The sequence below is a fragment of the Carettochelys insculpta genome, chromosome 1, assembly GCF_033958435.1.
Source record: "Carettochelys insculpta isolate YL-2023 chromosome 1, ASM3395843v1, whole genome shotgun sequence".
NCBI lineage: Eukaryota > Metazoa > Chordata > Testudines > Carettochelyidae > Carettochelys > Carettochelys insculpta.
This window is the reverse complement of record NC_134137.1, coordinates 124891056-125029349: the sequence shown is the minus strand read 5'-3', so window position 1 is coordinate 125029349 and position 138294 is coordinate 124891056. Positions and strand designations below refer to the sequence as shown.

At 44.6% G+C, this 138294-nt stretch overlaps 2 protein-coding genes across 3 annotated transcripts; one reads left to right on the top strand and one right to left on the bottom strand.

Annotated features, from left to right (window-relative positions):
* The first annotated feature begins 58598 nt into the window (after window positions 1-58598).
* Window positions 58599-60177, top strand: GPR45 (G protein-coupled receptor 45). Its single transcript, XM_074986549.1, has one exon. The coding sequence runs from the start codon at window positions 58599-58601 to the stop codon at window positions 59778-59780; it is 1182 nt and encodes a 393-aa protein (XP_074842650.1). The 3' UTR covers window positions 59781-60177.
* A 16742-nt stretch (window positions 60178-76919) lies between these two features.
* On the bottom strand, window positions 76920-137707 carry TGFBRAP1 (transforming growth factor beta receptor associated protein 1). 2 transcript variants are annotated; one of them, XM_074991283.1, is made up of 12 exons: window positions 137616-137707; window positions 122028-122726; window positions 113536-113730; window positions 107082-107236; window positions 98732-98814; window positions 89840-90181; window positions 87222-87279; window positions 85212-85355; window positions 83908-84054; window positions 80838-80997; window positions 79185-79618; window positions 76920-77834 (listed from the first exon to the last, which is right to left on the bottom strand). In XM_074991283.1, the coding sequence occupies exons 2-12, from the start codon at window positions 122707-122709 to the stop codon at window positions 77646-77648; spliced, it is 2589 nt and encodes an 862-aa protein (XP_074847384.1). In that variant the 5' UTR covers window positions 122710-122726; window positions 137616-137707; the 3' UTR covers window positions 76920-77645. The 2 variants fall into 2 exon arrangements, with proteins under 2 accessions (XP_074847384.1, XP_074847391.1); XM_074991290.1 differs by having other exon boundaries at window positions 122028-122729; window positions 137616-137677.
* Between the last annotated feature and the right edge of the window lie 587 nt (window positions 137708-138294).

The window sequence follows — 138294 nt, the reverse complement described above, 5'->3', positions numbered from 1 at the left end:
TCTCAATCCTCAGCTGAAAAGGGTAGTACAAGGTCCCCACAAGGGTCCCTTTGGCATACAGACAGGTAGAAGTCATCATGGCTCTAAACAGACTTCCTTGGTACTACGAAAGTTGCCCGGTACTAAGATCTCCAGTACCACAATATCTCCACTACTGTAAACACTGGTACCAATGCTATCCTCCTGTCTGACTTCAGCGTCAACTGATTGGAACACCAAAATACCATGTGGAGTCTGAAGAACTATTGCTACCTACCAGATTCCTCACGATCTGCGGTAGTATAGGGTAATCCTTTAGTACTGATCCTTGGCCCTATGCCAGTAATGAGCACCTTAGTGGTACTGACCAGAGACAGCACAAAGGCAGTCTGAGGCAGCATTATTCATTCAAGTGCTCTGGTTCAGAGGACAATAATGAGGTTTCCTAAGTTTGTCCCCTGGGGTGTAAGTACTCTTGCTTCTCCTCCCTACCCCCAACCTCCTGAATGTCACAAAACAGCTGATTGTGGCAAGCTGGAGGCATGGAGAGGTGCTTGGGATAGGAGCTCTCCAATCCCAGAACTTCCATGGAGTCAGCGCCTGTACTCAGGGGTGTGAATAAATGACCCGCCTACATTGCACAAGTTACGCCAACATGGGCACTGCTGTAACATTAGGTGAGCAGGAATATTTCTCCCAGTGTTTCTGCCACTTTCGGAGGTGGTTTTATTTTGCTGTCAGGTGAGCTCTCGCCCATTGGCATAGAGTGTCTTTTTCCACAAGTTCTTCAGCAACACTACTTCATCCTTCACATAGGTATGCCCTGAGACTGTCTAAGGTCTCCCCATGACTTGTGACAATTTCTAAATTATTTTAATCCGTTCACAATGCTGTGATAGGTTACATGACTCGTTTATTTCATCCAACACCAAGGCTGTGTCTACACCACCCCTCCCTTTTGGAAAGGGCATGAAAATGCTGATAAGGTGATGGTATGAATATTCAGTGCCTCATTTGCATAATGACAGGCACCTGTCACATCTAAAATGCTGCTTTTGAATTCAAAATAGCTGTGTAGATGGTGTTCCTTCAAAAGGAAGACCTGTTTTCAAAAGCACCCTGCTTCCTGAAAAAAAAATCAATGCAAAAGAGGCACTGAATATTCATATCAGCACTTCATTAGCATTTTCGATCCATTGTATTTACATGTTCCTTCTGAAAGGGAGGGGCAGTGTAGAGGCAGCCCAACAGGATGTAACAATGAGTAGAGTAGTAGGACAATACAGCTGCATGTTCCTTTAAGCTGTACCTTTATCTCAACACCTGGTTACTCCTTCATTTCATTTGTGAGTTCAGGATCACTTATAGTATGAAGCTGTCTGCATAACAAGGTGTTAGTTAATGGCGCCTTTGTGTCAAGTAGGCATTCAAGCAAATTGTCCCTATTCAACAAAGCACTTAAGTATGTGTTTAACATTCATACATGCTTAAGTCCCATTGACTTTAAATAAAGGCGCCAATTGAATACACTATAGGAGGGAAGGAAAAACAAAGATAATCCAATTCAAATAGATATTGCAAAAATTGATTGATTTAACCATATTAACACATCAGCCTTTCTGTATGTATAGATCTAAGACTAACCAGTTGTGCTCAGTAATAAATGGGACATATTTAGTCAAAATTAGAGATGTGCTAATAGACAAAATATCTCTACTTGTATTGCACAAACTCTGTTTTGTTCTTAGATTTTGCCCTCTAAAAAGTAGGAAAGAAAGCCCAGGATTCTAAAACCAGCAAAACAAACAAAGCCAGGAATTGATCTGCCTAATTAATTATGTCATACTTATAGATCTGGGAGTATCCCTACAGCTATTGCTCCACTACAGAGTTATTTCAAAGTCATAGCCATTATTTTGAAATACCTTTGCTGGCATCTGGAAATCTGAAATAAAATTGAAATAGCAGGTGCGTTATTTCAAAATTTATAATCCTCAATGCAGGAGGAATAATGCATATTTCAAAACTGCTATTTCAAAATAGGTGCTATTAAGACACAGAATAGCACTACTTTGAAATAACACTGTGTGTCCAGAAATGTTATTTCAAAAGAGCTGGGTGCTATTTAGAAATACGTTTTGGCTGCTGCTACACTATATTCCCCTTTGGGGAGGGGGGGGATGCAAATGAGCCAGTGATTTACATACTGTGCACCTTGTTTGCATAATTGTGGACACTTGCTCTGGAAGTGCTGTTTTGGGGCTAACAAACAAGCAGTGTCGACAGGGTACCTTCAAAAACAAACCCAATTTTTGAAAGAACTCTTCTTCCAGATAAATATGAAGAAGAAGGGTATTTTTGAAAGCGGGTTTTCCTTTAAATGAACCCTGTCTACATGACTGTTTTGGCTTTCACAAACCACGCTTTCGGAGCAGTGAGTGGCTGTCATTATGCAAATGAGGCATGCAATATGTAAATCAGTGCCTCGTTTGCATTTCTGATTGGCCACATTTGCATTCCTCATCCAAAAGGGGAATGTAGTGTAGCGGCAGCTTTTTACTGTAGTTATTTCAACAGAAGATTTTTGAAATAGCTGTTTTGAAATCTTATTTTGAAATGGAGCTGCAGTGTAGCCCTATTCTAAGAGTTTGTGTCAATCAAATTAAGTTGTTTGATAGCGTTCTAAAATGTTTCAGCTATTGGAGTTGAAAATGTTGGAAAACTAAAAATATAAAGTAGTATAAATACAGCATACAATAAGGAAAATTTGTATTTTCACTTCTATTAGGTCACTTTAAATACCTCACTTACACTTCCCATTTGAGCCAACCCTTTGGAGTTTTGTGATCAAATTACTTAAATTAAGAAGACATGTTACATTAATAAGCTGAGTCTAGTTTCTGGAAATGAAGTGTGCTTCTCAATCTAATATTTGGATCAAAAGAAATGGACCACACTTCAGAGACAATTTTCTATGGGCCTGAACAAGAAAAATGCTGAGTGCTCAATTGCTATTCGCTTGTGTGAAAGTGGAAGTGTAGGTCTGTTGTAAGTCCAAAAATGAAGCCTCAGCTGACCCTGAGCAAGCCATTTGACCTCTAAATGCTAGGTAACTCTCCTCCAAAAAAAACAGCACACGCGCACATACACGCACACACGCACAGGCCACATCTACGCTAGTATGTTCCTTCAAAATATTTTATTGAAAGAAGGGGCTCTTTGAAATATCCAGTGGTGTGTCTCCATGCAAAAAGCATTCTTTCAAAATTAAATCAAAAGAACACAGCTTTCCTTTCAAAAGAGCTCTTCCGCTCCTGTTTCAGGAAGAGCACCTCCTTCTGAGTGCTTCTTTCAAAAGAAAACATGTAGATGCTCTGTGGACCCTTTTTTTCAAAAGAGTGCTCATGGTGCCTGATTTTTCGATACTTGGCCCATTCTTCTGAAAGAGTAGGGGCAGTGTGGACACTCTTTTCTGAAAGACCAGATCACTCTTTTGATCCTCTTTTTTGCGTGTGGACACACTCTTTCAAGAGAAGCTTTTGCGGAAGAGATCTTCCAGAAGGATGTCATTCAAAAGGTTGCTGTAGTGTAGATGTATCCAAAAAGAAGAAGAACCCCCAAGATCTTACTTCATCCACCACAACAAATGGCTAAGCATTTCTTGTCTTCAGTGAACATAGGTTGTACTGCCAGATGACACACTTGGGCACGAGGACAGAGCGATGCAAGATGCCTGTTCCGTTCCCCAAGGCCTCTTAACCTCCCACAGTAGGGAAACTGCATGCAGCAGTGGCCATGTATTACCCTGTCCTGCCCTGTCATTGAATCCATCTTGTAAATATTGGTTTAAAAATAATTTTTGTGTACTGTGTGGCACCGACATGCCTTCCCGCTTAATCACCAAACTTAAACCCTCCATCCTCAAACTATGCCTAATGTGCGACAGACTTATTTCAATTGGCAAGGCATCTTTTCCGGATGAGAGCCATTTCATAGAATCATAGAAGAGTAGGACTGGAAGGGACCTTGAGAGGCCATCGAGTCCAGCCCCCTGCCCTCATGGCAGGACTAAGCACTTTCTAGACCATCCCTGAAAGCCATCTATCTACATGTACTGTTGCATTGTATACCAGCCTTTCGTCGCCACAACTTGCCACCCCAGAGGTACCTTGTGAAAACTCTACCTAATGGAGCAGTCCATGAAGGAATCGTCAGATTCCAAAAAACATTTTTGACTCCGAAAAGGGAGTCTCTTCCCAGTTATACCTTTACATCAGTGCTCCTGTAGGAAGGGCCTCTCCTGTTGCCAGTACTGAGAAGGAACCAGCAACTTCTTCAGGCATGTGTTTTCCTGCCTTCAGGCTGAATTTGGCTGGGACTGGGAATTCGGTGCCAAGGACTGGTGCTGCCACCACCACATAGCAGCAGGGAAAATCTAAGCTGTGCTCTACAGGTGATTTATGGCACCAAGTTTTTTCTCCAGAACTAGACAAAACATATGTTTTAAAGAAAACGATGGGCCTTCTGCCTCTTTTGAAACCACAAGTCCTAAAGTCTGATCCCTGTGGACTGACCCAGGGGTCTGATCCTTTGGTTTGCCTGCTCTGTGGTACAAAGTCCTCTTTCATCTCATGAGGGACAGCTGAAGAGAAAAATGGGTAGCTTCCATTTTCTGTGGTTCTTAGATGAACAGCCTCAGGAGCTTAGAGAGGTTTCTATTGTCATTACCACCTTATTCCCAAAAGAAAAGGGGGAATGCAACCGGTATTTAACCTGAAGGAACTAAAAAACATATACACTGACTCAAATGGAGGCAGGGGATGATAAGACACAAGCCTCCATCTGCTCACAGAAGCACCTGGATTAGTCCATGGCTCTAGACTTTCAGGAAGCTTCTTTTCACTTTTATCAATTCATTTAGCCCCCAGAACATATTTCCAGTTTATAGTGAGAAACTGTCCAACACAGGGTGCTGCTGTTCTACTGTCTAAAACCTAACGTATTCACAAAATGTTTGGCAATAGTGGCAGCACACCTGAGATGATGATTCTGCTTGTGCTTGGGTGAATAGCTTCTGAAAGGAAATCCACACAGGTTGTTTCCAGTGTGCTGTCTCCAGTCCTCAAATTATTCCATGCCTTAATGTTAAGAGTCAGATAAGTCATCCCCTGTTTTCAACCCAGGCCACAGGAGTAATAGGTTTTTTTTCTGATTTCAAACCAGCAAAGGCATACCTTCCTCTGCACAGGCTTCAGACAATCATGTGCCTGGTCTTCACAGTCATGGAGAACCCAGTAACAACAGCAGGAAAATACCTCAAACTGTTGGGTCATATAGTATTGTGACACCTCCTGCCAGACTTCTACCTCTTTAAGGCTGATTGAGGTCAGTTTACCAGCCTGCAAAACACCAAATGGTCACTTTTTTAATGAAATCAAACCCATTTTATCGTCACTAGACTGGTAGACAAATTAACAGCTGGTCTGCCAAGGGCTACCATTCTGTATCTCTAGTCCCATGTTGGTGTTTTATAGTTGCCTTCATGGCTGGCTAGGGACCCCACAAAAGCCACCTAAAGACTCAATGCATGTGGTCCTTCAAAGGGTCTGAAGGTCTTTGTATTATTCTTCCCCTTCTCCCTGACATCCAGGTTGTCCTGTATTGGGTCAGACATTGGCTCTCACAACTGATCTTCACCACACAGCTACTGATTCTCTCCCCAGCCTATCAGAAAAGATCTGTTTCTGTTTGCCATTCAGATTCTCATCTTTCCCCCTGACTGTGTTGAAGTTGGCTGGCTGAACACAACAGACAGGGATTATTTCAGAGATCTTTGGAACCCTTATACACCATGAGATAGTGGAAATACAGAAGACAATTGTGATATCGAGGAGACGAGGGGGTGTACAGCAGACTTCCCTTTTTTGCCTGATTCTCCTTTTCAGGCTTGGATGCCCTAGGCAGCCATTTGTGCTTTCTGCTTTTCCTTATTTTCTCATCATTTTCAAAGACTTAGCTGCTTGCTGAAGATGATAGTTTAAGGTGTGCACTGTTTACCTTCAACAAGTTCTGGGACGGGTCCCAAGGCTATCCACCTGGTTTGGGGGTACAGGAGTGTTTGGGCCAGTTACAGTTATCTATGTTGATTGTTTGCTATTTGCCAAAGCTAATGATTGGACTTGCGAAAATATGCAGTGTATAAACAATCTTGTTGGGTTCTCGGAACAATAGGTGTGGTTAATGTACATCCAACAGTATATAAATGCCAGGTATATTCCTAACACTGGAACTTTGGCATAGACCGGAGCCGTGGCAGGTGCTACATACAGGCCATCGGGGGTCCGTCCGCTATCCTTCAGGGGGTTCCCGGCAGCAGAAGGGACGTAAGCGTTGTACTTTACACCAATATCTGCTTAATAAAATCTTTAAACCTGCACCCAGTTTGTGTGCTTATTGCCTCCAAATCCATTAAGGAAGGAACCATTGCCTCCTGGCCAGTCACATGGTAACGAGGAAAACTCCTTCATTGTGAGACCCACAAGAAGTCCTGTGGCACCTTATAGACTAACAGATATTTTGGAGCATGACGACTTTGCCCACGAAAGTTTATGCTCCAAAACATCTGTCAGTCTATAAGGTGCCACAGGACTTCTTGTTGTTCTCAAAGCTACAGACTAACACGGCTACCTCTCTGATACTTGTCGTCCTTCATTGTGACATCTTCAAGGATGAGAAAATTCTGCTGTCCATTAGTACCATTCTTTTGCCACAAGATGGAGCAGTTTACAACCAAATGTAACCAAAGGGGTTCCCGAGAGAGAATTTTTTTCTCTCCTCACATTTTAATTTTTATGTTCAGCTGATTCCTCAGTTTTCTGTTTTTCTCTCAGGACTGCTCCAGAATCTGAAGAGGTGGGTCTGTCCCACGAAAGCTCATTATCGAATAAATAATATTGTTAGTCTTTAAGGTGCTACAGGGCTGCTTGCTTGTTTTGTGGAAATAAAGACTAACACGGCTACGCCTCTGACCATGTCTACACTAGAGTTTTGTTGACAAGATGCACAGAGCATCTACTTACACAATGCATTTTGTTGGCAGTCGGTTGATTGACAAAACTCAGCACTTTCCCTGACAGTAATATGCCTCTCTGCGCAGAGGAGTAATGCTTCTTTCGACAGATCACTGTCGACAAAACAGCAGCGTGGGTGCTCCACGGGGGACTTTTGTCAACGGCAATATCCTCCATGGCTCCAGCCAGCTGGAGCCAGGAGACACCCACTCCACTGCAGTCAAAGCTCTTTGACCCATGCCTCCAGCCACACTTAAAGGCACAGGGGAACTCAGGAAGCCCCGTAGCAGCCACCACAAGCCACACACTGTTAGCAGGGGCACTTTGGCAGCCCAAACCACTGCCATTGGGATGGCACAGGCAGGCACAGACCTCCCCAGGGAACCCACTGGAGGGGTTGTAGGCTCCACTCCAGGGCCAAAAAAAAGCAAGCCCCGTCCTGGTTTGGGCCTGAAATCAAGGACCTGTTGACCCTATGAGCAGACAAGCCCATCCTCCTCAACACCTTTGCGAAGCACCACAATGCACCAGGGTATGCCTGCCTTACCGCAGCCCTGATGGTGTGTGTCTACCCCGTCTGTACCCTCGAGCAGGTACGGGCTAAGGTAAAAGGCTGTGTGCACGCCCGGGATGCCTGGCAGACGTTGGGCAGGGATGGCCACCTGCCCCCATTTTGAGGACTTACACACTTTCCTGGGGGGTGGGACACGGCGTGCCCAGCAGTGTGGTCCTTTGGTAGTATTGAGGAGGCCTCTCCAGTGCAGCAGTAGCCGGAGCAGGCAGGAATTGCCCCGGAGGGCCCCCCAGGACAAGCTGGACTCAGACCCAGCATCGAGCCAGGGGACCTTGGTTATCACCTGGACTTTGGCCCCTCAAGCAGAGCGACATACAGAGCATCACCAGACCTATTTGGGGACCTGTCCAGTGAGCACCCCCTGGGCACACACTCCAGGGTAGTTGGGGGGAGCACAGATGGGGGTGTACCGTGAGCCTCACCAGGCCAGCTCAAAGAGGACCACATGCTGCAGGCTGAGCATGTACAACCATGTGCACAGCTGCATGTCCCACAAGGAGATGGCAGGCAGCCAGCCCCTGGGCACAAGCACCCCCCTGCTGCCAGCCCCATAGGTGGCTGCACCAGCCCCAGGGCGCTGGGGCGGGTTGCCTCTGCCATGGTTGGGTGGGGGCCAGCCACATGGGCAACAGCCCAACCCTGGAAACCACACCAAGGAGTGCGCTTCCAGCACGCAAGCACACCCACAGGCAGCACCATCACAGAATCACAGGGCTATAAGGGACCTCAGGAGGTCATCTAGTCCAGCCCCCTGCTTCAAGCAGGATCAACCCAACTAAGTCATCCCAGCCAGGACCTTGTCCAGCTGGGACTTAAAAACCTCAAGGGATGGAGAATCCACCACCTCTCTAGGCAACGCATTCCAATGCTTCACCACCCCCCGGTGAAGTAGTTTTTCCTAATATCTAACCTCCACCACTCCCTCTTCAACTTCAGACCATTACTCCTTGTTCTGATATCTGACACCACTGAGAACAGCTTCTCACCCTCCTCTTTAGAGCTCCCCTTCAGGAAGTTGAAGGCTGCTATTAAATCACCTCTAAGTCTTCCCTTCTGTAAACTAAACAGGCCCAAATCTCTCAGCCTATCCTCATAGGTCTTGTGCTCCAGACCCTTAATCATTTTTGTTGCCCTCTGCTGAACCGGCTCCAGCACATCCACATCCTTTTTATACTGGGGGGCCCAAAACTGGACACACTATTGCAGATGTGGCCTCACCAGTGCTGAATAGAGGGAAACAACCTCTTCTCTAGATCCGTGAACAGTGCTGTGGGCCACACGTGTGTGTTGCAGGGGAGTTGGGAGGGCCCTTGTGTACCCAGTTTACTCACCACCCATGCACAGACCCCTCTGCCCAGACACCTGTGGGCCACTAGACCGCTGGGCAGGGAGTTCAGGAGGGGCAGAGCACTGGGCTCGGGCCTGTGTGGCAGGGCCCACCCTGCAGGGCACACATGCCTGTCCTCTTGGGCCATCGCCATCCCACATCTCGGGAGCAGGGGAAGCTGCTTACGGTGGGTGGGGGCAGGGCTTTGGGGGTTGTGGTGCAGAAAGGACTCGCCATTTTCCCCCTTCCTCCTATACAGCTGTCTCACTGGGGGGGCTGGGCCAGCCCCATTCTCCATGCTGCCAGCCAGCCCCATCACAGCACCAGCACCAGACAGCCCTGGAGCACCACCTGAGAGGCCGCCGACAGCTCCTATCATGGGGGCAGCCCTGTGTCCACAGGGCCTGCCGCAGAGCAGACGACGACGCCCTGCGGGCATACACAGCCACCCTGCAGTGACAAAACAAACTTATGGAGCAGCGGGTGCGGGTCGAGGAGGCAGGGTGAGCATACAAATGGGAGAGGGATGTGTGGGAGTGCCCCTCCCCCTGTCCCTGCCCTGCCAGTACCCCCCCAGGTGCTGCTCGACTCAGTGGGGGTTATTATAGCTGCAGGTGCCCTGCCCTCCGCTGCCCCTGCCATGTCCACCCCCATCCTCCAAGCCCCCCAGTATGCCCAAGCCCACCAAACCTCACCCACCCACGCAGCTCCCTGTTCTCCTGGTCCCATCCCAGCCCCGACGGGGACCCAGAACCCGCGGTGGGAGGGTATCCCCTGGCTGAGGCCACTCAGGGGCCTGCTTCCCTGTGGGATCACAGCTCCCCACTCCTTTCCTGGACTGATGCACCCCTTCCCAAGCCCCCACCACTGTACATAGTTACCAGTTATTGGACATGGTAGATAGTCTTGTACAGCAATGTTTACTCTGCACAGATTCTCCTCCGATGTTTAAGTAAACAAAAAGTTCGTGGTTTCACATCCCTGCTTCCCTCATTATTTGAGGGGGTGGAGGGGTTGTGATGAGGATGGGGTGGGGCGGTGGCCCCGAGAAGCCTGCACAGGGAGCCCTGGGGACGGTCATTGGGGGCCATGGGCAAAGCCCTCCTTCAAGGCCTCCCAAATCCACACCCCATCCCTGTGGGCTTGGCGGTTGGGGGGGCTGTGCCTGGCTGGTTGTAGCCCGGGCCAACATTGGCCATTCACCCCTTGAGGAAGGCCTCCTCCTTCCTCTCCGCTTTTAGAAGAAAGCTGATCTGGGCTAAGCACCTAACTCCAGTATCTTGTCCTTCAGTCACATGCCAGTGGTTCTGCTCAGTGCAGGGAGGATTTGAGCCTAAGTCCCATCCCTTTCCTCTGCATTTAACTCCTGGCTAGCTGAGAGCTCCACGCTCAGTTTGCTGACTTCGGAGAATCCCTGAGTGCCTGACTTGCTGCTGAGCATTCCATAGACAGCAGGGTGTGCAAGTCCCCACACGACTCTAGCCCATCGGTCTAGCAGGACAAAGGATGAGTGCAGCGGCTGCAGTTTGGCAGAATATTTTGATGTTTATATAAATGTAGGGAATGTGGCAGAAGGAATGCAGTGCTGCTGAAGGCTGGGAGGAATGAGTCTCCCAGAGGTCATCTGCATAAGAATGCAAAAGGTGCGCATGTGTGATACCTTTTCAGGCAAAGCCTAATGGGTAGCAAGTAAGCCATGAGATTTGGTCTATTGTAAACATGTAGTTGTAAAATCACAATTTAAGCTGACACTTAATGCGGGAGTTGTGAGATCTCACCAATACTCTGGGTTGTTGTGGGGGGACAGGGCAGTCGCCTTAACTGTGTAAGACATTGATTACACAGGGCTCCCTGGTTTAAAGCATTGTAAGAGAGCAAGGGGAGGGTATGGGTTGAGCCAGCTTGCTGAGTGCCTTGGCCCTGCCTATGCCTTGGCCATATAGCTATAAGCCTGGCTTGACTAACCCTCCCCCCCTGTTAAAAGATAGAGCTGGATACTAGGGTGTTTGTGAAACCCCACACTAGAGATACCAAGAGCTGAAATCACAGAGTGGCAGCTGAGGCCACACAGAGCTGAAATCACTGGATTCTGCCTTAGGGCAGTCCCAAGCAGTGGGGTTAGGACTGGTGGACAACAGCAGGACCAGCGGGCGGCCGGTAGGAGCGACGACGGCAGCGACCAGCGGGCGGCCAGTAGGAGCGGCAGACGACGGCGGTGACCGGCGGGCGGCTGGTGACAGCAAGGGGAGGCTACAGACAAGTGGACAGCTAGTATTGCCCTGGTGATGTCTCTGTGGGCTTTGAGTTTGGGACTGCACCGCAGAGGGTACACCCTGTAACTGTGTGTGTGTGGAAAAGGGCCAAGAGCCCCAGCAAGAGACTGGGTTCTACTGCATATGGGGATGGTATCTGGGTAAAAGGGGTTTTGTCTCTTCTGTGCTGAGATATACTGCATCTGTCGCTGTAACCTTGGGGTAGGTTACGGTCATTAAACAAGCCATTTCTATCTCAGACTCTGTGCTTGCGAGGTGGGGGAGAACCGCCTTACAGGCACCCAGCACGGGGGTGAAATTGTCCCAGGCCACTGGGTGGGGGCTCGAGCCGGTTGATTGTATCCTTGATAGGAAAACCCCACAAGAGTTGAACCCGGCCCTTCTGGCAGGCATCTGGCGTTAACAGAAGGGTTACATAAACAGTTGAAATTTTTGTTTTAAAACCTGGTAAACTTAATTCAGATTTTTTTTTAATTTGTCCTAGATCATGACTGATTTACAAAATGAAGCTGAGTGCTCACCCCTGGCAATTTAGCTAAGACATAACATGCATCATCTTGCTATGTCACTACAGGTTGAACCTCTCTAGTCCAGCACCCTCAGGACCTGACCGGTGCTGAATGAGAAAATTGACTGGACCACAGGAGGTCAACATTGTCTAGCACATTATCAACACTTCCACTGCTTACTGGGCTCTTAGAAGACATGGATGGGTAAATTACAGCTAAATAACAGCACAGAACACTGACAGCCAGGACTGTAAACAAACTTTATGGAACCCCGGGAAACTTGGTCACGCCCAGTGCTTTTTTGTTTTAGAAAAAAAAAAAAGCTGGTATCAGCCAGCTTCCCACCCCACCTCCCACCGGGCTGGGGCTGCTAAGGTGCCAATTCTCAGTGCCAGCACCAAAAAAGCACTGGTCACACCCATGATAAGTTGTCATCTGGCTAACTAAAATCATAGTGCTGGACAAGAGCGGTTCAACCAGTAGTGTCAGGCTTTTAGTGTTGCCCTAGGATGTGGAAAGTTCTGCAATTAAATGTGTACATCTATGGATGCAAAACAAAAAAAAGCAGTCAAGCAGCACTTTAAAGACTAACAAAATGATGTATTAAGTGATGAGCTTTCGTGGGACAGTTATTTCACAAAGTGTTCATGCATAGAACTTTACAGAAAGTATTTATTTATATAACCTCATCTGGAGGCAGAGAAAGGAGGCAAGTTAGATAATCAATTTTCTGAGCCCCACTCCCCCAAAAAAATTGTTTTCAAATCAGAATACAAGAACCTAAGAATGGCCACACTGAGTCAGAACAATGGTCCATCTAGGCCAGTGTCCCATCTTCTGATAAATGCAATGTCTAGTATTTCACTTACCATATTGTTTCAGATATCTCTTTTTCATTCCATTCATGATGACTTTTTATCTATAATCAAAGTAGCTAGGGGCTGTACATAAAAGGAAAATTGTATTGATCCTGCCTGAAAAAAATACCCACAGACTGTGTGCAATTCTGAATGGATTCAAGGATTGGAAGTTGACTGCTAAGAGGATATTGCCAACCTCTCTCTTAGATTGTGCAAAGAGGTAAATTTTGCTCCGTGTTGCGACAGGGTCCCTATCAGGTCCCTAAGGGTTTCTGCTTCTCAGCAGTTTTATGTGTGCCTCAGAGACTCATGGTGGCCCCTTAGCTGCCTGGATCCTTCCAAAGAAAGAGTCTCCACTGACCAAGCCAGTCTCATCACAGGCAAGTCCTCAGTGAAGGTGGAGCAGACCCTGTTACAGGGTTCAGGCTGCTGCTGTTTACCTAGTGAGGCAACCTCTAGGGGAAGGGTGGGAGAGTCCAGTCCTGCCCAGAGTCCTTAACAGAGAGAGGCAGTTAGTGGTGTTCTTAGCCCTGTCCTAAAGTAGCAACCTCTCTGTGGGCCGCTTCACCCACCACTTCCCTTCAGGCTCTGCTCTGCTCTGCTCTGCTCTGCTCTGCTCTGCTCTGGCCTGGCCTGGCCTGGCCTGGCCTCTTCCTCCCTGCACACCTCTCCACTGCTTCCCACTTCTGCCTAGAGGGAAAGCCTTTAATACTGAGCCAGCAGCCTTACCCCAGCAGCAGGTGCTGATTGGCCTAGTACTGTGGCTGGTCCGTAACAAGACCCAGCTGTGAGCCTAATTAGGGACAAGAAAGGGATTGGCCCAGTTTCCCCATTTGCATACCTTCTGTTAGGCTCTTGTAGCCTGCAGGTTGTGGTCTGCCACAGTGTCCATAAGCTTTGGCCACATCCTGATCTCCACTGGTCAGGAATGATAGAGCCAAGGCCTTCCACTCTTCCCTCTGGTGCCTATGAGTCTCACCTTTGATGTTGTTGGTACAGTTGATTAGTTATAGCTGCTGTGATTTGGTATGGAGGGAAGGGCCATCACCAGAAAGAGTGAGTAGAAGGGCTTGGAAGCCAGGGCCAACACTGTGGACTGAATCTGAAACTGCCTGAGACAAACTACAGAACTCAGTGTCTGAAGTAACCTCCCTTGTTCATTCTCCTTAGCAGGAGACCAGTTGCTTTTTCCATTTGTCCTTCATCTCAGGCACAGGTAGTGCTCAGGGCTGTAAGGTAGGCTGGGAGTTTCAAAAACGCCTACGGCTTGAAAGTCAGTGGGAGTTGGCCTCTGAAATCTCCTTGGGCTTGTCTACACATGGAGTTATTTGGGAATAGCAATTCCACATCAAATTTACACTGTCTTATTCCAGAACAGCTTTCATGTGTAGGTAAGCCATGAGCAGGCCCACTGACAGGGAGAGGCAAAGGGGTCAGTTGCCCCTGGGATTGGAGTTTCAAAGGAACTAGGCGTTTCAACCACCGCTCCGACTACTTTGGCAGTGGTGGCAGCCAAAGCTCAGAGCGCCTTTGAAATGCCACAGAGCTCTGTGTCACCACTCCACTCACGGTTCTAAGGGAGCATGGAGGGGCCCAGGGCTGTCTGCCCTAAGCCCCACCCCTTCCGTCCTTGACCCCACCACCCTTTCCAGGGCACGGAGCCAGGCCCCCCTTCCACTTTGCCCCAGAGACCATGGCAGCTATTGGCGCCTCTGGCCACAAGGCTCCTCTGAAAATGCACGTCTAGTCTAGAAATGACAAAATCATGGATCGCTGTATCAAGACCTAGGTCTGTGAGGATGGGGTGGAATTTATGGGTGACTGAAGAAGGAAGTTGTACCTAGCCACTGTTACTATTAGGTATCAATGGAGAGAAATCCAACATAACCCTGCAACTGTACCCTATCTTGACAATTAGGGGGCGAGGTCCTCAAAAATGAACTGCTACCACTTCCTCAAAATGTTTCCTTTCATAGTAAAATCATCTTGTCTGGATTTTTTCCAGTTTCCTTCCGAACACTGGGACTCTTGGGAGGCAATGTAGTCTGGGCTTGAATCACACTGCAAGTAGAGCTGTTAGAATGACTAGTTTCTTTGGTCTGATGGCTGCTCTGACTAGAACAAAATTTAAAAAATGAATTTTTCAGCAAACTTAAAGTTAAAAAATCATCTGGGTCAAGTAAAATATTTCATTTAATTTTTAAGCTTTGAGGTGTTTTTAAAATACAATTCAAGTAAATATCTAGTGAAAAGACATTTAGAATAGAAACGTTTCATTTAGAAAATGTCAAAACAAAACATTCAGGTTTTTTTTAGTTGGGTTTGAGGGGTTTTTTACCCAAATAATTTTATTGAAATTAACTTGTGAAATGTTTTTGTTTACCCAAATCTGCTTTTCAATTAAAAAGTTTCAGACTTCTTTTTTTTTTTTTTTTTGCCTACTTCTAATAGACTATGTCTGGACTACAGGGATTTGTCGGCAGAAATTTTTGTTGGAAGACGCCTTGAGACAAAATGTCTGTCAATGGATCTTGTCCAGACCACAGGGCCGATCCAAAGAGCGCTCTGCTTTGTCTACAGAGAGCAGCCAGACAGCCTGGCCACTCTATCAGCAAAACAGCCACCTGGAACCGCAGTAGAGAGAGCTGTGTGGTGTCTTGGAAGCCTTTTCTGTTGACAAACGGCCCCTCCAAAGTGTCCATTCCTCCTTGTGGTGAGTGGAATATGGTTGTCAATGAAAGTGCTATATTCTGTTGACTTACTTCTAGTATCCTCCAGGGGGCAGAGGAACCCCAGCAGGCAGTCTCTACTCTCTGAGAAGGTGGTGCATTCTCTTGGAAGTGCTTGGTGCTCTGCAACCTATCAGAGATCACTGACATATTCCTTAAGAGAAAAGAGTATTTTCCGTGTTCTGGTATAGTTTGTGATGCTGTTTGCATATGGCATAAGTCTGTTCCTCTCTCCCCTGCAAAAACTTCATACAGTCTGTTTAAGAATCCAATATTTATCCTAATAAACATGAAAGCAGCTCCCTCTATCCATCTCAGTAGATAATACTCATCCGTTCACTGTGAAGACAGATGTCAAAAATTAAAACTCCTATGAAGAAGCCTAAGAAAATGTGTGCTTCAAAATGTTTATTACACAGCCATTTAAAGCATCTTCTGAATCATATCATTGCCCTCATTTCGTTTGTTTCTTTGGTTCATTTTTTCCCCTTGTGCCATTTTCCTCTTAAAACGGGGCTTGCTGCTTCCTTATTATTCAGCTGTATAATTAGAAATCCATTATTATGTTTTATGGAGATGTAAAGTGTAGGAAGAAAGCAGCGTAACTACTTTTTACATACTGCATGCAAATTATCCACCTTGTGTATTTTGGCAGTGGTTCTGAATGTTCGGCAGATGTAGTTTTCATTTCCCTTGGAGCTCTGTTTACCCATTTTATTGCTAGTCATCAAGTAGAGCAGCAGAAAATCTAAAGAAGGAGGAAAAAAACTTTCTATACAAGGAGCTTAATGTGTGTGGATTGTAGCTTTTTGGCTGGAATGTATATATGTTAATGTGCTGCACCTAGTCAATGATTTTCATGGCTATTATATATAATTGATGGCCATAAAACACATGAGTAAGAAATAAACCATACAAGAACTGTCACTCCAAAATTATAATGGTTAGACAAGCATTTTATAAGATGTGGTTTGTAATATTCTGCACAAATAACATATATACAGAATAAAGGAGACAGAACCACAGTGCAGCTGTTTTGTTTGTATCTCAGTGCTGAGGATTTTAAAACAGCTTGTTTGCTGGACCTGCGTCCTCTAACCGAGCATATTTATGGCCTCATAAATGTCAGGAGTACTTTGGTTACCCGGGTGGTTTGATGTATGTAGAGCTGGTTGTGTCTTTTTCTATGAAGTATCACGCACAAATGTCATTGCTCATAATGCACATGCTATATGCAGTGGTGCAAGTAGAATCCATTTCTTATGGGTATGGGAGGCACTACTATAAGAGAACATGTGACAGCCCCATGTGACTCTCCCCATGACTCCTCCTACCACAGCACCCAGCATGGGGCTACCAGGCTCTTCGTGTCTCCTCATGATCCATTCCACGTTAGTGGGAAGAGGGGGCTTCTGTTCGCCTACCACTGCACCAGACTTCAGAAGCACAGCAGTGAAGGGAGAAGAACAGGAGGCCAGCAGGCAGCCCCATACAGACAGCTCCTCCCTGTCGCTGTACCACCCTCAGCCCTGTCCTCCAGCAGGGCTGCTGTACAACCCCCAGATGGATGTAGTTACATGGCAGGGCTTGGGACACGGGGCGAGGGGCAGTGAGGCCCCACCAGAGAAACTGCTGGCATGGGGCTACCCAACAGGTAGCTCATGTCTTCCAGCAGAGGGCACCAGCTACAAATATCCTGCTGGTGCTGCACAGAGTACTGTACTGTACCCTACTGTATCATACCACCAGACTTGCTCTCATGACTTGGCTGCCTACGTGTGGTGCTGTACACAAAAGAACAAATTCTAGTCTCCGTTATATCTATGCAACCTTGGTCCATTTTATGGAAGTTCCCTGCAACCACCTAGTGCCCTCACTGGGTAATACAAATATTGCATGATAGTGGCATTGGTCGCTGAATCTCAGGCAACTGTGTGGACATTTTTTTAAGAGATGGTAAAAGAGCAACAGTTCTTCCACAATTACTTTCTTCTTTTACCTCAGGCGTTTGGAAAGGGGGTGTCCTGAGGTGAACTAGGGTGTTTATTAATTGAGATATTCTGGAACTGTGGTATGTAAATATATTGTGACTGCACATAATCTCCAGTATTGGATTTTAGCCGTTCAGTGTAAATGTAATTCCTGTGCTCTAAATATTGGACGTGCAATCTGAACAGTGCTCTGTCTGGATGCTAGGACAGGTCTATACTTACGGCTAAATTGGCACTGCTGCAACCATTGTTCCATGTTGCTGTGGCAAGCCTGGAAGATCCACTAAGTCAATGGCAGAGCGTTTTCCCATTGACCTGTGTGCTCCGGATCCTGAGTGCATAAGGGAGATTGGCGGGAGAGCGTCTCCTGTCAGCACAGCACAGCACAGCACAGTGCAGACTTAAGTTATGTCGACTTCGGTTACTTAAATTACATAACTGAAGAAGGGGCACAGAGGCTGACTTACAGCTTGTGAGTAGCTCAGCCCTGGGTTTCCTTTCAGGAGTGGAAAGAGGAGGAAATAGATTTTAGAAAATCAAACAACACAAATGCTACTACATTCATCCAGCCCTGGGCAGTGCGTATAAGAGGTAGTGGAAGGCAATGCCTCCCCAGAGTGCCAGCCCGGCCCCACCCATACTTTGCCCCAGGCCCCCTCCTCTCTTCAGAGTGTCTCCCCCCCGTCTCTCGGCCCTGTCTGGGAGGCAGTCCTGCTGAAGCTGGGGCTGTGCCACCAGCCTTCTTCGTTAGGCTGGGACCAGGTGCTGCCCACACTCTGGAGCAAGGAGGCCACCCACCATGTGCCTCCAGGGCCAGGGGCCTTCCCTTCCCATACTCTGTGGAAGGCTGTGCCTGCGTGCCACCCACCTCGCTCTCCCCTGTGCTCTGACCAGGGCCAGGGCACACTGGGCCTGTGCTCCGTCCATCCTCTTGTGGGGCCAGGGAAGGCTGGGACCACACACCACCCACTGAGGCAAGGGCAGCCTGGAACTACAGTGGGGGTGGGGGTGCTTGTCTCCTACAGTAACCCTGGGTGGAAGGGGTGGGCTTGGAGCTTGCCTCCCCCAGCCCTAGGTTCACTCACTGCTCACACACGCAGATGAGAATTAAGAATTTTTTTTTCCACTAGATTTTTCTATTAGTGTTAACTAGCTTGCATTAGTTATGGCACACAATGAAAGCCTTTTGTTCGGGAACCGAAATCATGTCATAGCGTTGAGGGAGGGAGTTGAATTGCTAGGTACTACATGCTGTGTAATAAAAGAAGGATGATCCAGTGATAGGTTTCTAGCCTGCAGCTTAAGACCTCAAGGTCCAGTTCCTTTTTCCATCTGCAGACTCCCTGTGTAGTCTTGGGCAAATCGCTCAAAGCTGGACTCTAAGCTGGAGTCAATCAGTAGAGCACCACTGAAGTTGGAGAATTTGCACAGATGAGAATCTGCCCCTGAGCCTTGCTGTGTCACAGCCCCCTTCTGTACAATGCAGATCAACTGAGTATTTTCCAACTTCATAAGATGGCTGTGAGGTTGAATATGAACATTCCAAAGTGGTCAGATAATGCAGTGATGAGATAGACAGACAGACAGACGTACCTACCAACCTACCGACCGACCGATCGTCAGGTGTGTGTCTTGTAGTTTGACTTTTTGCATAAAAGGGAACCATGATGCCTTCTTTCCCATTAGAGAAAAAAGGCTCCTAAGGCCCTTTATGTGATTCCCATAAAAAGCAAAAAAATAAGGGATTAACATGATGAATACAGATGATCCATTATTCTCCTCCTTTCAAACCTGCTTTTTCTTTTTTTTCTAAGAAAAGAACGCATGCCTTGTGCTTGTGGCAGGTCCTACATTCCCATCCTTGGAGAGTAAAGTCTTGTATCCATGCGCAGGGCTGTCATGGCAGAGATGGCACTGTGAGCTACCTCATACCGCTCTGTCGTGGTGCCTTGAAGCATCTCACAGGCTTGATTTGCATGTTATTCCATTTGTTTTCTGCAGACTGAGTCTGGTGATGGGTGAAATTTAAAGATAAAAATATGTTGTCTGTCTGTCTATTTAACTTAATCTCACCCTTACAAGATGGCACCATCACCAGAAATTTTCTTTGTGGTGGGTGTTCACAGGAGTCCCCCCTTGCCTCTGATAATGGCAGTCTTTGCAAAGCCTCTACCCAAAACTAGGAACTGGATTGCCTTATCTTCATAAGGCAGATGCCAAAGGATGGGTACAACAGTTACAATGAAGGGGCGGAAGGACTCCAGAGGAAAAAGTTAAGTGCTAAACATGACTAATGTGGTGGTAGGTGATACAGTCTGCAAATATCTGGAATAAAAGGAAGTGACGGACACATCACTGACAGACATTTTTAAAATGGTAGCATGCAATGTGAAAGGGAGATAGACTAGATGGCTTAGTAGGACCATCTCATCTCTTCATTCTTTGATTATAAAGTGAGTGAAATATAACCATGTGAAGAAAGGATGACTGGCATGCTATTATCAGACTTGCCCACTCACTGTTGAAATCCTAGCTCCTGTTCTGAATTATTTGTAGATAATGTTGTGGGATTGTGATGCCAGTGGGACATGGTGTAAATCCAAAATCAGTCCAGATAAGGTGAGAGATGCTAATGAGAATGGAGCATAAAAGCATGTAGCAATGGACCGAAAGAAAAGGTGAGTGCTGTGATTTATGTTCTTTGCCTTAGCTGCTATTATCAGGCTGGTTGTGCACCTGTCCCACCTCTACTGATTGGTCTCAAGCATAGCTTTGTATATGGCCTTCATGGTTACAGTGCCAGCCTTCTTCGATTCCCCTGCCGAATAATACTGCAGGTTGCGCCACCTAAAACCACCACTCTCTGGTCCAGCAACATCCATGGTCTGGCACGGGGGTCAGCAGCCAAAATAAGAAGAGCCGTTTTTTCCAATTCAGTAAAAACCTCAATAATTCAAGACCCTCAATGCATGTGACTATGAGATGGTCCTTAATAAATAACGTCAAACTGTACTTTTTGTACCTCCGATTTTAAGAACAGCGCACACACAATGATTTGTAATGTGATACATGTTTAGTGCAGGACATTCACCAGTTTTTCACATATTCTATTTCCTCACACTTTACATGGGTGCTTGTACAACTGTCTTCCTGACTTCCACTCCCAAACCTTCTCTCGCTCTGGAGGATGCTAGGGGGAGTTATCCAAAGTTTTGAGATCACATATTATTTGCTATTTAGATATGAGTTATTCTTTTGGGGGCTTTTAAATGTTCACTGTTTATTGAAAATACTCTTTTCCTGGCGGGCATACAGGGTCCAAGTCTCGCTGCCATAAAGGAGGGTGCTGAGGATGCAGGCTCTGTAGACTTGCATTTTGGTGTGAGTGTACAGCTTGTTGTTATTCCACACTCTCTTGCTGAGTCTGGACAGAGTTGTGGCCGCTTTTCCGATCCTCCTATTTAGCTCAGTGTCCAACGACAGGGTGTCAGTGATGGTGGACCCGAGGTAAACGAACTCGTGGACAACCTCTAACGTATAGTTGTCAGTGCTGATTGATGGGGATTCAGCAACATCCTGACCGAGTACGTTCGTCTTCTTTAGGCTGATGGTAAGCCCAAAGTCCTTGCACGCTTTGGAGAACCGATCCAGCAGTTTTTGAAGCTGGTCTTCTGTGTGAGACACTACAGCAGCATCATCTGCAAACAGCATGTCTCTGATGAGGACTTCTTGCACCTTAGACTTCGCTTTCAGCCTTGCAAGGTTAAACAGTTTCCCATCAGATCTTGTGTGCAGCAAGATGCCCTCTGTTGAAGATCCAGAGGCATGCTTCAGGAGGAGTGCGAAGAAGATCCTGAACAATGTCGGAGCAAGCACGCATCCTTGTTTGACGCCGCTCCTGATTCTGAAAGCATCCGATAATGCGCCGTCATATTGGATGGTTCCTCTCATGTTTTTGTGGAATGACTGGATCATCTTCAGTAACCGTGGAGGACAGCCTAACTTGTGGAGCAGTTTGAACAGACCATCCCTGCTGACCAAGTCAAAGGCCTTGGTCAGGTCAATGAAGGCTATGTAGAGTGGCTTTCTCTGCTCCCTGCACTTCTCCTGCAGCTGCCTTAGAGAGAACACCATATCAACGGTAGACCTCTCTGCGTGGAATCCGCACTGCGATTCGGGGTACACCCTCTCAGCAATCTTCTGGAGTCTGCCAAGGATGACGCGAGTGAACAGTTTACCAGTGACGCTTAGGAGGGAGATTCCACGGTAGTTGTTGCAGTCGCTTCTGTCTCCTTTGTTCTTATACAACGTTACAATGTTAGCGTCACACATATCCTGTGGAACCTCTCCCTCTTTCCAGCCCAGGCACAGTAGCTCATGTAGGGATTCCAGGAGTGTGTCCGCGGCACACTTGATTACCTCTGGTGGTATACCATCCTGGCCAGGGGCCTTTCCTACTGCAATGCTGTCAATGGCTGTCTTCAGTTCATCCACAGTCGGCTCTTGGTCCAGTTCGTCCATTACTGGTAGGAGCTCGACGGCATCGAGGGCTGCGTCAACCACAACGTTCTCGCGTGAGTACAGCTCGGAGTAGTGCTCAACCCAGCGCTCCATCTGTTTGGCTTTGTCAGCGATGACTTCACCAGATTTGGATTTCAGAGGTGCCATCTTGTTCTGGGTGGGTCCTAATACCTTCTTCATACCCTCGTACATTCCTCTGAGATTACCAAAGTCGGCACAGGTCTGAATGCTGCTGCATAACTGGAGCCAGTGGTTGTTGGCACAGCACCTGGCTGTCTGCTGTACTGTTCTTCTGGCCTCTCTAAGTGCTTGCTGGGTACTCTGGCTCGGTGAGCGTTTGTACTCCAGGAGTGCAGCTGAACGTCTGCCACTTGCGCTGCCTCAGGCGCATCCTTGGAATATCATGGAAGGACAGAGTGACCAACACCGCCGTCCTCAAGCAAGCTGGAATCCCAACCATGCACACCCTCCTCAGGCAGCGTCGACTCCGCTGGCTTGGCCACATCCACAGGATGAACGATGGAAGGATTCCAAAAGACATCCTGTATGGTGAGGTAGCCTCTGGCAAAAGACCTCCCGGACACCCCCAGTTGCGTTACAAAGATGTCTGCAAGAGAGACCTCAGAGAGGTAGACATCGAGCTGGACAACTGGAAAGATCTAGCAGACGACCACAGCAGATGGAGGCAGGGGTTACACAAGGGCCTTCAGAAGGGCGAGTTGAAGATCAGACAGCTAGCAGAGGAGAAGCGAGCGCACAGAAAGCACACTAAGGACTTGCCAGATACCCACCACATCTGCAAGAGATGCAGCAAGGACTGTCACTCTCATGTGGGTCTTTATAGTCACAATAGACGCTGTAAATGAAGTCCTCAATTGAAACTTTAAAGGGTGCGATCCATAGTCTATGCAGACTGAAGGATGCCTACTACTACTACTATTGAAAATACTCTGGAGGGCTCTTCATTAATTTGCAATTATAGCATCCTATAGAAGTCCTGAAAGAGCCGCATGAGGCTTCAGAGCTGCAGGTTGCAGACCCTTGGTCTGGCAGGACCATGGATGTTCCTGGACCAGACAGCCCAGGAGCCTAAGAGCTGGCTGCCAGCCAAAACAAGGTGAGCATCTGGGCTGGGAAGATCATGGTTCTGGGGTAAAACCCTATGGCAGCCCATGGTAGCCTGGGGCTGAGGGGCGGGGGAGCCTTGTGGCAGCCCCCGGGCAGCATGCAGCCAGGGCCAAAGCCCCACAGCAGCATGGGGCCAGGCTGGAGCTGGAGCCCTGCAGTAGGAGCCAGAGCCTGGGCTGGCCAGGACATGGGCAGCAGCTGGACAAAGAACCCAGACATCAGGGGGAGGGGGAGGGGGAGGGAACCAAAGCAGGTGCTTGGGGGCCAGTGGCAGGGGACATCCCCTGGTCCAGCAAATTCTCTCCTTCAGAGCTAGTCAGGTCCTAATAGTACTGGCCCAGGGAGGCACAATCTGTAGCACCTGTCTGTGTCTGTTTTAAGCCTCTTCACCTGGATTTGCTGATAGAACTGCACATTTCTCACTTCAGCCAAAATCTAGTTGATGTGTCTGAACGTCTTTGAATTCTGTCATTCAAAAATAACCACATGAGCAGAGTGTTTTTGTTTCCCTCCTCTTCTTTGGGATGGTTTTCCAGATGGACAGGAGGAGATTTCTCAGAATGTCTTGATCACGCCCTGTAGAAATCAATTGTTGCAAGAACTTACAACTTTCCTTCTTCCCTTTGCAGGACCTTGTTCTCTTAATGGCAATCAGTGAAAAGATGTTATTTTTAATGGAAACTATGAAAAGTAACTGGGATCTGAAAGTCAGTCTAGGTTCTATACTCTTCATGCAACATCTCAAGTCACAAGGAGTCTTCAAGTGAAATTCCACCTTCCTTTATGCTTGTGTTACTCTCATGTCCTTTATATTTTGCTTTGTTACAGCCCTATTGCCTTCAGCAGAAATCTTGGTCCTCTGAAGTGTAGTGCTCAGTCCTGCAGACAGACTTTACCCTTGCACTTCTTTGAAGGAAATGGCTCCATGTGATGGCAAAGGTTCAACTTTGAGAACCAATTTGCAAGACGAGGGTCTGAGGCAGGGGTCAACAACCTTTCTGAGATGGAGTGCCAAAATTTGACCTGTTGGCCTCAATGTACACTCCAAATGCCAGTGATACTTCTTAAAGTCACTAATAGTCCTACTTACAACAGCTTCATTAATAAATGAAGATGCAGAGCTTTACCATTTAGGTAGTAGCTGGTAGTATTTGCTGGTCTTTTGTTAATCCACAGGCAGCATGGCTTTGAGCAAGCTCCTGGCTCCATGGGGGAGGATGGGTGGGGCTGAGTTCCCACCTCATGTGTCGATGAAAATTGACTCACATGCCACTCCTGGCACGTGTGCCAGGGGTTGCTGATCCTCTGTTCTGAGGTTTTGTCTATGCTGGATGCATGCCATGATTACAGCTAATATTGGACAAGCAATGGTATGGGGTTGCCAACTTAGTAATATTTTAAAAAACAGACACACCAGCAGGAGTGCTGGAACCTCTTTCATTCAGCCCCTTTGTCCCAAGTCTCTATCTCCCCACAGTTCACAGCTTGTCCCCTCTCCTGCCACCCTTCCCTTCTGTCCAGGTCAGGAGCAACTGGTCTGTAGAGCCAGGCCTGGGAGCTACAGCAGCTTGTCACGGGTAGGAAGTAACCATGGCTGATTAGGGGTTGGTATTGGTGGTGACCCAGTGCCTCACCACCTCCCCACCCACAGAAATCAGACTTTGGATGTCAGGTCACTAGATCTCATGCTGTCAGGTCACCTTTTCATCTGTCTGAAAACCTGGCATCTGGCCATTCTACCATGGTGTAGTGGAACTGGTGAAAATCACTGCTGTTTGCATTTGTGGTACTTAGCCTTGCTTGAAAGAGAAGGCAGAATACAAAGCTAATGGTGTTGCAGATGGTGATTTATCCTGTCTACCCTGGGGGACGGGGTTGCACCCATGCAGTTCTACTGTAGGCTAGTCACCCAGGTCTGCAATTAGGCAAATCCCTGGTGTGGACAAGTTCTGTTGGTGTGTGAACAAGACAGACTCCAGCTCCCTCTCCCATAACTACATTGGCTCTGCAGTGCCAACAGCTGTCAAGACTATTACAAGCTTATTTTTTAAATCACTAAAGTGCATTGATACAACTCTGGATAGTGGATACACACAGGAAGCAGAGGAAGCAGGTGTCATTTTTACATAGCTACTTTTCAGAGCAGAATTGCGCTTTAATGATCATTTTTAATTTGAAGGCAGTACTTTGTAAAAAAAAAAAGTGAAGTGTTTTTTAAAATTCATTCGATCCAGCTGGAGCTTGCACATCCTCTTTAATGTTTTCTTTTATTATTTAAAAATCTTAATTATCTGAGACAAAATTGGTAAGGAAATCTGCAGAATCTGGGGATTCCACAGAGCTCTATCTGCAGGCACTCATGCTATTCACTGTTGCCAAATAGAAATGTGCTAGCATTGAAATACCCACCCACTCCCTCCTGCTGCAGCAGCACTAATAAGTAAGTTGACTGCATCCATATAAAGAAAAATGCTGTTCTTTTAATCTTTACATCCTGTACGTTTTAGAGTTCTGAATGTGGGTGATGTCGTATTTATCACACATCAGATGGTGCAAAAGTTACTTGACACACCTCAGTTCATGAGGTGTTTTAAACAATGCTCACAGCATGCCAGCCTGTGGAAGTAGTGGAATATCATCATTGCCTGCAAGTTGTCAGTTATCTTTTGTGCGCCAGTAGCAGACTAAATGAATGAGAGGCCTCTGAAATCAGAACACTCTGCCTGTTTGTTCTGTGGAAAAAGAAGTGCTGGTCAGGTTCACTGGCTGAGCTCGATAATCCTGAAGCCAGCTTTTCCAATAATAGCCGACAAATTTATTCAGTCAGTCCTGGAACACCTCAAAGATTAACCCATGAATTAGGTCATGAACTTTCATGTGTAAGGCCCACTTCTTCAGATGACTAGCACAGCTACCCTCCCTGAAACTAATTCAATGTCTTTCATTGAATCAAACTAAATCATTCTTACAAGGATTACACTGGATCTATTATATTTCCCTCTCCCTCTGTGTGTCTGTGTGTGTGTATATATATATATATATATATATATATATATAAAAAATTCCTCCCAAGTGACAGAACAAATGCTGGTCCTGCTTGGTGGACCCTCTGAAACCTGCTTGTGGCCTCCAGGGGGCCAAGACCCCTGGCTGAGAAACACTGCCATAGAGGTTTACGTAGCTGGCTTCAGGATTATCAAGGTCAGCTAGTGAACCTGACCAGCACCTTTTCCTCACAAAACAAGCAAGCAAACAAACAGACAAATAGTTCTGATTTCAGAGGCCTCTGATTCATCACTCTGGTACTGGCGCAGAAAAGGTACCTGGCAACTCTGCTACTTCCAAGAATCATACTGGTTCTGCTCAGTTTATGAGAATTTGTGGGATCAGATTAAAGAAGGCAGATACTAGTGGAGTTCATTAAATTGCTTCTTAGCTAGGGTATCTGCTGCTACTGAACATTGGCCTCTCATTTTTCTGGTTTCTCTGCTCCTGTGTGCTCAGTGTCCGTGTCTCTCAGCATTTCCAGACTATTGTATCCTTTTAGTAATCTGATTTCACCCATTTAATAAGTACTTGCTTACAAAATGGCACATAAAAATACAAAGTGTCACAGCATACTATCATTGAAAAATTGCTTTCTCATTTTTGCCATATCATTGTAAAATAAATCAACTGGAAGATGAACCTTGTACTTACATTTCTGCATACAGTTTATAGACCAGAATAAATAAGTTATTGTGTATACAAATTTTTAGTTTGCACTCACTTTGCTAGTTCTTTTTATGTAGCCTGTTATAAAAGTAGACAAATATCTAAATGAGTTGATGTACCCCTTGGAAAATCTCTGCCTATGCCCCGTGATACATATACCCCTCCTTGTGGGTCACTGCTCTGTGTGCTACAGTCAGAGAGTAGAGATATCTAGTGACTGTCTCTGGGGAGGGGGGGGGCATGGATTTATGTCACAATCCCCATGAGTACATGACCCAGGCTGGCAAGCTAATGACCCAGCCCCCAGACCAATTCAATGATGAATCTTGGTTATGTGTCACCTGAGGCACGTTGTGCATATGCCAAGAAGAAAATGAATGGCTGTGAGGACAGTGGTTTGGAATTGCAATGAGTTTGGTATGAACAGCTTGGGAGAAGGAGACAGTGGGAGGTTTTAAGACTAACTTTGCCCTATTCTTGACATAAATCTAACCTTAAAGGTTAAAGGTCTACAGAGACCTCTGTTATTCATCCAAAGCTTGAATTGAAGTGGATACAGGTAATCCCAGACACACCACAGCAAGCGTGTGAACAAGAAGATCTCTTTATAGAAGGTTCTGTAGATAGCGGTCTTAGAGCTTTGCCAGGCATAGAAAGATGCCTGCAAGAACAGAAGATGATGCAAGTGGCAGAGGAATTCCTGAGCCACCTCTTGACTCACTGCAAAGAAGGCTGGACAAACAGACACAGCCAGGAATCTCTGTGAAATCATATCTGGTGGTTTTGGGGGAATCTTTCCATAAACCAAACTCTGCTGTTGAAGAGACCAGATGGGCTATACCTACATCCGTGCGGTAGGAAGTCCTTGACAGCCTGAAAGAGGGAGACAAAGCACAGGGAAATGACTAGTCTGTTTGGGAGTCTGGGCGGATCGAACGACTACAACAGGGCATTGAGAAATGCGATGTTATGGTCTGGGGAGAACAAACCCACTGGAATTCTTGCTACCATCTGCTCTACAAGACGGGCACTGGCCACTAGTTGGGACGGATCTTTTCTGTGTGGATAATAAAACTTATCTTTTGATTAATTATTGCTTGAGTCCTTGTGGTTTGCCTTGGGGCTCATCAAGGACAGTTGTGGAAATTAAGGCCAGATCTACACTAGGAGCTAAAATTGATTTTTAGATCTGCAATTTCAGATAAAAGAGTTGCATAGCTGGAGTCGGCTTATCTAAAATCTATTTTTGCCGCATCTACCCAGAAGGATGTCAATGGGAGAAACTCTCCTGCTGACTTCCCTTACTCCTTGTGACTGCCAGGAATACCAGGTTTGATGGTGGCACCAAGATTGTTAACACATCCCCACTAGGTGCACTAAACTGAACTCCACATGATCGACCATCAGTGCATCAATCTTTGCATAAGTGTAGACGTACTCTTGGTTTCATCTTTATCTATTTTGGGATTCCAGAGCAAGTAATCTCCAACCAATGTTCCATGGTTTTCCTCTGGAAACTTTAAGAGGTTTGCAAATACTTATGGTTCCACTCATGTCCCATCTACTCACTGTTCCCTCAAAGCAATGGTGAAGCAGAATAGACAGTAAACACAATAAAATAACTCCTTCCTAATTCCTCAGATTCTCATTTTGTCCTATTACATGATGGTCAATGCCCCTAGCAAAATTTGATGGGAAGAAGTTGAGGTCCACTATTGCACCATTTCTTCCCACATGAAGAGACTGCCTTGTTGGCCTGACTTCCGAAGACTACAGATAAAGGAAGATCAATATAAAATTTGCCATAAAAATGACTTGAACATATACCATAAAATCAAATCCTTGAGGATATTGCATTCAGAATATTACATTTGGGTGAAAATTTCTCAGGAAAAGAGGACAGTGCCAGATCTCCTTGGTCCGGCTTTGCTAGTGTGCCAGGGAAAATAATTTGTCAAAACTAGGGGCATTTTATTCTGGAGGTTCACCTGGTGATGCACCACCCTCATCTCCACCCCAGGACTGAACCGATGAGCAACACCATGCCTGCCCACACAGAACTGCCAGCAATTTTCCTTGCCAAGAGATATCCAGCAACAAAAACACTGCCTCAGCGTTCCTGGAGAATTACACAAGATCTCAAGAGGTCAAAGAAGTCAGTGACCTAGTAGTCAAAGATCATAAAAGAGCAGCACAAATCCTGGCTGCAAGGATTTAGGCAGCCTATATTGTTCTTCATGAGCCAGCTCATTCTTGTTTGTGTTGATATTTCATACTAGTTAGATGCTTTAATGTAACATTTGGCCAAACATCTTACCACCCTTCCCTTTTCAGAACAAGGTGGGGTTAGTTGTGAATCTTTATAGTTGCTGCTAGAGGGCCTAGAGTAAACAGGTTAGAGCCTGAATAGTAAATAAAGTCATTCTTGCCTTCTCTTCAGCCCAGACATAGGCTATGGCTAGACTATTTTGCTATTTTGGGATACAAATGTATCTCAAAATAACAACTCCGGAGCTAAATGCTGCACTCGAAATAGCAGAGCTATTTCTTGCTCAGTATTCTGTTTCTGCTACCCTTCATTGTGAGGGGGTAATGGAAACCTCGAAATAACCCCTTATTTCAAACTTCGGTGTTGTCCAAATGGCACCAAGTTCAAAAGAAGGTAACTCAAAATATCACATGCAATTTGCATTGTGCAAACTGGGTAATTTATTTTGAGTTACGGCTATAATGTAGCCATAGCCATAGTGACTGTTTTTAATATCTTAGAGTTACCTTATTTGAACTTTCAAAAAAAGAGGCCCTCCTGAGAGAGAGTGTATCGGTATCAGTATCTCCCAACTCAGGTTGCATTAATGTGTTATAGTACATCTAGTACATTAATACAACAAGAGTTGGTAGATATGGATAAGGTACACTCTCTCTGAAGGGTGTCCTCTTTTTCGAAGTTCAAATACAGTAACCCTAACTGTGAAGATTATTCTCTTCACCCTCACTGGAAGGAGGGGGCAGGAGACCCATGTGCAACTCTGAAGCATGGTTTATACCGTGTACTTATTTTGGTATGCTTAAAGGTGGGAAAAATCCACATTTCTGAGTGACATAATTATCTTGACCTTAACTGCCATGTTGATAGCCTGATGTCCACAGAAGAGACTGTTTCCCATTGACATAGTTACTGTCTCTCATGGAGGTGGATTTATTAAGCTGACAGGAGAGCCCTCTCCTGTCAGTTTAGAGCCTTTTCACCAGACATGCTACAGTGGAGCAGCTGCACTAATGCAAACATACAGCATAGACCTGCCCTGAGATACAATCTGGTCCTTGTTTTCCTATTTGCTCACAGGGTGAGGGGGGGTCGGGAAGACAGGAGGAATAATCTGAATTATTTTGGGGGTCTGGGCTGCTCCTGGGGCAGTGTAACGATGCATAGGTCTTGTGGTAAAACTGAATCTCATTCCTGAATATTAGCTTACTTTGGAGGCTTTCTATAAAATATTTCTTGACCCACAGGCTATATTTAACACAGATGGCTCTTATCGCTGGATATATGTAAGTCCCTGAGTTGAATACACTCTTGGCTAATATTTAACCAAACGCATTTAGCGAATAACTGATGTTTCATTATAACAAGAAGCTTTTAGTACCAAAAGGTTAAGTGGTTCGTTTAAATAGTGCCCATGTATCTTTGTCATTTAAATGTTTTAAAACATGAATTTGCCCCTCTTGTGACCAAGTTGGATAGGGAGTAGATTAAAACTAATAGTAGGTTCCAGCAATCTGCTGCCATGACATCATTTTACTGGCATTTGGCAGGTAGAACTGATTTTTTTAAACATTTCCTCTACAGACTGATTTATCAACATGGATCCTCACTCAGCGTAATCATAACCTGGTAATAGGCCATCCAGCAATGGGAATTATTGATTAGTTAGACCTGAAGCATTTATTCTTAGAAACATGAAGGGATGTGGGGAGGTAGGGGTGCATTCATGATCGCTTTAAAAGCAGCTACTGTAGCTAATGGAGACAGAAGAGAACTAAATTCTCTGCAGCCATTTTTTCCCAACAGAGAGCTTGGCTTTGAAGCCATTGGCTGGGAGGAGGCAGGGAAGTGGTGTAACCACACACTCATCACCTGGCATTGTTTATGTCCACTGCCTCTCAGTCTTGGTCATGACAATGTACAATTAGCTTTTAAAAAGATGTTTTTTTGGTTTACTCTAAATAATCAAGCTCCTTGGACACTACGGCTACGTCTACACGTGCACCCAACTTCGAAATAGCTTATTTCGATGTTGCGACATCGAAATAGGCTATTTCGATGAATAACGTCTACACGTCCTCCAGGGCTGGCAACGTCGATGTTCAACTTCGACGTTGCTCAGCCCAACATCGAAATAGGCACAGCGAGGGAACGTCTACACGGCAAAGTAGCACACATCGAAATAAGGGAGCCAGGCACAGCTGCAGACAGGGTCACGGGGCGGACTCAACAGCAAGTCGCTCCCTTAAAGGGCCCCTCCCAGACACACTTTCATTAAACAGTGCAAGATACACAGAGCCAACAACTAGTTGCAGACCCTGTATATGCAGCACGGACCCCCAGCTGCAGCAGCAGCAGCCAGAAGCCCTGGGCTAAGGGCTGCTGCCCACGGTGACCACAGAGCCCCGCAAGGGCTGGAGAGAGAGTATCTGTCAACCCCCCAGCTGATGGCCGCCATGGAGGACCCCGCTATTTCGATGTTGCGGGACGCGGATCGTCTACACGTCCCTACTTCGATGTTGAACGTCGAAGTAGGGCGCTATTCCCATCCGCTCATGGGGTTAGCGACTTCGACGTCTCGCCGCCTAACGTCGATTTCAACTTCGAAATAGCGCCCAACACGTGTAGACGTGACGGGCGCTATTTCGAAGTTACTGCCGCTACTTCGAAGTAGCGTGCACGTGTAGACGCAGCCTACTACTGCTTAACCCTTGTACTTCGAGTGGCGCACAGGTGATCTACAAGTCTCCCCCACTTTGCTCTGTCTTGGGACAAAACTTCTAGCTAGCTCCAGGAGTTCCCCACTTGTTGTCCTTCAGCCTCAGTAGATCTTCTCCACATTGTCCAAGGTTTTCCTGTTCTGCATTTTAAGCAGCAAATGGCCACCAATGAGGCATTCAGTGGACACCTTTCAAACAGCTTAGAGGACATTGATTTTGCTGACAATGTCACCCTCCTTTCGCACCACCACGAAAACGTGGAAGTAAAGGCCACAGTGCTGGACAAAACTGCCTCAAGGACTGGACTGAGCATTAACAAGGGAAGGACCAAGACAATGAGGATCCCTGAACAGGGATACTATAAACAACTTACTATCTATCATTTGCTTTACCCTATTCTTCTGTTCTGCTTCCTCGGAGGGGGGAAAAAGCCCCGAATGTATCGATAGTATATTGCTCTGTTTATTTGCTTTGCCACATGAGGAGCTATTCATGAACTTGTCTTCTGACTCTTGCAGTTCTAGTCTGTTTGTTTTCATATACTAAAGTGGTAACAGCCTCCACAGCAGCACCAGGGGTGTTGCCTCTCCAGTGACAAGCATAATACATGATTTTTTCTGTCTGTCTGTGTTAGCAAAACCTGAACAGGTTTTGCCTCCCTGGTCCATAACCCTTGGGACCAGTCAGAGTCTGCAAGACCAGGGGTCAATGCCCTCCCCTCTGTTTCTGCCAGCTGCAGATCTCCTCTCTGCCACCAGGGGAGGAACTGGGGGAGGGTAGTCAAGGAAGAGGCAGGGCATATCAGTATAACCAATATGGTTTCTCTAGCCATTTTGAGAGACCTATAGCTTGTCTGCAGCCAGAGTAAAGAACAGCAGCCATTAACCGTGAAGCTACAGGTCACATACTCACATTCCATCTCCATTCCAGTACAATAGCGTTACATCAGGCTGTTAAGAAGAAGCCCACATCCTAATGCCACCCATTGTTAAACAGATCTCAAGATGGGTTAAGAAAACTTAGTTGACAGCATTTTGTCTGGCAGGCAACGACTTATCAATGGCTGAGGTGGAACCACCATCCTCTGATGTTTGTCTTCACTTTTCTGCTGTTTTCTGTGTAACCTCTGTCTGGTTTGGAATTGCTCCTGTCTGCCGTGTAATTGATTTTGTTAAGTGTAAATCAGTTAAGGTGGTGGGTTATGATTGGTTAGGTAATTCTGTTAATGTAGGTTATGACTGGTTAGTAAAATTGTACTAAAATAATTGGTCAAGGTATAGCTAAGCAGAACTCAAGGTTCACTACTTAAACTGGGGTCCAAGAAGGAAAAAGGGGAGGAGAAAGAAGAACAGAACATCAAGGGGGAAAAAGAAGAACAGACCATCAAGTAGGAAGGAAAAGAACAGAACATCAAGCAGTAGGGAACAAGGAACACCTTAAGGAGGACTCCCCCCACACCCAACAGCCCCCCAAGATCCTGAGGTGCGGCAACCAGCATCCAGAGACTGACTTTGTCTGTCCCAAAAGGGGAAGTCTGCCTGCCTACCTTATCAGGATTGGTGAGCATGACACTGTGTCCTTAGCATGTGTTCTGCTCTGCTGGTAATAGTAAATGAATAGAGAATAAGAATATTACGGTGTAAGGCTTTTTCAGTGGCACAGATCCTGCATACCCACAGGGAATTACACCCTGAGCCCTAGGAACTGGGTAAGGATGGGAGCTTAAATTAAGAGGCTCACACCTTGAGCCCTACGGATTGGGAAAAGGTGTGTAAGTCCCTGAGTGTGGAAGGGCTGAGAAATTTGTGTGGGTAACACGGGTGGACGCAGAGCCCAAGGAGAACAGCACTCCTTTGCAGTGCTCCAGGAGCTCTGGGATTGCAGGGGAAGCGTTGCTGAGCACTTTCCCCTGCGAATGCTCCAGCTCACAAGTGCCCACAGTGATGCTGGACCGTGGATGTTGCCATACTATGGAAGTCCAGCCCATAAAGGCTGAATCTGTATTGACTGTTTACCAGAGTATAAGGACAACTTATGTCCTTGTATCATTTCAGTGGGGTTCTGCTACTTCTCGGTTGTATTTTCCATGTGAAATCCTTTATGACAGTGACTAACGCAACACCAAACCTCTGGAAAACTGATGTTGCTTACCAGAAAATGCAATACCAAGAGAAATGTGGCTTTGATTTAAGGGTAGCAGTATAAGAGGAGAAGGGAGTTGAAGGGGAAGGGACAACAAATCACATTCTTTGGATGATGTTGGGTTTCTACTTAAAAGGCTGCATTAGTCTGCTAGCAAAGTGTGAACTGGTTTTCTTGCCTTATAATTAAGCCTAAAATGTTAATAAATTCCAGTATTTTTCCAGTTGATGCATAGAACTTTGTTTTATTTAACAGGCATGGTCAAGACTTCTTTTTCTTATTTACAGCAGTTAGACTCCTTTCAGCCTTGCTAGAGTGGCCTACAGGAGTCAATCCAAGCACACATGCATACCTGAAGCTCTCTGAGACAGTGAGACATCCTCATTGGGCCCTCAAATCTTATCACAAGGTAGCGTTTAGTAAGAACACAAATTGCTATTTCCAAAGTGCGCCACTATACAGTTAGAAGGAGAGGAGTATTAAACCCATCCTGTCCTTAGAAACTGGATTTCTTTTTTTCATTTGCACCACTGTCAAGCAGGAGTGACTGCACTTCAGATATTGGGCCCTGAATTTTTAAAGAGAAGAATATCTGCCAGAGTGTATAATGAGGGGTGAAGAACACGTCATCTTTTATTTTCGGACTGCGTTGAGCTGGACTCTGCTGCAGGAATAAACACCAGCTGCTTCTGTTTCAAAGACCTGTTTTCCTTCTCTCTCATTTAGGAATTCAGATCCTTATGTACTTTGAAATAGGACCTCCTTGTCCCAGTTAATGGTATTTGTATATGGGCTGCTTCTAGCTTGGTTCTGAGCACACCTGCCAATAGCCAGCCAAGCACTTAAGAATGTTTTAAGTCCCATTGTTTCCATGTGCTTAAGAGCTTTTCTGGGTCAGGATCAAAGTGCCCAGCATCTTGCGGGATCACTTTCCTGGATAGGGGGCAGGGCCTCCATATTATGAGTTTGTGCAGGGGCAGGATATACCAACCCTTGAGAAAGAGCCTGACATTTGCTGAATAAAGCATTCAGATTTTAGTGTGCAAGAGCTAGTGAAAAGCAGCTTCAGCCTCACTCCAACTGATCTTGCTCTCTGCTTCATGTGTCACTTCTCCCTGCTCAATCAACAGGATCTGATTTTTTGTTCTGGCTCAGGCTTGGTCTACACTAGACCTGACAGTCGACTGCAGATGTGCAATGTTAACTGCAACAATTTTGTAGCTAGAATTGACGTTTCTGCAGTTGACTGTAAGGTCTGTCCTCACTGTGGGAGCTTGATGGGAATGTTTCTCCTGTTGACCTCCCTAACTCCTAGTGAAAGCGGGAGTATCAGGGGAAGTCTGCGGAGCCCAGAGAGATCGATTTCATATGTCTTTAGCAGATGCACAAAATCAAACTCTGGCTGATCAACCCTGAACCGGTCGATCTCCCGGTAAGTGTGAACATACCCTCAGTCTGTGTTTAGTGGCCCTCCCAAGTGGTTCTTTCAGTACACCTCTTCGAGGTGGCACTCAGGATCAGGCCACTAGGTAAAGCTCTTGAGGCTGAAAATGCAGTCAGTGATGAGGCTTAAAAAATCTGGAGAGACCACAGACTGAGACAAAATGGTACGTACAGAAAGGGGAACTAAATGAGCTGCAAACACTTTACAGATGATATTTATTTGGAGTGTAAATTTGCTGCAAGCAAACTCAACGTTCTCAAGAGGCATTAGACACTGCTGGAGAATGTTCTCAAGAGGGAAACAGCCACAGCTAACGGAGATTTTGCAAACTCCAGCTGCGGGAAGGAGGGGTATGAGAGGGCACAATTGCTGAAGCATCTACTCTGTTCAGCGGTCTAACGTAAAAGGAGAACATTTGTAAAGCACGCTGCATAAGTGCTGTGTGCGATAAGGTAAAGAAAATCTGCTGGCTTTGGACTGCTGGTTGCTTAAATCAAAGGCATCCAAAATAAATTAACCAACTATCCAAGCGTAGTTCTTGGACATGTGAACAAGAGCTGTATCCTCTGGTGCATCTCAGTGCGCTACAGTGGAGTTTCTTGGCTAGAGGCCTAATCCCAAGCAATTTGTAATGAAGAATCACTGGCAGTGTGCATTATCTCATCGGAAGTGTATCCCTCAGCTGCACCAGCAGTTGTCCTGGAGTTCAGGCAACGATGTGTGAGATGCTCCTCTCCTGTGATCATTGCTCCGCTTGCCATGTGGCTACAAACAATTGAAAACCAAAGCATGAAACCTGCTTTGGAATTATTGGCCTTTTGGTATCTGAGGTTAGTTTTATCCCAGAAAAAGCTAACTGCAAAATTGCTTAGGAGAGTTATTAACTTTTTGGTTATCTTATAACCTCATTCTTTCCCCCTATACCACCCTCTCTCTTCCCACAGCTAACTGTACTGAAAAGGCCTACTTTTCCACTCTTGCCCTTACACACCCCCTCACAATTATTGTGTACAATGAGACGTAATAGTTTCAGAGGGGTAGCTGTGTGAGTCTGGAACCTTGGGCTTAACAGAGAGCTTAATTATCTTGCGCATTACAAGGGCAAAGCCCCCACCTTCTGCTACTGGTCCTATTAAATGACAGGTGACTCCCACCCCCTTTTTTTCTTCTCTTCATTTTTTCCCCACCCCCCTGATTCCCTCACTATATAAACCCTGGATGCTAATTGTCTACTCCAAATCTGAGGAAGTGGGTCTTACACATGAAAGCTCATTACCTAATAAATAAATTTGTTAGTCTTTAAGGTTCTCTGTGGTTGCTTGTTTTTAGTAAGACATAATGCTCGTATTCTATCTTGCTACTCACACTAGATTTCTTAATACAATTATCCACTTTTACCAATTCAAACACAAGGTTTTTGAAAGCAACAGGGAGGACGCAAAAGAATAGGGAATGCAAGTAAACAGAAACCCAACTCTGTAAAAAGTTGAGCTTTTAAAAACTGCTTAAAAGTCGCTAAAGTTTCCCTTGCCTGAGAGTCGAGACTGCCCCTTTTTGCGTTATGATCCTTTCCCTGACATTCAGCCCATTTAAAATGCTTTTGTTTCCATTACAAGGTAGATGCAAGAAACTAAAAGGAAAATGCAGCCTCTAATTTACAGATGGGCATTAAAATCATTACACATTGGGGTGATTAATTTATGACAATAGGTTACAATAATCTAGGTATTGTAACTTGGCTAAATAATAATTGTGTTAGCAGGGAACCACAATAACTCTCTATTAGGATTTGAAGGGTATAAACACCCAGGAGGGAGTGGAATTTAGCATAGGTTACAAGTGAAGAAATGTGATTAAGTAAAAACTAATGTAAGCTGCCTAATGTAGGAGGCAAAATGCATTAATTGAGAGACCTAATAGACTGTGGGATAATCATTCAAAGGAAAAGGCTGGAAGTGTATCATACTTAGAATCACTGGATCAAAGAGACAGAGAAAGAATGACTCTAGAGCTAGTGATTAGTAGACCCACCTGAGATGGGGAGCAGGAACCAAGTCCCCTTCTCTAGTGCACTTTAATTACTCAGAATACATTTACTCCAACAGGAGACATAGAGGGACCCCTGCATTAGAATATCCTTTAGCTCCCTGGTTAGGGCACTTCCCTGAAATGTAGGAAACCCCTGTTCAAATCCTGTCTGCCCCCAAATTGCAGGGGAGGAGAGTTAAATTTGGGTCTTCCCATAGCCCAGGTCAGTACAGTAACTGGCTGTACCAGTGGTTTGGTTTACTATTTCCTCCAGGTCTTCTTTTGAGGATGCCCTGCATATAACACCACTTTTTTCCACTGGGATCTGGCATAGTCCACCAGTATGCTGTGGCTCAGCTACAAACCGCCCCTTAAAGGTGTGGCTTCTCCCAGAAGGGAGGGTTGCTGGACCAAGGTAGTAACTCTGAAAAGGAGGTCAGGAGAGTGGATGCTTCTTGCCTGGATGAGAGGACAAAAGGTTCAGGAATCCACAACACCGAAAGGAAACGATCTCTTTCGTCTTACAGCAGTAGTAACAGCAGAACACATAGGCTACGTCTACACGTGCAGCCAACATCGAAATAGCTTATTTCGATGTTGCGACATCGAAATAGGCTATTTCGATGAATAACGTCTACACGTCCTCCAGGGCCGGCAACGTCGATGTTCAACTTCGACGTTGCTCAGCCCAACATCGAAATAGGCGCAGCGAGGGAACGTCTACACGTCAAAGTAGCACACATCGAAATAGGGATGCCAGGCACAGCTGCAGACAGGGTCACAGGGCGGACTCAACAGCCAGCCGCTCCCTTAAAGGGCCCCTCCCAGACACAGTTGCACTAAACAACACAAGATACACAGAGCTGACAACTGGTTGCAGACCCTGTGCCTGCAGCATAGATCCCCAGCTGCCGCAGAAGCAGCCAGAAGCCCTGGGCTAAGGGCTGCTGCCCACCGTGACCATAGAGCCCCGCAGGGGCTGGAGAGAGAGCATCTCTCAACCCCCCAGCTGATGGCCGCCATGGAGGACCCAGCAATTTCGACGTTGCGGGACGCGGATCGTCTACACGGTCCCTACTTCGACGTTGAACGTCGAAGTAGGGCGCTATTCCTATCTCCTCATGAGGTTAGTGACTTCGACGTCTCGCCGCCTAACGTCGAAGTTAACTTCGAAATAGCGCCTGACGCGTGTAGACGCGACGGGCGCTATTTCGAAGTTGGTGCCGCTACTTCGAAGTAGCGTGCACGTGTAGACGCAGCTATAATGTGCCTGTAACATTCCAGGTTCTCTGCCTGTTAGTGCTTATCCAAGAGAAGGAAACCATGAGGTCTCACAATAGTATTATAACTATAGTGGCTCGCTCTCTCCAAATATTTTTACTGTCTTTCCAGTAACCCAAATGATCTAATGTTGAAATTATGTAACTGATGCCACCAGTTCCTCTCCTCTGGGGATCATAGTGGAACAAGACTTTGGTTGTCACTGGATTGATTTATTGTTGTTTTAAACTAGAACTTGTTCTAATCAGAGTTGTGCACTATAGTTACTAAATGGCTGACAATGCTGGATGGCTGTCTGCTCTAGCACTTCTCCTATAACTAGGGCACTACCCAATTCATGGGTCATTTTGAACAATTTCATAGTCATAGAATTTTAAAAATTGTAAATTCCATGTTTCGGCTCTCTTAGATCTCAAATTACACAGCGTTGAAATTGGAGGGGTTGTGACCAAAAATGAGATGGGTGTAGAGGTGTCACATGGCTCTTGTAGGGTATGGTTGCAGTCAATGGTCCCACCCAAATGTTTCCCACTCCAAGTCAAATGAATTCTCTGTATGTGCACCTTCGTTGTGGAGCTGATGGGTGGCACATCACCTTCATATTGGGGCACATAACAAAATTGATGTGGCCAGAGTGAGGCCAAGGGGTTCTCAGTGTGGGAGGTAGCTCAGGGCTGTGGCAGAGGGTTAGGGTGCAAGGATTCTGGCTGGGAGAGTGAAGGCTCTGGGGTGGGTCTGGGGATGAGGAATTTGGGGTGCAAGAACAGGGCTCTGGGTTTGGGGGATGAGCTCTGGGCTAGGGGTGTGGGCTTTTGGGTAAAGCTGAGGATTAGGGCTTTGGGGTACAGGAATGTGCCCAGGGCGAGGTGGGGTAAGAGCTGGAGCTCAGATTTACCTGGGCAGATTTCTGAAGGGGATGGCAGGGAGGGGTTTCCCTCTTGCCAGCTGTAGCCAGTGGAGAAGGGGGGTCCCTCTCTGCCAGCCTCGGCAGCTTCAGGGCTTAGGTAGGGGGAGCTCTTCCCACTGCAGCCCTAAATTCTGGAGCAATGCTTAATGGGAAGCTGCACAGCTTGCAGGAAACTTAGGTTGTAGTACCGCAACCCTTCTACACTGCTGCTGGTGGCAATGTTGCCTTCAGAGTGGAGCAGCTGGAGTGTGGCAGGTGCTGGCCCAAAGTCCAGCTCTCAAAGCACAACCAATCCTAGCAGCAATGCAGACGAGGGGAGGGCACGGTATGATATCGTATTGTCACCCTCACTTCTGCACTGCCGCTGAAAGGGCACCACCTTCAGAGCTGGGTGCCCAGCTAACAGCCACCACTCTCCGGAAGCCCTGCTCTGCAGTCAGGGCAGAGGTAATAGTGGCAATAATAACACACACCCCCTGCAACATGAGGGGGCTCAATTTTATATTCTTGCCTCAGGAGCAAAATTGGCTAGTTATGACCCTGTGAAAAACAGCAACAGACCCCCTAAGAAGAGACCAACTTTCACTTGAGACTTGTTCCAAAACGTGTTTGGATCACTGTTTTAGGGGATCGACAATAGGGCACTCACCTTAATTATCAAATCCTCCAAAGCACCATGTTTCCTCAACACTAGTGTATGAATCCTTCTGCCTACTTTCATTGTGTGCTTTTTCTCTGGCCATGGAAGTCCAGAAGTTCTCTCTGTTTCTCACCAAATTACAAATATGGCATTTGTGGTTCTTCACCCTTTCCTAAGGCCAACTGTTGTTGTTTGAGGAGGTGTTCAATTGTTCTCCTAATCCTCTAGTCCAGGATAAGTCTCAACAGGGTTTTTTTCCAGTGAAATGCCTAAGAACGGTCTTCTGCCACCTTTTTTTCCCTGCTGTCACCATTTTTAAAAGGCATCTGGGTAGCTTCAAGCCACAAGTGGCTCCTTAAGGAGACATTTGCAGCTCCCTGCTGGCTGCGTGACTTTGTATGGTCTCTGTTGTGGCACAGGGTTGGAGTCAGGCCTTTGAAGCAGTGCAGCCCACCTCCCCTCCCTGCATGACAGCCTCCAGCCCTGTCTTTCTAGGACCTCTGCCTGCTGCCCCACCAGGGCACTTCTGTCAGCCCTGGCCTCACTTAGGTGGGTGGTAGTGTGGGGGAAAAGGAGGCCTGGTGAGGGCCCATACCTGAGAGGCAGGAAAGGGGGAGTGAAGCAGGAGGCAGAGGTGGGTAGCTGGAGCTGGGACGGACCTAGAGTTGGGGGAAATGAGAAGCAGGGGGCAGGCTCAGGTTCCACCGTGGCAGTTAAGCCACCGTGGGGTGGCTCGGGCCCCTCCAGGGGATGGTTTGGGCCCCAAGGGGAGCAGTTAACCCACCTGGGGGGAAGGCTTAGGCTCTGCCTACGGGCTGGCTGGGGCCTCGGGGGGGCGATTAAGGCACTGGGGGGGCAGTTTGGGCTCCACACGGGGCAGGCTTTGGCCCCACATGGGGTGCAGCTCAGGCCCCACATCGGGGGGGATTAAGCTGCTGGGGGTGCAGTTTGGGCCCTGCAAGGGGCAGCGGTTAAGCTGCCAGGGGGGCAGCTAAGGCCCTGTGGGGGGGATGGCTCAGTTAAGCCCCAGTTTGGGCTTTGGGGTGGGGACAGGCGGTTTGGGGCTTGAGTTCTGCCACCCTTTTTTTCTAGAGAAAAGCCCTTTTCAGTATCTTCATCTGGTAGGCTTACCCCTCGACTGTTTCCACATTCGTGATGCTTCCCTTCCTATGTACTTTGACCAGGCTATAGATGAATCACTCTTCAGAAAATTCTCTTGTCTCACCATATGCCTCTCCGCTTGAGTGAGGTATCTTATGCCTCTATTTCTGAAGCCTTTCTCTTGGTCATCCAGTTCTTCTTCAGATGCAGCTGCCTGACTGTTCGCCATTTCCTGGGCTTCATTACTCGTCTTCTCCTCGGTTATGTCAGGTTCAGGTGCCACAATGGGATCACAGTAATTTCAGTACAAAGGAGTTTCTTTAATTAAAGTGACTCTTGGAGACCTTTAGGGGTTCTCAAACTTTATTGCACCAAGATCCCCTTCTGACAACAAAATTACTACATGCCATAAGGTGGGGGTCTAGTCTGAACCCCACTGACTGAGGGATAGGGGAGAAGAAGGTCTGAGCCCAGGGGAGGGTGGAGCTGGGCTTCAGCTTCAGCCCTGGGTCACAGCAAGTCTAATGCTGGCCTAGGCAACCCACTAAGGGGACCCACAGTTTGAGAACCACTGGAGTATTGCTTCCACCTCTTCTTCACTTGCTCAGGCGTTACTAGCAATGTCCTCCAGTCAGTGTTCTGGAACCGTCGCTGCTGCTGCCTTTGATTGTTTTGCTAGGCAGGCGCAAGAAAAGACTGAGGTGCTGAAGGTACCTGAGTCTAGGAGAGAGGTTCCTGGCTGTGGATCACAAGACGCACTGCCCTGCAACCCTGGCTTAGGTGCCTGTCTCCAGGAGGGAAGGTGATCAATCCAAATTCCTCTCATTGCCACCTTCTCAGGTAGCTTAGGTGGCTTCCCAACTGACGTGCTGGCTGTTGTAGATTCCACTTTAAGGTAACTCCACCACCCCGTTAACTGCAGTGGGAGATGAGGCACCAAACTAAGAGCATGTGGCTCACAGTGATTTTTAGGATCCATATGTGGATCCAGACCATAGAGCTTTTCCCCTTGGCTCCCAGTTCAAACTCACCACACTTGGGCCACAGCCAAACATCCCTGCTGTTGGAGAGCTGCTTGGTGGCCTCTCTTAAAAGCTGTTGGTATTTTACCGTAATTGTGGCTGAGTATATGTTTCCCTAAAGAGTCACCTAGGCAAAGTGCTGATGATGATACTGATGGAGAGGCTAAGATTGCAGATAGAAGAACACACAGCAGATGAGCAAGCAGGGTTCAGAAAAGATAGAAGTACCAGACAGCAGATATTGGCACTAAGACTGATAGCAGAGAAAGCTCGATGAAAGAACAAGAATGTGTACACTTGCTTCGTTGATTTTCAAAAGGCATTTGACAGTATAGATCAGAAAGTGACTTGGGCAGTGTTGGAGTCATACAGAGTGGATAGCAGACTGATACAGTTGTTGAAGGATATCAATGACAATGCAGAGGCAGCGGTGAGAAGATGTGGGGAGTTGGGAAGTTGGTTTAAAACAAGTAGAGGTACGAGACAAGGAGATCCAATATCACCAAGTATCTTCATCACACATCTGGAGAGAGCAATGGACAAGATCAAGGAAGAGGTAGAAGGGATATCTGTGCATGGGAAAAGAATTAACAGCTTGAGGTTTGCAGATGATATAGTTATCATTGAGGAAGATGAGGAGAAGCTTGCGAAAACAGTGCAGGTGTTAAATGAAGAAGGGAAGTGGTACGGGCTGATTATGAATGTTGATTAAAAGAAACAATGGTATTGGGAGATAAGAAAATAGGAAGGCAGATCAGTGTCGATGGTATTGAACTAGAAACTGTACAGAGAAGTTCACATATCTGGGGAGCAACATAACGTATGATCTAGACTGTAAGAAGGAAATAGCGACTAGAATAGCAAAAGCAAGAGCGAGTTTGAGGGTGATGGATAAGATCTGGAAAAGCAAAGCAATTAGCTTAAGAACGAAGATGAGTGTCTTAAAAACGTGTGTATTCAGGAGCATGTTGTATGGATGTGAGACATGGTTGATAATGAAAGATTTGAAACAAAGAATATTGGCAGTCAAAAGGAGTTGTCATAGAAAGATTCTGAGAATAGGATGGATGAAGGTCACCAATGAGGAATTATATAGGAAGATACAGCCAAAAGAGAACCTGCTGCAGAAGGTTATAAAACAGAAGCTACAACTATTTGGACATATTTGCAGAATGAAAGATGAATGAAAAATCAAGACCCTGGTATTTGGCATAATGGATGGTTCGAATAGGACAGGCAGACCCCACAGAGAATGGATAGACGATGCAGTATATTGATGCGGAGTTAGTCTACAGAAACTAAGCCACTCTGCACTGGACAGGGAAAGATGGAAGGAAATAGCGAGCAAAGCATCAGACACCAATGGGCGCTGAGCCCCTGGTTATTGATGATGGTGATGATGATATGTTTCACAAAACCACCACCACCACTTTTGCTTTTCATTGGCAGAATTAGTAGAACAAAAATGTAATTTCGGCCCCTCAGCATGGTTCTTCCACAACGTAGCTGAGGTACCTTGAAGGGGAAGTTTTCAGGGGAGTGCTTTTGTTATCTTGTGACTAAAGAGAGGCCCTCAGTTCCCAGTCACAGTGTTCCTGAAGACCTTACAAGCTATCGGTTCCTTCAAAAAAACCCACAACTTTGTTAAAGGATAGGAGTTTGCCCCAGTGACCTTGACTATCATTTCCCCTCTGTTGTTGTGTGGCGGGCTCTGCGCTGCTTAGAGGCTGTCCTTCCTCTTAGTAGTGACCACACTTCATTGGTGCTGTCGTACAATTTATTGAGCACTTGAGATTCTTAGCAGTTCAGAGGTGCAGTGCTGTGGACACCCAATGTAATGATGTTTATGGCATTCCATTATGATGCAAAGCAAAACTGGAGAGATGGTAGCAATGTAGTTCACAAGCTGTTTACACTCGAAGCTGAGCAGCCATGTTATTGCCTGTCTGTACATATCCTTTTTGCTTACAGCTTCTATGGCAAAAACAGTGTACTGTTTCTTGGCACTATCCACTGAGCATTAGTATGACCAAAAAGTTTGCATGGGCTGCATTGTCATTTCTCTTAGCTAGTCAAAATGGTGTTCTGGCTGAGGTTGTCAAGCAAATATGTGCGGATCCACAGCAATGGCATCTTGAGATCCCATCAGACCCTGCAGAATTATGTGTACTTGAATCATTAGTTAACTGTATCGGCTGGAATGACAAACTGATCCAAAACAAACAAACAAACAAAAAAAACCCAAGTAGTCCTGTAGCACTGGAAAGACTAACAATTTTATATGTTAGGTAATGAGTTTTTGTGGGTAAGACCGTGATGAAATGGGTCTTACCCACAAAAGCTTATTACCCTAATAAATAAAATTGTTAGTCTCTCAAGTGGTTCAGGACTGCATGTTTTATTTATTTATATATTGTGGAGCTACAGACTAACATAGCTGTATCTCTGAGTCTAATCCAAGTACACGCAGCAAGCCATAGGCCCCAGTTAGATAAGCTTGTTTCTTGAACTGCCTATTGCAATGTTTAAAGATAGCTCTTCTCTCCTAGAAGGCAGGAAAACTCTGCCTCTGGGAAACCACTAGGATGTTTTCTTACAAGCTGGCAATTGAAGAAGGTGCCTTGTTTAGAAATAGAATAGAGGTATGCTGTTTGGTTAGCAGGCAGCTCATTGTCCACAGTTTTCAATGTCTGGGATGCAGTTCTGTCCTGTGGGGCTGTCTGTTCAAAGGAAATCTAGTATAATCCACTTCTGAATGAGGTGAAGTTTTTATTCTCTCTGTAAATGTAGTGAAATTTACTCCAAGGAACCACCTCAGTAAATATTTTAAGCAACTGCTTTGAAGTAACATGTTCTCCAGCATTCAGTTAAACCATCTGCATTAGGTAATTGTCTTTGCTGAATGTGGGGAGGTTGCTTAAGGCCATGTCAAATGTATTGCTGTTTCTCCCCTGAAATCAAACCCATTTTTGATTGTTTAACTTCCCTCTCACCTTATAATAACTTGGCATACACCAATGATTAATTTATTCTTTTCACTGCAGTGCCTGGTTACTCCTTTCAGCTTCTACAACCTTGTTTTCATTTTCACAAAAACTTAAGACAGTTCGATTTCTGGTGCCTCCTCTATAACCTTTCTTTCTGTTGGAGATCTAGTTATTATTAGACTGTTTACTTCTCAGTCTGAAGTTTAATTATGTTTTTCCTTCTGCGATTGGTACAGGTGCGTCAATTAGATGGCATTAAATCAGTTTCAGGCTCATTAATAGGTTTGTTATTGCCCTCTCGTATATTTTAGGTACTATAAATAAGTCACATTAATTTTAGTGGGATGGATTCAAGTTGATGAATCTTTGGCGTTCTACTGTTTTAGTAATACTGAGAAATTTCTTGATTTAGGGTTCCCCAGTATCATGGCTCGTCAGCCAGTTCAAGTCAAACCGCCTCATCCTCCTAAGGCGTAAAAACCCGCATCCAACCAGAATTTTTTTTTAAAGGTAGATGGTGCACAGGATACACACCCATGTATGTTCTCTCTCCCTCTCTCTTTGGTGTACATTTTGTTGTATTTACTTGCATCTCGTGGCTGTTCCCAGATAAAGGGAGCTTGCTGAAGTTATTTAATAGTCACCTCAGATAAAAAAAAAATCACAGCAAAGGGCTGTGGAGGAGGGAGAGGAACAGTTCCAAGATTCCCAGGGCAAAACTGGTTATAAGAAGTTGTTTGCCAATGTACTGAGCTGGTTTCCTTGGCAACAACTGAGATGAAGGTTGTGAACAGCATTTGCACTGAGAGCCAGTTCTGTCTATGACACCGAGGAAGATAGTCGTTAAGTCCTAGATTAGCAAGTGGGAGCCCCATTTTGAGTATACATGAATGGAGGCCGGGGCGGGGCAGGGGGGAGAGAGTATAACCAGCCCCCTAGGATTTACAGGAGAAAAAGTCTGTTCCCTGTGTAGACCTCTGCTGTGAAAAAGGAAGTGCCAGCTGCCCCTGCAGCACCATAGCCCTCCATCTTCGGACCTGACGAGAGCTTTCTGAAGATGTCTAGAGCCCCACGTGGGGAGATCATGGACCAGGGCGGGGAACCAGGTAGGCTATGTTCAATCCCAGCAGCAAAGAGCTGAGGATCTATAGAGGAGTTAGCGCTGTCTGCGACTAGTTTAACTGTTTAGCTGTTTCACTCTGTGCTGTGGCACAAGCCGTGCATGTCCCTGGCAGCTGCTTTCAGTGAATCTTTAAACGTCTAAGAGTCTGACTGGCTGCAAAGCTGCTGCCATTTTCTGATGCAGCACATTGCAGAGAAAATGTGCGTCCTGCACCCTCCTGGGGATCCTACTTTTGTGCCTTTTTGTTGGGCAGTTTCTATTGAGAGCCGTGGAATGGACGCAGTGGGAATGAGGAAAAATTACTATATAATACTTGCTTGAGTGAAATGAGACTCAGGTAATCTTTCAGTCCTGATCAGGTGTGGTGCTCTTGGTAATAGAAATTAATGATGCAGTGTGAATGGAGACTTTTCAGGTATGTTCTCTCTTCACATTCGGAACATATACCCTGCATACTTGATTTAGTGTATGAGGATGGAAGTGCAGCAAAGTAAATTTACCTGAGGTCCCAACTTCCAGCGTGGAGATCATTTGGTCCTGCCCGAAGTAACATTTGGTTTAGTTGTTAATCCTTGTTACAGCGACTACTTTGTGTTGTTAGAAACTATCAAAGTGTGCTTCCTTACAACTCTCTTGTACTTAGCAATTGTCAAAAAACCCAAACCAAACCAAAACAAAAAAACACCTGGAGTTTTGGCCCAGTGTTTGCAAGAGGACCGTTCAGCGATCACTGCAACATAAATTCATAAAGGACAGGCCAGGGACACAAAAGCACCTACAAATATTGGAACAGTGAATGACCCTGAGGGTGGAAAGCGTGTGCATAATTAGAAATTACAGCATGAAATTAATAAAAAAAGGAAATTTAGTTTGGATAACCCCCAAAATATTTCTTGACAGGGAAATCCATTAGGGCAGAAAAAGTTCCATCAGTTGAGATACGGACAATTAGACTGAACAAAGAACTAGAACATTGATTGCAGGTAATACTCGCCCAGCAGCAGATGACAGAGGTGTTTTCTATTTCTAACTTATATTGTTGTGGCTGTTGTTCGGAGCCAAGTACATATGAAAGTTAATGACAATCTGCCGCATGTAGGGTTAAGGCTAAGTAAGTTTACAGGGGACATTAACTGGTGTAATTTAGCCCTGCTGCCCATAGCCATGCTACCAATATCTGAGGTAATATGAGAAAAAGTCCCTTTAAATACATGTGCCTGGACAGTGCGTGTAACTTGTGTGGCTGTTGAGAATTGGTTTTACTGTGCATGTAAAACTGAGCCTCGCAGAAATCTTCATTTACATCAAACTCTAACATAAGCTGTTGTTTTGCCTGCATTTCTGCTGATCGGCCTGCAGACTCCCACCTGTGGCAGTGACATTTGTTCAGCTACAGGAATTTTGACTGTTGGTACTCGCCCTCTGAAGCTTGAGTCACATTTTTTTCCTTATTAATGTGTGCAAAAAAAAAAAAAAAGAAAGAAAGAAAGAAAGAAAGAAAGAGTGGCCTGGTGCATGCTAAGCTATTAGAGCTTAGGCCTGCAAGAGACCGAGGTGCATCACACCTTCAGTTCAGTACCTGAGGAAAGTCAAGAGGCTGGGAAGTGAACATTTCCAATCTGCCATTAGATGGCACATAAAGACTCTCCTTTTGGGCAGTGTGTGAAATACTGCCACCACCTACAGTCTTTTAACAGGTTTATTGAATAATTTTTAGTCAGCCTCTTATCTCATCTAGCCAGCAAGGTCAACTGCCAGCAAACTTGAAGGTCCATCCGAGTTCACATTTGCTACCCTTAGAACGATGGAAAAGTACCTAGGAGAGGTGAGGACGTTTGTTTTCTTTTTTCTTTCTTCACAGCCCCAGCCATCTTTATTTTTATTCAGACAGTTCACCTAGGCTATGGCTGCACTATAGTTACTATTTTAGGGTACAAATATATCCCAAAATAGCAACTCCGTGGCTAAGCACTGTGCTCGAAATGGCAGCGCAAATAGTGTTGCACAAATTGTGTAAGTTATTTCAAGTTATTGCTACAGTGTATCTGTAGCCCTCCTTTCTTAAAGAGGTGGAGCAAAGAGCAACCAGACCTCCAGTGACTCATTGTCCAAGACACAGGTCTGTAAAGTCAGTTCCTTAATTTGGCAATGCTTTCTTGCATGATTGTTTTTTCCCCCCTCTCTTTTATAAAAGACATTTCAGAGGAAAGAAAACAGTCAGTATCTGCATCAATAACACAATTAGCTTCTGTCAGTTCTGAGGGGTTTTCATACAAATGAGGCACTGATGAAGCACTTTCAGAGTGAGGGCAGGTTTACGGATCAAAAAAAAATCTTACTGCAGTCAAAACCACACACAAGTGTTTTGGTGGGACCATTGCCACAGCAGAAGTGAATATGGACAAGATTGGAGACTGCAGTGAAGACATATTTTTATTTCAGAAGGTGGAGAAAGCTATTTGGGGGGAAGCTGGATTAGATTTGATTTTAACAAATAGGGAGGATCCGGTTGAGAATTTGAAAGTGGCAGGCAGCTTGAGTGAAAGTGATAAAGACATTATAGAGTTCATGGTTCTAAGGAGTGGTAGAAGGGAGAACAACAAAATAAAGTCAATGACTGTCAAGAAGGCAGACTTTAGTAAACTCCGAGAGTGGGTAGGAAAGATCCCACGGAAAGCAAGAGTATGAGGAAGAACAGCTGAAGACAGATGGCAATTTTTCAAAGTGATATAACTAAGGGTTCAAGAGCAAACCATTCTTCTGGGTAGGAAAGATAAGAAGTGTGGCCAGAGACCAGATTGGCTTAACCAGGAGATCTTGAATGACCTAAACTCAAAAAGGAATTATATAAAAAATGGAAACTAGGTCAAAGTATGGAGGAGGAATATAAACAAATAACATGATCGTAGGGGCAAAAGTAGAAAAACAAAAGCACAAAATGATCTCAGTTTAGCTTGAAATATAATGGGAAACTTGAAAACTTTCTACAAGTATATGAGATGCAAGAGGAAGACCAAAGAGAGGGTAGGGCCCATTGGTCAATGAAGCAGAAGAAACAATAACAGAAAACATGGAAATGACAGAGGTACGTTATGATTTCTTGTTTTAGTCTTCACCAAGAAGTTTGATGAGGACTGCACGCCTAACATAATGAGTGCTAGTGGAAATTGCGTAGGCCAAGAAGAATTACTTAGAGAAGTTAGATGGTTTCAAGTCACTAGGGCCTGAAGAATTTCATCCTAGAATACTCAAGACACTGATAGAGAATGTATCTGAGCTACTAGCTATCATCTTTGAAAAGTCATGAAAGTTGGGAGAGATTTGAGAAGATGGGTCAAGGGAAAAGGGAACATTTATAAAAAAGACAACCCAGGAAATTACAGAGCAGTCAGCTTAACTTCAGTGCCAGGAAAGATGATGGAACAAATAATTAAGGAATCCATCTGGAAACAGCTGGAAGATAATAAGGTGATAGGTAATTGGCAGCTTGGATTTGTCAAGAACAAATCATGCCAAAACAACCTGATAGCTTTCTCATATAGGCTAACAGGCCTTGTGGATAAACGGGTGATATATCTGGGCTTTAACAAAGCATTTGATACAGTATTGCATGACCTTATCAGTAAACTAGAGACATGTAAGATAGATGGGGCTCCTTTCAGGTGGGTGCATAACTGGTTGGCTAACCATTCACAAAGAGTAATTATTAACGGTTCACAGTTCGGCTGAAAAGGAATAACAAGTAGGGTTCCACAGTGGTCAGTTCTAGAGCCACTTCTATTCAATATCTTCATCAATGATTTAGATAATGGCATAGAGCAGGGGGTCAGCAACCCCCAGCATGGGTGCCAAAAGTGGCACGGAGGCCAATTTTAATCGGCATGTGAAGCGGGAGCTCAGTCCCAGCCCTCCTCACCCATGCAGGTGGACCACAAGCTGATTATGTGTCAACAGTGTGACACTTGCAGAAAAAAATTGGGATTCACTTACAGGAGTGTTGTGACCAAGACACAATTCTTCTGCTCTATTCTGCACTGATTAGGACTCTATTGGAGTACTGTGTCCAGTTCTAGGCACCACATTTTCAGAAAGATGTGGAGAAATTGGAGAGGGGCCAGAGAAGAGCAACTGAAATGATTAAAGGTCTAGCAAATTTGATCAATGACAGACGATTTTAAAAAATGGGTTTGTTTAATTTGGAAAAGAGAAGGCTGAGAAGGACATTATAGTAGCTTTCAAGTACCTAGGGTGTTACAACGAAGAGGGAGAAAAATTATTCTCCTTACTTTCTGAGGATAGGACAAGAAGCAATGAGCTTAAATTGCAGCAAGGGAGGTATGGTTGGACATTAGAAAAAATTTCCTAATGGTTAGGGTGGTTAATAACTGAAGTAACTTGTCTAGGGTGCTTGTAGTGTCTGTATCATTGGAGATATTTAAGAACAAGTTGGATAAATACCTAACAGGGATGATATAAATGGTGCTTGATCCTGCTGTGAAGGCGGAGGAATGGACTTGATGACCTCTTGAGGTCCCTTTAGTTCTCGTATTTATGGCAGACCGTAGCCGAGAGGTTGCAGAAGCCTGGTTGAAGGGAGGTATTGTGGGGACTGCATTAATGAATTTTTGTTTCCCAACTAGATCCTCAGAGTGCAGCCCAGCAGCCAGTTGAGGTAGCTGTGGCTTGTTAAGGACCACCCTGCAGGGGAGGGCCAATTAAACACCTGTTGTCAAAGAAAGGTCTGTTGGCTCGCTATGAAAAGGCTTCCCCCCAGGCAGAAGGGGGAAGGAAAGTGGAGGAAAGGCAGGATGTTTGAGAGCTTGAGACCTAGACCACCAGCAAGGTATAGGGGGTGCTTCCAGAGGGAAGTGGTGAGTGAAGTGGCCCAGGGAAAGGGTGCTGTGTGGGGCAGGGGCAAAACCCCTGCAGCTGCCTCTCTCTTAGGGTCCCTTGGCTGGAGCCCAGAGTAGCAGGTGGGCCTGGTTACCCACCACCCTTCCCCTGGAGGGCTGTCCTGCCAGATGGATGAGGGCAGCTCAAAGACTGCTGGAGGGGGCGTTGTTTGCCCTTCACACAGAACTTGCCTGTGATGGGAATGGCTTGGTGAGTGGGAGCCCTTGCCTGTGGAAAGCCCCAGAGAAACAAAGGGGCCATGCTGAGTCTCTGAGTCACACACGAGACCGCCAAGAAGCACAGAAAGCGCCAGGGGATTGGTATGTGACAAAGTCCCTATTCTATAACAGCTGGTTGGAAGTATAGTTTCTGGGCTGCAGGAAATTAGAACAGAACAAAACAAAAGAACATGGATTTTTTTTTTTAATTTGGCAGATTTTGGAGCTGTGCTGAGCTTCAGTGAAGTACTTTAAACTTCTTTTTCATCTTGCAGCTCCTGAAGGCTAGAACAGCCATGGAACAGGGCTGTGTAATAGCACGCTTTCACTGCCCCTGCAGGCATGGCTGTAGTGAGGCTAGCAGGGGTCGCAGTAATAATGAAGCTGCATAGAGCCCTGTAAATCTGCAGATATCTCTTTTATATCTGTGGTTACCTGCAGATTCGGATACATTTATGTATCTAGAGCCCTGCTAATTTGCAGCTATCTGCTTTATATCCCCAGATACCTGCGTCCACATCCACAGATGTCCATGGAGCATTTTTGCAGAGCAGATAGCAATTGTGTGACCGTGCAGGGCTGCAAAGATGCAGTGACACAGGCTTGTATTCAGCCACTCAACCAGAGTACAAGCCCACTGGGGACCCTGGATGTATGTTTGCATTGCTAGCTGGTGCCAAGGGCTGTAACACCACATATTTTGTTACCCAAGCTATCGCATTTTAGGCTGGCATGGGAATGCCTATCTACTACTGCTACAGTCACCCCTTCGCATGGCAGGGAGGTCCTGTCCTAAGTTAGCCTCCCTTGGGCTGTCCTATGGAATCTCTGCAGTGCTGCATTCTCCAACCCCATGTCTGTCGTTCCTTTGCCCCCACCCCTCCCTTTTGTCCACAAGTCCTGCTGTCTCACAGCACCAGAGCTTGGGAAGAGCCATGCAGAAGACTGTCTGGCTTCCACCACGCCTGTGCAGGGGAATCCCTGCTCCCTGGGAAATGGCTTCTAGAATCTTTCAGGTTTGGTGGCTCCAGCCCTTTTATGTGACATAAAGGGACCGACGCAGGAGGTGAAGATCTCACCCTGGAGTTTCTTCACAAACCAAAGCCGTTTTCACTCGGAGAAAATCAGAAGTTGTTTTCTGATGAACTATCCCGAAGTATTAATGAAAACAAATGTGTTTTTCTTGGAAAAATTGACATTTTTTTTGTCAAAACACCATGACTTTTTCTCCAAAAACGTATATGTGTTGGGGAGGGTGGAGAAAAAAACTTCATTGGGCCGAGCTGGACAGCTTGCTTTTGCTGCATAGAGACTAGGTCCAGGTAGGCAAGCCATTCCTAGAAAGCAGGCTGATGCGGATAAATGGTTTTATGTTGTTATAGGGCACATGCATGTGTGCACTTACCTATTTATGAATTTCTTTATTCCTCTTTTCACCTTTCTTTTGCTTCTCTCTCTCCCTCATCTTAATCTTTCTTTTCCTGTGGGGGTCAAACTCCCTCTTTACTCTTGGTTCTGGAACATTAGTGCCACTTTCTTTCCTTCCTTCCACCTCACTCGTTTTTAGTAATTTCTGTCCTGCACTGCCTCTGTGCTCCTAGCTGTATCGGCCCCCTCCCATGGACACAGACCATGGGATCCAAATAATATAGAACGCTTGAAAGTGACAATTTGAACTATGAAGACCAAATGGATCATGTGTGGCTTAAAAAACCTTCAAGTGGTTAGTTTATAAAAGGCAATGGCAGTGGACTGACATTTTTGCTTTCTGGCTTTATAAAGCATAAGTAACTCAAGTCTGAAATGTCAAGTTCTGGAAACAATAGCTATGTGGTAAAATACAGGAAGGTCTGGCTGTGGCACTGCAGTTAGTCACATTAGATTTTTACAAAAGATGAATTAAAGACCCTATGGTGATGTGTGCAAGGTGTGCCCACATACCTTGAAACACAGTTAATGGAGCCATTTAATACTAACACAGTTGCCCCTCTGCTATTTAATATAATGGACCTGAACTGGGAAGACCATTCAGTCATTTACTTAGGGAGGGCAAAAGGTCTTTCCAAACTGTAGTTAAGGGTTTGGAAACTTTTTTTTTTTTTAAATTATGATAATCCATCAAAAGTGTGTCCATCATCTGGAAGGTCTACATGGGCTTATGTAATATTTAAAACTGTGTGCTAGCTAACCCAGCCACTAAAGCAGAGGGGATGACCCTGCCTAAATATTAAAAGCATGATTAGAAGGGTAATGCAGTTTGAAGAAAAATGACTGCGTACAGTCTAGGAATCATGCCTAGATTCACAAGGGTATTCAGGTGCCAATATAAAAAAACACAGGCACACACTGCAGTGGCCAAGCCTGAGTTAGGCATCAAGGCACCCTAGATGGTGAAGGGGCAATTCACAAAAGCCAGTACACAAGGCAGCATACCACTATGAGGGGGTTGTGCTAAGCCACCCCCCCCCACCCCATGGAGGTACGGTGAAGCTTTACAATTGAGAGAGGAGTCTAAGGTGGACTTTTGATAAAAGTAAGGGGAGAGAGACGTCTGCCCTTAGTCCCGTGCCCAAGGAACTCAGCTGGGTTTTTTTAACCCACAGAGAGCTGCTGAATGCAAGTTAATCTAAACAAGTGGAACTTTATGAAACCATCTGGATAGCTCTATCCCTGTGACTGAATTGCTCCCAGCCTAACTCTGTGCATTTCTAGTGTCCAGTCAATGACCTTCCAGGAGAACTGGGGCCCTCTGACTGCCATTCTACAGGTCAAGACACATGTGGTTCAAGTCCCCTGTCCTGGGATCTGAACTGGCATTTGCCACAGCCCAAGTGGGTGCCCTGACCCCGGGCTGTGAGCTGTTCTGTTGCAGACGCTCCATTTTTATCCTGTTGAAGCTGCTCTCTTGTGGCTTAACAAAGTGTTCTCACGCAGGGTGACTCCATTATGGCTCCTTCACATCCTGGGTGAATGCAGTAACTGTTGGGATACAATCATCCCAGGCCCAGCCTTGCAAAGGGGCCTGGAGCTCCAGCCACCACTACTGCTACTTTGCTAGTGGTGGTGGCCAGAGCTCAGGGCCCCTTTGAAGTACTGTGGCAGTGCTGCCCTGGCTGCCCGCTGCTGCGAAGGAGCTGGGTGGGGCTGGGGAGCAGCATGGTCCAGACACAGCTGAGAGCTGCAGAGCCGCACTCCCTCCCACCTTGACCCAGGGCTTGCGGCAGCTGTGAGCCTCACTGGCATCCGCTGGGCCCCCACCATTTATTTACCCACAAGGGCACCCCCCGCTGAGAGATGGCACATCCATTTGAAACCTCTCTCCTCTTCATGGTGGGGCTTGAGGCCGGAGTCTCTCCAACCCCAAAGTACCTACCTACTTCACTGAAAGTGGGCGTGGGGGGGAGGCAAATCCTCCTCCTGCCTCTCCCCACCATTTCGCGTAAGCTTGCCTCTAAAGCATGATGCATCAAGTGAGTTGAGTGCACTGATCAGCTAGCCCCTCCCCCCATGCAAAGTTGGTAGAGGAACACCTATTGGCTCCCAGTTCATCTGCCACACTGGGGTGTAGGCCTCTGGCCACCCAGCGTGAAGGTACACGGCCCATGCGCCGTTGCACAAACATAGGTATCTAGGGAACCTTTACTGCAATGATTTAGATGCCAAGATTGTTTAGAGCCCCAGCAAGGTTTGGAGGCTGCTGAGCAGGAGAACTTTGAACCCTACTCAGGCCTGATTTGAGGATTTAGGCTCAAATTGTACGCTCATCCCTTGTTTAACAAGTACTTTACCTACAAGTACTCACTAAAATGAGGGACACATTTGCCACTGTTCACTATGTGAGTGAACATCCCCTGCTCGTCTGAGGGGGCCACCAGGTCCCTGGCCAGGGTGTTGGGGGGGGGGGGGGGCTGCAGTCCCACGGCTAGAGCTGAGCCGCCCCCGGTGTCCGGGGCTGTGGCCCAGGGAGATCTGCAGCCCTGTCTAGCCCAGTCCCAGTGTTCACCCTGCGTCAACTCCCCATGCATCCCCCCCCACCCCACCTGGCCCCAACATTCCCCCAGCCCACAGCTCCCTGTGCAACCCCCCCCACTGCAGTCCGCTCCCAACACCCACCCCCTCCCCTTTCAACTCCCCCCTAGCCTGCTATGCCCCCCGCCCCCCAGGTACCTCTGCTGCAGCCGGGAGAAACAAACCATCACCTCCTCCACAGGAGCCACCTGCAGGTTTTAACCCTCCCCAAACCCCTGCCTCCAACCCCAGGTTCACTCACCTTTCCAAAGCAGCACCACCTGCTGCCACTCCTTCCCCGTGTTTGGAGCAGTAGGAACCAATCATACACTTTTACATGCGTTTTAATGGTAATGTAACGTCCCTCATAAGTTTTTGCCTGCAAAGTTGGGAACCAATTGTGTTCGTAGCGCAAGGGACAAGTGTATTTCTTAAAGTTTTGCAAGCTGATCTTGATTACTTTTGTGGTTCAATATTAGAGACCAAATAACCAAGCTCCACGCATGTATTGTCTAAAGACAAAGTGGTACAATGTGAAAAAGAGGGATACATACGACTTCCAGGTAGCTGTGGTCGTTTCTCCTCTATCAGTCCACTTTTCACCAGTGTGTGCACTCCCACCTTCCTGCATGAGACACAGCACCGATCTCTTTACAAGAGAGAGCGCTCTGTGGCACCTGGGGCTCAACTTAAACCATTATCTGTTTGTTTTTATCTTGTTCTTCTGGCAGTGCGGTGAACTTTTCCTTTGCCGTTTTGGGTACTGTAGTCCGAAACGATTGTCCATGCAGACAGCTGCATGCTTGTGCCAGGCAGGACAAACCACAACTATATATAGCCTTTGCCGGGTTTCCTGTTCTACAGTTCCCAAGCTGACTTTAGGTTTGAACAGGGTTGTGAGATACTTGGCATAGATGAGGAGCTGGCAACCATAATATCAAGAAGAGCCATTTTTTTTTTAATTTGGTAAAAAACTCAGCAATTCAAGAGCTGCAATGTACATGAATATGAGACAGTCCTTAATACATAACATCAAACCATACTTTGTTACCCCCATTTTAAGAACAGCGCGCACGCACACACACACACACACACACACACACACACACACAAAATGATTTGTAATGCAATATACATTTACCGTAGAACATTCACCATTTATTGAAAATAATCAGGAGGGTTTTGATTTGTTTTGTTTTTTACTTTCTAATTATAGCATCAGGAGCCACCAAGTAGTTCTTAAAGCGCTGCAGGTTTCAGACCCCTGGCATAGGTGAGCAGGATTATAAGAAAAATACAACATGTATCTGGTAACCTAACTGCCCAGCATTCATATATAATATGTAGATGGTATTAGCTGCATTTAATACATTAATGAAGTATGTGTGTGTAAAATATAAATGTTGGCAAATAGGAACCAGTTAAGGGCTTAAGTCCTTTTGTGATTCCAGCCCCGTGCTCCACTTAGGAAGGAACAATCAGTTTCACACATACAGAATGGGGAGAGACTGTCTAGGAACAACTACACCAGAAAGGGATCTAGGGATTATAGTGGACCACAAGCTAAACATGAGTCAACAGTGTGATGCAGTTGCAAAAAAAGCAAACATGATTCTAGGATGCATTAACAAGTGTGTTGTGAACAAGACACGAGAAGTCATTCTTCTGCTCTACTCTGCACTGGTTAAGCCTCAGCTGGAGTATTGTGTCCAGTTCTGGGCACCGCAGTTCAAAAAAGTTGTGGACAAACTAGAGAGGGTCCAGAAAAGAGCGACAAGAATAATTAAAGGTCTAGAGAATGTGACCTATGAAAAAAGGTTGAAAGAATTGGGCTTGTTTAGTTTGGAAAAGAGAAGATTGAGGGGAAATATGATAGCGGTTTTCAGGTATCTAAAAGGGAGTCATAAGGAGGAAGGAGAGAACTTCTTCTTCTTGGCCTCTGAGGATAGAACAAGAGGCAACGGGCTTAAACTGCAGCAAGGGAGGTTTAGGTTGGACATTAGGAAAAAGTTCCTAACTGTCAGGGCAGTCAAACAGTGGAATAAATTGCCAAGGGAGGTTGTGGAATCTCCATTGCTGGAGATATTTAAGAACAGGTTAGATTGATGTCTGTCAGCAATGGTTTAGATAGTACTTGGTCCTGCCATTGGGGCAGGGGGCTGGACTCAATGGCCTCTCGAGGTCCCTTCCAGTCCTAGTGTTCTATGGTTCTATGAATATTGCTAGATGATGAATAGGGAGAGGTGCTGTTTTACACCAGCATATGATAGCGAGTGAGACATTCAGCAATGAAAGGCAGGGAAGGCAAAGTTGCAGGATGAGACAGAGAATAAGAAGAAAATCAAAGAAGGGAACTTTCCCTTCCTATGTAACCAGATGTCTTCTGTGCATTTCAGGTTGTTTTTCTTGTTTCCATTTGTCATTTATTGTCTCCATAGGTGCTTCTATAGTGCTCACTACCACAGAACTGAGAATGTAGCAGCTTCAGCGTGTCTGATCCTCTCTGTGATAAGACACTGGAGTAGGCAGGCTGAGTTTAGCGGTTGAATATTAACCCACGTGATACTTTCAGGAAAGACTGGACTAAACAGAGACAGTGGCGTAGATGCCAGAAAGTGAAAAGTTGACACATGAAAATCATGCAAATGGTGAGACTCTTTGGCCATTTGTATTCTCTGTCAAGGTAACACATGGGGCAGGGAGAGTCTAATCATGTCTAATAAATACAACTGATCTTGGTGGGTGGCCTTACTAGAAAATGTAACTCTCTTATTGAATGCTGGAAGCATTTGATGTTATGACATCTAATCTTTACACATAAGAATAGTTAAAGAAATGTGATCATCATTGCATATATTTGGTGGCTTTTTTAAACAGACACCGAGTAACTTATTATTCACTTTACTATTTTCTCTCTAGGTTGGTGATGCACCAAGCAACTATACTTGAAGATGGCCTCAGCTCCAACAAATCCTGAAGTTACTTGTTCTTTCCTCGGTATTTCCTTTTGTTTAGCCCTCCTGATACCTGAAAAGTATTTCCTCAGAGGCAGGCCTGTATTTTAATCATTAATCAACGCCAATTAACCACAACTGGTGTCAGATATATGTCCACGGCCTTTTCCCGGCAGGCAAGATGAAAAAATGGCAACAATCGAAGAGGTAATGGGAAGACCTTTTGGCTTTTCCTTCTCCCAGGTCGGGTCTGTCAGTGATGGCAATGACACTTCCATAGACACTTCCGTTGCTCTCAATGTGAGCACCTCATCCATAGGCTCCAGTTACACAGCTCTGCCAGCCCCACTCAAGATAGGGTTGGTAATAATAATGATACTCATGATTGCCATTGGGTTTTTTGGTAATGCTATTGTCTGTCTCATTGTCTACCAGAAGCCAGCCATGCGTTCAGCCATCAATCTGCTGCTAGCAACTTTGGCCTTTTCAGACATCATGCTGTCTTTGCTCTGCATGCCTTTTACCACCATTACAATTATTACAGTGAACTGGAACTTTGGGGCTCACTTCTGCCGGATATCAGCTATGCTCTATTGGTTATTTGTCTTGGAAGGAGTTTCTATACTCTTGGTTATTAGTGTGGACCGTTTCTTAATCATCGTTCAGCGGCAAGACAAGTTGAACCCCCACCGTGCCAAGGTCATCATCGGCATTTCCTGGGCACTGTCCTTTTGCATTTCCTTTCCATCGGTGACTGGATGGACATTTGTGGAGGTGCCAGCCCGGGCTCCCCAGTGTGTTCTGGGGTACACTGAATTTCCTGCTGACAGAGCATATGCCGTGATGCTAGTTGTGTCCATTTTCTTCATCCCTTTCAGTGTCATGCTGTATTCTTACCTTTGCATTCTGAACACCGTGCGGCGCAATGCCCTTAGGATACACAACCATGCTGACAGCCTTTGCTTGAGCCAGGAGAGCAAACTAGGCCTCATAGGGCTACAGAAGTCTCCGCAGATGAACGTGGACATGAGCTTCAAAACCAGAGCCTTCACTACAATTCTCATTCTGTTCATTGGCTTTTCACTCTGCTGGCTTCCCCACACTGTGTTCAGCTTGCTGTCTGTGTTTAGCAGACAGTTCTATTATAGCCCTTCTTTCTACATCACCAGCACCTACATCCTGTGGCTGAGTTACCTCAAGCCTGTGTTCAACCCGGTTGTCTACTGTTGGAGAATCAAGAAATTCCGTGAGGCCTGCATGGAGTTCATGCCTAAAACATTCAAGATCCTCCCTAAAGTGCCTGGAAGAACAAAGAGGAGAATACAACCAAGTACAATATACATCTGTAGTGAGACCCAGTCCTCCGTTTAGGAAGAAGCTCCGGGGTCAGTGCAGGGAAAGTTATGAAAGGATCAGCTAAAACAGGCAATAGTTCATTTCTACTACTTTCCGCAGTTGTCAACAATCTTAAACGGTTCCATGCTATGTTGGTCTCTGGGATATGAATGTATTTCTAACTTCCCCCCATGCTAGCAAATAACTCAGTAGTACTGCTTCCGTTGAAACCATTGGGTGCAATAATGTTGCAATACTCAGTGCCATGCAAAAATATCACTTGTGACCAAAAAATGTAGGCCAATAGCACCATATTGTTTAAACAGCAAAGAGCCTGTATCATCCTTTTTTTAGAAAATAAATAAAACTATTGCTTTCCTCACACAGTTCAAGTGGAGAAAATACAGCAACAAGAACAGAAATGAGAGGCCAAAGTCTGGAGTACCAAGCTCTAGAACAGGGGGGTCAGCAACCTTTCTCAGGCCAAGTGCCGATATTTGATCTTTTGACCTCCCATGTATGGTCACTAAGGGTATGTCTACACAGCATAGTTTTAAAATAATGGCTGTTCCTGCATCTAAACGATGCAACAGCTATTGCAAAGTAATTTCAAAATAGCCATTGGCTTATTTCAAAATAGGCAACCCTCATTCCATGAGAGAGTGCCTATTTTGAAATATGCAGTGTGTGTGCAGACTATATATTTCCAAATAGCTAAGTGCTTTTCAAAATACATTTGTGTGTAGCAGTCCCATTTTGAAAGAGCTATTTCAGAATAAGGCTGCTGTGTAGACCTACCCTAATAGTCCTGCTTACCACAACTTCACTAATAAAAAAAGATGCAACACTTTACTACCATTTAGGTGGGGGTTGGTAGAATTAGCTAGTCTTGTGAATTCACAGACAGAACTGCTTTGAGCAAGCTCCCAGCTCCATGGGGGAGGAGGGGTGGGACTGAGCTCCAGCTTCACACGCCAGTGAAAATTGCCTTACATGTCACTCTTGGCACCTGTGCCGGGGGTTGCTGACCCCTGTTGTAAAACAAAGGTTTTAATTCTGATCCTTGCCAAATCACTGCAGACTTAGAATCCTCGTCTTCTGCAACTTTTCTGCACAGTGAGACATGGAGGTGGCAATGATTGTTTTGTACAGTGGTAAAACTGTCAGGTAAAGCCTGTTCCTCTTCCATGGGTGTAAAAGTTTGAATACACAGACATCTACCTCCCAGAAGCTAGTATTAGATGGACATATGGCTACTAAAGCATTTTTATATTGTGACAATGACTAGCAGTTGTGACGCGTTTCATTTTTTTTAAAATAGCCAGAGCTGTCATATGTTGTGCAGCTCCCCAAGAGTTTTTCACAAACGAGGTTTTTCTGACTTGTCTCCCATCACCTAATTTCGTCATTGACACTTATACAAACTTTCCATCAGGGACTCTTAATATAAAGATGAAGAGCACATCACACAATAGAGGGGAAATGAGTCAACATCAGAGTCCAGTGTGATAATTCTGAGCTCCATTTTACAGAGGGGAAACTGAGGCACAGGATGGCAGTGACATGATTTTAAGGACCCAGCTACTCTATGGCAGACCAGGCGGTGGGCTGAAGTTCTGGCTTCCAATCTCATGCATTGACCTATCGCCCACCCTTCTTTTATTTCTATCACTAGTGTTTTTCTCCTCCCTTGTTTATGCATACTAATTGAGTGTGCGTAACTCTCATTTGACCTCGTCCTTTCTTCCCCTCCTCACACAGAGGCCCTGGTCTCCAGTTCTATCTCCCCAACATTTTCTTTATTGCCCCTCTGGTCTGTCCTACTTCCACAATTTGTCCAAGCAGCATGCAAAAGACCGAACAGGCTGGTGTGCTCTCATACGACACATGTATGACAACTCTGAAGAGCGGTGACGCGTACACCTCATTGATGCTCGTGACAGGAAGAAAGCAACAGCAGCAGCCACGTGGACAGAGCCAGGACAATTCCCTTGCCCCCACTGTGAACGCCCACGCCATTCAAAGCTTGGACTCCTCAGCCACATGCGAGTCCACAACCGATGAGCCTGTGCAAGCTCAAGACGTCATTGTTGGACACAACAGACTACCTACATACATCCTAGATCCCGTGTTGAAATTGGTCCTTCCCTGTTTGCCCTGCATATTATCTCCCTATGATCCTGTCCCTTGGGTCGGGGTGAGCAAACGTGTTACATCAAGCCCCACTTTTTGTCCCTGCAATTAGCAGCCCCCACCCGACGACCCTGGACGCGAGCGGTGGTTTCCCAGAAGTGCCGCACTACACTCCCTCAGCCGTGGTGGCAACCGAGACTGCAGGGCTGAGAGGGGGAGGCAGCAGATAAATCAGCTTTCTGAATGCCACTTTCACTTTTGAAAAGCTCGGCTTTTATTTTTAGTTCACTAAAGGGAGAGAGACCAGTTAAAAAAAAATTATAAATTTCCTTTTTTAAATCGATTGGCCCCACGGCATCATTTCCCTGAGCCTGGCACTAAACAAAAAAGGGGTTGATAGCAACTGTGCTAGTTTTGTAAGTTACACTGCTTCTCCCTGTAAAGGATTCTCAGCAGCAATGAAATTTCCAACAAGACATATTCATCTCTCTTTATATCAGATGCTTGGAAGCTCCAAAGCGAGTCCAGGCCAGGAAGCCTCAAGGAGTTAAGTCTGAACACAACTCACAAAATAGAACGAGCATTTATAAAGCAAAGCCCCTTGGAGTTTGAGCCCAGAGCCAGTGCTCGGGAGACCTCAGTACAATGCTGAAAGGGGACTTACTTTTCTTGTTGGCCCTGCCTGGTGGGAGCAGGGAGTGAGCAGCTGGCAGGTCTGCATAGAGCGTGAAGCCCTCCTGCTTCTCTAACCACATTGTCCCCCAGCTTCTTCTGCTGGGAGCTGCAAGCAGATTGGTCTTTTCTAAGGCACAGGACAGGCTGTGTGGAGCAAGAAGCACTCAGATGATGCTCACTTCCCTACAGAAGGGCCATTAATCAAGCTGCTGTCCTGCAGCAAAGCCACACCCTCTTTCTAGGGAGACACCCCTGATGTGAGCTGCTGCCTCAGGGAGTGGAGTCGGGGGGGTGGGGGGGGGGGGAAATGCCGGCAAACAGCCCTCTACAGAGAGAGAGAAGCTCTCTGCAGCATAAGAGCAGAGTGGCTGTGGGAAAGGCAACGGAGGCTGTGAGGGATGGAGGGGAGGCCAATCGCACTGCACCCCACTTACAAAATTTCACAACCCCCCCCTTGCACGTGTCATGTTCTGCTGAAAAACATCCGTTAATTCATCCCAGACAGAATCTTGTTTGCTTTTTTTTGCAACAGCATCACCCTCCTGCCCTATATTTAGCTTGTGTTCCACTATGAGCCCTAGATCCATTTCTGCCATAACCCTTGCTAGAGTCACTTCCCATTCCGTACAAGTGTTTCAATTGATTGTTGCTTCCTAAGTGGAGCACTTTGTATTTGTCTTTATTAAACTTCATCCTATTTACCTCAGACCATTTCTCCAATTTGTCCAAATCAGTTTGAATTCTGACCCTATCCTCCAAAGTACTTGTAACCCCCGCCACCCTGGTATCTGCAAATTTACTAAGAGCACTCGCTATGTCAATATCTAAATTGTTGAACATATTGAACAGAACTGGTCCCAAAACAGACCCCTGCAAAACCCCACTTGTTATGCTCTTTCAGCATGACTGTGAACCATTAATAACTACTCTGAGAATGGTTATCCAGCCAGTTATGCACCCATCTTATAGTAGCCCCATCTAAGTTGTATTTGCCCAGTTTATTGATAAGAAGATCATGCGAGACCATATCAAATATCTTACTAAAGTCTAGGTGTACCACATCCACTGCTTCTCCCTTACGCACAAGACTTGTTATCCTGTCAAAGAAAACTATCATGTTAGTTTGGCATGATTTGTTCTTTACAAATCCATGCTGGCTGTTACCTAGCACCCTATTTTCTTCCAGATGAATTCCTTAATTATTTGCTCCATTATCTTTCCCAGCACAGAAGTTAAACTGATTGCTCTGTAGTTTCCTGGGTTGTTCTTTTCCCCCTTTTTACAGATGGGCACTATATTTGCCTCTTTTCTAGTCTTCTGGAATCTCTCCTGACTTCCGGTACTTTTCCAATGTTGATGTAGTTGTAGCCATTTGATTTAGGTGCCTCTTAGAATCCCCTGCAGCAGGCTTACAGTTGGACACGTGACCACTCAAGACCCCTCTAAACCACAGAGGTAACGAATGGTTGGAGGAGCTCCACAACCCATTGTGTTTGTATGTGCTTGAGCCAAAGATGATACCTACCTTACAAGGGCACCGCTGTGTCATTACAACTGCGCTATTTAAGGTAAGCAACATAGGTGCTCTTTGTCACCAGGAGAGAGAGCTTTCCCCTGATCAGAGAAATCCACCTCACTGTGCTTTTTGTTGTCAAATCTGCTTGTTGAGGTGGTGGTTTTTTCCCCACTCTCCTGAGCAATAGAAGTTTTAATGATGAAAGTGCAGCAGAGACATGGGCTAAATAAACCACACACTTACGGCACAGGCCCTCCACTGTGAGTGTTGGAGACTAAGATGATGAAGGCTTCATGTAAAAAGTGCTTCGCTAGCAGCCACATAGAGGAGGGCACTGAGTCCCTCTTGTTTATTTCCTGAAACTGCATCAGAGAGAGTAAAATTACTGAGAGCTTTGGGTTTAGATTGGAGGATTGTTACTCTGCACAACGAAGTGCATTAATTTTAGATTCCCCACTCTGCACGGAAGAGTGGGACCAACACTAAGACTATATCTACAGGACAGCCTGGACTAGAAATAAGCAATGCAATTTGTGCTATGCAAATTGCGTAGTTTATTTCGAGAATTTCAAAACAGGCTATTTCAGCAAGTTGCGGTCTAAATGACTTCACGTGTTGAAATAAAGCACTGCCTCAAGGCATCCCTTACTCCTCCTGCAGTGAGGTATACAAGGGTGTCAAAATAGCATGCATGTTATTTGGAAAAATATTTCAAGATGACAGGCACATTGCATAGATGCAGTATCCTGAAATAACTCCCCCGTATAAACAGTCTAACAGTCCTCACAGGCAACACACTTCACGCATACATATTCGTTTCATTTAAAATGTTGCATACCTCTAGAAAGCAAGTTACAGAAAGTATTAAAATAATTTATTCAAATCAACATGTTGAACATTTGTACATTCCACACATTGCTGACTGCGTTCACTGACATACCAAGCAAGAAATCAAAACAGCCAAAGAGTAAGTGTGAAGGTGGCCACAGGAGCAAGCTTAACCCAGGCATATCTTTTTTGTGTGTGTAATTAGCTATTACCTCTGCAAAGAGTTATCCTCTCCCCTGTTGGGAGCAGCAGCACATTAATAATCTGTGTTCATGGAGCATCAAACCTGTTAGCTTACAGTTCAGGGAACGTTCTACAACAAGGAAACACTCTATAATAGAAATTTATAGGCAGCAATGGAACTGATGACAGGATGAATTAACTCATGATGGCAATGTAAGTTTAATGTGAAAAATGACAACTAAAAATTTAGATCATGCTGATCTATATAGAATGATCAGACTAAAGCTAAGTGGGAAAGAATGGGTGATTGTATTAGTGTAGACAATGAAAACTAGCCTCCGGAATGACTGATTTTTAAAATTAATCATGGTACGACATAATACAGAAACTTGAAACATTTTGTTGTGAAGTCTGGTCATGGGTTCAGAGTTGAGCTTTCACATGAGAATGTATAATGAAGCTATTAAATGGCTTATATGCATATATTCCCAACCCAAAGATGCCAGTTTCATAATACTGATCCATAACAGAAAATGGTATTTTTAAGGAACCCAAGAATGAGATGGCTGAGGAGGCAACGAATGATCTCAGAGCTATAATTCAGAACTTTCAGTGTGCTTGAGCAGTGACCACTTGGGACATGAGTGTATGGCAAGGGCTTCATATTTTGAGGCAGTCTCTAAACTACAGTACTTCATGAATATGCTACCTACACAGATGGGAAGGATTCTCCCATCAGTGTAGATACTCCACCTGCCAGACAGGTGGTAGCTGTGCTAACAGGAGACGCACTGCTGTTGATATAGCATTGTCTGTACCGGCCACTCAGTTGATACAGTTGTTACTCAAGATTTTGGCAAATCTGCACCCTTGGAGGAACACAGTTGCACCAATATAAATTTTTAGAGCAGACTAGGACTGACTTGCAGAGCAGTAATTTTCTGTGGAAACAAACCCTTAGTGAAATGTGGTGTTAAAAGAAATAAAAAACCCAAAATCAAAACCAAAACAACATTCAAGAGACATCAATGTGCATAAAAATCTCATATCATAAGCTTTGTTACGTACAGTGCATAAAAGTAACTAACTGTCTTTAACTTACATGGGTATGCTATTTTTCAACAATATTCTTGTAATCAAGTTGCACGACAAATCATTGACACCAGGCTGAAATCCTTAGAAGCAGGGATGTGTAACCTCCAGCCCCCGGACAGATCTGTCCCCTGCTTAATTTAATCCAAGCCACAGCAAGTCTTTGTGCTGCTGGCCATAAGCCTGAGCCTCAGGTCTCCCCTCCCTTCCTAGGTAGGAGCTGAGGAGTGCTGAGCTCACCATTATTCAGTAAGTACCACACTCTGCTTGCCGGCACTGCCCTCACAGCACCAACTGGCCAGGAAGTTGTGGGTGCAATGCCACCACTGCCCACTCCTCAGGTCCGCAAGGACATGCTGTGCCAGCTGCAGCCACTTGCAGCAGTGCAGGCTCAGGGCAGGCTCAGAGCTTGCCTTAGCTCTGTTACGTCACTACACAAGAGCTGCTTGAGGTAAGTGCCACCTATCCCCTCTTGCATGCCAACCCCTCTCCCAGCCCCCTCCCACACCCCAACTGGCTCCAAGAGCCTGAACCCCATCCCGTCCCAGATCCCTGCCTGGAGCTCTCCCCTGCACCCAAAACCCCTAAACCCTAGCTGCACACAAGAGTTTGCACACCCCACCCTCCCAGTCAAAGCCCTGATTCTCTTCTGCACCCCAATCCTCTGCCCCAGCCTGGAGCTTCCTCCTGAACCCCTCATTTTTGTCTCCCTCCCCTCCGCTGGGCTGTATGTGGCTTCCAACTCATTTTTTGTGAGGGCCAGAGGACCCAGTAAGAAAGTTTCCCCATCCCTGATTTACAGGCATAATTTGAACTGCTATTTTGAACACAACACTGGCCTCTGAAGTGCAGCTTTTAATCAATTATTCCTCCTATCCTTTTTACTTCAGAAAGAGGTGCAGACAAATAGGGACAAGACGACTCAATCAAGTTCCCTCCCCCCTTCTCCCCCCGCCCCCAGAGTGAAGATGTGGGGAAGAGGGACAGAGAAAAGAGATCTTCTCTAAGCAGAGCAATTGTGGAAACATTAACCAAAATACGTGACTGAACTCCGGAAATGCAATTTACTTGAAGTTTTTGCCAACATTCAGTGCGGTTTCAGCATGTGCTAGTAGCAGGCAGTACAGAAAGCTATGAGCCAGGTATTGAAGCAAAAGGCATCTGGAGAAGTTTGTTTCATGTTGATAATAATCATCTGAATCTCAAATTATATGGACAACCAGCTGGAAAGAAGCTTCAGCTCCAGTAGCTGCCCTGAATAGTATCATTACAAGATTGTGGTTTATAGCCTGTGCTGAAATTTGCGTGCTAGAGAGGCTTAGGTCCTGAAGACACAAGTGCTTTGAACTGACTTCCAGAACCATAAATGATTTATCGGTCTAAAAATTTATTCAGAAAGTTGCAGAGAGACTGCAATACAACTGCTGTGAAAGCACATACAGAAAGTAGTGTTTCAAAGGCAAGAATAAATCAGAAAAAATGACAATTCCAAGTCACGGCTGTTGTCATTTCTTATCCAAGTTGTAAGCAGGGTTGCTGACACTAACCATCTCTCCCCAGACAGAGTAAACAAAGACTTAACACGCTCTTTATGATAGAAAGTGTTACTAGTTAGAACAGGGAAGTTCCAACCTTCTCTGAACACAGACGGTTAGCAGGAGGCACTCCACACTGCCGTGCCGCTACTGATATCACACAGGGTTTAACACAGAGCTAAAAAGACAGAAAATGCGAGAAAGTCAGAAAAGCCCACACATCTGTAGGTCAACATCTTTCTGCTGTTCTGAACCTAATCTTGCTAGCTTCTCTGACATTTTGCTTCAAAAAATCTTAAGAAGTTGGCCAGCAAGGAAGTGTCTTCAACCTTTCCAGACTACTCCCACAAAACTACTTCAGGGAAAGTCATTCTTTAAGCTGCATCATGAAGGATTGTAGTCACCCCTATGCTTCCACTGTTCTCTGTAGAACCTGGATCTATCTTTGGTTCACTTTCATTTGGAAGTTCTAGTGAATCTCAAAACAAATTATACCCAGTTTAGAGATGCTGCATTACTGTAGTGGTGCCTACAAAATTTTAATTTAGTTGGAGGTAAATTCTCAAAGTGGGGGGCAAAAGCAAATATGCAAAGTTTCCAGAACATGATGATGTAACTGAAGAGATTTTAAAAAAATAATACCTTGCAAACTGATCTAGATTTTGAACTTCAATTAAGGTTTTTGTGATAGAGGCAGTAGTCCCCCAAACCTGGTAATTTATTTTTCCACAAAACTGAGTTGTTTTGAGACAAGTTTACACTGCTTAATTCTATCAGCAAACAAAGGTGTTTCTCTACATTTTAGAATTGTTCAACATGTGCAAAGCTGTAGGAAAACAATGAAAGCACTAAGTGATACAGAGGTTAAAATTCAAGTAGCAATGTATTGCAGTCCATCGCAAGATTACACTCGTAAAGTTCCCTTGAGTTAAAGACTTATGTACCTTTTTTTGCCCACTCTCCTTCCAATTAAGATTAGATCATATTATTCTATCCTTTTTTATATACTCTTAACGTGGGCCTGGCTTGAGTGCTACAGCTGGATTTGAATCCACTATATAGATGTATTACAAGCTACATTTAGATACTGTTAAACGTGGTAAGAAAAAACTCAACATCTAATGTGGAAGGGACATAAGCAAGCTTGGTCTGTAGCTGGTGTTCTTAGAGAGGTGTTGCTCATGGCCATTTCACATTAGATGTGCACACGCTTGTTGGAAGTTTTTCCCTCAGTCGTATCCATAAGGAACCTGGATCTGGCACCCTCTGGAGTGGTGCCTGCACTCAGATCCTTCTTGTTGGAAACTCCAACAGTGGGGAAGGTGGGCAGATCATGGAATCGACGTAAGCATCATCTCTCGAAGAACACCAGTTATGGAACAGCAGTCTTTTCTTCACATGCTTGCTCATGTCCATTTCACCTTAGGTAACTCCAAGTAATACCCTTGGAAGTAGGTAGGAGTTCGTGGCTGCATAGAATGTAACAGCTCTACCAAACCCAGCGTCATCTCAGGCACAATGAGACATGAATAGAGGACCATGCCATGGCTCTACAGACATCGTGGATCAGGATGTGCCCCAGAAAATCCTCAGAAGACACCTGTGCTCTAGTCAAATTAAATCTAAAAGTTGGCAGTGCCGAGACCTTTGCCAGCTCGTAACAAGTCTTTATGCAAGTGGTGATCCAATAGGTAAACTTCTGGAAGGAGACGGGAAAGGCCCTTCATCCTACCCGCTGCAGTGATACAGAGCTAGTTTGGCTTATGGAAATGCTTTGCTCCAAGTAGGTGGTCACAGTCCTCTGGATACACATTGCATGAAAACACCTCTCTATGGCAGTCTTGTGTAGCTTAGGACAGAACACCAGGAGAAGTATTGTCCTTGTTTATGTAGAAGGAAGATGCCACCTTTAAACAGGAAGGCCAGGTGGGACCACAGTTGGACCTTTTTACGAGACCACGTAAGGCGGTTCTGAGATCGAGGCCTTAATCTCCAAGACATTTCTTGCCTAGCCAATGTGACCATCACCAGGAAAGCAGCCTGGAAAGAACCAGGTTAAGATCCCACTGCAGGAAGGGGCTCTGTATCTGTGGGTAAAATGGAGTGGCTAGTTAAATGTGGAGATGGCCACTAGGTGCACCCTCATGGAGGCATATGCTAGACCCTGGTTCTTGAGCTCCAGTAAGTAATCTAAAATGGACTGCACTGAACACCACAAAGAAATGCCATGTTTTAATGTGAAAAACCTTGTCCACGTGGCTAGGTAAGTCACTCTCATTGATGGTTTCCTGCTTCTCAGGAAAACCCCTTCTAAGGGTTCAACCATGGAGCAGCCACACAGATATGGAGACTTGAGATTGGGGTGTAGGAGGTGACTAATCCCACAATAATCGGTCCAGCTCATTGATAAAGGGCCAGAGAAGGCCCACCTCCATGTTCATGAGCATGCTGAACCAGTGCTCGAGGCCACACTGGAGCAATCACGATAACCTACACCTTGTCTATTTTGATATTTACTAGGACCCTGCTGCTGAGAAGGATTGGAGGGAATGCGCGCATCAGTTCTTCCTCCCCCACCCCAATCCACCACAGGAGGAACGCATGGGAGGCTCTTGCCCAGAGCAAAGCCAAGAGCAAATGGCACATAGGTCCACCTGGGGAGTCTCATCGCAAAGGTCAGGAAGGCCACCTCTGAGTGGAGCAACCCCACTTGCACTGACAAGCCCTTGCTGAGGTGATCCCCTAGGGCTTTCCTGATGCGAGAAATGGGATCTCCTTAAAAACGGATATTGCGACTGATGCAGAAGTTTCAGAGGCAGGTAGCCTCCTTGCAGAGAGTCGATGAAACAGGTTTCTCCTTTCCCTTTGATATAGAATGCTGAGGACATGCTATCAGGATTCTCATCACTTTGCCTGATGGGTGTGGCAAAAAGACCCCAGTGGCCAGCTTGATTTCCTTAATGTTTGTGTGTAATGTCATCTTCCCTGGGAGATCATGTCCCTTGGTTCTGGAGATCTCAGAAATGTGCATCCCAGCCAAGGTCTGAGGGGTCCGGCCAGCTCAATGAAATGGGCGGGGTGCGGGGGCTGATAAATGGAGCTCCTAAGACTTTCTTGAAATCTGCCCACCATTGCAGCAAGCTCAGTTCCACCACGAGAATGGTGGCAACCTTTTCCAGGTGATCTCTGGACCAGGAATAGCTGATGCCTGCTATTGCTGCAGGAATAACATGTGTATGACACTATGTGATGCTGCAGGCACACCCTGGCCAGTATCAGAGGAAAATGAAAACTTTGATTAGCGAAGTTCCCCATAAGATGTGCATGCATGCAGCTGCTCGGGAGAGGTTCAAATGCTCCCAGCTGATTAGCAGAACACCCACTGCTGGGTTTTTTTGTTCCCATTGGTGGTGCGGTCACATGTGCGTCAATGCACATAAATTTATTCCACATACAAATGGATTAGAGGGAACACTGATGATGAGGTCCATTAGGGCCTGAAATCTGTCTAGTGGTAGGAATGGCCTTCCTTAGGTCAAACTGAGGAACAGCCCAATAAATTCTGTTCTTTGAATGGGAACTAACAGACTTTTTTTTTTTTGTTTGGGTCATTGATCAGGAGGCCTAAAGTGGCACGTGGCTTACAGGACTTCAATGTCTTGATGGACATGCAGTTTGGTGCTGCCTTTGACCAAGCAGTCAAGGTACAGGTAGATCTAGGTAATCCAGTGCCTGAGGTAAGGAGCCAGCACTGCCATGCACTGGGTAAACACTCTGGGTGCTGCAATCAGGTGAATTCGAAGGGCTGTAAACTTGTAGTAGGTGGAACCCACCATAAATGGAAAGAGGCATCTGTACCCTGAGAAGATCGCTACATGAAAATATGCGTCCTTCAGGTGAAGGGCAACATACCAGCCTCCCAGATACAAGGAGGGAATAATGGAGGCCAGAAAGACCATGAGGATTTTAGCCTCTTTAGGTACCTGTTGAAATTTTGCAGGTCCATGATAGAATACAGACTGCCCCTGGACTCTGAAATTAAAAAATATAAATTGGGAATAGATTCCCCTGTTCCAGTATTGGAGCAGAAACTCCTCTACTGCACCCAGCTGCAGCAACTGCTGAACCTCCTGCCAGACAAAGCTCACTTGAGAATGGTCCCTGAAGAGCAATGGGGAGGGTGGTCTGAAAGAAACAGGAGTTTATAGCCCTAAAATACTGTGTTTAGGACCCAGAAGCCAACGCGTGATTGGACCCATGGCGCAGTCTGGTATGTCACCCTCAAGTACACTCTCAAAATGACCTCTCCCCTTTTGGAGCAAGTCAAGCCTAATGGTGCCAAGAGTAGGGGCAGTAGGCTCGTCCAGTGTTTGTAGCCCATCCCCTCTCCCACCCTCCCCTTTTTTGGAGGGTGGGGGAAGACTGCTCCTGATGAGTCTGGATCCCTTGATCCTCAGGGTGTTGCAGCCAGAATTGTTTACGGGCAGGGCCAGGAATGTACTACTCAAATATCTTCAGACTAGCATGGAGGTCCTTCAGCTCATTCATTTTGGCTCCAGTTGCTCCACAAATGGAGCACGATCATCAAAAGGAAAGTCTTGCATCAACGCGGAGTCTTTGCTGACAAGCTGCAGATGCCCAACTCGTGGACATGACTGGACCATAGTATAAGCCATGAATTCCACCACATTAGAAGCTTCTTAGATGGCTGCGCTATCATCTGCCAGGCCCTTTTCTGGGACCCATTTGAACTCCTTCCTGGACCCTTCAGGGAGTGGATTCTTTGAATTTATCCATGGACTGCCACATACTGAAACTGTAGTGGCCAAGGATTGCTTGGCAATAAGACACCCTCAGTTGCAGGCTTGCAGATGAAATAAATTTTTCTGCCCAAAACAAATCCAGTCTCCTGAAGTCTTTGTTCTTTGGCTTTATCCTTCACCGATCCTCTCCCCCCCTCTGGCTGACCATTTCAGCTACTAGGATGTTAGGGTCCAAATGAGTATACAGATACTAATGGCCTTTTACTGGCACAAAATATTTACATTCAGTTCTTACGGAAATGTAGGGCAAGGAGGGAGTTTGCCTAAGGGTGTTAGTGATGAAGGGGCATGGCCACTCTGTCTGGTACCACAGCACGCAAAACATTGAATGAAGTGTTTAACGGTCCTTCGGGCTCCTCTGCAAAGCCCCAGGTAAAGAGCTGACTCTTTTCAGGAATTACTGATGTGCCTTTTCACCATGCTGCAGAACTGGGTGAGAAGGATCCACAGTGGTCTTGTACAGTGACAAGGAAGAAGCCAGTGCTGCGAGCTCTGTCCCTTCCTCCTCCAGGGCAGCAGGCTGCTCCTTTAGAGCCTCGTGGGTCTTTGGGGGTTCTCGCCTCAGTGGCTTGCACCAGCTGGAGAGGGTGGCCTTTCTGATGCCTCTGAAACCGATCAAGTAACCTGGGATGGTTGGGTAAACATGCAGAGGTTCCACTAGTTCCAGGGCATCACCCATTGTCCCAGCAGTCATATGGATAGTGGCAGTGCCAAAGATGAGGGCAGAACCACCAGTGTGGGTACCTGCCATGGTGGTAGGGAACCTCTGCTCAGTACTGGCCTTTAGGTGGAGGAGCACTCTCTGCCCAGCAATCAGGATCGGGCAGGCCTGCAGTCTCTTCTTGCACAGGGATGAGTCTCTATTTTGGGACCTCAGTGACCATTAGTGGATGGCCAGATTGACCACAGTAAACCAGCAGTTGATGCTTCCCACCGCTCACCCAGTGCCAGAAGCTGGACCAGGTCTGGTGACTGAAGGAACTCCAAGATAGAGACTGGTGATGCCGTCCACATGAACAGTCTTGTGAGCAAGGCCAAAGCCTTGGAGACATGTGGGGTGGGGAGAGACTGCCTCAGTACCCTTGCTGAAGGGCTCAAGCTGCAACTGGTCTGTGATGGGCTCCTGGTGATCTGTGCCCAGCGTCTTCATTCCAGTGCTCAGGGACTGAAGGGGCATTTGTGGAGCCTACCTTCCCACGTGCAAGTCATGGAAGCATTGCATGGGATAGCACCGGTGGGAAGGCCCTTAGATGGGAAGTGGGACAACCGGAGTGGAGAGGCTGGAAAGGAGCACAACATGGGCTTGCCCCGGGACTGTGACACCATCTGGGTTGGTGCTACTGGCACCACCAAAGTCAAAATGCCCTGGGCTACCCACAACACCTCAAGAGTGGACAGCATCTATGTGCGCCGGAGGCCTTCATCACTGCCCTGCGTGGCAGGTACAGCATGGAAAGGGCTGGACTGCTTGGCTTGAGATTGGATCCCAGACAGGCGAGGAGCCACCTAATAAAAGTCTTGGCCCTCCTCCTGTTCTCTCCTTTCCCTTACGGGACATAAGGGATCTGCAAGGGGAAGATCTCCTAGGCTTCTTGATCAGGGCTGGAGAGGGAGAGTGGCATGGGCTCAAAGACAGCGCCCACAGGGCCTTTCGCACGAATGCTGTGATACACGGGACACACTTTGGCCTCTGCTCTGGTGCCAGAATTAGCGCTGACTCCATTAGAAGTGCCTTGAGGTGAATGTCTCTTACCATCCAGAGTTTGAGACCTGCAAATGCAGTGCTTGTTGCTAATGTGCTCCTCGCCCAGACAACTCAGGGAACTACTGTGCAGGTTGCTAACAGGCATAGGATGCTTGCACAATTCACAAAGTTTAAAGCCTGGGGATTGGGTCATGCCTAAACTGAGTCCTGTTCAGGAGAACTACCAAACTAAGAACTAAACTCGGGGAACTAAAAACTATGAAAAACTCTTGATACTACAGAAAATGTGTGTTTGCACAGAACGAGGGCTAAAGAAACCAGCTGAAGCTGCAGAAGTTCCACGCAACATCAGTGACAGCAAGAAGGAACAGAGGGTTGCGGAGAGCCAGTGGTACCCACTCTATATGGTGCCAGAGCCGGGTCGCCTTCGGATACTGCTTCAGGAAGAACTGCAGATACCAGTGCATGCAGCAAACACACACACCTAACGTGGAATGAGCAAGCATGCAAAGAACTAATATTTGGTCTTACTCACATGCAAACCTGTTGAGGTGTTGTACTACAAATTCACCGTAGCCAAGTATTACAAGTCCCCAGGGCTCCCTCCATTTTTTAAAATTGCACGTGAAATGTCTGGATTTGACCTCTTGTCTGAAGAGAAATCTTACTTTTTTAAAAAAAGGGAAACTAGACATTTCCTACGACTTAGGCATTTTTATGAAAACAGAGTGTACTGCAGACATGTTTATGTAATGCTTGCTTCCCAATAAGATATATGAAGTATTTATGTTAATGCTATTGCTTGCATTAAAAAGTATATTCAAACCTTTATAGAAAACAACACTGATTTCCTGATGTCAGTACTCCTTGAGTTCCACATTTTTGGCTCCCGCCCCTCCAATAATATTTTGTCTACATTAACCTCTGAACTTATTTACCTGTGTTTTGTCAAATACTGATTTATGATATTCCATTCAAAAAGTAATCAGAGTTTGTGAATAAAGACAAAAAACAGGCTAAACCTAGGGGAACAATAAAAACAAAAAGAATTGAGCAGAGTCAATTCAGGACTGGAATGGAAAATGGCATTGCTGGAAAATCCTATTGAAGACCTAACGCAAAAAGAAATTCCAGACACCTTTGTTTATGAGAAGAGTTTAGCTAAATTTAGCCTGCATGCTTCAGAGCAATCCATTCAAACGAAAAGATTACAGAATCATTTTCTGAATTATGCAGGGCAAACACTCAAGCCAAAGGGCCCTAACTGCTATAGTTTCTGATCTTGGGGTCAAAGAGATAGATATTAAAGAAAGTAGATCCAAAACACTCTTTCCTGAAAGTAGGGGAAAAAAGTTCTCTTTCCATCCCAGACTCCAGCAACTGACTAAAGAATTTAAACACAGGATAAATTTCTCTTATGTACCCAGACTACCATAAGGCCCCATACTGAGGGGAAGTCCCCACACTTTTAGACTATCTAGAAGACACAGTGCAGATATACTTTGTGCTAAAAATCTCAACTGATGTAAGCTGAAAATTTAGGGTCAATTATTTCATCCTTGTATCAGTCAAGAATCCATTATAGTTATTACACTGTGATTTCTTCTTTGGCTTCAAGTGTTAAGACAATTAAAGATAAATATATTTTAAAAACTTTATGTAAAGTGAAGTTCTCTCTCCAAACTCTCAAGCCACTTATAAAATTTGGCTAAACAGTGTCTCGATTAGTTCACAAGCTCAGTAAATTCTCTTTTCCCCTGAATTGATTATAGATAAAAATGTTACCTGAACAACTCTGCAGAATCTCTAAACTCATATTGACAGACATTGGTCCAATAAAAGTTGGTTCACTCACCTCCTCTCTTCACAGCTGTGTCTACACTACAGCTATCTTTCAAAAGATGGTCTTCCGGAAGATCTCTTCCAGAAAATCATCTTTCAAAAGAGCACGTCCATGCAGCTCCCCACTCTTTCAAAAGAATGGGCCAGGGATCGAAAAATCCGGAGCCATGAGGACTGCTCTTTCGAAAAAAAGGCCCACAGAGCATCTACACACTATTTCAAAAGAAGCTTTTTGAGGAAAGGCACTCTTCCTGATCTGGGAGTGGACGAGGATTTCCAGAAGAGCCGCATTCTTTTGATTTCAAATCAAAAGAGCGCATTTTTTGCATGGACACACCACACGCTCTTTTGTAAAAGGGCCTGATTTTTCCAGAAGACCTTGCTGGTGTAGACGTGGCCCAACAGAAAGATTTCAGAACTGATAGAGCATTCACTAAACCATATCTAATTCATTGGCACTTCAGCTGTGATTTCTGACTTCTCCACCACCTCTCCTCCCACCGCAGGTCTTAGATCTGACCTAGGGATCTGAAAGCATGATTGTTACTGTTGTAGGGGGTTCCAGTGAAGTCTCAGTGTGCTCTCATGAAATTATTACAGTAGACATTTATAATGCAGCTCATACCTGACATCATTGGTTGCAAGTTTATCCTCCAAAGATATTCAATACAAGACCAATGTATTCACCTCATTTACAGCGTATTTGATTAATTTTTAATATTGACTTATTTATTAATAAAGGCTCTTTTTTGTTACTAAAGTGACTAGGGTCTGACCAGACTATCAGACAGATTCATGATTTTTTTTTTTTTTTAAATACAGATGTGTGACTGTATGAGGCCATCAGTTTCCACTGAGTTTATTACTTTATACACAGCTAAACAGTAGAAACTTGCAACAGGCCAGTATTTAAATTTGTTTTATGACAATACAGCAGAAAGAGGGGGGAGAAGACAAAAAGTGCATCAAAAGCCAACAATCTGTAGAGCACAGAACAAGTTCATAATATGATCCCGTGGAACAAGGCTCACCAGAAATGATGACATGCGGCAGCTAACAATCAATATGCTTTTTTCCTTGAGAACAAGCTGCATCATGCCAGTCTCTTCTCTATACGGCTACAACACGGTATAGTGTCTTCATAAAGCATTTTAGAAACAGACAAAGGCCAACTCCTGAATAAAAAAGGATCTCTCCCTGCTACACCAGGTTTCTAAGCTACACATTCAGTGCAAATTTAAGTTTCCTTAAAAAACATTAGTCTGCCCCTGTATCATTCCTTCTGTGAAGAAAAAGCTTATTTTCTTTCAGAAGGTAGATTTATCACTATACACAGAAGAACCTACTCTTTCATGTCTCCATTTCTGATCGTTAGTATCTTCTTTGCTGTCTATATTCATAAAGATCAGCAGATAAGTGGCCATATTTCACATTTATTGAAATCTTCCTATTAGCCCCAGCTTAATCTCTTCATCTTGATTTATTGTTAAAGTTGCTGCATTTTTCTCTTTATCCGGCACATTTTCCAAGGAGTAAATCACAGAAACTAGTGCAACCTGGAAAAATACTTCAAGTCCGACTGCTAGGACTTGATAAGCGATGGGTCATATTAGGATTCAGGAATCTGTCTGCAGCGCAGTGAGTGTGAACCATGCCACCATTTGGGTATCTCACAAAAGCAGGTTCACAAAAAGGACTTTGGCACAGGTGGCAGAGCTTTTTGTCCGAAAGAATAATTGGGCTTCCTTTCAGTTTAACCTACGAATAGGAGAAAAAAAGGATTCCAGTATCATTGTAAATCAGGACGGGCACTAGAACCACCAACATAACAACTCAGCTTGTTTATAGACAGTGTCCAGTAAGCTTTTTACATGATAACTACAGTAACTGAACTATACTATAGTAACAAAACAAAAGCAGCGGAATGTAGCAGTTTAAAGACTAACAAAATGATTTATGCGGTGATGAGCTTTAGTGAGACAGACCCACTTCTTCTTCTTCTTCTTCTTCTTCTTCTTCTACATTTCTGTTGCTTTGTTTTGTTGGAGTACAGACTAACACAGCTACCTCTCTGGTGCCATACTATATTAAGGGCAGATTTTAGAAGGGTAGCCATATTAATCTGTTTCAGCAAAAACAAGAGTCCTATGGCACCTTAAAGATTAATTATTCTGTGGGCTGGAACATCTGAGGAAGTGGGCTCCAGCCTACTAAAGCTTATGCCCAAATACATTTGTTACTTAGGACTCCTCGTTGTACTAAGTGGATAGATTTGGTTCACTCAATTAGGATAAACTGGATTAATTTTGTATGTTTAACTGCCTTTTTTTTTTTTTTAAATAGCACTTGATTTAAATCCCAAAGCTTCCCCAGTAATTATGTGGAAACAAGTTTTGCAAACGTACGTTACTCAGTTTCCTCGGAGATGTATTAGCCCATGGATTCTTGCCTGTCGGATTCTGTAGGCCAGTTTGTTAACTCTCTCAATTAAATGGACATAACAGCACATTGGAAATGTTAAATAACATAACCCTAAGTAGAGGTGCATGGTGGTTTCTCTGGAGAACATTGTGCTTACAGAAGTGATCCAGCAGGTTTCAGTTGGGGTGACTGCTCTGCAAGCGTCACTATGAAACTGTTCAATAAACCTTAATCCTCATTAGAAATAAAAACTATAACTGGAGTCCTGAGTTTAACAGTACAGCATGCTAATCTGGAAACCAAACACGTGGTAAGATGTGAACAATACATGCATTTTCAGTCTCCAAATGTCCGATCCTCTCACAACCTAAATGAAAAGTACATTAGCCAGACGCTACTCTGCCCAGGACCAAGGCCATTCCCTTTTAAAGGGGAAAAAAGTAGTTTTTATCATAGTATTTTGAAATTTAAGACTGGATAGAGTTGGGCAGTTATTAGTCCTGGCCTGATAAATCAGAGGTACAGCACAGGGGGGCGGGGGAGAAGCAGGGGGGAAAATAAGAATTTTGAATAACTGAAGAGAACTAAGTGAAGGACTTCTCCCTCAGGAATCTAGCACCTTAATTTATAGAAAAAATGTAAAAAATTCACATATTTGAGTTATAACCAAAAAACCAATATACCTACCTTGTCATATTTATAAATTAAGTTTTCAGCTTTTGCTAACCCAAGTGTAATCCGAGTCATTCTTTTTGTATGAATGCTTTCCCTCATTGCTCCAGTCAGAAATGGAGAGAGGAGCTGTACTGACCAGCTGTCAGGCACAAGCTGTAAGACTTGAGTTACATCAAATTCAACAGCATGATTGTTCAAGAGATCTACAGCAGCCATAACCAATTCACAGTCTGAAGAGTCTGATGTTAGATACACTGAGAGCAACATATGGAAAAGCCTTTGTCTGTATGGTAGACCTTTACTCTCAGAGCTCCACACGCAGTAATCCTCAGCAGCAGAGAAGTCCTTTAATTTGCGGACTAAGATATGCAAAGCTTGCTCATGTTCTTCCAGTTTCCCACACAGTATTGCCCTTTCCATATGAAGATCAGCCCCCTTGATTTTATCTGTCAAATGAGAATCAGTTTAGGATTGTGATCCATTCAACAAGACATTATTTGCCTCCCCAGAAGGCATAAAAAATTAAGGCACCCAAAGCCAGTATCCTCCAGTACTTATTTCCAATAAAAATAAACCACAAAAATAATTTGGAGAAAAACAAATCGCAAAATACTGCTATCTTGGCAATTAAAGGTAGTGTCATTCTACATATATTACCTGATAAGTATGTTTTCCCTATATATCCACCTTATGGGCTCAGTGGATGTCAGCCCATATTGTGAACTATGAAAAATGCAAGAAATCTTAGCGTCCCTTCAAATTCTGGAATCTTTCAGTCCAAAAGAAAAAGGGTATGTTGAGCAAATGTTCTTTTTATGAAAAATTTCAAAAATACTAATCCTAGAACTGTGTTCCAGATGCCAAAACAATCACACCTGGCAGAAAGGGGAGGTAATTTAATTCATTATAAATCTCTTACTAAGGAGGAAAAGTTTATTTTCAGCAAACCTATTTGCAGTAAGTAGGTGCAACACAATGGCAGGAATTTAATGAAAACTCAAGTAATTTCCTTTCAAAATATGTTGCTTTATTTTTAGCTGAGAAAACGCTAGTGTGCATTTCTAATCATCATGCCAAATAAGCCAAAATGTATTTAAGCCTACCTTTAGTTCATTACCAATTGATTCTGTGTTCATGTAAAACTATGAAATATCGATTCATTGTTTTCTATTTTAGGTATTTCAAAAGTTAACAGATCTTTGCTCTGAAATGTAACATTTTATACATTAACTACCCTTGCACTTGGTTCAACTTTAACCTACATAGTAATATCTTCCATGACTGACACTGTCCTATTTGTCTTCTAAATGTCAGGTACATGTACTGCACAATATAAAAAGAGATGGCTCAGGTTGCTGAGGACTGACCAGGATATGTAATTTTATTTGCGATGAAAACAGTCAATTCACTGCACTGGTAAGCATACTAAGCTCATATATTCTATTTTTGGTCTAGATTCAGGAACAGAATCAGTTTGATGGTGTTCGATGATTCTTGAATGCTTTCTTTGTGTAACAGGTATAGCACAGATAAAGGCAATAAAACTTCCCATCCCTCAATGGACCTCAAACCTACTCCATCTTCATCACATACCCTCGCTTGTACAAAAGCTACCAAACGCCAATACTGTTTTTCATACTTTCAAAGTAAAAATGTTTCTCTTACCTAAAATAAAATGAATTCTATACAAGTCAGACTTCTGAAGAAGACTGCGTAGCTTCGTCTGCGTTTCAGTCAATTCCACACAATTGTCTGCAGTCGCAGATTTTAGTTGCAGCACTGCCTCCAAATACAACACAGCTAGGTGGGTATGGTACTTTTCCTTCTGCAGGCACAAAGCACAAGATTAATTCAATACACACAAAAATGCAATTACAAGACTAAGATAAGGCACCCCCCTCCAAAATGAGTCTTTACTGGATATTTAGTTTAAGGACACTAAAGTGTGCAATAAAAACTGCCTAATAAGTGAACAATTTTTTAATCTCACAGGCTGTGCTTCCCAGAAAATTTTAGTAAAGTTCTGAAGCCCTTTGACTCTTCACTAAATGATTCTTCTAGGAGTGTATTTTGCCTGACGGTTGTTAGTTTCTGCTCTAATGGACCTTGTTCTATATCCCTTATATTTATCCCAATAGTACAGCAGATATTCCTTTTATATAAAATGTCAAATACTAGCCGTGTCTACACGAGCCGGCTACTTCGAAGTAGCCATGCCAACTTCGAAATCGCGCCCGCCACATCTACACGTGGCTAGCGCTATTTCGAAGTTGAAATCGACGTAAAGGCGGCGAGACGTCGAAGTTGCTATCCCCAACAGGAGATGGGAAGAGCGCCCTACTTTGACATTGAATGGCAAAGTAGGGCACATGTAGACGATCCGCATCCCGCAACATGGAAATAGCGGTCTGCCATGGCGGCCATCAGCTGAGGGGTTGAGAGATGCTCTCTCCAGCCCCTGCAGGGCTCTATGGTCACCGTGTGCAACAGCCCTTAGCCCAGGGCTTCTGGCTGCTGATGCTGCAGCTGCGGATCCATGCTGCATGCACAGGGTCTGCAACCAGTTGTTGGCTCTGTGGATCTTGTGCTGTTTACTGCAAGTGTGTCTGGGAGGGGCCCTTTAAGGGAGCGGCTTGCTGTTCCCCGGGAAGTGCTAGTCTGCCCTGTGACCCTGTCTGCAGCTGTTCCTGGCACCCTTATTTCGATGTGGGCCGCTTTGGTGTGTAGACGCTCCCCTGCAGCGCCTACTTCGATGTAGCGCTGCCCAACGTCAACATTGAACGTCGACGGCACCAGCCCTGGAGGACGTGTAGATGCTATTCATTGAAATAGCTTATTTCGATGTCGCTACATTGAAATAAGCTATTTCGATGTAGCATACATGTGTAGACGTAGCTATTGAGATCTACTGGTATAGCAGGTGTAGCGATCACAGGGGAATATCAACATTTAGATGAATTTTTGGTCCCACAATGACATTGTCCATATGCTGCTTAAAGGCATGTGATAAACTGCTTAATGGATATTCTACCTTGTTAATCCATGTGGTTAAATTATCAGTGATGCTTACAAAACAAAGCTACAATCGAAAACCCATTGTTCACATAGGACTATATTGTCAAGGGGCTGCTACAAAAGACTCTTGGGACTTAACCTTTCATATCAAATCAGTTTGATTCTTTATGCAGGAGAAGCTTAAGTCATAAGACTGAGATCTCCAGTCTTATTTAAAGCATCCTGAATACGAACAATGGACTAAAGCCTAATTCTAAAAGAACTCTTTGCAACCACGATGCTCCCCATTTCTACTATGAATTCAGTATCAGAACTGTACTCTTGTATGTATACTGATCTTTTAACCAATACTCTTTCCTTGTTAATAAATCATAGTTAATGAGAATTGCCAGCTGCTTGATTGAGTAAAAGACGAATGATATATTGACTTGGAGATATGATTGGTCCTTTGGGATCAGAAGAACCCTCCATGCGACAAAAGTGGTTTTAAAGAACCATTTATTGGTAAGTGTAGTGCTTTGGAGGTGATACAAGGACAGGAATACTTAAGTAAATTGCTCTTCTGACTTCGTTAGCCAGCATGGTGACAAAAAAAGTTTACCTTTGCTGTTAGTTTAGTATATCCTATGGAGGATTACCAATCAGTTGCGGGGCATACATGCACTATTTTTCAGCAGTTCATCCTGAATTTGGCAGTCTCAGTTGTGTGTTACTGAGGTATGGCTCAACTTACAAGGGTGCTAAATAGTCTAGTATTTAGCCAGTCAACTGAAAAGAATTTTACACCCCCCAATTGGAATTAAGAGTTTATAAAAAAAAAAAAAAAATCTTAGGAGACAACTTTCCCTCCAGTCTGGTCTGCATGTTGCTTATTAAAGCAATAGATTCTTTGCAATAGGAAGCATCTCTGTTTATTCACTATTCTTCACGCCTACGGCACAATGCCTATGAACAGCACCATATAAGTAATAGAGAAGGCTATAGTTGTATCATGGAGGTCGCATAAGTCACAGGAATCTGCAGCTTTCAAAGACGTCTGACTTCAGCCTGCATGGAGCTGTGAGCTGCAGCATCCAATTGCCCCCAGTGACAGGGGCAATCCCATAGCTTCCCAACACTGCAGGCTCTGGGGGTCTGCTCACTGCTGTGGCCAGGAGACCCTGCAGCTCTTGGGCAGGCCCCCCGCAGGGCTCTGAGCCAAAGGGAGTAGGGAAACCCTGGAGCCCGAAGCCCCCATAGGTGGTGAAGGCCTCCGCAGTTCCCCATTTTGTCATGGATATTTCCAGCAAAAGGGACAGACAACTGGCTCCTGTGAACTCTTCTTTATTGCCTGTGATTAGCCCATAATTTTTAACTAAAATGATCTATGACAAAATCTTAGCCTCAGTAGTAGATGGCACCTCCACAGCTCCTTTCAAAAGTACATCCCATAAATGATTTAAACCTCACCGATGAGGTAGGAAGCGTACCTTGTCCAGAGAGGGAAAAAGTGTTAGAGAGAAGTAAGTCGCACAACATTATGCAGGGACAACGTCGCAGAACTGGCAATGGAAGCCAGATCACTTTGTTTCTCTGGCTACACTTGAAACCCATTGTACAAAGTGTTCAAATTTGAAAAGAAAAGCTTCATAAAAAGTGTAATTATCTACTGCAGGCTCTCCATTTGTGATATCCATATTGAGCACTGACTCAAACTTCATGGTATTTCAGAAGAGCTTACCTGGATTTTTCTATCCAAGACTAGGTATTCCAGATATTTAACAAGCGACTTGGGGTATTTGCTAAGGCAGTGCATGACATCATCTGGATTAAAGCTGTTTTTCCCTTGTTCCTCCAAAGGCCTTTTTGTAAAGATCTGTACTCCAACCTGTAACAAGGTAGCTGATTTAGGAAGTAAGACTATATCTTTATATTTTGTTTTAGGCACTTTGGTTAATGATTAAGTTCAGAAATCAAATACAAAATATTCACAACACTAAGCAAAAATAGTGGATTAAAAACACATACTGAACGGAGCTGCTCAGTTACTGCTTCTTGATGCATCATATACCACAGCTCCAATTACTAATTTATACATTGCTTAACTAGTAAGCCTTTTGTGGCAAGAACATTTTCAATCAAATACTTTTTCATTCTAGGAGGTGAATGTGAAAGAAGGAGAACAAAACATTAAATACCCCAAAGGGCAAAGCCAAAAAGGAAGAGTCAAAGTTTAGAATTGTCAGCTCAGATTTTCTATCTTATCTCTGGATTCCTTTAGGTAAATTTAACTGATAGGCTTTCTGTAATAGCTCAAATCAATAAAATTTACTAACTGTGGCATAAGATACTATGCTACTGATAAAGTGACAGTCCAGATGTATGAAGCTGATGTTGATTTTAGTTAAATCTACAGGCTAAATAGTAGATGGAAAAACCATGCCTTAATTCAGAAATAACTAGAGCCCATTTACATGGTAAATTCCATGGGACAAAGGCGGTTAGCTGTGCATTTTATACCACAAACATTCAATTGGCACAAACTGTAGTCCTAAATATTCGTACATGTTACAGAAATTACGCACTTGGGTTTTGGGTGGAAAAGAGCATACGTCACCCCTATCATTTAGCTCCTAAAGCAACACAGGTGTTGTCAAGAGAAAAGGTTACTTACCCACTTAAATCACTAATACTGCAGCCCTTTAGTGCAATGGAACACTACCAGGACTTAACTATTAACATGCAAAATCAGCTTGTTTTAATCTTCATACACAAAAGACTTATGAATATAAATACAAATCTCTTAGCATACATAATTTATTTCATTGTGTAAAATGACAGTTTAAAAATATTAAATCTATTGCTTACAGGAAACATCTTCAAATTCTCAAATGAAGCAACTACATTAAACAAATTAGACAGGAGGTAGCTAAGGGTGAAAGATTTAGAGGGGTAAGACACAGAAAAAGAAAAAACTGATTAAGTCATTAGATTTAAACAATTTTCTCCCCTAGAACTATTTGTTAGAAGGGTACAGTCACAAACCTCCTGACTTTTCTGTAAAAGCCATTCAGCATACTTCCACACTAATTCTTGATCTGAGCAGAAAGTAAGGAAGTCAACTATATACTCATAGATGTCTGAACGTGTAGAATCTTGAATGTCTCCATCAACGATTTTCACCCATAACTGAAACAACAATGTGTACAAAAATTAAACTTCTTCAGAGTTTGCCCTTAATATATTTAAAATAACTTGCACTGACTCTACAGCTCAATTAAAAAAATTACAGCAACATAACAATCGTACATCTTTCCCTGGTTGTTGATTTCTGTTGAGTTCAGTGCATGTACATGCATGCCACCTCTCTCATACCTTATTATATAGTTCCTAATGGATAGAGAGTGGCTTAAATCCTGAACCACAGAGGCTTAATATTCCCTTTAAAATGTATTAGCACTAACTATGGATATTCTTGTTTTTCCATGTATACTTTCAATCCCTTTTGAAATCTTGCCTCAATCACAAGCCTCAGTGACATGCATAAGCTAATTATATGCAATGAACTATTTTTTCCACAGTATCAGTTTAGAATTTGCTCTCTTTGCCCTGAAGTTACATTCAGCTTCTCGATCGGGGTCAGCAATGCTTGCTTTGTTCCAAGGCAGAGTGTTGAAATTTGACCTTTTGACCTCTATGTATGGTCCAAGTGCTGATGATACTTTTTAAAGTCACTAACAGTCCTACTTACAACAGCTTCTTTAATAAAGAAAGATGCAGAGCTTCACTGTTTAGATGTTGGTTGGTACCATTAGCTAGTCTTTTGTTAAAGCACAGAAGGCATAGCTTTGAGCAAACTCCTTGCTTGATGGTGGAGATGGGGCAGGGGTGACCCATGCTAGAAGCTGCTTGAATCCTGCTCTTAATATTCTCGTACAGGATTTAAATAAGCTAATCAGATGGCAACTTAGCAACAAGCAACCTCGTTTTCTTAAATGCTTGCTTTGTTCCTATATGCAGACCTCTTATTACTTTGCCTAACTGCTGCAATCAACACATTTACAACTATTTGTACAAATTTATCAGAACCAGGCTGGCACACACTATGGCAAGGGCAAAAGGGTGCTGCGACAATTTTTATAGTGGGTATGCCAAGAGCCAATGAACCAAACGCTAAACCATATATATAGCAGAAACCTCTTCAAGCCAGGTGGTGCAGCAACACCCCTGACATCCTTAGCTCCAGCACCTATGAAGGGCATTCCTGGATTAATAAGTTTTATACTGAATGATTTTGCTCACCTTAGAGCACCTCATTTCTGCACCAAGGACCTGACCCCGGCTGACCATTAACTTTAACAGGCTTTGACTGAGACCCAGTAGAATGGATTTAACTGTTAAAGGAAGTACCAGAGCAAAGGAAAAAGCTTCTTAATGAATCAGTGCACCTGTGAAATAATGCAACAATCTTTGCTGATGCCTAGTTAAACACCACCACGTGTCCAGAGGCTGCTTTTCTGCCCAGGATCACTCAGCTGACCACTTGCCTAATTTACTTAGCCCCATATACGTAAATCAAAGTTTATTTAAACCTAGGAATCAACTATACCCAAATTACTTAAGTCATTTTTATAAATCTACCAAGGAGACCACCTTCGAAAGAAATTACCAAGATAGTTGTTCAGTATGAGATGTTCCTGTCAGAAACTGAGAATAGTTTGATGCTTCCAGAGGAAGCTGTACAGATATGATCACAACAGTAACCAGGGGCACACTTGGGATTTCTATGTCCAGGAACCAATCTAGATTCTGGCTAAGAACTATGGGGTCAAAGTTTACCTTGAAAAAAAAATTTTTTTAAAAATTTAATGTGGCTCTACACTTTAACTTTTTAACCAGCCTAAGGAATGAGGTTTTAAGAGAAAGTTCATCTTGCTGTGGATATATCAATCTTTAAATTAGAAGTTACCTAGACACATATTCAGGGTGGTTTATGAAGGAACTAACAGAAGTTTTATTACACTATTTGATTAAATACTGATTTGTCATTCTAACCTGAAGTGCTGCAGCATCTTGACCATTGTAGTGATACAGGAGTCCAAGTGCAAAATACCTGTATTAAAAAAAAAAAAAAGAACATTTAAGTTCCTAGATCCTCTTCAACAGTTCAACTATGGTACAAAGAGCAAAGGATAAAAAAAACAGTACTTACTGTCTTCATACATTTCATGGTTTTTCTCTATTTTAGAATTCACCTATCTACAAAGTTGTACATTAAATATAATTGGAGTAATTCTAATTCATTGAACAATCTGTTATGCAACCAAGATCTCATTTTTACACTATAATATTCATAAAATTCTATCTTTCCTATTAAAAACCTCATTTTCTTTACTCCAATGTATACTAATGCCATGACACAGTAATATGCAGCTCTAAACAAGAGTCTCCGATGTTACAGAACTTATTTTATGCGAGCATGGTGTTTCATTGTTTCCGGTATAATATCTTTCTACTTCCATGGGCTTAAAAATTTTACCTTTCACATGTATTCCAACTAAAGTCAGTCATGTAAAGTCTCACTGAATGGATCTGTTGTACTTTTAAAACAGAAAAACTCTTCAATCCAAAGGAAAAAAAAATCACAATGGAGACTTCAAATCTAACACGCAAATCATCCTATTTTATATCATGTGTAATGTATTTTTTGATGGTTGAGAGAAAGGCACAAACACATTGCTTCAAGTTAAAAAGGTTTTCACACTTTTTCTGTATGCACTTAGGCTATGTCTACACTAGACCAAGAAAGGTGACCACAAGTACACAATTCTAGTTACACTAATTATTTAGCTAAAAATCAACATATGTGCACTCAGCTAACTTGTCTATACAGCGGAAGGCTGATGGGAGAGTTTCTCCCTTTGACCTCCCTTACTCCTCACATCTCTTGAGGAGTACAGGGGTTGACCGCAACCCGAGAGCTAGATTCTGCATGTCGAGACTAGACACGCCAAATTGAACCCCAGAAGATGAACCCTGAGCTGGTCGATCCTCCATGATAGTGTGGATAAGCTCTTGCCATATAGTTTTCTGACCACTACTGAATATTAACCTGCTGATTCTCTAGTTTTCTTTCCCCGCCCCCCCACACATCTCTCCTGAGTCCTAACCCTCCAAAAGGTATTCCAAAATAAACTCCCTATGGGCTCTCAGAGCGAGGGCCTACAAAATTTACAATCCATTTTGGCCAATGCAAACATTATAATATTTTAAACATAGTAAATGTCATTATTTCAGCTATATAAATCTGACATTTCATGGTGTTATAACTGCAGAAGTCCTGACCAAAAATGGAATTGAAGGGGTCTGGGCAAGATTACTGTAGGGTATGTTGCAGTACTGCTACCCTTACTTCTGTGCTCGTGTTCATAGGGCACTTGCCTTTAGAATTGAGCACTCAACCAACAACTGACCAACACGCAGAACTAAGTATTGCAATCCCATAACCTTTTTAAAGTAACCTTGCAGTCCTGCCCTGTAACCAATGTTCCCTCTAATCTTTTCCATCCATGTGCACAACACATTTTCATGTGCACTGAGACACATGCAAGCATGCACCACCCGCAGAAACAAAAAAACTAGCTGAGGGTGCTCTGCTATCAGCTGGGCAGCATTTGATTCAATCCTGAGTGGCCAAACATATGTACAGTTTACAGAAAACACTGCCTGGAATTCCTTTTTGAGTCAGGATCTCTAACTTGAGAAAGACTGGTCTCTGCTATGAAATGTGTACAGTGTAGCATAAAAGTACACAAAAAGACCATCTATCACTGGGGGAGATCAGATTTCATGGTCTCTGACATGTCTTTCATTGCCATGAGTTTGGTGGGGCCCTTCTAAGAGTTGCTCTTTTCTGAAGCCAGTGAAAGCGCTGGCAGGGAAACAAAAGTAAGATTTCATCAAATGTGCACTTTCTGATCCACGAATAAACAAGCAGTTTTAAAGTTAACTACAAAATAGGTAACCCCTAGATTCAATTAGAATTTAACTTAAAAGTATTTTTGTTCACGTCTAAAGCTTTTCTTCTCCTAACACAAGACACCTCAACAACAAGGAAGCATTCTGTTCTGATTGTTCCGCTTTTAATTGGAACACTACCTCTCAGATCACAAGGGGGACAATACCAGTCACCCTATCATTCACACAACACTGAATAAGTCATTTGGTTTTAACTACTACGACAGACTTACCAAATGACAGCAGAGTTCCTTTAAGCCTAGAAATACCTAGGGAAGCAGGTAATCAGTTCCCTAACCTTCAAGGACTCCCTCACTCCCTCAGATTTTCATTTTCAAACTCAATCATAAAAAGGGGAAGCTAAAATTGTACTTGCAAGCCAGCAATTTTACACCAGTTCAGGCAAGCAGCTTTGCCAATGCACCTCAAATTTTAACTTCAACCGCACCCAGACATTACAGTCCCCCTCTCAAAAAAAACAGCTGGTCAAACTTTTGCCATTTGTGCACATACCAACTCCACAAATTAAAGTGGACCTATCCGGACAGGAGAAATGGGTTCAAATCCTTGACTATTTGGAAAGTGTACAGACTAAGCAAAACTTTTCTCCCACTCCCCCCTCCAGAGCTGGTGACATATTTAATGAAATGTCTCACTTTTTGTGTTTCTCCAGCCAGGCAGCACTATCTGCTAGAAGACAGAAATTCTCCGAGACCAGCAGATCCAGAAGGCTTTCATGATTAGCTTCCGCATATAGCTTGAGCAAAGCTGTATCAATGTCTTCCTTGTAGCCGTTTGTAACTTCAGTGCTGCGGACTTCATTCAAATAACTCATGAGGAACTGTTTGCATTTAGTCATCTTCTCCTGGTCCCCTTGGGTCAGCTGGTTTAAATCAGCATACTCGTGAAGTGGTGGATGAGATCGTATGAATGAAGAGGAAGTAGGCAACAGGAAGGGGTAGAGTGAGATCAGCTCCCGGACATCAAGCTGGCTGCTTCTGCAATTACAGTGTCAAACTAAATGAAGCAAAAAAGAAAGAAAAAGTATACATAGGCACAAAAAAACATACTGAGGTTGCATGCACACTTGCTTTTGAGTGTACGGAAGCCATTAAAACTGTTCACTTTTGGAAGTTATTTTTAATAATTTTAGTACAAGACATTTCCCTCAGAATAAATCTGGGTATTTTTCTAGTTCTACAGGAGAACAGTTGGGTTATTCCTTGTATGTGCCCCACAGCATAAGAATTTTATGGTTAGAGGTGACTGGTCAGAGGATGATCAGATAGAAAATTCATATCTGCATCCACACCCAATCAGCCTCTCTCTCTCCTGGGTAACTGGTATGAATCCATCTCAAAGCAGCGCTGACAAGTTAACTTCTTACAAGTTTAGCCCATGTGAAGTTAGTCATGGCCCCAGTCCATCTTTTAGGGGACTAGTAATCTATATTTGTGCTAGTTTTAGACGAAGGACTGGATGCACTGAACTATCTTGACACACATGGTTGAGGCACAGTGAAACAATTATTACAGTATGGGCTAGTCTGCACTACCACCCTCCCTCAAAGGGAGGATGGTATACAGGGTGTTGGGAGTTTATTAATGAAGTGCTGCGCTGCATATGCAGCACTTCATTAAGCAAATTTCCCCCCCCCACCCCCTCGCAGCAACTTCGACGCTTTAAACTTCAACGTACCGGGGGGTGAGCCGCGGCTAGACACGAGCCGGTACTTCAAAGTTTAAAGCTTCGAAGTAGCCGCAGGAGGGAATTTCCTTAATGAAGTGCTGCATATGCAGGGTAGCACTTCATTAATAAACTCCCAACACCCTATTTACCATCCTCCCTTCCGAGGAGGGTGGAAACGTAGACACAGCTTGTATGTTACATAGCTAAAGGGGACCTCTCCCCCAGACGGTTCTCCAGGAACTAAATTCTCTCCTCTTTAGAAAGAGAAGCTCAAGGAGAACTCTGCCTTAGAAAAAATTTTGTACATGGGCTAGAGATGGTGTCGTCAACATATGGTAAATGCCAAGAAAACAAAAAGGTGGATTAAATGAACAGCTTTTCTTTATATATATATATATATATATATATATATATATATATATACATACACACATATACACATACATACACACACACACATATATATATATATATATACACACACACACACACACACATATACACATACACACACACATATATATAAAAAAAATTCAAACAAGAGACAGCATACAGCAGACTGTAAAGTACACACCTCAGTGTTAAAATCCACTTGTTACAAAGAATTAATTACCAACGTTTAAAGAGCACAGCCTGTGCTAACAGAAGACTTGTTTTTCTTGGAGATGCTCTTTCAACCTAGGCTAGATATATTCCTGGAGGATATTTTTAGAGTAAAATGACTGTCTAGGAGAAATTACTGCATATATTCAAATTTGCAGAGTACCTTCAGACATCTAACTCCGTCATGAAGCCCCTATGAGCTCCATGCCAGTCTCAAGCCTGGATGAAGGAGGAGGGTTGGTCAGATGTGTGTTGATGCGCTGACTGTCAAACAACAATACAAATGAAATCTGATACCAGTACAGCCAAATAATAAAAGATGCCAGCTCGGACAAACGAGGTCCGCAATACCAATCAAGCAATTGGGGTTGGGTTGATCAGTTGGCTACTGAAAGAAAATTACAACTATTCATTGGAACGTGGATGACCTAGTAGATTGGTGTGGAGCTAGTCTACAGAAACTAAGCCACTCTGCACTGGACAGGGAAAGATGGAAGGAAATAGTGAGAGATGCAGACACCAATGGGCACTGAGCCCACGCTTACTGATGATGATGATGATGATACAGACATCTAAAACATCTCTCTGACTTATTTTATGGTTTCAATGCCTGGAACACTAGTCAGATTTGGACACAAGTTTAAAAAGACCTACTATTCACATGGAGCAGATCCAGAAAAAGTTGGAAAGTCTCAGAAGACTGAACTAAGTTTTGAGAACCCAGTTGAAGTAAACTAGAGTTGCAACTGCACTGGTGGAATGCTTGGACCTCTTTGCTTCTGTTTTCTACACCTGCAAACACTAGACAGAACTACAGTAAACCTTCAGAGATGAAAAAAGGTTCAGAAAGAATAGCAGCTGCTAAGTCTCAAGGTAGGTTACGTCTCCCATTCTTTACCTGTGATCATATAGCACAATAGAACAAGTGTATATGTTCAGTGATTAGATACAATTTCTGAAAGCCAGCCATAACCTCACTCCAATTTTGGCTCCTTGTATTCCAGGAGAATTCTAAACCAAAAATTAAAAATTCTGCTTGTATGTTTTGTAAAAACAATACAACCCATGCCCATTTCAATTATTTGGTAATATATTTCAAAATACCTGTCAGTAACTATGTCTATACAGACAACAAAAAAGATTTCTACATTAATATGCTGTAGGGTGCAAGAAGACATTGTAACGGTCGAGAGTGCAGTCCGACCCCTCTGTGAATCCTCAAGAGAATCTAAACAGACCAGTCTGGGCAAGGTGAAAAGCTGCAAAATAACTGCCATGGGAACTACTGCAGAACAAGGGGCGCTTGCCAAGACTTCAAGGCTACGCTGGCAGTAGGCCACAAGAGACAGTGATAAGGAATGCATAGGCAATCTTATGTTAATGAGTTCAGCGTTATCAGCTAGTGTTAGGAGGCCTGTTACAGAGCCTCTCCCCGAGCCAAGCTCCGACACGTCAGGTTTTCCCCCACTGGTGACTGCGGCGTCTCCGGGGCTCCTGTCGCGGGTGTCACGCGCTTTCAATAAACCAAATATAGCACTCGCCTTCTGGGTGCAGCCTCGTTTCTGGGGAACCCGAGCCTGGCTGGCTACATATGCCTAGCAAGGACTCAGAGTAATAATCTATTTATACTACAACAGAAAAATACATTTCCTGTACCCCTCAGAAGCAGGCAAAGACTTGAGGGAGCTGGAGGAGCTAAAGGAGAGGAAAGTAGTTTCTGGGAAAGAGTCTGGATATGAACAAGGGTTGTTGGGTAGGGGTGGGAGAAGTATGGAATGGCAGGGGGCAGGAAGCAGGTAAGAGGAGATGAGCTGGGATGTGGAAGGGATTATTAGGGAACCTCCACCACGGAAATGCTGGCCGACCCTAGCCTGCCACTCTGTCCTTGCCATGGGGCCCTGTGCCCTCCCTGCCCCTGCCCAGTTCTCTCTCTGCATTCCCACTCCCATTCAGCTTCTGCCTCAGTCTGTCCCCCCCAGCAGTCCTTTTGAACTGAAGTTAGTGTTACACCCCCCAAACAGTACCATGTGCCCCACATTCATTCTTCTGCCCATAAACCCTGACTTCTACCTTTACCTCACTGGCAGGCACTATGAGGAAGGCAGCCTCCTGTCCTCCCTATCTGTAGCAGATGGCTGGGGAGTTGTGGGGGGGAGGGGGGCGGGAGGAGAAGGCGGCTGCTCTCTCTTCTAGCACCACAGTGGCCCTTGCTGGTTGAAAGTGTGGAAAGTATGAACGTGTAACTGCAACACTTTTCTAAGAAAATTATTCCCTGAAGGGGGGGAAGTTCTGTATGGTACATGAATTCCATGCATGTGTAATGGTGCAACATTCCTCCTGGAAAACCATTTGCAGTGCCCTAACTAGCTTCTCTCTTCAACTAAGAATCTTCCAGCATAAGGGGTCACCTGCCATGCTTCCTCCCAGGCCCATATCCTCATTTAGTAGAGAGCTGCAGTGTTCCTGTACTTCTGGGCTACCACCACAGCCCACTGCTCAGCTCCAGAATCAGGAAGTCATAAAGAAGCAGCAGAGATATTTATGCCCTCTCCCTCCCATCCTGGTCCTGAGGCAAAACTTAAAATGCACATCACCATAGTAAGAGTAAGCCTTTAAAAATCAACAAATTGACAAGAAAAAAAAAAGACAGCCAACTATGCTACAAAAAGTGTAATAATGGACTGTTTACTTTACACGAGCACATCTGCCATTTGGACAGATTGATGAGACAAAAACCTCTAGGAGTTCACTACTTTGATTTCCTACTGCAATTCATCAGCAAATAGCTACTAATCAGCCACAGAAAACCTCTTTTCCACAGTCTTGAATGGAAATCATTAGAATTCAGCATGAATAGAGACCAATTTCTTCACAAGTCATGGAGGTGGGATAAGTGAGAACTGCAAATGTTATTAGTTGAACAATTCTTTTTTGTTACCAGGAAGTATGGGCTGCTCTACAACTCTGGAGAGGATTCAGTGTTGCAGCATACCCTGTGCTGGCCACAGCTCCCCTCTGACTTCCTAATAAATGGAATCATTCTGAAGTGGTGCAAAAACACAGTTCACTGGTTGGCACTAAAATTTAGTTACTAATCACATGCTCTACATACACTTAAATAACTGGCCCATAAAATACGGACAAAATTAACATCCCATGGCTCACACCACCACACCAGTGATGGTACACGTGAGATGTTACTACCAAAAAGAGTTATTGGAGAAAGGTTTCCTATTCTACAGCTCAGCATGTCACAATTCTGTGATGTATGGGACATAGCAAGTTGTTAACATTAAGAAGGGAGGCATTAGAGAAAGAGAAATCTTCCATTGGAAATAAATAACTGGACAGCAGGTTGTTTTCAGATCATCACCTACTATCTGAAGGAGGCTTTTGCAAAGGATAGAACAAAAATCAGAACACAAAGAATTCTAGGACCCTAGTGGTTTCTGCTTCCTTAGCATGAGATCTATGGGGTGACTTTTTGGTCTTCCCACTACCTGCTATTCAATTACATCAATATAGTCATACTATAAATTCTAGCAACTTTGTAATGACACTGTGTTTTGACCTCACTAAGTCACTTACAGAGGTTATTCACAGAAAGCTTTACAAACCTCGAAGCTCTCCAGTCATCAGTGTGAATGTATAAAGCAAGTCCTTCAACCACGAATGCTCACCCCAGATGACTAGAATCTGCTCCCAAAATGAAGTGCTTTGACAGCTTTTCATTCTTGTGACCGGCAAACAGATGGCTGCTGGGGAACCATACTTCCACGAGTTCAATGTGAAGATGTCCACCTTCAGATTGTTGATGATGTATCTGCTGAGCCAGTCTGACTTTTGGTTTAGTTCTCACTTTCTATTACTCTTATCAAACTAATTTCTTGTCTGTCCATTCTGTTATTTTCCAAGCATAAAGATCCAGATTTGAGTCTTCCCTTAGCTGTTAAGGTTATTAGCATACTGCTGGTGTCTGATTGGATAGGAATAAAATGTGATACATGAGATGGCTGTGGAACCTTCACAGGATAAGCTTCACCACCCACTTCTACAAGGCCCATGCTCTTATTCCTATCAATGGAGTGCCTGTGGCCTGCACTGTGCTGGGACCAACATGTCCTCCCACCACAACAGGCTGGCATTCTTCATGAATACCTGAGGGACTGCAGTGCACACAAAAAACACTGACTCTGGATTCTCCTTAGGATTATCCACCATCTGAGACTCCAGTATCTGGACTAAACCAGCACCCAATTTTGCATCCATAATGGTGTGCAGTTCCAAACCTGCAGCACAAGCTTTTGGAAACCTTATGTGGAATTATGTCCATGGCATAAGAAACCAAAAGGCCCCAATTCCATTCATACTCTACCTATGCATCCATTTGGCAATTCTGCTGAACACCAGAAGGGCCTGAATGAAATTATGCCTTTTGAACATAGAAACAAAAAAAACCCCACACTTCTTCTGAGGTATATTCTATGTCTCCCAAATTCAAATCGAGACAGATTCACAGTTTTTGGCTGCCAGAGCAAAGTTCATATATTGCAATTCCACGCTGCTTCTGACGCTTGATAAATATTTTTTCCCCAACTTACCTACCAGCTTCTTTTTTTGGTATTTATGCGATATGGATGAACAAAATGGGCTTTTTGCCTTTGGAAATATTGTACAGAGACGGGAAGGTCTGCTTTGGTTTGGATGCTCCTTTTGCCATTGTCTTATTTAATTTTTCCTCTGCAGAGGGGAATCCTACAAATTTGGATAAGCGTAGGTTTGTGTGGTGTGAGCACTTGTAATCCACAACCAGATGTGGTACCTTGCTGAAAACCATAGTCCAGTAAGGTGTCTGAAATGAAAATATTGCTAGGGATATCTTCATAAGGAAAAAAAACTAAAGTCAGGATAGAGCTTGTCATCCAAAACTTATAGGTCACTTAGTCAAGAAACCATAGCTCTCATAAAAACAGACAAGGGCCAGGGAAGCTCAGAGCAGCCAAGGAAGGCTGAATGTGTTTCCAAAAGGTGACCTCTACCCTCCTTCCAGTTGTGTCTTTGGGGGAGAAACTCCTTTCAATACAACCATCATATCCTTTGCTATGACGACATCATACCATCTACATTTGGTATTCTTAACAGCAGTTTTTGGTTCTTGTATCTAACAGTACTTAACTGCATGCTTGATCATATGCTTTCTGTTGTCAGTGTATTCCTATTCATCCTTCATTAGATTTGCAAAGGAAAGGTGAGTGAATTTCTGTCTCAGGATGGGATTTGGCAGGTATTTGACCTTAAGTATTCTCATCTACTGCCACATTTGACTACCTCAGTATAGAAGACACCATTTTCCTGCCGTATCAAATTTACCAGGGGATAACATTTTCCATCTCCTGTCCTGCTCAAATCAGAAAGTTCTCCCTTCTGAATAGTGAGTGGTGGAGGGTGGGAGGGTTCATAAGTAAGAGTAAGAAACTTTTATATTTGTTCCCTTTTGTGCTTCCTGGAGAGCACAGTGGGTGGGTTCTTTCCCCCCCATTTTGCAGGAGTAATTTCATCTCTGCAGCCATTTTTATCATGGCATCTCATAAGAAATGGAGCCCTTTAGATACGTGTCCTCCTGTTCTGGGTCCTAGTCACACTGGTCCTACTCAACACTTATGAGAGTCTTTGCACAACAATCTTTCAATCAGTCTTTGAGAGAGAAAGACATCTATTTAGCAGCCGTGCTTTTTTCCCCACAAGGACCGGGCTACACTCCTTATACTGGGAGTACTGCAGATCTGCTCTGGCCAGGGACTTACCCTATGAGCTGCACCAATGGAGTCCTCCTTGTCAAACTCTCCCTAAGTTATTCACAAATTCTTTAATGAACTTTGTTGCAGTTGGAGTCAAAGCACCGCTGGGAAGAAGGCAGCCCCACATGCTGGCCTAAGTCTGAATCCTGAGTCCAACCCAGCAAAAGTCAGGGGAACGAACAGTTGGGATATACTTGGTACTCTGTAGAGACTGGAAATGGCATTTCACGTACAGAGCACTGTTCTGATTCACCAGCAAACTAAGCCACCAGTTCCGGCTTTTACTTTCCTGGGAAGATGTCTTCACTTCATACCATTTCTTTATCTTTCCCTGCTAAATTTTCACTACTCCCTATACATCACAAAAGTGTAGGAACACCGGGCTGCAGATTTCCCAACCTTTTCCCCATTCATTTTGTTTCTGGTGATAGCATTTCTCACAATTCTACCCTCACTGGCATGACTTCATTAACCAAGGGACGATATTTAATTTTTTTGTATGCAGTTGTAGGACAGTTATTGTTCTGTACATAACTTACTCATTGACATTAAAGGTTTACAAAGCGTATTTCAGCTTTGGAAGAATTTCTGGGGGAAAGCCTAAGAAGGGATGGGGGACATCATTGCAAGAGGGAACAATTTCCAGAATTACACAGCAGGAACAGACGACATCACAGAAATGTAAGACACTGAAATAAAAACATACCCCCCCCCGCCCAAAAAAAAAAAATCTATAGGCTAAGCAGCAGCATTTTTAACCACATTTATGGTATGAGAATAGAGCAGCAAGAGACTGTCAGCAGGCATTTTTCTTTCCAAGTCACAGAGTCAGTAAGATTTTGTAGATGATAAAAAATAGATTTTGTGGAAGAGACCCAACACAGTCAGGCAAATCTGAATACAAAGGAGCCCTTCACAGAAGAAAAATTGCCAGTACAATTCTGTATCACCAGTATATAAATTACAACTGACTTTCCCTTAATGCAGAAATGTTACTGTTTCCTAAGAGAAACAGAAAAGCACCAGCAGACTCCCCCTCCACTCGCTGCTGCCCAACAATTGAAGTATTTTACAGATGCTACCTCCCCCGCCGCACCCCCAGCTTTGATAGATTTTAGAAAGTTCCATCAAATCCCAATCTTGGAAACCAATCTCCAGGTGCATGAAACCAGTGGGTGTCCATATGGGTACAGTGAGATAAGACAACAGGATCAGGGCCTTCATACTTTGTCAATTACATTTATGGTACAAAAATATGAACATAACATTATGGGTTACCCACCATCCAATCATAAAGATGTTCCCAAGTCAATTCCGTCCTTTTCAGCTATACCCATTTCTAACACAGCAGCATTACACTTGCATCATAAAACAGCCCTATGAAATGCCTTTAAATTCAAGTACGTAACCCTGTTTACAACTATTAATGCATTTTTCATTTTGTCAACACACAATTACCTGAAGAGTTCCTTTGCTTCTAGAAACTGAAGCTGTGCAAAGTGTATAAAGCCTGCTTGCTGCAAGATTCGTTTGTACATTACCTGAAAGACAGGAAAACATTTGTTAGTGTTTTCTTTTAATAGGTTGTTTACACTATCATTACTGCAATTGCTATCTAGTTGACATAGCATTCAATGCATAATACATAGAACTAGGTTTCTCAATAATTGCATGTGATACAAAACGTGCATCTTTTGCATTTTAAAATCAGGTTTACTCAATAACAAAGATAATTTTGAAAATACTGCTGACATGAATCTTCTTACATAAAGATTCTGAATACTTGAAACAATTTTCGTCGAGACTCCTAAACGCAAACCCAGACTGACAAATTTAACTGCTCACTGCATCATTTGACATCAGACTATAAAGCAGGGGTGGGCAATAACTTTTGATGGGAGTGTGGTCATGGCAAGATTTCGGAAATCAAGGGCTGCACTTTTTTTTTTTTTTTTTTTTTTTTTTTTAAATAAAGAGGACACAGAAAGGAGCTCTGGCAGCCACATCTTGCTCACTCCTGCTCTAAAGTTTCAGGAGACGCCAGGGCATAGGATAATTTAAAGTAAAAAAAAAAGGGAAAGTACAAGTAGACAGCTAGGAAGAGACAGATTCATGACATGCTACAAAGCTAAGGGTCTTCTAGTGTCTCTGTTATAACTTCTCTCCTGAGGTGGTATTAGTGTCAAGATTTTTTTTTTTTTTTTTTTTTTTTTTTTTAAAACATACTTGGCATGCACATTTACCAACATGGAAATAGCAGTTATTTAAATTAATCTACCTCCACCTAGAAAAGCTGAGGTGAAACTGACCAGTATATTTTAAGATAAAAGTTGATTGAGTGGTTACTCTATAAAAGGAAGAAGTCAAAAGCAATGCTGTAGGCATTACCTATGTTAATGGAAATCATCATCATCATCATCATCAATAATAACCGTGGGCTCAGCGCCCGCTGGCATCTGATACCTCTCTCACTATTTCCTTCCATCTTTCCCTACCCAGTGCAGAGCGACGGAGTTTCTGTAGACTAGCTCCACACCAATCTACCCATTCTCTGTGGGGTCTGCCTCTCCTATTTGAACCATCCATTATGCTGAATACCAGGGTCTTGATTTTTCGTTTGTCATTCATTCTGCAAATATGTCCAAATAGCTGTAGCTTCCATTTTATAACCTGCAGCAGGTTCTCTTTCGGCTGTATCTTCCTATATAATTCCTCACTGGTGACCTTCTGCATCCATCCTATTCTCAGAATCTTTCTACAACAAGTCCTTTCGTACACCAATATTCTTCTTTTCGAATCTTTCGTTATCACCCACGTCTCACATCCGTACAACATGCTGCTGAATACACACGTTTTCAGGATGCCCAGCTTCATTCTTAAGCTAATTACTTTGCTTTTCCAGATCTTACCCATCGCCTTCAAACTTGCTCTTGCTTTTGCTATTTTAGTTGCTATTTTCTTCTTACAGTCTAGATGTTACGTTGCTCCCCAGATGTGAACTTCTCTACATTTTCTAGTTCAATACCATTGCCACTGATCTTCCTTCCTATTTCCTTATCTCCAAATAGCACTGGTTTTGTTTTATTGATGTTCATAATCAGTCCGCCCTCAATGATAACTGTATCATCCGCAAACCTCAAGTCGTTAACTCTTTTCCCGTGCACAGATATCCCTTCTACCTCTTCCTTGATCTTGTCCATTGCTCTCTCTAGACGCACGATGAAGATACTTGGCGATATTGGATCTCCTTGTCTCGTACCTCTACCTGTTTTAAACCAAACTTCCCAACTCTCCACATTCTCACCACTGCCTCCGCATTATCACTGATACCTTTCAACAACCACATTAATGGAAACGTGTATTATTGAAAATAGAGACAAGTACAGTTCTCAAAATGCAGTTTGCAGCGTGCCTGCTAGTGGTCACATGACACTAGTTCCTCTTGCTTCCAGGATCATCTACATTTGTGATAATCAGTCAGCTTCAATGATCTAAATTGATTCTTACACACTATTCAAAGCTCTAAACCTTGTTATGAAAGCTGTCAACACACTGTTAACAGCTCCAATTTTCAACTGCAGTTCCTAGGAAAATTGTAGTACTTCAAGTACTTTTTTGTGAAGAAAGATACTGTACAAGAATCAGAGACCTAAGGCAGGGTGGGACTGATTGAACCCGAAGTGATTTTAAGTAACTGTTGATTTAAATCACAATCATGATTTAAAAACAGTAAACTGGGAGTTAATCATATATATAATTTTTGCTGAGCCTGTGTAGCCAGATGAAGTCTCCCCTTTACTAGCCAGCTTGCTCGCTGCCCCCTCCCCCCCCCCCACACCCCCGCCACTGAGAAGCACACAGGGCACGGAAACGGCTGCTGACAGCACAGTCTTTGATGCCCTCATTGAGGCCCAGATGTGCTAGCTCATCGTGACCCTGAGAAGCACAAAGTACAGATAGAGGGCTAACAGGCCAAACTGTCAACAAGAGAGCGGGGGGACCCTCAGGAAATCACCCCAGCTGGCATTGATGAATTTGAGGACCATACAACCATCCCAGAAGGGGAAATCTCTGCCCCCCGAAAAAGAATGTCCTGTACTCTCAAATTGCTTACCTCCTGTCTTACAAGTGCAAATTAAGTAAGAATTGCCCTTGTAACAAACTGGCTTCAAGAGACAGACCAGTACGATCTGGCACCATAGATAAGAAAGAGAATACGTAACCCAAAAGGGGTATAAAAGACGGGCCCAGCAGAACTCTAACTCTGAGTGCATTCCACCAACTACCTGCTGGTCGGGTCAGGTGATTGCCTCCCAAGGTCCACAACTGGAGATGCCCAACCTCGTATTCGTCTTTCCGCGGAATTGAGTGACCGATCCGGCTTGGCTACGCTGGTATCGGTATCAAGAGACGCAGAGAGGGTAAGATACACCCATGCTAGGTCTCCGTTTTTTTTTGTGCACAGCTAAAGAATGAGAGCTCTGTAACTAGACGTCGTTGTATCAAGATATCATTGTGTTAGATGGTAACAGATATCTTTGTATTGGATTGTAAGGTAACTTGTTAACACCTGTACTTTGCTAGCATATAAGAAGTAGACAATAGCCTTTGTAACCGAACGCTTATAACTGTAGCTTAATAAACTTGTAACCAGTTAAGATCTAAGCCTAACCCTGCTGTTAACCCTTTTGTCACTGCAACACAGCCGGCACAACAAAAAGAACTTTAACCGTTTGGTTACTACAGCCTGGCCACGGGTGAGTGCGCTAGCAGCTCCCTGCTCTAACAGTAAAGAAAACTGGTTTGTTTAGGACCCAGGGGAATACCTCACCGCACATTACCCGGCCACCAGCTAACAGCCTGTCCAGGCTAGACTCTACCATGTTCTCCCCACCCACCCAGGGCTTGCCCCAGGCCCTGTTCCAGGCAGCACGGAGCCCAGCTCAGCCCCCAACAGAGCTCCTCCCCTGACCAGCGTGGGCCCGGCCCATACACTTTAGAAGTTTTTGTCTAGAACTTCCTTCCAGCTTAACTTCTGCATCCAAGTAGAGCTGCAACAGGGCCTCTAATTTATATTAGCTGCATTTTCTAAATGCAACGTTTAATTAATTTTCCCAAAGCAAAATTTATCTGCTTGCGGGAAGGATAGCTCAGTGGTTTGAGTATTGGCCTGTTAAACCCAGAGTTGTGAGTTCAATCCTTGAGGAGGTGATTGAGGAAAACAGATGCCAGGGATGGTGCACGGTCCTGCCAAGGCGGCAGGGGACTGGATTAGATGACCTCCTGAGGTCCCTTCCAGTTCTATAAGATGCACATCTCCAATCTCATTGAATGACAAGCATTTACACAGCTGACTTGCAGCCAGATTTGGGCTTTTTTTTTCCTCCCCCAAACTAACCAAGCAGGTATACTATCCATATACATATGCTTCAAACACAGACATTCAAATACATTATTTTTACGTATTTTTTTCCGCCAACAACAATGGTGGATGATGCATTTCTTGTTTACCAGGTAACTTCTGAATGAAAACTGGAATGTATAAAAGCATTTTAAAATTAAGTGTATTAGACACATAAAGTATCAAACAATTGTTTCAATTTAACATCCATTTATTAAACAAAGAGGTAGACTGAAAATCTGCCCTAAGGTATTCAAGTGCCTAAAAGTGCAGACAGGTGCACAGAGGGATCCTTAAAAAGTACCCAAGCAAGAAAATGTATTCAACTAATACTGAAATCATTGGGAGTCAATTATCTAATCTGCTAAGGTGGTATCAAAATACTACCGACACGTGTCTGCAGCAAAAGCTTTTCTTCACACCAGAAAGTTCCTATATCTGCAAAAAAGTAAACGACATCATCCATCACATTGCCAAGACTGAAAATAAATACTTATGAAATCTGAAACACTGACATGTAAGCGGGATATTTTTCTCCAGATTCTGTATAGTTATAAAAGCAGCAGCCATTAGATCATTAAAATTTGAGAGGGTTCATTTATGCAACATATTTTCATCTAAATTACTTTAGTAGATTATAGTAAATTTGGCGTCTGTCTTAATGAAAAATGTATTTAATTTAAATTAAACCTTTAAACATCAATTTTTAATCCACCTTGGTCAGAATGGACTATTTGGCCTGCTTGTCCAGGCTCATCGACACAGTGAACCAAGTATAGGGGAGAGTTTATTCATTCTGCAAAATTATTTAGAACAAAACACGAAGTCTCTCATAGACCAGTAGCACACTGAAATTAGCACACAATTAGGACATAAACATTGGCCTGTTTCCAGTTGACCATCTTTACTCTGACCTTCTTTGCAGTCTGTTCTTACCTGCAGATGCATGAAGCCCTCAAAACATAAAATCATCATCCAAGGCTCCATCAGAGTCATGAACATAAGAACGGCCATACTGGGTCAGACCAAAGGTCCATCCAGCCCAGTATCCTGTCTGCCGACAGTAGCCAATGCTTGGTGCCCCAGAGGAGGTGAACCGAAGACAATGATCAAGGGATTTGTCTCCTGCCATCCATCTCCCGCCTTCGACAAAAGGCTAGGCACCATACCTTACCCCTTGCTAATAGCCATCTATGGACCTAACCTCAAAATATTTTATCGAGCTCTTTTTTAAACTCTGTTAGAGTCCTGGCCTTCACAGAGTCCTCTGGTAAAGAGTTCCATAGGTTGACTGTGCGCTGTGTGAAGAAGAACTTTCTTCTATTAGTTTTGAACCTGCTACCCATTAATTTCATTTGGTGTCCTCTAGTTCTTATAATTATGGGAACAAGTAAATAACTTTTCAATATTCACTTTCTCCTCACCATTCATGATTTTATATACCTCTATCATATCGCCCCTCAGTCTCCTCTTTTCTAGACTGAAAATTCCCAGTCTCTCTAGCCTCTCCTCATATGGGACCCGTTCCAAACCCTTAATCATTTTAGTTGCCCTTTTCTGAACCTTTTCTAACGCTAATATATCTTTTCTGAGGTGAGGAGACCACATCTGCACACAGTACTCAAGATGTGGGCATACCATAGTTTTATATAGGAGAAGTAAGATATTCTTTGTCTTATTTTCTATCCCTTTAATTATTCTGAACATCCTATTTGCTTTACTGACTGCCACTGCACGCTGCGTGGATGTTTTCAGAGAACTATCCACTATAATTCCAAGATCCCTTTCCTGACCCAAAGTATCCATTCAACTGACAACTTATAGCTATCTCATCAACGAAGACTCCTTCTGTCTTGACATCAATGAACACCAATCAGTAATATGCAAATGAGTTGCCAATAAGAGTAAGGTCATCTTGTAGCTTTGCAATTGTCCCTTCCTAGCATTTAACACCTAAGGAGTCCAGATGGTGAACTGTTATTTTGGACATGTTTAACGTTCTGTTCAAATATTCAACTAAGTTCTGCAGCTGTCAGGAATAGAATAAAAAAGAGGAAAGGACAACTGGATACTGTCTCACACCAAGGGGAGCTGACAGACTTGCCAGGCCCCTGAAATGGGAGGCCTGGTTCTGTGCTCCTAAGCCAACCCTAGGCATTGCCCGGACCATGGCATGCCCCCGCAACCCTCACTGTTGAATGGAGCATGCCATGTGGCACCCCAGCGGTGACTTAAAGGGATGGAGGCTCCAGACATGAGGCTCCAGGGCAGATGCCCTCTTCTCTGCCCCCGCCCCACTTGCTCCAGTCTGCAACCCTGGTCATACCAACCAATCTCCCAACAGCTTTCACTATACTGTGTATTTTAGGGCTTCATCTAAATGAAGAGCATAGAAAGGAACCGATGACCTTTTTAAAATCTTTGAAATTCCTCCGATTTGTATACATAAAATATATTAACTCCACCGAATAATCTTTTTTGCCAATAATGACAAATCAGTTTGAAGCACCCATATTTATAACTTTAACACTAGAAGATACTACATTGCATATTAACTGATAACACAGTACTGTCAGTTGAGGGCCACAATTTAACTTTGCAAGGGCTGCATGTTTGAGATACGCATTGAAGTACATTTAAAATCCATTTTTCTCCCCAACATTTTCTTGAATACATAATTGTTTGAGACTTGCTATGTTTGGTACCATTATGTTTTTGGGAAAAAGGGGGCTTTCAAATGTTACTAAATTCAACCCATTTTTAATGACACTACTATTATTAATGTTTCCACTCACTAGAGGTTGTTACAGGGCAGCGACTCCCAGACCCCTGTGCAGACACAAAATTTGTATCTGCCAAATGAGCTGTGGCTCTATCTGCATCCACATCCATAGATTTGTGCGGATGCAGATTTCCAGGGTTTCAGTGATTCCCCAAATGCCTTGCTGAAGATGGTGACACCATCATGATGGCGGTCAATAGTAAGTCAGCCAGCAATGAATTTTGTTTTTTAAAACGCATCCATATGTATGTGCTTGATTAGCTGAATAACAGTAACTATGATTTCACTTGTTAGGAGTTACAATAGGTGTCTGAGGAAAGGATTTTGGGAACAGAACACATTAGACATCACCTCACTTGATCAGGTCACCTTTATTTTAGTTTTCCAGACATTCTTTATCTGGTGGTGCATGCCAGGCCACTGCTTCCCAAGGGTCCCATTGGCCAAGGAATGGCAAACTGTGGCCAACGGGAGCTCCAAGCAGCCGCGCCCATAGACCTGTGGATAAAATATCTGGTAGCCTGCCAAACGTTAACCTCAGTGAACCATGCCTGGCCCATGGGTCAGAGGTTCCCAACCACTGACCTATGAAAGGGGTATAAAGCTTACTTTACGTGTTTGTGAGGCATTAGTATTCTTGAAGTATTAAAACGCTTACAGATGGAAAGTTGGAGCTAGACATATCAGCCTGACAAAAAATGGCCTTTTTTTAAATAGTGCGGGTCACCAAGTCCAGTCTGCAGCCCTCACAGCAGGGCCTATCACCATCCCTGACAGATTTTTTTTTTTTTTAAATCCATTTGCCCCAGATTCCTAAATGGCCCCCACAAGGGCTGAACTCAAAACCCTGGGTTTAGTAGACCCACGCTCAAACTACTGCGATATCCCCAGTTCTCATTCCAGTCCGTCACAACTACTAGACTTGAAGCAAAACATGAAATTCAGGCAAGTCCTACAGCCTATATTATGTATGAGTTAGGCTAGATCACCACCAGGCTGTTTTATGGGTTCCCTAAAAAAACTAGAAAAATGTTGGAAAAGTGTCAAGATTTCATAAATTAGAACTAAAAATTGCAAGAGAAACTGATCCACAGCCACACAATTTGTTTTTCCTCCAAAAAGCAAAAATCTTTCTATAATTCTTAAAAATGAGCTAAACAGTTGGACAGATGCTTTAGAAAATTTTGCCCACTTCGCTCTTCACTTAATTGCACATTTGGGGTCTTGATTTCTTTTTAAATTATGTGCCCTACAGATAGTGATTTCTTTCAAATGACAACAATGGAAAGGTGGGACAATTTTATCATGATGAGGCAGCCTCCAAAAGCACAATCTAGTCTCTCACCATCTCACCTCTACAGTACGTGATCTCTTTATTGACATGGGAGCATGCACCAGCTTTTAATGATGCCATTAGCACCTTGCACAGACAAGCATAGAGAGAAGACACTCAGGCAGGGACTGCCAACTCATTCTCATTTCCAACCCTCAGGCAATGCACAAGCATACCTATCTCCTCACACTCATGGAACAGGAGATGTTAAATTTTGCAAGTGAGAGCTCTTGCTCTTCAGTTACTTCAGCCACTAGAGCAGTTTCCACATTTTTTACAAGGTAAGACAAACCTGAAACTTCTCTTTTGGAATGTTCCTTCGGGCTCCCTTTGCTAAGATTAGTGCTTCTTCCACTCTGTGGCTGGTAAGAAGATCCTGAATCTGTCTTTCCAAAGGTAATGGCACCAAGATATACACACCTTTATTGGTAGCTACAATTACTTTCCCTGAATAAAAACAAAAACACATTGGCATTTGGCAGTTTGAACAGTACTAACTGATTTTCAGAGACTTCATTAAATGTAAACACTGCTACAGAGTAAAGACATTTAAAAATTAGTTTTAGTCTTTGTTTTCAAATTCTGAAGCTTATCTTTGCAAATATATTTAATAAATTTTATACTAGACCATTAAGTTTGTCCTGAAAAAAATAAAAAAAAATAAATTTTAAGTCCACTAAACCTAGCAATTTTTCTTCATTTTTCACAGACATAAATATGGAGTATTCCGTGCAGTTTTCTGAACATATTAGTGTATCACGAAACATGAAAAGCACAAACCTGTATTTGCGTATTTGTCAGAGAAGAGTATTTTTCATGGTCATTTTCATAGTCATCAGAGAAGGGTGCAAGTTGTGCAGAGATAGTAAGAATTCATAATACAAAGCTGAGGTATTCCATAATTGCACTCAGGTGCAATCACACAGCTACATATGCTCTCAGATGCACCCCACCCCCAGTAAACTGCACTGATTGAACAGCCCTATTTACAACTGCCAGAGACAAAACCAGAAACAGTCTTCAACACAACTTTCTTGCTCTGTGACCACACAAATGTTAGCTTTTAAACCAGACCTACAGTCGCATACAGCTGGTTGTTGGTGTATTACCAAGTTCTGAAGGTTGGATAGTGTTTTGGTTTCCACTGAACAACAGGGAGAGCAACATTGCCGATGTTGGTACTGGTTACATGATATATGCTTCAGTGAACCGTAAGCATGAAAACAGATTCCAGTGCAACTTGGCCAGTTTATAACATAACATACAAAGCTGTATTATCTTCCACACAGGTATGAAACTGAAATCCATAGCTAAAGAAAAGCCAGCTTGAAATCACTTTGAAAGGGTTTCTTTTTAGCATTGCTTTTATAAATACCACCCAAAATTTACTAAACACAATCAGTATTTTCAATTTTTTTACTATAGCCACAGGTCTGCTTTTTACACATAACCTGTTTACCTCATTTCTGATTGTTTTACGTAAGCAACCAAAGAAAGTTATAAAAAAGTTTTGGCAGAGGGAGGAGCTACCATCTGCAGATGTATTCCCACAAACTACTTCAACTTACAACATTTAAATTTGTTCTTTAAGTTAAGTGTTCCTTTGGAGGAAAAAAAACCTATAAATTTGCAAGTGACTCACTCATGCACAAAGTTACTTACATGCATAAAAGACTTCAAGTGTTTTATTTCATTCAGTTCAGTGCCAATCTCAAAAGAATCTCATAACTGAGGCTCTCCAAGATGTGTGGTCCATAACTGTATTCCATTCTAGGTTACACATGTGCACCATAAGCCTGGAGCCAGAGGATTTGAAAATCGCGTCTATTAGTCCACCATCCACCTTTGCTCACGTCATGCCTCCACCAACAGGATAAAGAGCAGAGCAGATTGACTACCTCTCCAATTTCTTCTCCATTGTGAATTGTAGAATATCCGAGAGAGAGAGAGAGGGTATTAGAACATGGATAGGGGCCATCCAACTTGAAGGGTCATCTATTACATAAAAGTAATGTCCTGCTCTTCTTCGAGTTCTGGCCCCTATTGTATTCCATTGCAGGTGGTTGAAAAGCTGTACTTAACTAGGATGGTGCAAGGATGTAAATGGCAAGGCTGAGTAAAGGACAGCTCCTCTAAGAGAGGCTTCAGCAGAGGAGCCCTGGACTAAGGCACAGTCTCTCTCAAAGGTGTCAATGGAACTCCATGTGGCTGCTTTACTGATCTCTAGGAGAGATACTTCCTAAAGCAAGGCCATAATCAATTGCCTGTACTCCCATGGAATGAGCTTTTATCCCATGGTGGGTGGGTGTGGGTTTAATGATCGATAACAGTTTAGCATGCAGCCAGAGATCTCTTTGGAGATGTTCTAAGTAGGAGGTCATTTGTTGCTCCCGTCCATTAGAGTGATGAACCCTCTCTAGGGTTGCCTAGTTGGTGTTGCTTTGTATAAGGAAAGGACCAAGGCCTGCTGGATATTGAGACTGTAGGATCTGTCCTCCAAAGAAGTGTGAGGTTAAGACAAAAAACATAGTAAGTAGATCGACTGGTTCAAGTGAAATTCCAAAACCACCTTAGGGAGTGAATTTGGAGTATATAAATGTAACAGAACTTTATCTTCATGCAATACAGGGCAAGAAAGATCCACCATCATTGCTCCAAGCTCGCAAACACAACTAGCTGTAGGGATGGCTACAACCAATGCAACTTTCATAGACAGAAGGGAAAGAGAGCAGGAAGCCAGGGGTTTAAAGGGTGGCCTTGTGAGTGCTGAGAGAACAAGGCTCAAGCTGCATCTAGGTGTAGACTTGTGAATAGGTGGAAAGGTTCTGATTAGACCTTTTTAAAATCTAGTAGTAAGGACTGAGTAATCCTGAGGAGGAGGATGGTGGGCACTAAAATCGCTACCAAGTGGACCTGTAAGGTGCTGATGGATAGCCCTGACCTCTTTACAGAAAGGACACATCTAAAATAAGAGAGATACCTACATCTTTGGGAAGAATGTTCCTGTGAGGTGTCAGAGAACAAAGCCATCTCTACTTAGCCAGGTAGCACTACTAAGTGGAGATCTTCCTACAGCTAGGAAGCATGTTTCACATAGCTGTGGAACACAGGCATTCTAAGGAGGATGCCCATCCAGAAAGCAAGGCCTGAGAGGGGTGCTTCCTCCTACCATTCCACTGGGGTTCAGAGAACATTGGGAGGATGATCCATACCTGAGATTCCACGCGCAGGAGATTCAGGAACCAAAATTATCTATGTAAGCAGGAGGCAACTGGGGTAACTCATACCTTGTCCTGACTTTTGCACAGAACTAGTGGAAGGGGTGGCAGCAGAGGGCATGCATAGTTCAGGTGATCTGACCAAGGAAGAGGACATGTCCCACCTTGTAAGTGGTGACCCAGGGCTCCTGTATAGCATTGTGTTGCATTTTCTGTTCATTATGAAAACAGATTCTTGGTTGGAGTTCCCCATAGATCAAAGATATTCAGCAATACCAAGTCATGAAGTTTCTACTTGTGGTCAACTGAATCATAACAGTTGAGGGAATCTGTGAGCACAGTTTTGTTTTCTGTGGGTTGGGCAGGGCAACTTGGTTGCTGACTCACCAGTTCCACAAGCTGGCTGTTTCAGTGCTCAGGAAGGTGGCTCTTACACCGCGTTGTGACTATATAAAACAGCCATAACACTGACAGTATAAACACATGGTGAGTTTGGATGGAAAAAAGGCCTCAACATGCCTTCAGGACTGCATATACACCTCCAGAATGTGTGCACCCATGCCCTAGATGCTTGTGGCATTAAGGTGCCTTGTGCTGTGTGGCTCTGCAAATGGGTTCCTCAATCAAATAGGGATGCATCTGTGATAACTGTCCTGGTCTGAGCAGAGGAGAGAAAGAGGAAGTCCACTCATACCTGTGAAGGATCCTTCCCAAAAGGAGAGAAAAAAAAACAAAACAAAAAGCAAAAACTGCATTCTTGGGAATTGTTACAATGACATTCATAGGATGATTTTATGGAGAGTATACCAAAACTGGAGTCACGTTTAAAGGCAATAAATGAGTCTTGAGAATGAAGTGACATGAATATATGTCCCAGAAAAAGACAGGCATGGTTTCACCAATACAGGAGATTTGATAGCAAACAAACTCAGAGTGGCATCTGTGAAGTCCAGAGACTACATAGGGGTAAGAACAGGTGGTTATTTTTTAGCCATTTACACTGATCCCCAAGGAAAAACAGTTTAGGATGGGCCTTCTGGCATGAGTTGGCAAAATGAAAACTCATCAAGGTAGGGGAAGGCAATGAGACTGAGTATCTGGTGTGAGCTACCATTACCATAAACTCTTTAATGAAGACTTCAGGTGTGATTGCTATCCTGAAAAGGAACACTGTACTGAAACGACTGGATCCCACCATGAACAGAAGGAAGTCTCTGTGAGCAGACAATGTCCTTCATATCAATAGCTGTAAACCACGTCCTTTTCTAGTGGCATTATAGGAGCCATAATGACCAGATGAAGCTTGATTTTGCAAACGAAGCAGATGAGGTAGTGATGGTTGAGAATTAGTCTCTCTGCTCTCTCCTTTTGGGTACTAGGAAATAAGTCAAATGTAAGCCACTCCCTTGGTGTTCAGAAGACACATTCAGTTACTCTCCACTCAAATAACGAGTCCACCCCATACTTGAGAATAGTCTTGAGAGCGCTCCTCAAAGATTAAAGTAGAAGCTGGTTGTAGAAGAGGTGGGGAAGCAAATGCATGCATATAGTCAGAACAAATGGTCTAATGTTATTGCCTTCCATGGGTTGATAAAGTGCTATATGACCTCCAAATGGTGTGTGAAGGTCAGGCAATGACAGACTTAGTGCCTGGCAGCTCTTGAGGTCCACTCAGAAATAGTGTGTTGATGGGGATTCAGATTAGGATGCTATGGCTACTGCAAAACGTGCATAGGAGCAGGTCCTTTGAATCTTCTGCCTTTTGCATGGCAGTTCATAAGTAAAGTGAAGGGCTTCTTTACCCTTACTGCTGGATCTGGTGAATAACGTTCTTATTCCTCTGAGGGGGAATCTGAGTGCTTCCTTTGCAAAGAGGCATGCAATAACTCCCAAGCAGATCTGACCAACTCTTTAGGCTGTATTAGTCCCACAGCCCCCTATAGGGCCAGTAGGAAGAGTCAAAAAGGAGACATGGAGGACTCTGGAGAAGAGTGACAGCTGCTCACAACTGACCATGTAGATTGATCCCAAGGTGGTATAATTTTTTGGGCAACTGAATACATATGATAGGGAAAAAGTCTCCTCAGTTAGTTTGGTGTTTCCCGATGAGAAAATGGATAATGGGCAATGAATTCCTCCAAACTGTCAACTCCCCAGGGGGTGCTAGGCCATCTCTGGAAAGGAAGAGAACCAATGGAGTGGATTCCAGATCCACCAGTGTGACGACGGCCTGCGGTGCAGCATGGGACCCAGTTCTCTCCGGCACGAGCAGGATTGTCTTTGCCCAATGAGCAGAGTCAGAAAGGGTGCTGTTGAAGACAGTGCTGTGGGCAAGCAATGAACACCCTTGTCAGTGCTGACAGATCTCCAAATCCTTTGGTTGTCAAGGACGATGGTACCAACAGATCATGTTCAGTGAACACAGCCCAACACTTATGGGCTTTCTTTTCAAGTTTCTGGGACTCAGGATATTTTAATTGCTCTTTGGTTCAGATATTAGGCTGGCTCAGAGCTGAATCTGAGTTGCTCAACATAGATTTTGAGAAAGGCAGTCTCATACATTTAATAGTGCTGCTTCAGCTCCCAAGAAGCTCCCATCAGGAGGATTATAAGTGTAGATTCTCTGGCACCAGTGTTGGGAATAGCGGCAGGATGGTCAATCCTTGATGAGTAAGGCCATCATATTGGAAGGAGTTACCAGGCCTGCTCTGACTGAGGCTTCATGAGGTTTTCTGGAGGTAGAACTCCTGCTCTTTTCCAGTACAGCTGGGGAACAAGAGGCAGATATTGCACCTCACTGCAATGTGAGATTTCCTGAGGCAGTACAAGCAGGGTTGGCAGTTGTCCCTGACAGAGAAGGATCACTGGCATAAAGACCAGATTTTAAAGCATGGAGTCCTAGGGATAGTCCAGTGCCCACACAAAATGACCGTGGGCAGGGGTGGAAGTGTTCCCCGCCTCAGATTAGTCATTATAAACTAGGAAAAAACACAAACTATTAACTGTGTGTGATATTAAGAATTATTTATAAAGCTCACTCATAAGGGATGAAGCTGAAGCTACAGATAGAGGCTCTGACCCAGATCATATGGTAGTAAGAAGGAACTGGGAAAACTGAGTGTGCACCACCCTTTTGCCTCTCAGTGGGAGGCACAAAGTGTGTTAGGATCCATGTACAGACCAAAAAAAACCCTTCAAATTCTCCAGTTCTAGGCGCATAACCTTCATGGGTAATCCAGAGTGGAAACAATAAGGACCATCACACAAAGAGCAGCAACAAGTTTCATTTGCAGCGTTCTGTAAGAACACAGGACATAATAGCATTTTCACTAAAGGCCATTACCGGCAGGATAAGGGATTACATTTGAGGATGGTCCATTACTGTTTGTTTCAAGAAAGGCAGCTTGGTAGTTTGTTCTTCGAAAGAGACGATTATTGCTTTTTCACTTTATACAAGGTTAGCATAAAAAGTTATTTCTTTTATGTCCCAAGAAATTCATGCAAAGATATAGATGTACTATCCAATACCTTCAAAGTCTTGTAGGATGTGGCCTTCCTTAAAAGGTAGTGTCTGTTTTAGTTGTTGATCCAGCATGCTATGTACTGTAATGAACTCATCATCTAGAGCAAGTACATAAGGAAAACACATGGCTGCTCCAATCACATTCTCTGACCAGTGCACAGGAGCACGCTGGGAAATGCCATCCACAGTTGCAAACATACCTGCAAAGAAAGGGAAGACAGTCTGAAGCTTGAGCCAAAGCCTGCAGTTGTCTAGGAGTCAAATATTGTAACCTTTCTTGCCATGACCCCAGGATAATGAGTAATTCACAAGGCAAGCCATGAAGGACTTTTTACAAAGGCATTTCAGTTAAACTTTTTACTGCATCTTCTATCACCCTACCATAATTAGACATTGGTTGATAAATTATGTTCAAAGTGATATACAAAAAAAAAATATCTTTCTTGCACACAGGAAAGTGATACAAGCCTTTTTTCTATGCTCATTCCTTCTGGATACAAACAACTGAAATCCAAGAAACTTACAGTGGACTATTTTTGTTAAAACTTAAGCTGTACATGTTTTGGATGCCCTTTAGCCCATCACACCCCAGCCAGCATTCCACAAGCCGTTCTTTCTAACGGTCATCCCTCGTGAGCTGTAGGGCATGGAACAGCCATCCCCACTCTGCCCCACGCTGCATCCCTATGCCTGCTCCATTCCTGCCTTGTCCCTGCTTCAAACCAAGTCCCCAACCTGCCTTATTTCTCTCTCTCTCTCTACCTACAGGTTGCCTGAGCGCTCCTCCTCTTGCATGGCACTCTTGGCCTGTCTGCTCCATTCAACAGCTCCTATGACCGCAGAACACTTCAGTCTCCAACTTAATTCACCCATATTTCCTGAGTCAACTGCTACAGCAAAGTAATGGCTCCGTTCTCTCAGAAGAGGATTTTATTTTTTTCAGTTCCTGCAAGATGTGTTTCCAAAAATTTGGGAGAAAAAATGTCCAGAAAGATATAGGCTCTTATAAAGCAAACTGCCACACAATGCAAGGCAAAAAAATACACTACAATTCTAATAAACATGTTAAAAATGAAGAGTCTCCAAAGTCTTACTGATTTTTTAGTAGACTCTTTCCACTTAATTTGTAATTATTTTCGCTGCTAAACTCTTCATTTTGGATTTTACAAACACCAATAAATTTGGCTCATCTCTGTTTTTGGACCATTTGCTACTACTTGCGCCATAGACTAAGGATCTCTCCCACTCCCCATTTCCTCTGAGAGGTTTGTACAGCATCTCTGCTCTGAGAGAAAATTAGCACTTTCAAAGATGTGCAGTAAATTCCTCATGTCAATCAAACCACATTTCTTTATGCAGAATATTCAATATCTAAAAATAATAAAAATCACTTTAATTATCTTCATAATATAATTCAATATGTAAAGTTTACAATGGAACGTTGTACTAGTACATTTTAGTTTTTGTGATTTTAGTGACCATTTACAGGTACCCTAGACATTACTCTGGAACAGGTAAAACCTGGGCAACAGCATAGTGCTTTCTAAAGCCAATTTCTGCCTGTTTAACTCATCCCTGAGCTGGAAAAGCTTAAGTAGCAGGAGGATACTCCTATGTCTAGCCCCATCTCAAAATTCTCAGTAACTCTGCAACGTTTTGTAATGTGGACATGCAGCTACTGGGAACTGTGTAAAACAAGTAGACTTCATTCTAAGAAACTGAGTAGGTATGTGATTAAGTAGAGCTATCCGTTCTTCAGCTACACTAGTTTCAAAACTAGAAATGTGGAGACTTAAGCCCTATATCCAAATATCCATCTTCAATCATCCAGATGCCAGCATTTTTCTTCTGAAGCATGCTGCTGAGGATACACACGTCAAACAAAGCCTCGCTTTTCTTCTGCTTTTGCCAGAATGGGATATGCCCAATTAGGTAAAGTGATAGAACTTTTGCCTGCCACAGAAGATGAGGGTAGTACAAGCTTTCCGAGTGGTTGAGAAGAAGGAAGAAAAGAGCATTGGTTAACAGATACATACCACAAGTAACTGTGCGGAAACAGTCCATATAACCTTCCTAAGCATGTGTGGTTATGATAGCCAGTCAGAAGAAAAAAAACAAAACAAAAGAAAACAAACACACCCTCATCAACATATGCCTTTTAAGCCGCGTCTACACGAGCCAGCTACTTTGAAGTAGCCGTGCCAACTTCGAAATAGTGCCCGCCACGTCTACACGTGGCGAGTGCTATTTCGAAGTTGAAATCGATGTAAGGCAGCGAGACGAAGTCACTATCCCCAACAGGAGATGGGAATAGCGCCCTACTTCGACGTTGAACGTCGAAGTAGGGCATGTGTAGACGATCCGCATCCGCAACATCGAAATAGCGGGGTCCGCCATGGCGACCATCAGCTGAGGGGTTGAGAGACGCTCTCTCCAGCCCTGAGGGGCTCTATGGTCACCGTGTGCAACAGCCCTTAGCCCAGGGCTTCTGGCTGCCGCTGCTGCAGCTGGGGATCCATGCTCCATGCACAGGGTCTGCAACCAGTTGTCAGCTCTGTGGATCTTGTGCTGTTTACTGCAAGTGTGTCTGGGAGGGGCCCTTTAAGGGAGCGGCTTGCTGTTGCCCCGGAAGTGCTAGTCTGCCGCTGTTCCTGGCACCATTATTTCGATGTGGGCCACTTTGGTGTGTAGATGCTCCCCTGCAGCGCCTACTTCGATGTGGTGCTGCCCAACGTCGACGTTGAACGTCGACGGCACCAGCCCTGGTTTCGCTACATCGATTTCACTACATTGAAATAAGCTATTTCGATGTAGCATCCCCGTGTAGACGTAGCTTTACGGAACAAGCCCCCACTTGTAACCAGCCACAGGCAGATTTGATTCTGGGACCTCTGGAGCTTAGTGAATGAACCTCTACAGTTTCAGCTAAAAGCTAGCTTCTACAGTAATGGTTCAAGTATTAGTTGGAACCATCTTTGAAATGGTACTTCTTAGAGTGGTAACACTTAAATGCTAATATATTTTAAACCAATGTTAGAAAGCAGTTGTGAAAAAAAAATCACACAACCTACCAGGAAAAGTGCTGGAGGCACCAATTCCAGTAAACCCCCAATTTAACAGACTACTGGGGGGGGGGGGGGGAAGGATGTCTGTTAAACCCAAAAGTCTGTTAAATATGAGCATTTACTGCCCATCCACCCTACTGGGCTCCCCCCAACCCCCCCCCCCCCCCAAAAAAAAAGCTCACCGGAACTGCCACTGCAGCCTGGAGGAGCTGCCATGTGCCCCCCCATGAGAGGTAGGGTGCATATGTGAGCGCCATCTGCCTGGGTACGCACTTCACCCCCGGTGGGAGGAGCACATGGTGGCAGTCCAGGCCACAGTGGAGGGTACAACCATGGCAGACCACGACAGCTGGAAGCAACAACCTCTCCAGCCACAGCAGCTCTGGTAAGTTGCTTTACTCCACACCACCGCCCCCCCCCCCCCCCTTTTTTTTTTTTTTTTTTTGAGGTGAGGGAGAAACATGGGGGGTGGATTTAGGATTTTATGGGTGCCAATTAAGCAGACTTTTGGAATGGGGGCAGGGACTAGCAGACGACCATTGTTCCCAAAGTCTGCTAAATGGGGGTCCATAAAAAGATCAAGAGTTTACAGTCTTCTTGAAAGAGACAGAATGATAGTAAATATAGAAGATCACTATGAAAGGGAAGGTGTACCCATTCAAGAACAGGAAATTTAAGTAATGAGACAGACAGTTGGCTACTATGTCTAAATTAGGGAAACTACATGGGGGTGGGGGGGAAGAAACCCAGACCACACTTGTGTTAAGAACATAAGAAAGGCCATACAGGGTCAGACCAATGGTTCATCTAGTCCAGAATCCTGCCTTCTGGCATTAGCCGATACCAAGTGCTTCAGGGACAATGAACAGAACAAGGCAATTAAGAGAGATCCATCTCTTAACGTCCAGTCACAGCTTCTGACAGCTAGCGGTTTAGGGGCATCCAGGACTTTGAGCTGCATGCCTGACCATCTTGGCTAATAGTCACTAATGGATCTATCCTCATCAACTTATTTAATTAACCCTCCCTGCAATCATCTGCAAACACTTGGAAGGTGGTAAGGTGATAGGGAACAGCCAGCATGGATTTGTAAAGAACAAATCATGTCAAACCAATCTGATAGCTTTCTCTGATAGGATAAGGAGCCTCATGGATAAGGGAGAAGCAATAGATGTGGTATACCTAGACTTTAATAAGGCATTTGATAGGGTCTCGCATGATATTCTTATCAATAAACTAGGCAAATACAACTTAGATGGGGCTACTATAAGGTGGGTGCAAAACTGTCAGGATAACCACACAGAGTAGTTACTAATGGTTTTCAATCCTGCTGGAAAGGTATAACAAGTGGGGGTCCGCAGGGGTCTGTATTGAGGCTGGTTCTGTTCAATATCTTCATCAACGATTTAGATATTGGCATGGAAAGTATACTTAAGTGTGCAGATGATACCAAGCTAGGAGGGGTTGCAACTGCTTTGGAGGATAGGGTCAAAATTCAAAATGATCTGGACAAATTGGAGAAATGGTCTGAGGTAAACAGGATGAAGTTTAATAAAGACAAATGCAAAGTGCTCCACTTAGGAAGAAACAATCAGTTTCACATATACAGAATGGGAAGCGACTGTCTAGGAAGGAGTATGACAAAGGGATCTAGGGGTTATAGTGGACCACAAGTTAAGTATGAGTCAACAGTGTGATGCTGTTGCAAAAAAAAAAAGCAAATATGATTCTGGGGTGCATTAACAGGTGTGTTGTGAACAAGACACAAGAGGTCATTCTTCCGCTCTACTCTGTGCTGGTTAGGCCTCAGTTGGAGTATTGTGTCCAGTTCTGGGTACTGCATTTCAAGAAATATGTGGAGAAATTGGAAAGGGTCCAGAAAAGAGCAACAAGAATGATCAAAAGGTCTAGAGAACATGACCTATGAAGAAAGGCTGAAGAATTGGGTTTGTTTAGTTTGGAAAAAAGAAGATTAAGCAGGCAACATGACAGAGCTTTTCAGGTATCTAAAAGGGTGTCATAAGGAGGAGGGAGAAAACTTGTTCTTCTTGGCCTCTGAGGATACGTCAAGAGGCAATGGTCTTAAACTGCAGAAAGGGAGGTTTAGGCTGGACATTAGGAAAAAGTTCCTAAATCTCAGGGTGGTCAAACACTGGAATAAATTGCCTAGGGAGGTTGTGGAATCTCCATCTCCGGAAATATTTAAGACCAGGTTAAATGTCTATCAGGGATGGTCTAGACAGTACTTGGTCCTGCCATGAGGGCAGGGGGCTGGACTCGACGACCTCTCAAGGTCCCTTCCAGTCCTAGCATTCTAGGATTTTAATTCTTTTTTCAATCCAGTTATGTTTTTGGCATTCACAACATCCAGTGTCAGAGAGTTCCATAGGCTGACTGTGTTAAGCACTTCTTTATGCTGGTTTTAAACCTGCTGCCTATTTCTCCTTACTTTCTTCACACCGTTGAAGATTTTATAGACCTGTTCCCTAGCCCCCTTTAGTTCTTTCATCAAACCCAGGATTTTTAAGCTTCCCTTGCTTGGAAGTATTTCCATACCATTAACCATTTTTGTTGTGTCTCTTTGTACATTTTCCAATTCTAAAAAAAACTGTATTTTGAGAGAGAGCACAAACAACTGTATGCAGGATTCAAGACATGGGCACACTATAGATTTACTTAAAAGAATTATGAGGTTATCTTTCTCATCTATCCATTTCCTAATGGTTCCCAACAGTTTGTTTTGTTTTTGACTGCAGCCGCACAGTGAGCAGATCTTCTCTGAGAACTATCCACAGCTTTGAGACCTCTTTCTGAAAGGTTAACAGCTAATTTAGAAAAAAAATGAGACTCCTATGGCACCTGACAGAGTAACAGATTAGCTGGAGCATAAGCTTTGGAGGGCCACAAAAGCTTACACACCAATAAACCTGTCAGTCTATAAGGTGCCACAGAACTTCATTGTTTTTGCAGATACAGACTAACACAGCTACCCCTCTGATAATTGCCACCATTCAAGGCAGCTAATTTAGACTCCATCGTTAACTGTAAAGTAGTGCACATTACAAAAAAAGTAAAATTCCTTTAATCTGGCCTCCCATGATTAGGAAAGCCTGATGGTCTGGTATCTGGCAAAAACAGTTCCATTTACAGAGATAATCCAGCAAAATCTGATAGTCCAACATATAGTAGTCCCCCACGATACACGAGGGTTGCATTCCATGCAACTCTCACATACCTCAAAATTCACGTAAGTCGGGAGACTTGGGTGGTGGGTTAGAGTCATAGGAGGGATGCATGGTCATTTCGAAGATTTTGGCTAGTGTAGACGTAGCCAAGGTGTGTAAGTTAATGTCTTTTACTGGACCAACTTCTGTTGGAGAGACAGATACGCTTCTGAGACACATGGAGCTTTTTTTCAGGCCCAAGATACTTGGAGTAACTTTCCCAGAGCTAAGAGAAAAGTTCTGTGAGGCTTGAAAGCTTGCTTGCCTCTGTCCATAGAAGGTGGTCCAGTCAAAGAGACAGAAGAGGCTGGTGAGGTAAATATCTTGAGCCACTTTGTATTACTTGAAAACTTTGCCACATCAATCTTTATCCCACTTGCTACATCACTTACGAATATTTAACAGTACTGGTCCCAGTACAAATCCTTTCAGGAGTCCACTACTTAGCATTCTTTATGAAAACTGACCATTTATTCCTATCCTTTGTTTCCTATCACAATGAGTTACTAAACCATGGGAGAACCTTCTCTCTTACCCCATGCTTAAGCACCTCTAGTGAAGGACCATGCCGAAAGCCTTCTCAAAGAATTTTAATTCCCTTTACTAAAGCCCTGTTGATGCTTCCCCATGTCTGATAATTTGGTTCTTTACTATAGTTTCAACCAGTTAGCCAAGTACTAAAGATAGGCTCACTAGTCTGTAACCAGCAGGATCACCTCTGGAGCCATTTTGAAAAAACATGAGACCCACATTAGCTGCTGCCAGTCATGTCATGCAATGGCCTATTTAAGCAATACAGTCAATATTCCTAAACTTGCTCTCTCATACTCTCTCCAGAAAGAAGCAGATGCAATGAAATGTCTTGTTTTGGGAGAGTGTTTTAACACAAGTATACTTGTTGCAACATGCTTATGTAAGAGAAGACAAGGCCAAATAAATATACCTTGTATTTGGAACTCAGACTGGACAGATTTATAATGGACTATACTTAATACTTTAGACACACGACCAATAAATCCAGTAAATGCAATGTAATTTAATCAAACATGACTGGTAACCAAGGTCTTACAAAAGCCTATTGTGGCTGGAACTCTTAATGCATTTTGTAAAGCTGCACACAGCTCGGAGTTGCGGCCTTGCTACTTGAGACAGACTTGACACTTATGCCATACTGCTGCATACTATACTTACAATTAGGAGAGGCATTCAGGCTGGCTCCCCAGCCATCTGGGATAAATGCTCATTCTCCATGAAGGGCCTTCAGTTCTGAAACGGACTTGCCTGTGATCTGGTAAGTTCGACTATATTGGCTTTCAGAGCACAGTCCAAGACCACTATTTATGCAGGCTACAATCAGACACTCTAGGAAAAGGGGACTTTGCTCTGCATGAAATCTAGTTTTGTTTTCATAAGTTATAGCAGGAGTCCCTCAAAGTGTCTTTTTAATTTGTCTTATGTAATTACTGTTATTATTCCTGAAGTCTTATGGGGGCACTATGAATTGAGCAGCCCTACTGGGACAAGGCAACCAAAAAAGTAATTTCTGCTGCTACTGCAACATTTACAAGGAACCAAGATGAGGATAATTAGAACTGATATTCTAAACGCTTACCTTAGTTTCATTGCAAAGTGGATACATAGTAGATCTCACACTGCTAGGTGAGTATAACTACCTTTCAGTGATGAAGCGGCAGAGTCATGGATTTTAAGTAGCTTGTCCCTGTGGGCACACAGTAAGTCTGGCCAGAAAATTCAGATTGTCTGAGTACTGGTTTAAAATCAGTCACAACAGCCAGAACTGTATGCCAACAGCCTTTAAAATTTTGTTTGGGTCATACTTTTATTTGCCTTGGGTGATGAGACAGTAGAATTTATTTCACCTGTATTTTTCTAGTAGACCATCCCCCGCCCCAGAACCAAGTTTATCTAGGTCAACTCAAGTTTTTCATGTGTAAAGCGTTATGCAGATTTCGCAAAGTTGGGGGGAAAAAGCAAACAATACAATAATATCCAAGACTAAATTTTAGCAGACTACTCATCCTTTAGTTTTCAAAGATTGCAAGTATAACCTGTAAGGAAATGCACCATTTGTTCTACATTTTGGCATCAGTTACTGAAATTACCTCAATCCAGGAAGATGATCATGAAATGGAGGGAAACGGAGGGAAACTCTAAACTGTAAGTTTTTAAAAAAAAAGTTAGTCTCACCTAAACCGCCAGGTCCAGCCAGCAGAAATTCTTGTCTGCCTATCCTTTTCACAATTGGCTGTTTCTCGTCACTGCAATAGGGGAACAGATCCTGGGAGGTGCCAGTATTATAATTCAATATGATATATTGTGTAGTGAGCGCAAGGCATAAGTAATGACCATCTACAGCCACAGCACACGGCTGCTCCGGAGTGAACACTTCCTTCACTATCTGGACTCTATCCTCGTACACCATAAACATCTGGATGGTCCGCCGTTTCACTGAGATAATGCAAACTTCTACACAGAAAGGGTCCCCACTCACAGGGTTTTCATTTAATGTGAATGTCACAGCTCCCTTGATTCTAGATCCAGTAGGAATAGGTTCCAGGTTCATCATGTTAACCAATGTTATTGTGTTGTCACAAAGCACCAGTAGCCTGTTGAGTGCTGAAGCTGCTTTCAGCTCACTGACTGCTTTCTTGAAGCCCAAGTATTTATGCAGTTGTTTCGTGGCAACAAAAGTTACTTTTCCTGATGATATCTTCTCTTCTAGTAGGAAGTGATAGACAAAGCAGTCATTGGTTCCAATATAGAGGTTTCTTCCACAGCACTCAACGCATTCAACATTAATTCGCACTTTGTCTCCCATTAGCATCTCCTGCTCCACAGCAGGAACGAGCCTGAAGGCCTTCACACTCATTGTGTCTTTTGGATGATCTGCTTGGGAAGGGAGAACAACAGCATTTTAGCCGCACAAAAGTAAGGCCGAACAACAATGAGCAGACAAGTTATCTACACAAAACATCAAATTGTCAGCGATCTCAGAAATACATACTTTACTATTTTCCATTTGAAAGAAGTAGCAACTATTATGCGAGAACAATACAGCCTGCTAAGTTAGTATGGCAGTATGAAAAACAAAAAGTAGATGAGCAGCCTTACAATGATGTACTGTATTTTCTGAAACAAAGTGACCACTAGGTCCAAATTCCAAAGCAATTCATTAGACACTAGACAAAACTGTCAAGAAAATCTAACTCAGTGGTGTGCTGGCATTGAGTAGGCATGACAGGTGCTTTCACAACACAAGTAATAAAAGCATCTAGGTTCCACTGACTTTCAAATACCTTAGCCAATTCTGAAAATTATTACCCTGTCTTGAACATGTAGAAGGCCTGACTACCATCAAACTTCTAAAGGAGGACAGCCTTTAGGCTCATATGTTAATATGTTTCACTTAACACTTGATGCCTTATTTGGTCAAATTTAAGCAGATGACAATCTAGAATGCAATTATAAAACAAGACATCTTCTGCTTTTAATCATAAACATGTGTGCATATGGAGGATGAAATAACATACGGTACTTCATAAAGGCAGCGCACATCAAAGAGTGCACACAACATATAACTCAAACAACCTGTTGCGTAAATTGAAAACATACTTCTGATTCAAAAGAAGTCACCTTACAAAAGGAAGAAAGCAAAACCTTGAGGGGACTGAGTAAATTGAACATGTATGTATAAAATGCTCACAGACAATGAAAGCAATTTAGTTAATTCAAATCATATCTTAGTTAAGAACATAACAGGTTGCTTTGTATACATGAACAGGCCTCTTCCAACCACTAGATTGTTGCTTTCTAGTTTAACACTTCAACCTATGGTGCTCCCAAGTGGTCATTAGTGTAACATAACAGCAAGCATCTTATTCTGCATCTACATGTAAAGAAACTACCATACTTTGGGTACTATAAAAGCAGCTATTCACAGCATGCTAAAAGTAAAACACAAAATAAAAATTGGTGGCACAAAATTCGGCAAACACAGTTACTGCTTTCTTACTGAATTTAAAGGTGATTCGCAAAATGAGAAGTCCAGATCAAGTTTATTTGGTCATAGGGAAACCATTTCAAAGCAGGAAAAAAAAAGGACTAAACAACAAACATAGATGCAGCAGAACAGCAACGCAGTTTACATACCCCAAGATACTGAAAGAGTCTGGTACTTTTATTCTACACCAAATCTTTCAAAACTCATTTTGAGAAAACCAAATTATATTTTTAACTGAAGCCTGAGGGCTCAAATGAAAGCTAGAGTAATACACTACACATAATCCATAGCAAATCTCACAGATAACAAAAGCTTTGCACAAAAACAGAGCACCATATGGTACCCTCATAAAATAAGTAAGTTTTAAGTGGAAATTGTCAATTTCCTAAGACAAAAAAATTAACACTATTTCTGCATTTCATGACTATCTGCATTTGAAATTCCTAGATTACCCACAGAACTGCACATCCAATCTGCAAATGTGGTCCACAAAGCATTCTCATGAGGTTTAAAGGTCAATACCACAAAAATTAATGGGTACACTTTCCTGTTCTCAGAATTGTTTGTCATGTTACTACCCACATTCACTGCAGAAGGCTCTATTTGCACGCATTATCATGCAGCATTTCCCTTATATGATGGATATATTCTTCAGAATATGAATCCCGTGGATCAGGCCATTTGTAAAAAGACAGTTACCTGTCCTGTACCTGGTGTTCTTTGAGATGTGTTGCTCGTGTCCATTCCAAGTTGCGTGTCAGCGAGCACATGCCCAATCGCTGGAAGCTTTTTGCCCTAGCCAGCAGCCATAGGGTCGGTGTGGCGCCCCCTGGAGCAGCGCCAAGATGGCAACCAATATAAGCACTGCCTGAAACTACCTTCCTCTGCACCCCGTTCCTTCTTGCCAGCTACTCCTACAGTGGAGAAGGCAGGAGGGTTTTGGAATGGACATGAGCAACACATCTCGAAGAACACCAGTTACAGAACAGATAACTGTCTTTTCTTCTTCGAGTGATTGCTCATGTCCATTCCAAGTTGGGTGAATACAAGCCAATGCCTAGGAGGCGGGGTCAGAGACCTGAACAGACAGCAGGACAGCTCTGCCCACCGCAGCATCTTCCTGTGTCAAAGCGTAATGTGCTGTAAAGGTATGCCCTACAGACATCCTGGACAGGCACTTGTGCCAAATACGCCACAGATGACGCCTGTGCTCTCGTGGAGCGTGCCCCACCAGGAGGGGGAGGAACCCCTGCGAACTTTAACACTCCTTCATGCATGTCACTATCCAGGAGGAAATCTGCTGGGAGGAGACCAGAAGGCCCTTCATCCTATCAGCAACTGCCACAAAGAGTTGCTGTGTTCTTCTAAAGGACCTAGTCCTATCCACATAGGAGGCCAGAGTCCTTCTAACATCCAAGGTATGTAAACATCGCTCCCTGGGGAAGGCCTGGGGCTTTGGGTAAACTACCCGTAGGGAAATGTCTTGGTTAACATAAAATGCAGGGATCACCTTAGGTTAAAAACAGGCGGGGAGGTCTCAGCCCAACCTTACCCTTGTGAAGCACTGTGTACAAGAGGTCCACTGAAAGTGCCCTCAACTCAGATACCCTCCTGGCTGAGATGACTGCCACCAAAAACTCTGTTTTGTAACTCAAACTGCACAGAGCCGGTATCCAGGGGTTCAAAGGGGACCCCCATAAGCTTGGCTAACACCAAATTGAGACCCCACGGAGGAAGTGGTGCCTGAACCTGGGGCTTGATTCGTTCTAAACCTTTGAAAAGCCTTTTGACTACAGGGTCTGACAACACAGATGTTCCATGACCCAGGTGAAAGTCTGAGATAGCAGCTAAGTGCACCCTAATCGAGGACAGGGACAAGCCCTCCTGTACCAGACCCCGTAGGTAATCTAAAAATCAACAGGATAGGGGCTTGCGAGGGAGATAACCCTCTGTGAGACACCCACACTGAAAACCTTTTCCACTTAGCCAAATAAGTCACCCTGGTGGAGGGTTTTCTACTATTTAACACCACTTCCTTAATGGGATCCGAACAGGACAGCTCCTGGTCCTTCAGCCATGGAGCATCCATGCTATGAGATGCAGCGATGGGAAATTGGGATGTTGCGGTCTCCCTTCTTGCTGCATCGGCAGGTCAGGCCAGATCGGCAACGTCATCGGCTTGCAGAACCACAGGTGCAGGAGGGTCGAGTACCAGCACTGACAGGCCCATGCCAGTGCCACCAAGATGATGAATGCCCCTTTTGAATGAATCTTGAGGAGGACCCTGTGAACTAGTGGAATCGGAAGGAATGCATACATCAGCCTGCACAAGCAGGGGACACTGAAGGTGTCTGCCCAGGATCCTGGGCTCTGACTGCGGTAGGAAGAAAACGTCCCGCATTGAGGTGGGGGATGAACAGATACACCTGGTGAGACCCCCCATTTCTGGAAAATAGAATGAATGATCCTCCAGGAGGAGAGGCCACTTGTGATTCATAAATTACCTGCTGAATTGATCCCCCAGTGAATTGTGCACACCTGACAGGTAAAGGGCCTGCAGCACAATGTTATGCTGTAGACAGAAGTGCCAGAGCTTCATGGCTTTGTGACACAGGGAAGAGAAACGTGCACCCCGTTTGTTGATATAGTACATTGCTGTAGTGTTGTCTGTACTGACTGACATCCAATATCCCATCAGATTGGCCTTGAAAGTCACACATGCTAGTCTGATGGCCCTGAACTCCCACACATTTATGCGAGGCCGAAGGTCCGACACACTCCAAAGAGCCTGGGTTCATAGCTGACCCAGGAAGGGTCTCAAGCCCCGCTTTGATTTCAGAATTAGGAAATACTGGGAATAAAACCCCTAATCCCCTAAACCTGGGAGGAAATTCTTCTACAGCCCCAGAACCCAGGAGGGATTGCAATTCCTCACTTAACAGGATCTCATGAGAGGGGTCCCTGAAGAGGGACAGGGAAGGCATTTGGGGGGATGGTATGAAGAGAACTGAAGAGAGTATCCCCTCTCTACCATACACCGGACCCATGGGTCTGTGGCGATGCTGCACCTCGTATGGTAAAAAGGAGCTAGGCGAAATAAAAAAAGTGGGGAAGCTGGAGTGGGAGAGATCGACTCGACGCTCCCAACCATGCCATCAAAACTGAGGTGTGGGTCCCTGTGGGCCCTTTTGGTGGCCTTGAAGTTGTTGGCCTGAACAGCGTCGGTCCGTCCTGTTCTGCCTTCTACTGCCATCCCTTTGTGGCTGCGAAAACTCTCTTTGCTGAGGATGGGAGTTAAAATGTCTGCATTGGTTGGCAGGTGTATGCAGGCCCAAAGAGCGGAGGGTGGCCCTAGAGCCTTTCAGACTACACTCATCCATGGGAGGGTAATGGGGGGGGTTCAGGCTGCCGCAGTTTGGGGCCAGTGGGACGGTCAGGCTGCAAGGCCATGGAGGGTATAGGCTGGTGCAGTTTGAGGGGCAAGTGGGGGGACAGGGGGGAGTCAGGCAGTGAGGCCAGCCAGGAAGTCTGGCTGTCGCGGGACCAGCATGGGAGTCAGACTGCAGGGCTGGTGGGAGGTCAGGCTGCTGTGGTTTGGGGCTGTTGGGGGGTGTCAGGCTACAGGGCCGGTCAGGCTGTCACAGTTTGGGGCTGTGGGACCGACAGGGGGCTCAGGCTGCCACACTTTGGGGCCATGGGGCCACTAAGGCAAGATCAGGCTGCAGGGCTGGTCAGACTGCCATGGTTTGGGGTCAGCAAGGTGTCAGGCTGTGGAGCTCGTGCGGGGGAGGAGGGTGTCTGGCTGCTGTGGTATGGGGTATGCTGGGCTGGTGGGGGGAGGGGGAATTAGGCTCGTATTAGTGGGGATGAGTTCACTCGTCAAGTGAGCTAAGGGAGGCATACATGTCCCCTGTTTAAGCGAGTATTCATAAATAAAAGTACTTGTTTAACGAGCGATGAGTGTATGCAGTCTTATCTGTCTTATCCGAAAATAGGGCAGGGCCTTCAAAGGGGAAGTCCTGGATCGTCTGCTGGACCTCATGAGGCAGGCTGGAAACCTGCAAGCAAATCCCCCTGAGCATTGCCACTTCAGGGACCATAACCCTCATGGCAGCACCCACAGCATTCAATGCTACCTGTAGGGCTGCCCTTGAAATCAGTATGTTCTCCACCACCATGGCTGTGAAGTCCTGCTTGGCTTTGGATGGCGCCACCTCAGAGAACGTATACAGGGTGCTGACTGTATTATCAGCATACCTGCTAAGCAGAGCCTGCTAGTTAGCAATTCTTAATTCTTCACGTTGTACAGACCTTCCTCCCATAGAAGTCCAAGTGTTTACCTGCTCTATTTTTTGGGGAGGGACATTGGAACCCATGGCACTCTCTATGGTTAGCAGCGTCCTCTACCAGGGAGTCAGGTTGGGGGGTGCATGAACAAACGTTCATTGCCCTGGGATGGGACAAAGTACTGTGTCTCATTCCTACAGACCATAGGAAGGGGCGGAGGCAGGGGTCTGCCAAACTGTTTTAGTTGTAGTGGCAATTGTTTTGACTATGGGCAGAGCCACTCTGGTGGGGCCTGTGGAGGACAAGATGTCTGTTACAAGGTCCATTTCATCCTGGACCTCATCCCCTTGTGCTCCCAAGTTTTGGGTCACTCTCCTAAGGAGCTGTTGAAAAGCCCTGCCATCCTCCAATACAGGCGAGGCCAATGAGCCTACCACAGCCTCATCCAGGGAGGAAGAAATGCTAGCCCTTGGGCCTCCATTTGGAGGGGAAAGGCAGTAGTGACCTGTTCAGGCACTTGGCCCCTCATGGGAATTACGGGCAAAACGGGGGGGGGGGGGGGGCATCATAGGCACCGGCTGGCGAGACAACTCCGCCACAGGTGGCACAAATGGCACCACTACCGCTTCCACTGGTCAGTGCCAGTGCCTGGGCTGGTGTCTGCCCCATCGGCACTGGATGTACAATTACAGATGGTGCCAGAACCAAAGGGGTCCAGTCCTGCTGTGACAGCGCCAAGGTCAACACCAATAAAGTAGACACAGGCAGCTCCATGATGACCACAGCTTCCTGTCTTTGTTCCGGTGGTGGGATGCCCAGTGATGCTGATGGCGCTGAGCACAGGACCAGTGGGGGCCCCTGGCATGATTAAAGGCACTCTAACGGCCTGGCCCTGCACCTCATGAAATGCCCTCAGGGTCCAGAAGGGCCACTGCTGAGTCGCCTGCGAAGCCAGCAGCCAACCCCTATCGTCCAAACAATGACTATGGGACCTTGTCAGCTATGGTGTGACCTTCTCGAGCTTCAGCTCTGTCCAGAGCTTGAGTGAAAGGAGTCCAACTCCAACGCTGATTCAGGAGCAGATGATCACAATGGGGTCACTGGAGTTGGTGCCGATGTCACGTGCACCAAGGACTGCGCTGGTGCCAGAGTACAGGGCACCTGAAACCAGCCCACAGTCTACTGGGTCAGCACCAGAGTGCTCGGCACCGAATATGGTGCCGGTGTCGATGTGAGCGCAGGGGGTGGCGCTGATGTCATGTCCGTGAGCCCTGATTGCTCATTTCAGTGCTATGGGCCCTGTCCTCCATAGACAGAGAAGGATCCGGCACTGCCACTTGAAACACCTCCAGCGTCAAGGGCAAGTCCAGCACCTGTGGGCTCCGGCTCCACCCCAGCTTTAACAGATGCTCCTCCTGGCCTTAGGCAGTGCAGGTCAGAGCCTTGGATTTGAGGATGCCTTGCTTTGACTTAGGCAAGCAAGGCCTCTCATGCCTCCTCCTCTTCACTGGCACTGGAGATTGACTCCTATAGAGCCAAAAAGGTGACGATGCCTGCACCCGCTCTTGGTGCCAGGAGTCCTTAGGCAGCACCATGGTCAATGGCACCAGTGCACTTTGCACCAAGGAGGCTCCACTCTCTGCTCCTGCTGGAGACTCTTGAGACTTAAGAGATGCTTCTGTCAAGAGGACTTTAAGGCGCTGGGCCCTGTCTTTCAAAGTTCTGGGTTTAAGGGCCTTACAAATTGGACAGCAATCACCCAAGTGTCCTTCCCCCCGCAAATCAAACAGGCTGAATGAAGGTCACTTTTGGACATATGTTTGCTGCGTTTTGAACAAGTCTTAAAGCCTGGGGAGCCAGGCATTCCGCAGTGCTGAGGTGCAAAGGGGAATGGAAAGCCCTGCCTTGGCTAGAAGTTAAAACACTAAGATGAATTATTAAATACTAGAACTATTTACACTACAATAGGCTACTAACTAAAGAATTGAGCAGAGAAAACAACAGCTCCAATGACTGACCTGCAGCCCAGCAAGAAGGAACTGATGGGTGGGGTTAGGGCGGTGCACATATTGGTCACCATATTGGCGCCACTCCAGGGGGCACCACACTGACCCTATGGCTACGGCAAAAAGCTTGTGGTGGCTGGGCGTGTGCCCACACACACCCAACTTGGAATGGACATGAGCAATCACTCGAAGGAGAATCAGCAGTTTTTATTTTTTCTGAAGAAAATTCACTGTATATTGTAAGTGGCAAAGTACTGAATTCACAAAATTTTACAGCTAAATAGAGTCAATTTAAAGGATGGAATGATATTGGCACACTGCACTAAAAGTAACATTTTGGTACTGGAGACTTCATTGTTGACATTTTCTTTTTTATAAAAATGGAAATATGATCTGGGAGCATTTTCCTGATTTCACTACTTTCAATAAAATCATGACTTACACGAGATCCTACAAAAAGACAACTACAATAAGGGGATGGCTCCAATTTAATGTGGTGGTTTGACAACTGAATTACATTGCTATCAATCACAGTCTAAACACAACCAAATTAAATTTGGACAAAAGTTAAATTTAACATAGCAAATATTACGTGAACAAGCATGCAGATTATTGACGAAATCTTAGTACTGACTAGCTTTTCCTCCTAAGACGCAGGAACCAACAGAAAGCAGTCAGCACATCCTGACAGAGCAGATGGGGAAGCAGAATGAATGACAAACTGAACTACATAGGAGACTTGTTGAATCTCCTTCTAATGCATTCCTAAAGCTTGAGAATTCGGACTAGTTTTTAGTCAGCGTACATACTGGTGCGACTCTGAACATCAGCTGAATATATTTTGGAGAGAAGTCCATGGGTAAGTCACAAGTAAGGATTAACCATCCACAAGTGCATAGAAGTAAACATTTTTTTCAAATAAGACACAAGTGTCCAAAACACAAGTATGAGAAAACCAGTATCACCAAATTACTACTCACCACTCAGTGAATAAGAGCTAAAACGTTAAATATGGAAGTTGCCATCAATATTTCCAAAAGAGTGTACTTTTCAATGACTAGATCACATAAAAACATAAGCGCTTTCAGAAAAAGACACCACCGTAAACTGTTTCGGGCCAATGTTTTCAAAACCAGCATCACTGAAGTTAAGACTCCAAAATCCATTTTTCATCATCTGCATAGAAGTGGCAGGATTTTAAGATACAACGTCAATTTATGACATCACATCGAAAGTGCTAAGGATCTTTACAAATTAGGTTGTTTCCTATACAGATGCTTAAACATAGCTCTAGGGAAATAATTTAAGGTACTCGTGTTTTAAAATCTGGGCCTATGGATATGTCTACACGGCAATACTCTTGCCTCCCCTACCCGCATGGCTGTGCCTAGCCAGCAGCAGCTGACTCAGGCTGCGGGCAATAGTGTTGGTTTGCAGGACTAAAACGTGCTGCAGAGACCTTCAAGCTCAGCCTGGAGCCCAGGCTCTAAGACCCTCCCCACTAGCAATTTACAGCCCAAATCCTGCAAGCTTCATGCCAGTTGCTGAAGCCAACCACAGATGTTTAATGGCTGTGCAGACGTACCCTAAGAGACCTAGACCCATGTAAATCACACTTAACGACAAAATGATTCAGAACACTGTGGGCTCACCAGCTAAGAGTAACAACAGTCACATACAATGATGTTAAGTAGAAGCATTACCAAGCTGTTTTGACTATGCTGCTTTGCATTCACAATCAGTACCTTCTGGACAATATCAAAGTGATTGGAATAAATGTGTACCTGAATGAAAGGAGAGAGCCTACATCCTCGACACACCACACGATCCATTGTCTACAGCCAAGCAATAAGACATAACCGCATTTGCTCCAACCCCTCCGACAGAGACAAACACCTACAGGATCTCTACCAAGCATTCTTGAAACTGCAATACCCACCTGAGGAAGTGAAAAAACAGATCAACAGAGCCAGACGTGTGCCACGAAGCCTCTTACTACAGGACGAGCCCAAGAGAGAAACCAACAGAACACCACTAGCCATCACCTACAGTCCTCAGCTAAAACCTCTACAGCGCATCATCAGAGATTTACAACCCATCCTGGACAATGATCCCCCACTTTCACAGGCCTTGGGAGGCAGACCAGTCCTTGCCCACAGACAGCCCGCCAACCTGAAGCAAATCCTAACCAGCAACTATACACCGCACCACAGTCACTCTAACTCAGGGACCCATCCATGCAACAAACCTCGTTGCCAGCTCTGCCCATGTATCTACACCAGCAACAACATTACAGGACCTAACCAGATCAGCCACACCATCGTGGGTTCATTCAGCTGCACATCTACCAATACAATTTATGCCATCATGTGCCAGCAATGCCCCTCTGCCATATACATCGGACAAACTGGGTAGTCTCTACGTAGAAGAATAAACGCAAACAAATCAGATATCAGAAATGGCAATATACAAAAACCCATAGGAGAGCACTTCAATCTCTCAGGCCACACAGTAGCAGACTTAAAAGTAGCTATCCTACAGCAAAGAAATTTCAGGACCAGACTCCAAAGAGAAATTTCTGAGCTACAATTCATCTGCAAATTTGACACCCTCAGCTCAGGCTTAAACAAAGACTGTGAATGCCTGGCTATATACAAAAGCAGCTTCCCTTCCCTTGGTGTTCACACCTCCAGATCAACTGCTGGTAGTAAGCCTCACCCTTGCTGACTGAGCTAACCAGCATCTGATGAAGTGAGTCTGTGCTCACAAAAGCTCATGCTCAAAACTTTTCTGTTAGTCTATAAGGTGCCACAGGACCCTTCGTTGCTGCTCCAAAACAGTAACTATATTGCTTAAGAATCCCACCAAGAGATAAACCCGGTTAAATTTTCCTCTGTAAAGGCTAAATAGGTACCTGAACATATATACACAAGGAATTTTCCAGGAATTACCATTTAAATCCCAAACTATGAAGTTTATCTGTGCTGTTTTGGAACTGCCTCTTCAAATAGGGCTTAAATTAGGTTTCTTACCTCTGACAATGAAAACAGACCCTAGGGCTGCATCTACACTTGGCCAAAACTTTGAAATGGCCAAATCAGAGAATACTAATGAGGCGCCTAAATGAATATTCAGTGGCTCATTAGCATGCTGCCAGCCACAGCACTTCGAAAGTGCCGCATTTTATTTACATGCAGCTCATCTACATGGAGATCCTTTGCGAAAGGACCCTGCAAATGTCAAATTCCCTTTATTCCTATCCAGCTGATAGGAATAAGGGGATTTCAACATTTGCAGGGTCCTTTTGCAAAGGACCCCTATGTAGATGAGCTGCATGTAAAAGAAATGCGGCACTTTCAAAGTGCTGTGGCTGGCAGCATGCTAATGAGGCACTGAATATGCATTTCAGTGCCTCATTAATATTCTCTGATTTAGCTATTGGCATGGCTGTTTCGAAGTTTTGGCCAAGTGTAGACAGGGCCTCGGAGTGAAATAGCCCAGGGTGAGAAAAAAAGACAATTTCCAGGTCAATGCAATCACATTGTCCCACAATATTATCAAAAAGCATACAATGTATAGAGCAGAAAGTTGCACACAGATTGGCTACCAAAGCAAAAATCCAAAGAGCACATACCCTAGAGTGAAAAGCCAGCCCCTAGACTTTAGGCAGGCCATCTTATCTGAAGTGGTCACCACTCAAATTTCCTGTAGCCCAGGGTAAAAGTGCTGGTTCTGACCAAGACTACTATTTTTAAAAACATCTTCAGAAGAAAGGGGATAGGAAAAAGGATATACAAGTAATGAAAACTGTTAAAATCTTTCTGTCACTTAAGGTGCTAAAATAAAATCATGCAAGTCCAGGGGAAGAGGCTTTATGGCAGTGGTCGCCAACCAGTAGATCAGGATCTACTGGTAGATCCTGGAGCCTCTGACAGGTAATACTAACTGGTTTGGCAAGGAGGCTATTTAATGCCAGAACTGCAGCTGCCCCTCTCCCCATTGCCATGCTACTGCTCCTTACCTCTGCCTTGGAGCTTCACCTGGCTCCTGTTGGAGCCTACTGCTTCCTGTGCACGGTGCTGGAGATACAGGAGGGCGCAATGATGTCAGGGTGTCCTCTCTCCCATTCACCACAGAGAGGGAGGATATGACAGGGCTCAGGACGGAGTGAGGTTGCTGACAGCTGCTCATATGTCTGAATGTACTCAGCATACTTAAAGGGGTAATGTGAATCTGTCACATCTCCTAACACATGCTTGTTTTGTCCTTACTTCTTTCAAAGTGCATTGTTTTAGGTTTCAGACTGGTCTGTGCATTTCAAATTTTTTATTTCTCTATTACTTAAATTTAGCTTTTGATAACTAAGTTTCAAAATGCTTAACCGATAATAGCTAAAGGAAGTATGGCTGAAGGAGTATGGCAGAAAGGGATCTAGGGGTTATAGTGGACCACAAGTTAAATAGGAGTCAACAGTGTGATGCTGTTGCAAAAAAACCAAACGTGATTCTGGGATGCATTAACAGGTGTGTTGTGAACAAGACACAAGAGGTCATTCTTCCGCTCTACTCTGCGCTGGTTAGGCCTCAGCTAGAGTATTGTGTGCAGTTCTGGGTGCCGCATTTCAAGAAATATGTGGAGAAATTGGAAAGGGTCCAGAAAAGAGCAATGAGAACATGACCTATGAAGAAAGGCTGAAAGAATTGGGCTTGTTTAGTTTGGAAAAAAGAAGATTAAGCAGGCGACATGATAGAGGTTTTCAGGTATCTAAAAGGGTGTCATAAGGAGGAGGGAGAAAACTTGTTCTTGCCTCTTGATGTATCGTCAGAGGCCAATGGTCTTAAACTGCAGAAAGGGAGGTTTAGGCTGGACATTAGGAAAAAGTTTCTAAATCTCACGGTGGTCAAACACTGGAATAAATTGTCTAGGGAGGTTATGGAATCTCCATCTCCGGAGATATTTAAGACCAGGTTAAATGTCTATCAGGGATGGTCTAGACAGTACTTGGTCCTGCCATGAGGGCAGGGGGCTGGACTTGACAACCTTTCAAGGTCCCTTCCAGTCCTAGCATTCTATGAATTATTCCTATTATAATTTTTATATATAATAGGTATTTGGTTTCTACCGGTGGTACACATCTGCACATTACCTTGATGTCAGTGCACTTACTTAAAACTCATTCCCACTAATATTTTTCCACCCAGGTGCAGGGTGCTGGCCAGGAGTCTCCTGGAATTGGGTTCAATTTCTCTGCAGTCAAATCAGGAGATTGGCCACTAACAGTCTGGCAGCCTCACTGAGTTAAAGCAGATTTCCCCCTGCCCTGGACCTGCACCTCCTCTGGAAGTGGCTGACACATCCCTGGGGTACCTAGGAAGAGGTAGGGCAGGGGGTCTCCACATGCTGCTGTTGCCTTTAGGCGCCACTCCAGCAGCTCCCATTGGCTGTGGTTCCCTGTTAACTGTCAATGGGAGCTGCTGGAGTGGTGCCTGCAGACAGGGGGCCATGCACATGGCCACTTGTTCCTCCTACCTTCCCCAACCACCTGCCACCAAGCCGCTGGTGGACATGTCACTCACTTCTAAAAGCGGCACAGGCTTATGGTGGGAAGTGAGGCTGCTTAGCCCCACTGTGACACTGCCTAGGAGCTACCTGAGGTACCCAGTGCCCAGGTAGAGGATCCGGAACCCATGCTCTAACCTCGGATTCTCTCCTGCAGCTCTAGCCCTGAGCCCTGCTGCACCCATCCCCACTCCCAAGCCTGCACACTGAACCCCTTCCTACACCAGAAGCTCCCTGCCCCAGGCTCAGCTTGGAGCCCCTTCCACATGCCAAACCCCAGTCTCATGAGAGTGAATGAGGATGGGGAAGGAGGATGGAGTGAACAGGACAGGGCCTTGTAAAAGGGGCAGGACATTTGTGTTGAGGCAGATTCAAGATTGAACTTAAATGAAAAAAGTTATCTTGTGCTTAAAATGGTTGGAGATCACTGCTCTTTGGCAAAACACAATGCAATAATGTACAGTCACAAAAACAACAAGAAGTCCTGAGGCACCTTATAGACTAACATATTTTGGAGCATAAGCTTTTGTGGGCAAAGACCCACTTTGTCAAATGCATGAGTGGGGTGGTTTCAGAGGGTCTTTGCCCACGAAAACTTATGCTCCAAAATATCTGTTAGTCTATAAGGTGCCACAGGACTTCTTGTTCTTGAAGATACAGACTAACTCAGCTACGTCTCCGATACATGTACAGACATAGTGACTAGAGAAAATAAATTATGGGGCTATACAGGAGTAAGCTTCTTGAAAAACTTTCAACTTAAGCACAATCAGTAGGCTACATTGTGTATGTACATCAGATTAAGTATTTTGCAACATGTTTTATCTTAAACACACAGCATTGGAATATGTATGCTGGAACTTGCTGTTTCTTGTAAATGCCAGATTCAATCTCTCACAGAAATACCAAGGGAAATGGTTTAATACTGAACATCAACAGTTTGTTCCCTAAATAAGATATATGGTAGTAATTAGCATTGTTAGCCATCCCCTAGCTATTCAACGTTCATACAAAATACTTTGACTTTTTAACATAAATGAAGAACATTTTCGCAATTTCTTTGGAAAGCCTCCTCTCCCTTAAGGCTTGCCACACTGATTTGTACTATGTGGCACACATTGCAGCTGTAGCCCTGTCTGTCCTAAGATCTCAGACACAAAAGGCAGGTGACTGAATGAACAAGAACACCCTACCATCTGTGACTGATCACTTTTCACAAAGGGATCACTCTATAACTGGCCCATCAGGAAATCTGCACAGTCCTTTAAAAATTAGAGCCTGGGAGCTTAAATTCATACTCTGCTGGACTCTGGAAGTCAGAGACTGAATTCACAAAGCAGATTCGTGGCTTATTACAACGAGAAGTCCTGTGGCACCTTACAGACTAAGAGAGTTTGGAGCATAAACTGTCGTGGGCAAAGACCCACTTCGCCAGATGCAACACTGTAAGCCACTAACCCCCCGTTCTGCCCTCTGACTGCAGAGCCGTTAGGGGTCACGCCACCTCCACGGGACCCCTACAAGGCGGGCTAACGCCTCACCCCGCAGGCGGCGGCTAGCAGTGCCCAGCTCGGAGGGGAGGAGAGCGCCGGGTGGGCCAAAGCTCCTCGCTCCCTCCCGCCCCAGCCGGCGCTGGTCTGACAGACACGACCACCTTCCCCGCCCCGCTCCCGCCGTTCCCGCCGTTAACGGCGAGCGCCCACACGCACTGCGGCTCCGCGCGACGGCGGCCGAGCCAGGGGCAGCGCAGCGACCCGCAGTCACGCCCCAGCCCCAGCCTCGGGCTCCGGCTCGGCCCCAGACCCCACAGCCGCAGCTGTGGCCGCACAACAGGGCCCCGCCCGCCGCACAGGCCGGCCCGGCTGGGCCCCGCCCCCAAGCGCTGCAGGCGGCCGCGGGCGGGAGACGCCGGGCGGCGCTTACCGGGGCTGTCAGGGCCGGCACCGCTGGCCCCAGGTGCGGGGCGGCCGGGCCTTCGCCACGCTTCTGCCGCCCGCCCCGGCTCCCAGCCTGCTCCGGGCGGCCCCCACGTTCCTTCCGGTCACGTGGGCGGCGACGGCCGGTGGGGCCGAGGGGCGGGGAGAAGAAAAGGCACCGCCCCCATTGACTTACCCGCGCGCGCGTCCCCGCCTTTCAGCTGGTGGCCCCGCCCCCTGCTCCCCGCCCGTCCCCCACAGCCCCTCAAGACCCCCCCGCACTCCGCACACACGCGTCCTGCCCCTCCCACGCCCAATTGCCCCTGCCGGCCCCCACCCCCGCCCCCGGGTATCATCTGCCCCGGGGCAAGTCACACACCGCCCGTGCCCTGCTGCCCCCCAGTACCCCGCACACACGAGTCTCTCCGTGATGCCCCCGGCACGTTGGTTTCTGCTTTCACGCTATGCAGACCCTACAATTGTGTGTGCCCGTGTGCACACCGCCTGCTGCTCAGTGCACGCACTGTCCCCCCTTCGCCTGACTAAGTTTGCAGGTGAGCATCCTAGGGACATGACTGCAGTGACTCTGGAGGAGGATACATTTGACTGGGTACATGTCGCCGCAGGATGGGATGCAGAAGTAAAGTTTCTTGCCTCCTAAGTGACTGCGTCTTGGAGCCGCTGGT

What these genes read in the sequence shown, in the direction of transcription:
- GPR45 (XM_074986549.1), top strand. Translation starts at nt 58,599, where the DNA reads ATGGCAACAATCGAAGAGGTAATGGGAAGACCTTTTGGCTTTTCCTTC.
- TGFBRAP1 (XM_074991283.1), bottom strand. Translation starts at nt 122,709, where the DNA reads ATGAGTGTGAAGGCCTTCAGGCTCGTTCCTGCTGTGGAGCAGGAGATG. An exon ending in TTCCAAAAGAGAAGTTTCAG is followed by an intron (nt 98,815 to 107,081) that starts GTTTGTCTTACC and finishes CCTGTCTTTCAG; the next exon opens with GTAATGTACAAACGAATCTT. An exon ending in TCTTGGATAGAAAAATCCAG is followed by an intron (nt 80,998 to 83,907) that starts GTAAGCTCTTCT and finishes TTGTGCCTGCAG; the next exon opens with AAGGAAAAGTACCATACCCA.